Raw genomic sequence first — 144,179 nt, 5'->3', positions numbered from 1 at the left:
GGCATCAGCCGTCTCCTCTAACTGGGAGTTCTCATAATTCCTCCTTAACTGGGCTTGCCTCCAGCACATATTTATCAGGTAGGAGGCGGCTGACGTCAGCAACACCTCGTCCTCGGATTCATGGCCTGTAAAAGAAGTTAGTACCGGATACAAATTGGCATAATTGTTAATCATTGCATTTGGTTGTGGTTCCTTTTTGACGGTGATTGCTCCTTCTGTAACATAAAGAGGGGGATGTGCAGTTGTATTTGTGATGTTAACCATACCTGCATTTCTTAAACACTTTACATTTCTTTGAGTCTGTCCTTCCGCCAGCCACAAGTTGAAACAATTATTGTGTTTCAATCTTTTCTTATTTGATGAAATTTTACAGATCTGATTTCTTAATGCATTCAGAATTTCGGAGTTGAAACTACCAATACCAGGGAACTTCACCTCACATTCCTTGGTCAGCTTGACCCATTCATTCATGTATGCCACAGCGTATGTGCCATACTTCTTTTCCATAATGTATCCAGGGGATTCTTTGGGCATGACACTCTCGCCCAACTTATCACTATTTTTAACAGCCTCCTTCCTCTGAGAACTTTTGTTCCCCATTTGATGTTACTTATTCCTGGATACCTTATGTTCTATGATTAATTCCAACCAGTGCTCCGACTGCGATGCCGGTTGGACCTAATCGCTAACAGACGGCCCCTCCTGTTCAAAAGAAAGCTACAGTACTTCTCCTGTCAAGCGACCGTTGGGTTTCTGAGTTCCCGCACAAAACTATTACTCCTTTTAGCGAGTAATCCACTCACGGAGGTCCCACTAGAGCATCTCAGCCAGTTAATGCCTCCAGGCCGCGAATCTTTAACTATCTAGTAGCTGAGTTGATAATGGCTACGCAACAGTAGTGCAGAGTTCGTGTACAGAGTCGTACCCAAGAAGCAAGCTTCTTAGTGATCTGCGACACAAGTGCTCAGGTTATGCGAATCTCTACATAATCGATGCCTATATCAGCGATCTTTGGTTATCTCCAACCGGTGCTCCGACTGTGATCCTGGTTGGACCTAAACTCTATCTTCTCTTCTTGATTCGCGATTAACCTTCGCTGCCTGGCATAGGGTATGCCTTAAATGGAAACAAACACTAGTGCAGTCTCAATTTAATTGGCCAATAACAATCACCAGATCTGGCCTTTTTCACAACCTATTTATAACCAATGCCTTATTATTTCAACGTAACTTAAACTAGCATTCACACAATACACTCACTGATTCAAACAAGCAAACTTATTTTTCTGTACAGAAAATTTATTCCCTGGATGGTAGCTCAATCCCCAAAACTCAGTGCCTACAATTATACCTTACAATTCAGGTTTAAAATACTAACAATGCTTGAATTGTTTTAGAATAATAAAATAATATATATATTGGACAAAAGTATGGTAGTATTGTTCCAAATCACATACACAATGTATATTTGCCAAAGGAAATGAATCGCTAATGCTTTCATGCAGAGGCCTCAGGCCCGGACGCACGTGCTGATACAGACGGAAGTGTGTCCATACCGCGTGCTTTCACACAACCGGAAGTTGCGTCTGAGACGTGCACGCGCACACAGATGCAGATGTGTCAGGGGCGGACGCGGCGATGCAAACGCAAGTGCGCCTGAGGCAAGCGTTTGCATGACGCACGCGTGCTCGCACTTCCTGTGGTGCCAAATATTACTTAATGTGTATGTGTAATGGCGTCCAGCACGTGTTCTGCTTGGTCACTCTCACACTATATACTCCGTCAAAATAACCTTGTTAGTATACTGTTTGAGCATGACCTTACCAGACAATGTGCTTCCGTCAGGAACGCAATTGCGTTTCAGACAATTCTGGGCTCTGTGTTCTTCGAAGAAACTTTTATATAGAGACTGCGCTTAATAAACCAGGTGCACGTGTGGCTGAATCAACGATCACTACTAGATTATAGATAAATATATTTATTAGTATGAATATACCAAGTTAGAAATTAAAATAAATTTTCTTATACATAACAATGAATAAAACACATGTAAACTCTACACAATTGAAATCGGTGGCCACCTAAAAAATAAAATAAATTAATTGATGTTGCTTCTCAAAGGGAAGCTTTCTTTGATGAATTTAAAAATAAATATTGCTTTTCCAGTGGGAGGGGGAACAATATTAGCAGCCAATTTTGTAATCTCCAGTCACCGCTTGTAGTTTTAATATATATTTTTTTGTGTTCTTCGGCCCAATGCCTCGTGGCAGGAGCTTCTGAACACTTTATACCTTAGTTTGTTAGCGTATGCTTTAACAATACTTTGTACAATTTTGACTCAATTTGTTTCAACAAACTATCTATTTAACACAAGTCTGTTAACTGGGCTTCACAATCTCAATCTATACAATTCAAGCATTAAGCGATAAAAAAGAAACTCCTTATTTCTTTGTGGCAAGCGGAAGTTCAGCACTTTACCTATATTCTATACACAATGATTTGTAATAGCAAAGAAAAAATAGAACAAAAAACAGTATAACTACTCCACTGTCCTAGGGTTTTTCTCTAGTTGGTGCACCGATTATTAAAACTGATAATTTAATAAACCAGTGGATGAGACAGACGTACTGTATACGTTACATTCTACACTATGCAACAGGTTACACCTGGTAACTACAGCCTGATACAGAGCAGAGCTTCTCCATTCACTGAGGTAACAAGGTATAAGAATCCTGGGAATGTGTTCTGAATTAGATCACGTGAGCTCAGCGATCCTGGGTTTAGGCTTTTAAAGCAAGGGAGTGTGGAGTTGAACTGGATGGTCATTGGGTAAAGGAAAAGGGGCTTGGGCAACTCTTCATTGGCTCTCAGCTTCACGGGGACATCTTCCTGTTCATGAGAGTATCATCCGAGCCATGCGGTCCTTTGTCTTGAGGTAAGGGGAAAACCAGTTTCTACTGGGGTTATAGTTCATTGTTCCTTTGTTTGATGTCTTCACATGTTGAATCAGGAGATAACACAGTCCGACTATCTCTAAGTTCATGTATAGTGATTGTTTCACTATACTCACCTTTGCGACTGTTGACGGCAATTGTAACAAGTTAAATAAAAACTAAGGCCCTTATTCTGATCGGTGCGTACTTTCCCGAATTCTTACGGAGCGGGCCGCACGCAACGCTATGCGGACATTGTCCGCAGAAACGCCCATTGAGCCTCCGCATTCGGACGGACTCACTCTTTAAGAATTGGGCGTGTGTACGGACGATATACAAACCTTGCGTGTGTGGTGGACACGCACAGATTCTGCACGGTCTTGCAGCGAAAGCACGGTTTTACCGCGTTAGAATGCACGGGAAGCTGGCCGTACGCACCGATGCGGAGTATTTACGCTAAATACAACACTATTTTTCTGAGCACACACAGCGATCACATGACCCACTTATGCAATTAGGCAACCTCATTAAAAAGGGATTGTTTTCTATTTGAAAGAATTAAATCCTAATACATACTGAAACACATTACTACTACATTCATTACACACATTAACCCTTACAGCATGTGAACATAACATACATCTATATACAGTATGTGCATTTTGCTTATTTAAAAGATTATAAACAAGTTACACATATACTTTTCCATTTAAAAAAAACACACAGACAACTTCGAACTGTAATAAACTATTTATTAACTGTACAAATGTTTTATTTTAAAAATAACAAAAAAATTTAAATGCCACCATCCAGCAGCTGGTCCAATTCAGCCATGACCTGGCGCATGTGTCCTCGGATTCTTAAGAGGGCCCCACGGAGACCCTCTTGTGCTTGGGCTGGCTCATCTGTGGACATATTAAAAATGGTCAAATTACTAATGATATTCATGCATACATTTAACATAGTCATACCTAAATTTTAAACATGCACCGTGACAGGTGTGTGTGTATGTATGTATATATATATATATATATATATATATATATATATATATATATATATAGACACATATATAACTATATATATGACACATACAGCTATACATACATGCATACATACTACATGGAAAGCCTGTTTTTTTCCCCTCTACCCTTTACTCTGTAGAACACCTCACAGACATAGTGCTCCTTCTGAATCCAAACCCACCCATGACTAAGCTCTGAGAAGCATGTCATGCGCTGAACCAATTCCAACTCATCAAAAAGTGCTCAGTGTCTGTTATATGATGGAGCGTGGCATGGGACTTTGTCAACTCTCAGGAATGCTCAGTACATTTGTGCAATCAAGCATGGCTTGCCTGCTGATGGTCTGCTCCATAAATCATTGTCATAATGCCAGTTAGGTGAAGCTGCAGCAATAACCCACTCCCATGCACAAAATCATTACTAAGACCAAATCAACACACAATTATGGTGCCAAACATACATGCAGACCGCAGGGGGGGGTTTAGCTAGAGAAGGGCCCAGGGGCACTGACCACTTGTTACTCCATTCTAAGCCACGCCTGTCCATACTCCATTTATGTCATACTTAATCTAGTTTAGAAAGATCAATCACCAGTAAACTCTACTCACCTATATGAGGCTACAGATTGTATGCTTGCAGCAGGGACATGTAACCCTTACATGAGCAAGTCATCCCTTTCTTCCAGGATACAGATTAACTACACAGGTTCAGTGGCTCTTACAATCGACCTGAAAGCCATCCGCACAACCTGTGTCATTAATATGTGTCCAGGATGAAAGGGATGGTTTGGCCACCCTATATAAGTGTGTCTGTTGGTACCCTGTTTGTTATATGAATTTATAGTTTGAAAAAACACAATTGAATCACCAGTGCTACATAGCAAATCGTAGATGAGAAAAGGAATAATTAATCCTTATGTATACATACCAATTTCGGCCGCCTGCACGACCTCACAGGCCTCCACCTCCTCCTCTTCTTCAGGGGCCTCCTCTGGTGGCACCTCCTCCTCTGCTGGCAGCGCCTCCACAGCCCACACCTCCTCCACTTCCTCTGCCACCTCCTCCGCCATCCCTTCCTCAGAAAGCACCTCTTCGGCCCTTGCTTCGCCAACCTCCTCCTGGGCCACCTCTGCCTCCTCCCGGGCCTGTCTTGCTCGATCCCGTGCTGTGTTTGAGAAAAAAATGCCAATTAGGGGTCATTTGGACATATGTATTAAGCTTTAAAAAAAATTAAATCCAAAGGTTATAAGTTGAGATAACTGTACTGCCAATCAGCTCCTTATACTACTTTCAGACCGCAAATGCCGTGTCGCACACGGGATTAGGACACGGGTCCCATCCCCAGAGCAACACGGCAATGCGGTCTGAAAGTTCCGACACCGACACAGCATATTGCCGAGTCGGTGACGTCACATGGGGCGGTGCTGGGCTGCAGCCCGTCATCGGGGGCTCGGGAGGAGGCAGTACTTGGAGCTGACAGTGCTGCCTCCTCCATACTGTGAACGGGACACGGGTCGCTCGACCCAGGCACCCATTAACACCGCAGTTGACACGGGTCATAGCCGTGTTCAACCCTGGTCAATACCAGGGTTGAATAGCCGTGTTGCTCGACCCGTGTTGCCCTTTTCAGACCGCACCGTGACCCGTGTTTAGGCCCCGCGAACACGGCAATATGCCGTGTTCGGAGTGCGGTCTGAAAGCGGTATTAGTGTCTTTTAGCCAACACAGCCTGTAACATGGCAGTTATGATGTGACATTTGGCCCATTGTAAACATCACAATCTATAATTCTACACAATCACATATTTTATGACCATTACAGGGTGTCAAACAGGAAGTAGCACACATATAGTGTATGCCATGTTTAACTCATGATCAGGCTGGTTACCTTATTGGCTTAAATAATGTCATGTAAGCAATCATGTACAAATGGCCATTTAATGTATAAACACTCACATCTCGCAATCCTGGCCCTGATTTGCTGGAGCAAATCCGGCTGCCGACGCCTCAGGTCTGACCACCGCCGCTCCAGCTGAGCGATGGTCCGCCGCACCTGTGTGCGGGCATATATGCGCCGGCGGGCCACCGCATAGGCATTCCGCTTCTGCCTATTTGTGATAAATGGGCAAGCCTGCCCCAGCCTGGTCTCCATAACGGAGACCAGTGTCCTCAGCTCCGCTGCTGAAAACGGTGCTGCTCTGCCATAGGCCGCCATCTTAGCAATGGCACAATTCAAGCAATCATGTCCTGTCATTGGTTGATCAGAGTGATATTCGGTATTAACTTTATTGTTCATTTTGACAGTAACAGCGTGTATGCGCCACAACAGACGGCTAACCCATTGCATCGCAAACCCACACTTGCTGTACCTTTGCATAGTTGCATAGTTGAGCATACCATGCCATTACTTACTATCTCCTAAACAGACAGTGTCAAATAAGTTGGGAACCCATTCTATATAATCTATTACATTCACCAAACATGGGTATAAGCAACAGGTGAAATAGCCTGCATCACTAGCCACTTACACCTAACTCAACAGGGTACTAAACAGCTTTTTTATAGTGAAAGCTATGCAGCAGAAACATAGCAAATAGGGGCGTGGCCTATGGGCCGCACGGTCGACGCTGCCGTACGGAACGCGGCCGTACGGAACGCAGGGTGTCGCTGATGTACGCCAATTACAGAAATAGGATATAAAGGTGTGTTAGACAAATGCAATGTTGTTGCAAACATGGCTGGCTCAGATACAGAGGAAGACCAGGTGTTTCAGGACCTGTTTGGCAACATGGACTCCAGCACCACCTATGTCCCCATCAACCCAGACCAGCCATTGGGAGAACAGCAGCCAGATGGGCCATCTACATCAGGCCAATCGGCAGCTGGCCCATCTTCAGCCTCAGCAGAATCATTGGGAACACAGCAGGTGGCTTCCCAACAGAGTAGCCTGCCCAGCACTTCGAGTACAGCGACAGGTGGCCGTGGCAGTGGCCGAAATAGGGCAACAGAGGAACCAACCACCAGAAACATGGCATTCGAAGCGCAGGAGCTTGCCATCCTGGTGTCCCGCGCACGGGATTGGATCGAGTGTCCACAGGACAGGTTGACACATACAAGGAGATGGAAGATCTGGGAGGACATAACGGCGGAGATTAATGCGGTGGCTCCACAAGTTCGTGAGACGGAGCACGTTAAGAAGAGGCAAGTTCATGTGTGTTACGTTTGAGCAGTACAAGACCAGTAATGTTTAAATTAGATGTTAGATGGAGTAGGTCAATGGCCGGTCACGTTGCTTGGAGGCACAGACATGTTTGCCATTTCATTTAATTGATAGTTATTGTAGGGTGAGTGTGAGTGTATATTCTAAGGGTTGGTTTTCAAACTTAATATAATGTAAGTTTGGTGTCATGAGGCACATGTTGTAATCTGTTGCAGATTGCAATGGGTGCTACAGCAAACATGAGGAGTGACATGTATTAATATGTAAACTTTGATTGCAGGTGGCACGACTTCAAAACCAACCTCAAGAAGAAATTGACCCAGCGGTGGAAACACAGCCACACCTCTGGGGCAGGCCCCATGCCATCAAAGCTGAAGCTCACCCGCCTGGAAGAGATGGCAGAGTGCTGCATTGCAGTCGAGGAGGTCCGGGGGGTGAGCACCATGGACAGCGAGGCCCCAGCGGAAGTCATGGCTTCTTTGCTTGAAGGTAATTATTTGCCATGCCATAAGTAGCTGGTTCTAATTTTGCATGGAATGTGTTGTAATTGTAATGTTCTCTTTCACCAGCATCCCCACCGCTTGGTCAAGAATCTCTTGAGGAGGTTGAGGAGTCTGTGCCACCTGCCACCACTACCAGGCCTGTGCAGCAGCAGCAGCCACTGACCGCGGCTGAATTTAGCAGCTGGGGGCAGGTGCTTGGCCATATTCAGCAGCAGGGAGAGTCGGCATCAGAGCGGGTGCGTAGGACCGAGGAGGTCTTGCAGGGTTTGGTCAGCAGCCACCAGAGTATTGCTGCTAGCCTGCAGGTGCTGGCTGATCAAGCCCTGCGCCAAAATGACCTCCTCCTCCACCATAATGAGCTTATGGTGGAGCTAGTTGCCAGCAATAGGGTCCTATTGTCAGCCGTTTCTGGTGCATTCCCACCATCAGCACTCCCTGCTGCCAGAGGGGGAAGACCATCCCTCCCCTCCCCAGCATCTGCTCCACCTGGCCCACCATCTGACCGTGGCCGAAGAGCTGCTGCACGTGGCAAGGAGCCTGCCAGCGGCAAACGTGCCCGCAGATGAACTTGTGTCCGCATTAATCTCCACCCTTATGTCTTCCCAAATCTTTCATTGAGCTGTGTGTGTCAGCTTCCTGTGTCCAATTCCGTGCAGAGGGTCCCCACATTTGCCCTCGTTTCGAATGTCATGTTTGGTTCCCCTGTTGCCCTGTTTCGGCTAGCATTACTGTGTGCTGTACTTGAAGTGTTGGTGCTATACTTTTGTTGTGAAGCCACCTGATGTGTTCCTAATGATTCTGCTGTGGCTATGTATGTCTACAATACATGGATTTATTATATATTATTTACTTTTATTCCTGCAATGGTACCTTTTAATTTGTGACGGTTTCTATTTTATTTTATAAGTTGATGTAATAAATGTTTATTTTTTCCCCCCAAATGTGTGGTTTAATTGATACATGTAGAAGTGACATGTGTATTTGTATTATTAATATTAAGTTGTGTTCATTAGTTGCAGTGTAAAAGTGTGTGAAAAGTGCAGCATATATGTGTCCATTTAAGCTGAAATGGTTCCAATTGAAGCAGTGACAAGCGTGTAATTAACAAGTAATGAGTAAAGGAGGTGATTGTATTGTGTTCAGCTGACATTGGTTGAGGTGCGGCCGTCCTGATTAGGCGTTCCGATTGCCTAGCGCATGACCGAGTGGTGTCCGCAAAGCAATACTTGCTTATGGACGCATATTTCTTGCCTTTTTGTTCGCGTGCATTCGGCGTGCTATCCGAATGCACGCCTACCAAAATAAGTGCACTCCCCCGTGTCTGCCCATGTTTCCGCCCAGTTTAGCCCACTTTAAAAGTACGCCCCTGTGTATTTCCGAATGACGCCCATATTTCCCGAGTGATTGCGGTGCACATTTCTGTACGGTATTAGTGAGAACAACTACGTAGACCATGCGTGGCATATGCGCATAGCGTTCCCCACGCATGCGCAGACGGCTAAAAAACGCCATCCGAAAGTATACGGAAATGTACGCACCAACCAGAATAAGGCCCTAAGTCTGGATTTACACAGAGGGTTTCACACAAACATAGAGAAACAAGAGGGGACATATCACTAAGAATTTACCATTAATGTTTCACATCCGACATTGGTAGTTAGTTTTAAGCTACTAAGACGCAAATGGCGTACTGGAATTGCGCAGAGGGCGGTCGTAATACCTTAATGGAGTAGAGATGCAATTTCGACTTCCACAATGAATATCCTGGTTTTCTTCCACATCACTTACAAATGTCTGGAATCACCCTATTTCTTACACCTCGGCCCCTTCAGGGTTTCAAGAACTGGCCGGACTAGTTTTCTTACCCAAGAGTTTTAGATTCTTCTTCCATATATATTATTTTTTTCTTATTTTTCATATTATTGTGCCTTCTATAGTCTATTTTTCTCTTTTGCTATAATTTGTGTAATCCACACCATAAATTCAAGTACTTTATGTATTAAACAGCTGTTTAGTTAGTGTTGTTAGTGGGGTAGGGATAGAACGTTTGGGATCCAAGTAGGCCTGGGTTGGGGTTAGGTTATACAGGGTGGGGGGTTCTGGGGAGGTTTGTTTTGTTACTGTTTTTTATTTTTTGATAGCTAGGCATACACTACTTTTTTTTTGGAGTTTGTCATTGTATTTTGGTGAGACATGTAAATGTATGATTCCAATTTTGTGGCTGGGGTTGGAGCATCTTGATCTGTTACCGCAATCTTATCCTATATTACTATATGTCTCTAATTGGATCTACCTGAATGGAACCTTAGGGTGATCATGCTCGAGTAGCATGTTTTGGGGGTAGCTTGTTTATCATTGATTGCGATTCAATGCGTGATGTACTATGCATATTGCATATACCACAATTGCCATTATATGTCTCTTTGCCCACTATGTATGCTCTGGTTATTTTCTTTTCTAAAGTTGTACTAATGCAATAAAACAATAAAAATTATCGAATTTAATAAAGCAGCCCCTGAGCCCTGGGAATGTACGTGTTCTGGAATCTAAATGCTGTAAACAAGGAATAGTCTTTTAAGACTGTTGAGCACATAAACTTCTGCCCCAAGATGACTGCTTTATTTTTTGGCCAAACATAGCCCCATTCTAGGCCTGTCCTGGTACCAGCCCAGCACCTCCAAGCTCCACCATCTGTCAGCTACCACTGTAGAGGCCTGGTCTGGGGTCAGTGACCAGAGAGGACCCAGCCATCACCAGTCAGGGCCCACGGTGTCAGCAGTGTGTTCACTCTACACATACACAGCAGCAAGCGAGTAACAGTGTTCCCAAACACCACATGGTAGTGGCAATAAACCTGCCCACTGCATAGTGGGTCAGTAACAGGTGATTATTGGCATTAAGAGGAACCGTGAGACCAGAATCCCTGTATGTGACAGCGAAGGCGGGCATCTGGTCACAACCATCCACGTCGACTCCGATTGGGAACGGTAATGTAGCTGAAGCATGGCGAGTGACAAGGAAGCCCATGGCCTTATTTTGGTGACTGTTGACATGAAAGCAGTATGTGAGACTACGCTAACACATAAATTCAGGTACTGCTTCCGTTGACATCAATGTTACTGACTGAGTCGCTAAGGAAGGCAATGACAGTGCAGGTGCTTGCACCATATAGCTAATAGATGTGCTTCCTATATACCAATGTTACTGACTGATAGTCCCTAAGGCAGGGCTCAACAATTAAAAAAAAATTATCTAGGAGCCAGGATGAAAGTGTAGCTCCAGAAAACTAAAAACAGGTAAAGTGCGCCCCAAAAAGTTACACCATAATGTCTATTACACATGTTGAACACCCATTACATATTATACAACATGCCGCAATGCCCATTACACATTAGAGCACATGCCGTAATACCTATTGCATATTATACTTCATGCCATAATGCCCATTATACAGTATACCAAACACCGTCATGCCTATTGCACCTTATTGGAAGACTGGGAGGTGGCGCTAATCCCAATGGTGAAGATGGTAACACACAAGCTGTTGGTCCTCAAAAGAGGGGGGCCACCCTCTATGGTCAATCGAGATGGGGGGTTGTGAGGCCTGTGCTCAATGTGTGTTAGAGAGGAATGTGAAAAATCAATGAGTGAGTTCAAAATGAAAGCTCGTTTATTAACTGTTGCACTCTGCAATGGTTATACATGACAAATCTCAGTGGAAATGTTAGTTAACACATTGTGAAGTGAAATTGAAAAATCAAGCAAACACTGTATATAAATTGCACTGTGTATGCAATGAATGAAGTATTTGAAATCTCCTGCTGTTAAGTTCTCATTGAGCAATGGGCAGTGTGGTAAATGCCGCACAGGGGGTTGTGGGGTAGGGGCACAGTGGGAGAGAAGAAAGTATCAGCTGATGGTAACACAGCTTGTTGGTGCGGGGGGCTGGCATCCCATCCCACCCACAGTGCACCTCTAACCTGTGAAGTGTGGCATGTCCGATCTATCCTCCGGTCCTACGCTGTCGTCTAACCCGCCGCAGCTAAAGGTCAGTGCCTGGACCGCACAACCTGCAGGACTCCACAGGGCATGCAATAGACGTGACTTCCGGGTGTCGATCTCGCAAAATCCCGGCACCGGTGGTCTGTGTGCCTGACAGCGGCGCAGACGAGGGCAAACGTCGGCTTCATACCCGCTGGAGCACTGCATACCTCGGCTCCAGCTCGATCTATTGGCCGACACAAAGTGTGGAGAAGCATTCAAGCGCCACAAAGGTATTTTTACCAAGCGCACACACCAAGCAATCTGTATGTCATATGGACTACAGGAGATAGCGTTGATTATTTAAAAAAACTGACACGTCCTATTAACATCAGCCACTATATTTCAAGCAGTGATAAAAGGACCTATCATACAAATTTTGCTTGAAAGGACTTTTTATATCATCACTCACACCACCACTGTGTGTGATCTGATGGAAACATCTGTCCAATTTCAACGTGCCAATTGTCCAAACAGGAACTGGTAACTATCAGTTACAAGCTTACGCATATGCATTCAAATGGCTTTTTAAAATAATTGTGGTTTTGTGCATGCATGCATGATTATTGTTATATGTTTTATTGATATATGTTTTTCTGTGTTATTTGCTATTAAATTGTTTTAAGTGTACAGAAGGCGCTCACTGGTCTTTTTCTTCTTGTTGTAGTTATGTGCCTTTGTCTGCAGTATTTGCATGTCCCACAGTAATAGAAGCCTCTATTTTGGGTGGGTTTCTTTATGTGATTATGAGTCAATTGTTGTTTCAAATCTGATGATGTTCTGTAAATCATTCTCGGTTTCGCAGGTAAGATGTCTCCTAGGATTTCATCCTCCAGGAGGATGTGCCAGTGTTTTTTCATTATATTATAGAAATGTCTATTATCTGTATTATACTTAGTGATTAACTTTAATTTAAATTGGTCTTTGTTATCAATGGGTTTGTCTTTATACGTGAGTAGACGGTCTCTATACAATGTCCCCACTTTAGCATATGCCTCACGTACTGTGGTGCTGTCCTACCCTTTCTCTATGAATTGTGTGCCGAGTCAGTCAGCTTGTGTCTGGTAGTCTGTGATGTTAGTGCAGTTGCGCCTCACTCTTTGGAATTGGCTGATGGGGATGCTCGACAGCCAGTTAGGATGGTGTCCGCTGGTTGAAAGGATGTAGCTATTAATATCTATGGTTTCTGATATTTTTCTTGTGTTGATCTGGTTGTTCTCTATGAATATGGTTATGTCCAGAAAATGGACTTTGGTTTTACTGTATTCCATAGTAAAAATGAGATTGTTCTGATTATGGTTTGTGTTCCATGAATGTGTTCAAGCTACTCTGTCCCTCCCCAAGATGAAAACGATATAGTCTATAAACCTGCGCCATAGCACAAGATTCTCCCCTAGCTCATCATTTGACCAGATGTTGTGGTCCTCCCAACAACTCATAAAGAGGTTGGCATAGCCAGGGGCGAATCTGGTGCCCATAGCGGTTCCTGTGGTTTGTCTGTAATATGTGTCACCGAACCATAGATAAATTATGCTCCAGGATGTATTTAATGCAGTCCAGAATGAATTGTGTTTGGTCAATGGGTAATGTGCATTGTTTGAGATAATGTTCTACTGCCTCGATCCCTTGATTGTGATCGATCAGAGTACAGTGAGGTGATGTCACTGGTGCATATCCAGAAGGAGTCATGCCATTCTATTGTCTGTAGTGTCCCAATGATATCTGTGGTGTCTCTGATGTAAGATTTCTGTGTGTTCACATAGGGCTGTAAGAATTTTTCTACATACTGGGACATGTTGGATGTTAGTGATTGTATACCTGATACTATCGGTCAGCCAGGGGGATGTTCAGTGTTCTTGTGTACTTTTGGCAGGCAATAAAAAAAACTGGGATAACTGGATTATGGTTGTCAAGGAAGAGATGTTCTTGATCGTTAAGTATGTCTATAGCTTTGCCCTCTTGGAGTAGAGCTCTCAACTCTTGTTGGAAGAACGCAATGGGGTTTGTGGTTCATATGGTCTGCTAGTATCCTCATTGATTCTTGGATGTTTAATATAACTATCCCCCCCCCTTCTTAGTTGCTGGTTTAATGGTAATGTCTTTGTTGTCTCCAAGTTCTTTCAATGTCTCTAATTCTCGTTTGGTCAGGTGTCTTCTGATATTCAAATCTTCCAGGTTTGAGGTCAGAATGTCTACAGGTGTCTGTGACATCTTTTTTTGTTTGATATGGTGGAGGTTTATGATGGTATTTTGCAAGAGCTAATTTTCGGAGATCAATGTATGTTTAGAACTTAAAGTCTTGACGTCGGTGCGAATTTGAGTCCTTTGTTAAGAATGGTCTTTCTGGGAAACGGTCATCTGTCAGACCACACTTAAATCGACAGTCATTAGGTCGACCCCGGAAGGTTGACTGGCCCCAATGTCAACAAGGTTAAAGGTAGACATGGGCCAAGGTCGACAGTCATTAGGTCGACATGAGTTTTTCACTGTTTTTTTGAGCCAACAGGCGGTATTTCATGCCCTACCATCCACTAGGGTGTGGTGGGAGAGTAAAATAGTGTGCCGATCATAGCGAGGCACCGTGCCCGAAGCATAGCGAGCGATGCGCTGCAGTTCAACTCCAATGTTGACATTCGGGCAAAAAACAGTGAAAAACTCATATCGATCTAATGACTGTCGACCTTGACCCATGTCGACCTTTAACCCTAAGGTATACAATCACTCACATCCAACATGTCATGCCCCGAGCAAAACTCCCTGAAGACCCAAGTAGGGTTGCAATGTATATACAATGAATGAAGTATTTGATTGACCTATAGATTGTAAGCTTGCGAGCAGGGCCCTCCTACATTTTGACTGTCTGTAAATACCCTGCTTTGTTGTATCACTGTCCCCTTTGTAAAGCGCATCGGAATATGCTGCGCTATATAAGAAACTGTTAATAAATAAATAAAATAAATGTGTTGGAGTACACCTCAGCATCTTCACAACTCAGCCACCTAGTCACCTCTGTGGAAGTCTAGGTGCACACACGCCATTTTGTGATAGTATGGCCGCCATTTTGGTTCGCAGAGTTGCGCAAATAAAGTTTCCATACCCGAGTATGTGTGACAAAGTGGACCAGAAGAGTAGACATACTATCACACATAAATTCATAATAACACACTTACACGAAATGAAATATAGTTAAAGGTTTAGAACGCCACACATAGCTTAGTTAGCCCTGCACCCGTCTGTCTGTATCGTGTTTAGTACCGTTCCGTTCAGTTCATTATGCGAAGTATTCCGGTCATTGCGAATATTTCGCAATATACACTGCCCGATAGTTATGGACATAATCCATATTCCAGAGACAGTTTCTGTTGAAAGTAGGTAACAAAGGAAACTAGATGAAACCAGTTCTTATCCCTGCTGACGCCGAAACCATCAAACAAAGGACTCTTAAAGTTCACTCCCCTGCACCTATTCAGACCAGGTGCAGCGTCTAACCCCCCAATCACAGCTGAACTGACATACGACCTCCGACCAATGAAAACGGCCTTTGACCTCCCCTTTCTGACCCTATAAGATAGGCGACCCAGAGCAGCCAGGGTCTCTTCGGCACATCTACCTTCCCATGACTTTTCTACCGGACTATAGTTCAGCCCTGAACGATAGTGAGCTCTGACCGGACTGCACTTCGCATATTTGATGAGACGGGTAACGGTTGCATTAACGGTATTTATTCTTATTGTATTGATTGGCTGGTTGTGTCTTGTATCTGTATTCTTTCCCCTTAGCAGAGCCTGTTTAGTATTCATTGTTAGCATATTGTATCACTTGTTAAACCTGTATCTTCTATTCCTGTAACCCCCTGTTGTCCATTAGGGACTTAAATACAACCTTTTTATGGAGTTCTTATCTCCTTACTTCTATACTGTGGTTTGTGTCTGTTATTCGCATTTTGCGATAAAGGTATATTACGGACACTGTCCATAAAGGTATATTCGCAGATTAGAGACAAATTACTGCGAAGGAATCTCTTATTAAGGTATTGGTTCTTGGTGTACAATATACAATACAAGGTACGCTACGCTGCGCTACGTTTTGTTCGCACGTAGTTAGGTATAAAGGGTACGCAGGTTGCGGACTTATTACGTAACCTGCGCTTTTCACTTATTGTCTCTCTGGTCATATTTAATCGCCATTAACAATTGAGGGCTCGTCCGTCCGCTCCACAGTCCAGAACTCAGTACCAGGCGTGCGGCCCGACCTATACCAGCAAAAGGGTGGAAGTATTTATTTGTTTCCATTGCTGGATAGGCCGAGTCCACGGCGGTGCGGGGTTCGGGAAGTGCTAGCGCTGAACCCGGAGTACAATAAGTGAAAGCCACATGTTTTAAAGCATATCATACCTAAGTGTTTAGTAAACTGTACTTCTGCCTGCCACAAGTAGTTTAACGGGGTATAGTGTCTTGGGCTGCTTGTTTATTATAGTATATGTACCACGTGCGATAAGGTTCGCACACGTGGAGTTTGTGTTTATTATAGTACATAGAGGATCCCCTCTGTGCAAAACTATAACTGTTTATTGTTAGTTACTGCAAAAACAGGGACTCCGCCACGTGGCGACAAGTCCTGGGCCTTTTGCAGTAACGTAAAGCGTCTATTGTGTATTACGCAAGGTGCGCGCGCACGTGCCCATATCGGGAAATTTTCGCATCTTTGTACGTGATTTACGGATTAAGTGCGGGATTTATTTCGCATCTTGATACGTAACTTTCGGACGGAGTTAAGGGATTTATTCCACATTTAGGCGCAATTACTGCGTATAGCGAAACCCGAGTGCAACCTTGCAAATACATTATAGAACACGTGGGTGGCCGATTCATCGGCGGCCTGTGAACAGCGCATGTACACACGTGGCTGTTCATTGGTACTGCACATGCAGCACACATAGGAACTCAAAGGTGAACAGTATTGAACCACTAGCTTTATTTAAACAGTATAGCAATATACTGTGGATAAGGTGGTGATTAAATAAAGAGAAAATAAGTTTTTTTCTTTTTGTTCATTTTCTCATTAAGCAAGCAACTCAAGCATTATTTTAATAGATTCCTATAGCGTATTATAAGGGATTTATACCTGCATAAGTATCTAGTGAAAAGCTACCAGCCTGGGAAGATTTTCTGTACAGAAATATTTCAAATATATGCATAAGACCAAGGTGTAACCAGCGCCCAGTGTGAAAAATAACTGAGGCGAACGGGTGTGTGACGACACGACTCAAGCGCAGTGTAGTCCAGTGTAGGACAGTCCAGTTAGGACCGGGTTCACGTGACGACATGCCCATAGGAACTGCCCCTTCCGTGGAACTACCTATTTTGATCCACTGGGAGGGTACAAGAGGCTAAATCGGAACCCAGTGATCCGATCAGCTACTTTAGAAATACCAGTTTTTGGGGGTACAGGAAAAACAAGTTTTGCTGTGCCCTGGAAAAACTGCCGCACCTTGCAAGTTGGCTAGCAGTTCGCTACTAGTTGAAAGACTTGGTGATTGAGTACATTACCTTGCATAGTGGGCTTCACGCTTGATTGCGGAATAGTGCCACTTTGTGGAGAAGGAGTGATTTGGGAGTGACTCACTGATAAACGGCCCTCCGGTTTCTGCTAGCTGTGAACGTTTATTCCTGTAATTATGGGTAATAAAGGTTCACACAGGGATACCGAGTCAGTTAGGGAGGAATCTAGTCGACCCAAAGGGTCGGCGGCTTTCATTATGTGCAGGAAGCACGGTGAACTCGCAGTTGTTTACCAAAATAAATGGAGAAGAATGACACAAGGCAGCAAGTTAGAATTTCCCAGCGTTGGTAGCTTTGATCCAGAAATCTTATCTGCAGTAAAGGATGAAATATGTCTACTCTCCAGTCGTAAGAAGAGAGTGAAGCACATGGAAATTCTTAAATTGTGGCAGAAGGAAGGGCAGGAACAATGGGGAATCAAATGTCTGGCAGTGCCAGATACAATCAGCCACAATAAAAATGCAACCGTAGCCGCAACCGCTCCCCCACCCCCATATGTGCCGAAGGGGTTAATGACTAATAAGCGAGACCTGAGTAGTAATTTACCTGTTGCTAACTTGTACCCTGTCTTATCCCCTTATAAGGAAACCCGAGAGGAAAACGAGCAGCTGTTGGCACTAGCCGTCTCCCATGCAATTAATATGATTAAAGGAAAGGCTGAACCGGCTAAACCTGCTGCTGGGGCTCTAACACAGGAAGAGGAGACGGCTGATGCCAACAGCATAGTCTTGGACCCAGGTAAGAAGGCACTACACAGCACGGACACAGACGACTCCCAAGCAGGTCCCAGTAATGCGGATGTGGTACAAACATATCCTATGCGCACACTGGAAGTTCCCTATGGTAAGGCAGACAGAGAGGGTGTGATACCTACCAGAAAGATGACCATGCTAAACCCATGGACACGGTTAGAGCTGCGGTCCATCATTTCAGATTTCCCTGATCCTAGGAAAGATCTGACATTATGTCAGAAATTTGTAAGGGATCTGGGAAACTCTGATGAGCCCACCAACAACGATTGGAGAATCATGTTGAGGGCCTGTCTCCCCACTCACATCGATATCCCGAAATTCATTCAGGATAGTGGATTGAAGGTGGACAAGGAGATAAATGATGAGATCAACCAGGAAAATATACGCCTAATCAACTTGCAGTTGGGAGTGTATTTTCCCGCAGCAGTGGAATATAGCAAGATATTCACTATCAAACAAAAAGATAGTGAATCAGCTAGCGAATATTTCAACCGGGGTTTGATGACGGTATCAAAACACACTGGTGTCGCCGATCTTAAGGGTAACCCACACCTGAGGGAGATGGTTGTCTCTGTGTTAGTGGAGGGGCTGAGAGAGAAATTGAAGAACAGGGTCCAAACATCGTTCCCAAATTGGCGAGGAATGACAGTAGATGCCCTACGGGAATCTGCCGTAGCCCATGACAAAAACATATCAAAGCACAGGGAACTGCAAACTGACAAACTGATGATGGTTAGCATCCAAGCCCTTACTAATGCCCCAAACAAAACTGCATACCAACGAAACACCAGGGACACAGGTAGAAAACCAATTATCTGTTACAACTGCAATGGGGAAGGCCACTACTCAGCTCATTGTAGGTTAGGAAACCCCAGGAATTATCAGACACATAAGCGAGAATGGGAATCTCACAAAGGTGAGACAAGGAGATACCCAGCCCCTAGACAATGAGAGGAGACAGACAGGTCACGCAACATGCCTCCTCCCCATCTGATGGCTGACACTGTGCTAAGGGCAACCCAGGTTAGACAATAGGAAACAGGTCATACCTGTATCCTACAGCCAGTTAGATTAACTCAACACCTTAGAGAGGAACCTCAGGTGAAGGTTGATATAGCTGGAGTAAGGCAAACCTTTTTGGTTGATACAGGGGCGGCCAGATCTGTTCTCAACACTCCTCTTCACTTGGGTTTCACTGACAAACCAGTAGCAGCAATTGGGGTAACAGGAAAAATACAACATTACCCACTGACGAAACCAGCGAAGGTTACAATCGGGCCTCTGCATACCAAACACTCTTTTCTGTTGGCTGCAGCGGCCCCGATTAACCTCCTGAGTAGAGATTTACTATGTAAAATGGGATGTGTCATCTATTGCACCCCTGATGGGGTATTTCTGGACACTCCTAGAAATCTTACACAAGAAGTGCAAGATATGCTGGACAGTCCTCAGAGGCTAATGTTGTATTCCACTGTCATAGAGTCAAATCCATCTAAGGTAGCTAAAAACTACAGCACAAATACCGAGTTCCCTTTGAACTAAAGATGGGAAGGACACAGGATCAATGGCAACCATAGCTTCAATAGAAACCCTGTTAAAAACCGAAAGTATAGCGCCCCAAAGTACAGCCTCACCATTCGAAATCTGAGGTTGAGCTGGAAAAATACCCAGTGAAATAACAAGGTTCCCAAAAGAGAACTTTTAGCTAAATACCCCTAGACACAGCCCATAGTCACAACCACACTGGGAAACAGAAAGAAAGGGAGGGCTTACAAATCAGAACAGGAGTTGAAAAGGGTAAGAACCAAATAGTTGAGAGCCAATTCCCCCATAGTGCTAAATCCTGGTGTCATCAAAATAAAAGAAAAATTTTCGGTTGAAAATAAATGTACACATTACTGTCATTAATATTTTCTACCCTTTTTGAGTTTTTCTCTCTCTTTTTCCAATTTTTTCCTTTCCCTACTTTTCTGTTCCAGAAACCTCAGAAAGCCACCAAGCTCCTCCCCCGGGTCTTGCAAGATCGCACACTGTCCTTACGGCCCACAAATGGGTAAATACCAATACAATGGGTTAATGATCTATTGTTATGTCCTTTCCTCATCCACAGCACCAGCAGTTGGCGATAGACAACTTCTGGTGTATCCTCCTGAGGCAGGACATAAGGTATCTCAGGACGGATTGCGGTTGCGCCTGAACAAGGGGGGGAGGGGGAGGGAAATCTGGGACACATTAGTAACCATAAACCCACAAATCATAGAAAAATAGTTCGAAAAATCTGTCGCACTCCCAGCAGAGAAAAATACCCATTGTGAATATGCGATACCCCATAAAGCGAGTAGTCACAATATATTTTTCAGTAAATCTTGAACAAAGTCCCAGTAACTTTAAGCATTACTCCTAATGTTACCCAGGGCAACCACAGCCACCATCTTGTGAAAAGCAGTCCAAGTAATGCACAAAGCATTCCCCTTCTACAAAGAATGAAAAGGGTTGTAAAACGCATTTACACATAAATAGGTGCAATCACAATACCCATGTCTTCACAGACAGATGTGGATAAAGAAGGAGAAACAGGCCTGATTACAGCTTTTGCCATGGGTAAAACTGACACAAGAGACCATGTGATTTAGAATATTAGACCTGCTGAGGGGGCGACAGATATAGTGACGTAAGAAACCTGGTGATGCCAGCCTGACCAATGTCGTACTGCAGTGTGCAATTAAACCCTATTATTTGAGCACTTCCTACTTGTCTACACAGTGTAGTTGCCATAGCACTACTGGTAAACAAAACTGAGAATGTGGTGTTGGGGTGTGTTTTAACTGTTTATGCTCCTCATATAGTCTGGACACTCCTAAAATTCTGCCTAAACATGTGAAAAATATTCATCAGCCAAGTTCACTAAATGGGAACTTGCATTGATGTTACCATGTAAAATGGGTAATATTGTAAACCCAGCAACACTCTTACCAGGTGTGCCCGCCAAAGGCACAAAGGGTGGATTGGTGCTGAGGTTGCTGGAATGGTGGAATTTAGTGGGAGCCGAGACGAATATGATTGCATGACATGTTTGAGTCAGACCTTTTGCAGCATGCCCCCAAAGGGTGGTAACAACCCATTGGAAGAGGTAATTCATTTTTTTTTTTTTCGTTCTTTCCACAACACCGAGAGGGAAAATTGTACACTGGCTATACCGTAATAGATGGAAAAGGCATAGTAGAGGCTGAACCCATTGGACGTCTCACTCAGCAACAGCAGTCTCATTAATAGTACTGCGAACTGAGAGAAAAACAGCCAATATTCATGCCGACTCCAAGTATGTTTGTTGGGGTAATACAGAAGATCTTAGGCCCTATGGCGCCTCAGATGTTTTGTTTCAGTAGCTGGCACTCCAGTGGCGCAAGCGTTGTAAGTTTAAAAGATTTCTGACAGTCACACAGCTGCCGGACAGAGAGGCTGTTATCAAGTGTAAAGGCCACATCTTCGATGAGGATTCAGTGTCACTTGATAATGAACATGCTGGCAAGGCAGCTGGGTGAGCCATGCGCTCTGCGGATAATGTTTGTGTCCCCCCTGTAAATGTCAGTATATTCACATAGAAATACAAGATTTGTGTCCCCTGCAGGAGAAGCAGTCTGGAAGCCGAAGGGATGTGGACAGGAATAGAAAGATGGACAAGGAAAACCAGTGACTCTGAGAACATGCCAAACTGTCAGGACAGAGATAGCCCATGGCCTGACTTGTCTTGACAGGGAAGGTATGTGGAAAAAAAATTTGTCCGAAATTTCTGGCGTGCCCACAGACAGGTAAGACGACAGGATCATGCCTTACTTGTCTGGGGGGAAAGAAACTGCAACGGTTGTTCCCACAGAGCCATCTCCACATCCCTCCTCCAGCAGGATCCTCTGCAGGTAATACAAAATTGGCTTCGTACAGTCCACTCTAGAAGCATTTATTTATTTATTTATATATATATATATATATATGTGTGTTGACGTTTGTGTGTATAGATATAGCAGCCCAGAAGCACCCTTGAGTATGCAAGTATATTTATATATATGAAAGGTTTAAGTCATGTATGAACCTTCAGGGACTGATGGTACACCCCATAATCTCTTTTGTAGTAGAATCACTCTCAGAACTCCACCTCATTGGTCCCCATCGAAACATTGCTTGGCGGGCAGCCACAGGTTATGGTAATCCCACAAGGAGATCCTAGACCACAAATGCAAGTGATGTATCCACACCTGGAAAACTGCAGCAAAAGGACTTTGTTGACACCTGTTGTGAACTGTCATAACCATGAACCAGGAGATGTTGTTGTTGTTTCCCTTGCTTTGCCATATACAGGTTGCTTGATAGACCTTTGGAAAGGACCACCCCAGATCTTGTTGACCAGCACTACCTCAATAACAAAGTCGCAGAGAGAGAGATTCGGGTACGTTCGTCCTACTGCCAAAGGAACAGAAAACCAAAAGGTCCTTACACTCGAGGGCGAAAGAAAGAAATCGCTAAGAGGCACCATTTCGGGAGGACTGGAGAGCAGCTAAGGTCAAGCAACCTGTACAAGCTACAAAAGGGACTGTGACACACCCCACTGGTAACAGGTTGGAAGGATCACTAACCAAATTTTTCCTTTCTCAGTTTTCTCTATTGTTGTGGGTCCTATTCTTGTCTCCCCCCCACTATCCGTTATCTTCAAAATCAAGGATACCGCCGCCGCACTGCTGCCAGGCATTGGACGGACAATACAGAGTTCTGAGAGTGTGTTACCCATCCCAGTTTAGGTCAAGGTAGAATCTATAAACTTGATACATTACCCAGGACCGGATGTTTGATAGTGATAATACCATCATACTTAAAAGCATACCAAAAAAGAGAGACAACAAAGAGTTCAAGGGTCTGTTGTCACAAACAATACCTACCAAAGGATGCCATATCTGAAAAACGTGTATATGTTGTAACCACCCCTGTTTTTATTTTGATCCCAAAACTGTACATTATCCTTCGTGACCCTGAGTAGATTGTTCGATAAATGCGGCCCATCGTTTATCCATGATCCTGGATCGGCCGAGAGCAGATGGTTTACTCCCCTTATATGTTTAATTCATGTATCCCAATTTCTCTGTTAGGATTATGAATTTCTGTATTGTCGTGTGAAATGTTTTGTATTGTAACAGTTTTATATTTACTGTTAAAGGGTGGACTGTGGAAGTCTAGGTGCACACATGCCATTTTGTGATAGTATGGCCGCCATTTTGGTTCGCAGAGTTGCGCAAATAAAGTTTCCATACCCGAGTATGTGTGACAAAGTGGACCAGAAGAGTAGACATACTATCACACATAAATTCATAATAACACACTTACAAGAAATGAAATATAGTTAAAGGTTTAGAACGCCACACATAGCTTAGTTAGCCCTGCACCCGTCTGTCTGTATCGTGTTTAGTACCGTTCCGTTCAGTTCATTATGCGAAGTATTCCGGTCATTGCGAATATTTCGCAATATACACTGCCCGATAGTTATGGACATAATCCATATTCCAGAGACAGTTTCTGTTGAAAGTAGGTAACAAAGGAAACTAGATGAAACCAGTTCTTATCCCTGCTGACGCCGAAACCATCAAACAAAGGACTCTTAAAGTTCACTCCCCTGCACCTATTCAGACCAGGTGCAGCGTCTAACCCCCCAATCACAGCTGAACTGACATACGACCTCCGACCAATGAAAACGGCCTTTGACCTCCCCTTTCTGACCCTATAAGATAGGCGACCCAGAGCAGCCAGGGTCTCTTCGGCACATCTACCTTCCCATGACTTTTCTACCGGACTATAGTTCAGCCCTGAACGATAGTGAGCTCTGACCGGACTGCACTTCGCATATTTGATGAGACGGGTAACGGTTGCATTAACGGTATTTATTCTTATTGTATTGATTGGCTGGTGTGTCTTGTATCTGTATTCTTTCCCCTTAGCAGAGCCTGTTTAGTATTCATTGTTAGCATATTGTATCACTTGTTAAACCTGTATCTTCTATTCCTGTAACCCCCTGTTGTCCATTAGGGACTTAAATACAACCTTTTTATGGAGTTCTTATCTCCTTACTTCTATACTGTGGTTTGTGTCTGTTATTCGCATTTTGCGATAAAGGTATATTACGGACACTGTCCATAAAGGTATATTCGCAGATTAGAGACAAATTACTGCGAAGGAATCTCTTATTAAGGTATTGGTTCTTGGTGTACAATATACAATACAAGGTACGCTACGCTGCGCTACGTTTTGTTCGCACGTAGTTAGGTATAAAGGGTACGCAGGTTGCGGACTTATTACGTAACCTGCGCTTTTCACTTATTGTCTCTCTGGTCATATTTAATCGCCATTAACACCTCCTTGCCAGGAGTTGAGTTCACGGAGCGTGCGGGAACCGAGACTCCAGTGCCGGGATCTCGCAAGATCGACACCCGGAAGTCTCGTCCATTCCATGCCCTGTAGAGTCCGGCAGGCTGTGCGGGCCAGGCTCCGACCTTTAGCCACAGCGGGATAGACGACAGTGTGGGACCGGATAGATCGGACATACCACACTTCACAGGTTAGAGGTGCACTGTGGGTGGGACGGGACGCCAGCCCCCCTGCACCACCAGCCTGTGTTACCATCAGCTGGTACTTTCTCTTCTCTCCCACTGTGCGGCATTTACCACACTGCCCATTGCTCAATGAGAACTTAGCAGCAGGAGATTTCAAATACTTCATTCATTGTATATACAGTGCAATATATGTAGTGTTTGCTTGATTTTTCAATGTCACTTCACAATGTGTTAACTAACATTTTCACTGAGATTTGTCATGTATAACCATTGCAGAGTGCAACACTTAATAAACATGCTTTCATTTTGAACTCACTCATTGATTTTTCACATTCCTCTCTAACACACATTGAGCGCACAACCCCCCATCTCTAAAGCACCTTATGCCACACACTGATGCCCATTATATATAATACAACATGCCATAATGTCCATTACATATTATGCCACATTGATTCCAGGCAGGGGCAGATCCAGAAAAAAATGGCAAGGGTGTGTGTGCACCATTACATGATAGTTGATGAGAAGGTAGAGGTGGACAGGGAGAGGCAGGGGGTGTTGCAGAGAAAAAGGATAACAAACTGACAGGAAGAATTAGTGGGTAACAGGGAGTGGCAGAGGGTGACCAAGAGTTGGCGAGAGGGATAGATAGTGTGTGACAGAGAATAAGCATTGAGTGACAGGGATAGGTAATGAGTGGCAGTGTGAGAGAAGCAGAGGGTGACACAGGCTTCACTGTTTATACCCCAGTACCCCCCTCTCCATTTGCCAATCCCCTCAATACCAATAGAAGCAGAGCCGTTTACTGTACCTAGAGCAGCGAATCCTGTCAGAGTTTATTCTGTCAGGAGTGCTGGCAGCAGCCTCTGGTGTCTTTGCCATCAGACACGTAAGCATCGGGCCCCCGTGATCACATCAGGACTCAAGGAGCATTTGCAGCAGCCTTTGGTGCCCCTGCCATCGGACACTTGAGCAGCGGCTCCGCGGTGGGTTATACTGTTAGCTATAACATCCAGCGCCGCAGTAACCAGCAGAGCCGCGCACAACTAACCCGGCTGCTGCTGTACCAGAGCATAGAGCAGGTCCGCAGCATGACTATTTGAAAAGTCACGACGGCTCCCTAGCCAATCAGGAGTTACCACTGTAGCTTCCTGCTCAAGTTTTAAATAGCCGCGCTGCAGACCTGCTCTGATACAGCAGCAGCCGGGTGAGTTGTGCACCGCTCTGCCGGCTGATGCGGCACTGGATGTTATAGCTAACAATATAATCCTCCATGGGGCCCACTATGGTCATTAATTCAAGTCACACTGCCTTGGGAGTACTGCTTTCTCGCAAAATCTAGTCGCCAGGAAGCTAAATCTGGTCGACCTGGCGCCCGGGTTTTATCGAGCCCTGCCCTAAGGAAGGCAGTAACAGTACAGGTGTCTGCAGCATGTAGGATATAGATGTGTTGCCTATATACCAATGCTACTTACGGATAGTCCCCAAGGAAGGCATTGACAGTACAGGTGTCTGCAGCATGTGGGATATAGGATACAGATGTGCTGCCTATATACCAATGTTACTGACGGATAGTCCCTAAGAAAGGCATTGACAGTACAGGTGTCTGCAGCATGTGGGATACAGATGCGCTGGTTTAGAGCATGGGTCCTCAAACTGCGGCCCTCCAGATGTTGTGAAACTACAATTCCCAGCATGCCTTGCCACAGTTTTAACTCTCCCTTATAGGAAAACTGTGGCAAGGCATGCTGGGATTTGTAGTTTCACCACATCTGGAGGGCCGCAGTTTGAGGTCCCATGGTTTAGAGCATTAATTGGGGTGATTTATATTCGCCTGTCTTGTAGAGTGTGGGTTAAGAATCTGGAATTTGTACACAGGACCATTTTGTACAAAATATGAGTCTAAATTTTTATTATTACCATAAAACAAAGTACAATGTATGTACAATATTAAAATAAAAGCCATACTAAAGCCACGCTAAAGACACTCTCCATAGTACTGCTGCATTTCCTCATGTACAGGCAAGTCCTGGAAGCTGGATACAGTAACTTTATCAAGGTAAACAATCACCAAAGTGCCCCCGTGCGCAGTAGGGCTACATCCATCTGCCCCCATACACATTACCTGTGGTATACCCAACACCACACATTATTAGGAACATTAAATTAAATCCAGGCACAGAACAAATCTGTTATCACGGAACCGCAGTGGCGTACAGTAGTAATGAGTGCTAGGGGCCAGTTGTGGTTTTCCCCTCATTTTGGTGAGTGTTTATCTATAATAAAGAGCACAAAAAAAATCTAGACAATTATAGATGGTTGGTGACAGCGGATTATTACTCAGGTAACCAAACATTTATATACAGGTTGATCAGATAAAAACAGAACGGTAGAAGTTTCGCCCATTATACACAAACTCCAGAGGGGGAAATACAAAATAAAATGAAACAGTAAAAGATGGAAGTTCAAACAATGGTATCCGAAATCTATGTACATTACACAGCGCCCCGCATACAGGCGGCATCAGTTCCTTTTGTTGGAAAGATCAGTAGCCCAAAAGTGCACGGGGAACCTATTCCTCACTACAGACATCCAGGAATCTCCTGCATACTATATGGGACCAGGCCCCGATCGCTAGTGACAGAGGGGGACCAGGACCCCATCACTATTGCCAGGTATCTCCCGCAAAGCTTACAGTGCACAAAGCAAACCCTTGGAGAGCAAAATACCCCGGCAAGGGGAAACACCTGAATGATGCGGTATCTAACGAGAATGGATGAACAGCAGCAGCTAAAGTCTAAAACAGCAAAATGGACATATTTACAGGAGGGGCTGTGTGTCTGGTGAGTTCGGCTTCCATAGAGAGTGTGCATCTAAAATACAACTTTAGAATATATGCAATTACTCATTCTAGGACCACAGCCAGGCCGATCTTATCATTAATTGTGGTATTGTATGAAACCGCATACCTTGTTACAAAACGCAGCACACCTTAATACGCAGCATCCCTGCCCCCAAAGCAGCAACTGCCCCCACCCAGGAACCAGACCAGCAGCAGTGCTACCTCCACCCCCAGGAGCCAGACCAGCAGCAGTACCCGCCCAACCCCAGGAGCCAGACCAGCAGCAGTGCTACCTCCACCCCCAGGAGCCAGAACAGCAGCAGCACCTGCCCAACCCCAGGAGCCAGACCAGCAGGGAAACAAGAGTTTACTATTTGAACATTTGTTATACACCAGTTATTTCTTCTGTTGTTTGATTTAATGAAGACACAAGGGTCTTCGTGCACTTAGGATGGGACTTTAATACTAAAAGATGGCAACAGACAGGAATATGGCTTTTAATACAACACATACTTCAAAAGTATATGAGCTCATCCCAGGCAATGTAACAGAAGAAAACAAGGAACCTCTTATGTCAGATTGAGATGCCCCGAGGGGAGGGGGGGGGGGGTGTGGTCTGCCGCTAACCATCCACTGGTAAGATACCAGCCTACACGCAGGGTAAAGGGTCAGCTCTGTACCATTGTTTGAACGTCTACCCTTAGGCTGTACTGGAATAACGTTATTGCCTACAGGAGAGGGTGGAAGAAAGCTCTGACTGCATGTAACAGATTAGTATGGCACAAAATAGTCACGTCCTCTCTCTAATGTGTAACTGCTTCCAGAAACAAAATCCACAGAACATGTCTTAGTCTAATGCCCATCGTGCGTTATTAAATCGTCAGCTCTGCAGTGAGATTCCAAGGCTTTCATGGTATAGATGTCCTGAGGCAATTCTGACTTGCGTCGCACAAGAGGTCGTTCCTTCTTTACATCTTTCAGAGCCTGAAAATTGGGAAACAAAATAACAATCAATAATGTCTCCGTACTGTACAAGAACAGGTCACTTCCTTCTGTAGTGGAGGGATACTTACTAACCCAGCAAAACAGATCAGCTCACCTGTGCACGAGTAAAGATATCCAGCAAACATGCTGCTGGTCCTGGAGTAAGCACTGGCAGCTCACGTCAGGTCCTGAAGCAAGCTGCAGGACCATCTGTGCCCTCCTGGCAGTCACATGCACGTTACTCATACCAATGAGTAATGTGCATGTGACTGCCATGAGGATACAGACGGTCCTACAGCTTATGGCGGTATAATAACTGGGGTAGTCACAACAAATACAACAATACCAGGTCTGAGATTACCTGAGACGCCTCTTCCCTCACTGTCTTTTTAAGCATCTGTACATCTTCAAGTAAGGGACCATCTGTTTCCATAGCAACCGGACTGTTCAGAGCAGAGGTGTCAGTATATATAGGGAACTACAACGCAAAGCATTGAAACAGTCATGTGTCATAAGGAACGTCACCTACACTGGTGTACTCAAACCATTATGCCAACACTATAGCTGCAACACACTGCAAGCGCTGCACACCATCACACCCCATCTGCAAGTACTGCACATCGCACTATAGCTATATACACACCCAATTTGCAAGCGCTGCACAACACCACTCGAATTGTGCGGTACACCATACCTGTACACACACACACACCATCTGCAAGCGCTGAATACCATTACATTAACACACTATAGCTGCTCAACCTCACATCTGCAAGCACTGCATATCACACTATAGCTGCAAGTGCTGCACAGCATCACACTACACCTGTATACAACACCCCATCTGCAAGCACTGTACACCATCACACCCCATCTGCAAGCACTGCACACTATACCTGTATACACACCTTATCTACAAGCACTGCAGGCCATTACATTAACACAATGGTTCCCAACCCTGGTCCTCAAGTACCCCCAACAGTACACGTTTTCCAGGTCTCCACACAGAATCAGTGAAATCATTAGCTCCACCTGTGGCTCTTAAAATGTGCACCTGCTAGGTGACCTGGAAAACGTGTACTGTTGGGGGTACTTGAGGACCAGGGTTGGGAACCACTGTATTAACACACTATTACTGCACAACCTCACATCTACAAGCACTGCACATTACACTATAAGCCATGGGTCTTCAAACTGTGGCCCTGCAGATGTTGTGAAACTACATGTTCCAACATGCATTGCCACATTTTTTCAGCATACCAAAACTGTCAGGGCATGCTGGGACATGTAGGTCCACAACATCTGGAGGGCCACAGTTTGAAGTCCCATATTATAAGCTGTACATAACACTCCATCTGCATGTGCTGCACACCATCACATTATACCTGTATACACACCCCATCTGCAAGCACTGCAGGCCATCAAATATCAGCTATTGTCTACAACAGGAAGTAATACGAAACTACAGGTCCCATCATATAAAGTCAGCTAGAGGTTGTCAGGCATGCTGGGACTTGCAGTTCCACTACAGCTTGAGATGCAAAAGGTTACTGAGGTCTAGTACAGGAATAGAACATGGTAGGCTGTATAGTTACCACACACACACAGCCCCAACATTCTGCCCTAGTCACCCATATGCACAATGGCTGGAGATGTAACGGGTGCTACAAGACATCGCACACCTATGTCATGTGCACATCACACCTAAAAAGCCAACTAAAGAGACTAAAGTTTGATGTTACACAGAACACACCAGTACACACCTGCGGGTTGGATTTGGCTAGATTTTCAATTTTACCCCAAGCGTCTTCTCTTTCCTTCAGTTTTAGCTTCTCCCTGGGAATGACAAAGAAGAACTACTGAAATAACATAAGGTATTGATGGTGCTAGGAGTGTGCTCCAACTTCCTACAGAAAGCAGCGGTCATCCGCCAGCACAGCAAGACACCTAATACCCTGCTCGCCAATGGACGGATCTGGAACGTGGCTGCAGACCAGTATGTGCTGGCAATGTTCAATAGCAAAGGAAAGAGACAATTGGTTGATGTGTATTTCTGTATGTCAGCAAACTCTAATCTCTGCCAGCACTGAGCATACACAGGGCAACAAGATTCCCTCTCTGAGACACATGGGTCCAGTGTCACCGCCCACTAAGCCCCCACAACCACCAGACATGGGCCCAGTGCCACCGCCCACCAAGCCCCTCACCCACCAGACTTGGGCCCAGTGCCACCGCCCACCAAGCCCCACACCCACCAGACATGGGCCCAGTGTCACCGCCCACTAAGCCACACACCAACCAGGCATGGGCCCACTGTCACCACCCAGTAGCACCCACACATCAGACACTCACAATAAAAGCGAATGAAAAGACACTTACTTTTGTTTCTCAGCTTTGAACTGTTGAGTGCAATCATCAAATAGTTTTTGGTTCATCTCCATAAACAATTTCAGCGCATTATATATCAACCCATGTATTGTCCTAAGAGCAAGAGGCACAGTTACTATGGGAAATTACACTGCATGCGCATTACATGTCGTTACACGGAGCCTGCTCACCAGGAACCACAGCCACCACAATATATTCATCGCAAGGCAACCAATACACTCCCTACCTCCACTCACAGCCTTTCAAATCAAATGTATCGCCTCCATCTGAGCTTACAGCTCCTCCTGCCAATCTTCCGCCTGATCTCACACCCCTTCCTGCCAAAGGTACTGCCTCCGCCCGAGCTCACAGTCCCTCCTGCCTGATTCTCACAGCCCCTTCTGCCAAGCTCCCACCTCTGCTTGAGCAGAGCACCCCTCCTGCCCAGCCTGATTTCACAGCACCTCCAGCCTCCTCTCCTCCTGCCAAAGGTACTGCCTCTGCCTGATCTCACAGTCCCTCCTGCCAAGCTCCCACCTGATCTCACAGCCCCTTCTGCCAAGCTCCCGCCTCCGCTTGAGCAGAGCACCACTCCTGCCCAGCCTGATTTCACAGCACCTCCAGCCTCCTCTCCTCCTGCCAAAGGTACTGCCTCTGCCTGATCTCACAGCCCCCGCCCGATCTCACAGCCCCTCCTGCCAAGCTCCCGCCCCCACCTGAGCTCACAGCCCCTCCTGAGCTCACAGAACCTCCTGCCGAGCTCACAGCCCCCACCTGAGCTCACAGCCCCTCCTGCCAAACCCCCCCCACCTGAGCTCGCAGCCCCTCCTGCCAAACCCCCCAACCTGAGCCCGCAGCCCCTCCTGCCAAACCCCCCCACCTGAGCTCGCAGCCCCTCCTGCCAACCCCCCCCCACCTGAGCTCGCAGCCCCTCCTGCCAACCCCCCCCACCTGAGCTCGAGCCGCTCCTGCCAAACCCCAGCCTGAGCTCGCAGCCCCTCCTGCCAAACCCCAGCCTGAGCTCACAGCCCCTCCTGCCAAACCCCCACCTGAGCTCAGAGCCCCTCCTGCCAAACCCCCACCTGAGCTCAGAGCCCCTCCTGCCAAACCCCCACCTGAGCTCGCAGCCCCTCCTGCCAAACCCCAGCCTGAGCTCACAGCCCCTCCTGACAAACCCCAGCCTGAGCTCACAGCCCCTCCTGACAAACCCCCACCTGAGCTCAGAGCCGCTCCTGCCAAACCCCCACCTGAGCTCAGAGCCTCTCCTGCCAAACCCCAACCTGAGCTCACAGCCCCTCCTGCCAAACCTCAGCCTGAGCTCACAGCCCCTCCTGCCAAACCCCAGCCTGAGCTCACAGCCCCTCCTGCCAAACGCACAAGACGTCGGCAGCTCCTACAGCCAGCACATTCATATGCACACATTCATATTGTATGTTTGTTTATTTATCTAGGACAAGGGATCTCTCAGCACTTGGAAAGCAATACTGTACAGAAATGATTATCTCCTTACTTGTTCCAATGCGTCTTGGAGTTTCGGTACAAGGATGGGAACATAATGGGAAGGATTTTAGCTGCATTATCACTGATCAAGCTCATGATATACTCATTATTCCAATAGTACAAGGCTCTCTCTGCCACCTGAAATACAGAATAAAGGACCATCAATAATGCATGCATGTCAAAGCTTGTGCAGTGTTACTGTTTGGGAAGAGTAAGAAATGCTGGAACTCCAGTCCATTACCATTGGACGATAAGGGGAAATGTATCATCGCTTTATAACAGGTAAACCTCATCTATATGTAAATATGCAGAGAACACGTGGCAACCAAGTCGGATGGTAAAACCCGGGCACTACATGGTTGTGGTTACACAAACGCCCTCCAATGTGAACCAGCAACCGGGACACAATGGGCAGTATTCAATGCTCTGGATTCAGTTTTTTTCTGGCGAATCGGACTGTGCTCACACTCTGCGGTGAATCTTTTCACTGAAAATCTAATTCACCCTATTCACCGATTCTAAACAGGATTCGCTGCATATAGTGAAAATTTTCATTGAATACTGGCCCATGGGTGAATGGCCATAGTTGGTCTTCTGGTTTCATGCAATCATCTAAAATGACAACCCTATTGGCTCCATCTTGTCATCCTGGGCTCACCAGGATCTCTCACTGAAGATAAGAGGAAAGGACAGCAACAACCAGAGCATCTGACATCATCCTGGGTGACTTCAATATTGCTATAAATAGTCCACAATATATGCAGGCTTCCAAACTCCTCTCAACCTTGTTTTAACCAGGCTGTGCTCAGTCTCTGATTTTACTAACACTCCCTTCCCTCTCTGATCACAATCCCATTACCCTCTCGCTCTCCTCCATTACCCTAAGCACACTGACACTGAAATCATGCATGCCTACTCTAACCCGTAGAATACTAATGCTATTCATTTTCCACAACTTTCCACCTCTCTGCAACAGCTCTCTAATTCCTACACTTACCTCTTCCAACTCTGCTGTTTCCTACCTGTAACAAACTCTTGAAACAGCCCTTGAAGTGGCTCCAGCTACCCTTTACACTCCCCGCAGGCTTAGATGCCAGCCGTGGCACGCCAAGACAACTACGAACTCAGTCACGTAAAGTACAACGCCAAGGTTGTAAATCTCATAATCTGACTGATTTGCTCACATATAAGTCTATCTACCACTCCTACTGACTGCAATTCTCTGGACACTGCCAAACAAACGTACTTCCAATCTCTCATCTCTTCTCATGCCACCAACTTTAAGTGACTTTTTAACACATTGAAGTCTATTCTGTACCCTCCCTCTACTCAACCACCGGCTACCATCAGTGCACAAGAACTTGCCTCTTCCTTTAAGGACAAGATTGATAACATCCGAGATGAAATAGTATGCTCTTCCACAATCTCTAACTCTTTCTTCCCCACCTCAACCCTCTGGCATAGTGTTCCCGCTAGGCTTATTTCACAGGGCGCTGCGCCCTGCCCCTTTTAAAGCCGCCGATTCCCACCCTGCCCGTTTTTGCCCGCCCTGCACAAGTTAATAGATGCTGCCGCACTAGAGGTCTCCTCATAGTGCTTCCAGCGCAGCAGCGTGTGGAGTTGACACTCCCCCCCGCAGCCCAGCCCCCATCATATTAGTTGGCCTCGGCTGCCTCTCATCTTGCCCCACCTCCTCCCGCATGCTGCATAGAACAGGTCTGTGTGGAATCACCTCCCCTGACTGCACATAGACAGAGGAGGCGGGGCCACACGGACGTGCTCTTGGCAGCAATGCCACTTGCATAAGCAGCGGACGTGGCTGGCATCTCCCCCCCCAACCAGTGGCTCTGCCCGGACGTCCGAACACCCGCCCGCCCCTATGGAAGCTGACAGCTGGGCAGACTGTATGTGCGCTGCGCTGCCCGGCTGTACTATCCGGCAGGTGAATCTGTATTTTCACAGATCTCCTGCTGGACCGCCGGCAGCCAATCAGGAGCGGATATCAATGCCGCCACTCCTGATTGGCTGCCTGGCGGTCCAGAGGGAGATATGAAAATACAGATTCTCTTGCCGGATACTACAGCCGGGCAGCGCACACGCACACATACAGTCTGCCCAGCTGTCAGCTACCTACGGGCGGACGGGTGTTCGGACGTCCGGGCAGAGCCACTGGTTGGGGGGAAGATGCCAGCCACGTCCGCTGCTTATGCAAGTGGCATTGCTGCCAAGAGCACGTCCGTGTGGCACCCCCCGACTACAGCAGTACAGCCGGGCAGCGCACATACAGTCTGCCCGGCTGTCATCAATTACGCAGCAGAACACAGGTACTGGGGGGGGGGTGGAGTTTTTATGTCCTCCTCCTCTCTGTATACGAAGGTCTGTGCATGTGCATTTTTTTTTAAGTATATATTGTAAGCAGGACTACAGGGAGGACTAAGGGGAATGATTACATAGCCTCTGTTAATGAATTATAAATACATTTTAAATGCAGGAGAAACTTGGAAAGCAAACAAATCGCAAAAATCTATGTTACCCTTCATCGCCCCACAAATACAGATTGTACACCTTTCAAAAGTAGTGTAATGGTGTATACACACGGAGGAGATATGCCATGCTATGTGAGTTCCGATACGATCAGATCGTATCAGGACTCGCATCGCACGGCATGCTAGAGGGACAATTTAGACTATATAGTGCAGATCTGCACTGTATAGTCTTGCCTGCCCTCTCATGCCGATTAGCGCTCACGTGGCTGGCATCTCCCCAGGGGGAGGGGGGGGCATTGCGGGCACCGGCGGTTATAGGGTGTCTGTGCTGATGGTGTGACGCTCAGGTGTCACAAGGTGGTTATATAGCATAAATGTGCTGATGGTGTGATGCTCAGGTGTCACAAGATGGTTATATAGCATAAATTTGCTGATGGTGTGACGCTCTCAGGTGGCACAAGATGGTTATATAGCATAAATGTGCTGATGGTGTGACGCTCTCAGGTGTCACAAGATGGTTATTTAGCATAAATGTGCTGATGGTGTGACGCTCTCAGGTGTCACAAGATGGTTATATAGCATAAATGTGCTGATGGTAGGTGTCACAAGATGGTTATTTAGCATAAATGTGCTGATGGTGTGACGCTCAGGTGTCACAAGATGGGTTATATAGCATAAATGTGCCGATGGTGTGACGCGCTCAGGTGTCACAAGATGGTTATATAGCATAAATGTGCTGATTGTGTGACGCTCAAGTTTCACAAGATGGTTATATAGCATAAATGTGCTGATGGTGTGACGGTCAGGTGTCACAAAATGGTTATATAACATAAACATGCTGAAGGTTTGAAGCTCAGGTGTCACCACCTTTTAAATTAAAATGTGCCCTCGCGATTGAAAAATGTGCCCTCGCGATTGAAAAATGTGCCCTCGCGATTGAAAAATGTGCCCTCGCGATTGAAAAATGTGCCCTCGCGATTGAAAAATGTGCCCTCGCGATTGAAAAATGTGCCCTCGCGATTGAAAAATGTGCCCTCGCGATTGAAAAATGTGCCCTCGCGATTGAAAAATGTGCCCTCGCGATTGAAAAATGTGCCCTCGCGATTGAAAAATGTGCCCTCGCGATTGAAAAATGTGCCCTCGCGATTGAAAAATGTGCCCTCGCGATTGAAAAATGTGCCCTCGCGATTGAAAAATGTGCCCTCGCGATTGAAAAATGTGCCCTCGCGATTGAAAAATGTGCCCTCGCGATTGAAAAATGTGCCCTCGCGATTGAAAAATGTGCCCTCGCGATTGAAAAATGTGCCCTCGCGATTGAAAAATGTGCCCTCGCGATTGAAAAATGTGCCCTCGCGATTGAAAAATGTGCCCTCGCGATTGAAAAATGTGCCCTCGCGATTGAAAAATGTGCCCTCGCGATTGAAAAATGTGCCCTCGCGATTGAAAAATGTGCCCTCGCGATTGAAAAATGTGCCCTCGCGATTGAAAAATGTGCCCTCGCGATTGAAAAATGTGCCCTCGCGATTGAAAAATGTGCCCTCGCGATTGAAAAATGTGCCCTCGCGATTGAAAAATGTGCCCTCGCGATTGAAAAATGTGCCCTCGCGATTGAAAAATGTGCCCTCGCGATTGAAAAATGTGCCCTCGCGATTGAAAAATGTGCCCTCGCGATTGAAAAATGTGCCCTCGCGATTGAAAAATGTGCCCTCGCGATTGAAAAATGTGCCCTTCCTGTGGTTAGCACCCTGCCCTAAAAAATTTCTAGAGTGAACACTATGGCACTTTCTTCATTTGAGCTCACAAATGAAAAAGAAGTTTCCACACTCTTCTTATCCTCCTGCTCTACTACCTCTCCTTTTGATCCTATACCTGCACAAGTCATTAAAACGGTCTCCTGTGCTTGTCACAAACTTAACTAAAATCTGCAATCTCTCTTGCTACTAGTACTTTTCCTCCTTTGATCAAACATGTAGTGATTACTCCCATTTTGAAAAAACACAATTCTGACCCTAACTCTCTTTCTATCTACCATCCTAACTCAGCTCCCATGCCTCTCCAAGCTACTGGAGAGACTTGTCTACTCTCGCCTCACACACTTTCTTAACTCACACCTTATTAGACTGGCTACAGTGAGGCTTTCATTCCCAACACTCCACTGACTTAAGTGGTGAATGATCTGGTAACTGCCAAGTCTAAAGGCCATTACTCTACTTATTCTTCTAGATCTTTCTGCTGCGTTTGGTTACTCTTCTCATACAAACACTGCACTTTCCTAGTTCACGTCTTATCTGTTCGCTCTTTCAGTGTTCGCTTCTATGACTACCTGTCAGAGTTCTGTCAAGGCTCAGTCTTAGGTACCCTGCTTTTCTCAATCTATACCTCATCTCTTGGCAAACTAATCAGCTTTCGGATTTCAGTATCATTTATATGCAGATGATACTCAAATCTATCTATCAACCCCAGAGTTGTCGTCATCCGCGGTTTTGAGCTGAGTGAATGCCTCTCTGCCATCTCATCTTGTATGTCTTCTAACCACCTCAAACAATATTTCCAAAACGGAATTACTTATATTCCCACCAGCTAAGAAGTTACCATCCTGATATCTCCATCACTGATGACAACTCGACAATCTACCCAACAGCACAAGCTCGTTGCCTAGGGGTCATCCTCAACTCTGAACTGTCCTTAGTTCCCCACATTCAATCTGTCTCCAAATCATGTTATATGCATCTAAAAAATAACCCTATTTTCCACATGACACTACTAAATCTCTTATCCATGCACTTATTCTATCCCCCATTGCTTATTGCAATAGTCTAACTTGTCTTTCCAAGAACAGACTCTCACCACTGCAATCCATTCTAAATGCTGCTGCTAGGCCGATCTTCCTAGAAAGATACTCATCATCTGCTTATCTGCTCTGCCAGTCCCTCCATTGGTTATCAGTGTTTAACTGTATTCAATATAAAACCCTTCTGCTAGCATATAAAGCTATTAAACATACTGCACCACCTTATATCTCTTTACTTATCATAAAATATCTCCCATCTCGACCACTCTGCTCTGCACAAGATCTGCATCTCTTCTGCATGGATCACCAACTCCCATTTACTGTTACAGGACTTTCATCGGCTGCTCCCACCCTATGGATTGCCCATCCATGCACAATAAGACTCTCCACTAGCCTCTAAACTTTCAAGTGCTCCCGGAAAACTCACCTCTTCAGGCAAGCCCATCATATTTAAGTTCTACACGCATAACCCTCTGAGGCACTTATGTATTATATAGCTTCCCTTCTGGACCTACAAGCTATGCTATTACTGGTGCCTGTCCTTGTGTTTCCCTCCTATGTCCCTATAGATTGTAAGCTTGCAGCAAGGCCCTCTTACCTCCAAGTCTGTCTGTTGTTACCCAGTTTGTTTTATCTCTGTTTACAATTGTAATGCGCAACGGAATCTGCTGCGCTATATATGAAACTGTAAATAAATAATAAAACGTAATAACGTCCTTAGAAGAGTATTGTGATATTTCCTGCACTTAGATGCAACATTGTGGTGTACTAGCTGTAACTACAGGACACAGAGGCATTTATAGCATGCCTGCCAAAGATACCAATGTAATCATAAGTGTTACTATATTTATCCATCATGCTAAGGATAGGAGAGACCACGTACCTGAAAGTGTGGGCTAGAGACGCACTTGGCTAGCTGCCGGAACAGTGGTTCCATGACCTTCACAAACTCTGAAGGTTCAATGACATCTAAAATCTCTTCTAGCTCATTTAGGAACATAACTTCCTTTGGACTGTGAGTCTTCGGCCAGTACTTGAGCAAAGCCATGACCACCTGCAGAGGTAAAGCAAGCAGCATTACTGTATCAGCACTTCCCAGGGCCCTAAGACGGGTGTGTAACACTGTGCACTAGGAGAGCGGGATATAGGCCTCCCTGCATTCTAAGTACATGTAACCCTCTCGCTGATGGGCAGATAGCAGGGATGGAACGTTAGAAAGCCTCAAACAGCCCAGCGGTGTCCAGAACCAAAGCACGGAGCAACTGCTGATATACACCCATACAATGCACCACAATTGTCGACACTATCATGCTATATGTGCCCGTCTCCTCCATAGGGCACCAGGAACCATGTGTACTGTCCACAGTGCTGTCCAAGATGAACAGTCTGTAGTTCCCGGCAGAGAGGTTATGCCACTCTGTGTGTCCTCTCTCTAATCCATTATCACAGTACTCAGGGTGGCAGTTTAGGTTAGATGGTGGAGATGTTACCAGTATCTAGGAGGTGACAATGTATTGCCCTATTAGTGTTGGGAATCACCAGCTTCCATATGAACGGCTTGTCCGAAAGTAACATTGGGACTACGCACCCTTTCCCCAAATTGGGGAAATTAAGGGGTGGCTGTGGGAGATCCACAGTGGCAATGCCACAGTGTAAGCAGAATATTACCATTTTGGGATCCCAGCGCCAACATATGGAGGAGGGGTGGAGACATATTGAGTCCACTTAATACTACTTTATGTGCAGAGAAGATCATGAGAACTCAGCACAAGCTACTTCCAGGCACAGGACTCATCTAGCACAACACTTCAGAAGTCATTAGGGGCGCCTCTGTCTAACTGCAGCCTCTTACTCATGACATGGGAATGTACAGAACTGGTACTTCAGGCAACATGGAAGATTTATAGGAGAAACTGGTCAGGATATATTCCAGCAGAGTCCAAGGTTACTACACTGGATACAGGAGCTGGGACATATCTAGGAGCCTGCAAATCTGTCTACGTCCACCTACATGCCTGTATATTCTCTCGATGCCTGCCCGGGATTCCTCCCACATTCCAAAAATATAGTGATAGGCGAATTGACTGCCAACAAATTTAAAGAGGATACAAGATTTTTTTTATTCAATTAAGAATAAGGTCCGCACCTATGATAGGAGCCGATTGCCAATAAGCAGCTGTCAGGTAGTAGGGGTAGTCAGTCCCTACAAATTAACCAAAAGGGAAAAACAGAAAGAAGCAATAGCAGCACTACTTTTAAATAAAAACAAGTGAATTTAAATAAATGACCATATTTTACTTCACATTAAAAAAAACATACAAAATACATTAAAACACCACTAAAATATAAATATATACATATATATATATATACATATATATATATATATATATATATATATATATATATATATATACACACACACACATACACACACACACACACACACAAAATAAATGCCACACTTTCAGCAATAATTGTTATGGAACAAGTGAGATGAATAGAGGTAAGTGCACTTTACCTTGGGTGACTCACTGGTGTGTAGGATGGAGTAGATGGGTAACTATTGATGCAGTGTCCTGTTGTAAAGCTGCTGGAGGAAACGTTAGGCTGGCAGGCCTAATCACTGGATACAGGCGTCCTCTTCAAGGATGGCTGCAGATGATATTGGGCCATCCTTGAAATAGGATGCCTGTATCCAGTGTAGGCCTGCTAACCTAATGTTTCCTCCAGCGGCTTTACAACAGTACACCGCATCAATAGTGAGGACTCAGTTACCCACCTGGGGGTCTACTCCATCCTACACACCAGTGAGGCATCCAAAAGTCACCCATGGTAAAGTGCACTTACCTCTAAAAGTAGTGCTGCTATTGCTTCTTTCTTTTTGCCAACAAATGTAACCCTAGTGTGTACATGGGCAGACAGGATGGGCCAAGTGGTTCTTATTTGCCGTCACATTCTAGGTTTCTATGTTTAGTTCACAGACTGAAGCCACTCAACGCCCCAACAAATTATATGCATGTTATAGGGCTATAAAAAGCTTTCTGCCTATATTAGTCACACTGACCCCCCCCCCCCCCCCCCCCATCATTACTACTGTGGCATTAGCCTACTGACAAGGGAACAATCGTTTACTAGAGTTCCCAATACATGAGGCTGTTCTAGGATGACTAATGAAGATGTAACTTACTGGTTCAGTGAGGGTACTGTCCTTCTCCAAGAACTGCACTACACAATATGCCAGCTAGAAAAGAAAACCAAATAAAGTTTTTTAAACCACAATAAAACCTATTACACACACACACACACACACACACACACACCAGAACACAATTCCTTCGGCAATAAGTGGTTTTGGATGCTAAAGCACAACTTTCACATGACACTATAAAGGGATTTTTGTAAGAATTTACCGTTCGAATCCCTTTCTCGGATTCCATCCTAGTGACGCAGCTTAACCTTGGGATGTAGGAGGGGTCCAAAGGAGCCAGGCACCTATGCTAAACTTTCAGAGAGGCAGGCTCCTCCCTTCTGCATCCCAGGATTCCTCAGTTCAACTTCCAGAGCACACTAGGATACATTGACTCAGTACAACGCCTGAACTTATTAATATGCACAATCAATTTAACATAACCATTATAACATGATAACCCATGAAAACTGTATTACTTACTGAGCATAAGGGAGTGATTGCTGCATCACCAGGATAGAATCAGAGAAAGGGATTTGAACGGTAAGTTCTTACAAAAATCCATTTTCTCTTTCATCTATCCTGGTGACGCAGCTTGACCTTGGGACGTTCAAGAGACAGTCCTTTGGGAGGGTACGCTCAGGTTTGCAGTTCTCATCACTGCTCGCCCGAATGATGCGTCCTTCGACGCAAACTCATGGAACTTGTAAAATTTGGTGAAAGTGTGAACAGATAACCAAGTGGCAGCCCTGCATACTTGTTCAGCTGTAGCTCCATGGCGCACTGCCCAAGTGGCAGCAACCAACCTGGTGGTATGAGCATTGATCCTGGAAGGCACTGGTCTGTAAACTTTAGTATAGGCAAAAGCAATTACTGACCTCAACTACCTAGCAATGGTCTGTTTAGAAGCAGGCCAGCCCTTTTTGTGTACAGCATACAACACCAAAGAATCCGTTCTACCGAGATCTTTCACTCTGTCCACATAAATGCGCAAAACATCCAAATTTTTTAGTCTGTCCCTTTTTTGGTCTTATCCAGAGGACTGAACACCAGAAGAACAAATTCTTGGTTAAAATGAAACGAAGAAACAACCTTAGGTAAAAACTTAGGAACCGTTCTAAGCACAGCCCTATCATCATGAAATACTAAAAACGGAGGCTTACAAGATGATGCTCCTAACTCAGAAACACGCCTTGCTGAGACGATTGCCAACAAAAAAAAGTCAATTTCCATGTGAGAAAATTCAGGTCAGCCGACCTTAAGGGTTCAAACGGAGGTTTCTGCAAAACTGACCACACCGTTAGTAAGTGCAGGGTAGTAGGCTAAATTGGTATAGAAAGGCAGCCACGTTATTCTCCTGACCAGGCTATATGTTAGCCTGCCAGGATGTCAGAGTCACGCCAGTGACACCTGGACAGCAGATGTCCCTGGCTTTTACTCTCGGAAGAAATACATGATGTAGATGTGTATCCATTATGACCCCCAGAAACTGCAGTTTGAGTAGGACACAAGTGAGACTTTTGAAGATTCAGGATCCACCCGTGGTCCTGTAAAAACCAAAAGGCTACTGGCAGGTTTTGCTGTAGTTAATCCGCCTACTCTGCTTTCAACAGCAGATCGTCCAAATATGGAATGACAACTATACCCTGTAGTCTCAGGGCCGCTGCCATTACCGCCATAATCTTTGTGAATACCCTTGGACCTGTAGCCAACCCAAAAGGTAAGTGCTTGAAATTGCAGGTGTAACCTCCCTATTGCAAAACGCAGTAAGGATTGATGTTCCCTGCAAATGGTAACATGTAAATACAGGTACAACCCCGATTTTCCGGAAACCGATGGTCCGGAACCTCTTTTAATCCGGACACATCGGGTGCCAGTTAATGTGTTTTGTCTGTAAAATAATTTGTGGGAGGGCATAGGACGGCAGCAGAAGGGCTTAGAAGGGAAGTGGGAGTGTATTGCAGTGCAGAAGGGGAGAGTAACGCTGCGGGGACGGGCAGCGCCGTGCTGATTAGGTGAGCCTGAGATGTGCTGCAGAGGCTTGTAATCATGATACAAGCTGCGGGGGTTGGGGAGGGGGGAATCAAGCTGCGGCGGGTCACGCTGCGGGGGTCTCCCTGCATTCAGGGTACACCACCGAAAATCCGGCAAAATCGGTAATCCAGCTCAGTGCTGCAACCGATGATGCCGGAAAATCAGTGGTGTACCTGTATGAGTCTTGAATGTCCATGGACGCTAGGAATTTCCCCTTGCTCCAAACTCAAAAGAACTGACCTCAGGGATTCCATCCTGAAATGGACCACCCACAGGTGGTGATTTAGAGATTTCAAATTCAAGATTGGCCTGAAAAATGGTCTGGCTTTGGTACAAAGAAAATAATGGAGTAAAACCCCTTATCTCCTCTTGCAATACCAGAAACAATACGCCCTTCTCCAGGAGAGACTTTGCCGCCCACAAAAGGGCCATTTTGAGGAGAATCTCTATGGGCAACGGAGTAGGTAAGAACCTTTTTGGAGGAACCCCTTTCAGGTTTATCCTGTAACCCTGGGACACCACATTGAGGACCAAAGGATCCTGACCTTACAAGTTCTAAGTGTCCTGGAACTGCAAGAGGCGACCCCCCACGCTGAGTACAGATTGGGGAGACTCCGCCCCATCATGCTGAGGGCTTCTCCTCCCCTTTGGAAGCCTGTTTCTTTGTAAGGGCTCCGAAGCAGGACTTTGAAGCTTTTCCCTTTCCAGCAGCAATACGTCCTCTACTGGAATGACTCCTGGAGGACGCACCTCCTCTAAAGGAGAGCCGAAAGGAAGGACGAAAGGCCGCAAACCTAGATGAACCTCGTTTGGCTGCTGATGTAGGAAGAAAAGTGCTCTATCCCCCCCCCCCCCCCCTTTCCCCCTTGCTTGCTTAATAATGGCTTCCAACTGAGCCAAAAAGTAATTCTCACTTAAAGGCCAAAGCCTCCAAGGATTTCTTGGATTCATTGGGCGGTATTCAATGAGCCTGATTCGCCATGTTTTTATGGCGAATTTGTGCTGTTTGGCGAATTTTGGACTAAAACGGTGAATCACCCTATTCAATGACCAGATGGCGAATACATTTCAAGGTTTTTTTCGCCATGATTCACCGAGTAGCAATCGCTATCTTTTTATGGAGAAGTGGAATGTGAACTTTTAAAATAAAGTGTTTTGTTTTTTACATTTGGTATCAAAAAATCAGGAATTTTATTCTGAGGAGGGGCATGCTATTTTTATTCATGTGCTGTAAGCACATGAATATATATTTAATTAAAAAAAAATATATATATATTTTTTTTTTACACAGCAGCCAGCAGGGGGCGCCGGAGCCGAGCCGCTCATTACATATTCATATATTCACTGCACCCGATCGGGTATAGTGTATATACGGTCCCCTGCTGGCACCCCCGGGGGGCAGCCTGTGCTGCCTGGCACCCGGGGAGCCCACCTCCCCCCCACAAACGTTCTGGGGCAGGCAGAGAGACTTCCATCTCTCTGCCTGCCACCGTCCTCAGGCTCCCTGCGGCATTCGCCGCAGGAGCTCATATTCGCCGGTCAGGGGCTCGCTGCCCCTGACTCGTTGAATACCGGAGCCGGCGAGGCTCCGGAACGTGGCGAATGTGCAGCGAATCCAAAAAAGGATTCGCTGCACCTCGCAGGTATTCTCATTGAATACAGCCCATTGTCAGCCTCCCAAGCTTTGAGCCACAAAACTCTCCTAGCATACACAGAAACAGCTGATATATTGGACAGCATTTTAACCGCTTCTTCACCAGCCTCGCACGTATATTCCACTGCTGCTTTAAGCTTTTCAGCTAAAGCCAAGGACTCAGTCTGGTTGCAGAAAAGAGCACAGGGTATTTGCCCACGCAATCAAAGCTTTGGATACCCATGCGGAGGCAATTACAGGCCTAAGAATAACCCACACTTTCAAATGCTGCTTTCAAACTGCCCGCCTTGCACAGGTAAAGGCGTGGCTTTTTATAATCTAGCAACGGTAGCATCTACCAAGGGAACTTTTTCCAACAACTCAACATGCTCCTCCGGCATAGGGTATAAGTTCAAAAACCATCAGGATCTTTTTGTCGGGTGTTTTCCAAGCCCCAATTAACAAGTCCTACATCCCCTCATCTGAGGGAAAAGTGACTGCGTCTCTGCCCTGTCTCTTGAAAACTCCCTGAACTGGAGCTTTATCATCTTCAGATAAATGTAATGCCTGTTTCACAGCCAAAATCAAATCCTCAATACCAGGCACAGAAATATCAATATCATCCTTCTGGTCCCAGTACTTCTCAGGCCCACATTCTCCCTCCTCATCAGAATCCACATTGAGGATAGGAAGAGAGGCTACAGAATGTCTAGAGAACCCTTCAGGGTCCCTAGAAAACTGCTCCATGAGAGCATTAAACTGTTAAATGCCCTGCATGACCTGCAAAAGGGCCGGCTCCAACTGTGATAAGGGAATGGAACCAGTGGACTGTTGAGAGGATGGCGATGGTCTAGGAGATTTTACCAATTCATCCCTCGGCCGGTTTAAAACCTGCACTAAAGCAGTGACAGACTTGCCTAGGGAAGCAGCCCAAGCCCGTCATCTACGATCCCCCCCCTGTGGGGAGCCGGCTCTGGGGTCCCACCTGGTCCCAGGAAGCTTCATTTTCAATGAAGCTGGAAGCACTGTGCAGAGAGATCAGACAGTGTCTCTGTACGCAGGGCGCTGACAGGACGTGCTTTTGTCAGCCCCTGCTGCGCTGTAAGTGTGACTGTTCCTGCCCTAACAGTGTAAAATTAATAAAATAAAAAAACACCTAGCTATCTCTCTCTTCTGGCTACTTTCCACAGCCCATTCAGCATAGCACCCACTCCTGTGGGCACCTAAACAAAACAGAGGAATCCTGGGATGCAGAAGGGAGGAGCCTGCCTCTCTGAAAGTTTATCCTAGGTGCCTGGCTCCTTTGGACTCCTCCTACATCCCAAGGTCAAGCTGCGTCACCAGGATAGATGAAAGAAAAAATAATGACAGGATAAATCAGATTAGATATCGTTAACATTTTTATTAACGATATTGGGATGGGGTTACTCAGCAATGTATCCATCTTTGTTATTAAATCATCAGAAGATGTCACCACGCTTCAAAATGATCTTTACAATCTAGATGAGTGGGCAAAAAAGTGGAAGATGAGGTTCAATGTGAACAAATGCAAGGTCATGCACCTTGGGAGACCTAAGCAATGTGCTAGTTATAACCTAAGCGGGGATGAATTGGGTAAATCAGTACTCGAAAAGGATCTAGGAGTCCAAATAGACAAACTGGGGTGTAGTGCTCAATGTAATATAGCAACAAAAAAGGCCAACAAAATTCTCGCATGTATTAAAAGGGGCATGGAAACTAGGGACTGAAAAGTAATTATGCCTCTGTACAAATCATTGGTTAGACCACACCTCGAATACGCAGTGCAGTTCTGGGCTTCGCACTATAAAAAGGACATCATAGAATTAGAAAAAATCCAAAGAAGAGCAACAAAGCTTATTAGGGGAATGGAGAATTTAAGCTACGAGGAGAGATTAAACAATTTGGGACTATTTACACTAGAGAAAAGACGTTTAAGGGGGGATATGTTCAACATGTATAAATATATCAGGGGCCAATATAAGGAACTGTCAAACACCCTTTTTTCTACTAGAAAGGAATCTAAGACGCAAGAGGCACAAGTTTAGATTAGAAGAAAAAATATTTTGTTCGTCTATAAGAAAACAATTCTTTACAATCAGAGCAGTCAAACTTTGGAACTCTCTTCCTGGAGAAGTGGTGTCGGCAGACACTTTAAATAGGTTTAAAATAAGGTTGGATAAACATTTATTGGTTAAAACATCCATGGGTACGCATAAGTAACAATCTGTCTTTAAAATATCAGAACATACAGTACAACAACTGATAAGCTACTTCAAACATAGGTTGAACTAGATGGACGCAAGTCTTTATTCAGCCTCCCCTACTATGTAACTATGTAGATTACATATTGCAAGTCATTTTAAGTGGTACATTCTGGACAACGTAATCTGTGCTCCTCTCCTGCATTACTTTGTCGTGACTCATGCATTTCCCAATCGCTAGGTCGCAGTTCTTCCTCTCCAAATATCGGTGTTGTGGTTCCACATTCCCCACACCGCTCCCAATCTGAGTCGCAGCCACTCTTCTCCTGATGTCTGTCACTGTTGTCCCCCTCCCCAGCCTTTCCTCTCTTGATGCCTGTGTCATGGTTCTCTTTCTCCCAATGTTTAGGTCATAGGCCCCCCTCTACCCCAATTTGTCAAAGCCCCTGTTCTCCCCGATATCTCCCTTTGTCGTGGCCCCTCCTTTCTCCAGCTGCCTGCTGTGTTGCATACCCCCTAATCTCCACGGCCTGTTCCTCTGTCACAGACCCTCCCACTAGGGTATCTGTTGCAGCCCTTTTGCTCCTGGCTCGGACCCTCTGCCCCGACAGAGACCCAGGGAAAGGAGGAGCTGGAACAGACAGTACAATGTGGCAGAAACTCACATGTATAATCCTAAGTCAAAGGTCAAGATGCATGTAAACGCTGACTAGTGTAACTCTGGCTATGAATGGAAAGTCCACCTCGGACAGCCCAGAGACTGTACTGCTCTTAGTAAGACAAAAGAAGCTGCATGAGGTTAGACAGTTACCTGCGGATGGTACACACTGAGTGACTTCACTTTGTGCAATGGTAATAACACCTTCAGTAAGAAGATCTTGTGCTCTTCCTTTAATGGTAAGGCAAATCCATTAATTATACTGAAAAACAGAAAAAGATTTCCCCATGTAACAAGTCATGTAATCAGCAATAGATATACAGTTCTCTCCATTCCCACGTGTGTGGAGGGCACAGATCTACCCAGTCAGTGGTATACGGAGTACAGATCAGAGGCTGCCTATAGAGATACAGCTATACAGTGACAGCTAAGGTGGTGGACTGGGGACTTTCTGGGGCAGCAGCTGGCTGTATGCATTCTAAGCTACTGCTAGAACTGTAGGTAATCCTGGGTGCTGCTGTAAGGGGATCCTTTCTGTACCCAACATACATGTTGACATCTACACACATACAATATAGATTTCTGCTCTGAATGATCGGTAGTGAAAAATAAAAACACGACTGACCTGCCAAGGATTTCCAAAAGCTCAGCGATGCCATTGTGATGTTCTGTCTCATAAATAAACCTGTGGAAACACAAAAGCAAACACTGAAATTGTCTGAAGGCCTAGAGCCCGGTCTTATAGATGGTGCTGCAGCCACTGTACCACATCACTCTATGGAGGCAGGAATAATGGTTATCGAAGGCGCGATGTGCCAATAGACTAGCAGGAGTGCTGAGAGAATGTGGCCATATCAGGGACACCGAACGGATCGCAGCCATATCAGGGACACGGGAGACCCATATGGATCACAGCCATAAGGGAACACTTCTGTACAGGATGGGGAATTGCACCTGTGTGTAGGCAGCACAACATTTTGATCATACCACCCAGACAGACTGCACGCGCACACACACACACAAAAAAGAAAATTCCCCAAAACAGGCTATGTTCCCTTAATAGACATCACATATGATGCCAATATGACCCATTCCAAGCAGAGAGCATACAGAAAAGCTACTGTACACACTAGTACATAGACAGCACATCCTGTGTCACTACTAAGAACTAGAACACACATCACTTGTGTCACAGCATCAGAGCCATCAAACAACCCTGAATACATGGTAAAATCAGACAATACATATGATCAGAGCAAGTAATTAGGTGTGATACAGATCTCAGCCAGAGAACGTTCTGTGCGCCAGCAACTGCTATATCATGCCATACAAGTGCTCTCAGCCAGGTTCGTGTGGACCTGTTCTCAGGGGGGCTAGATCACCGGAGCAGCTGTGGGCACCCGTCCCCGGGTACCAACCCTCAGTAATCTCTCTACTTCATCTGGCTGCTCAGCGGCACTTCTCACACAGGGGCAGACGTATTATAGCGGCGAAGCAGTAAGGGACATTGACAAGATGTATTAACATCTTGTCTGCCGAAGCAGGGGAGCGCTAAAACCTGTAAAATCAGTTTACACTGATGCGCGGTCTCTTGCCCCCCGGCCGGCTTGACGGCGCATGTGCAGGATCTCGCTGCTCATGCAAGATCCCCAGCGCAGCCCAGAGCTAACCGCAGGGACAGCGCTGTCCCTGCTGTTTAGATAGGGTTTCGCCAACAGCAGGCTGTTGCGTTGCTGACCGTTCATACATTCGGCCTGCTATCATTTAGATAGCAGTGCCGATATGGACAGGGGCGCATCTTGATACGTGGGGGAGAAGAGGTATCAGTGCACATAACGTGCGCGGATACCCCTTCTCCCCCATAACGCACGGTCATACATCTGCCCCATTGAGTGGTAGCACAGGCTGCTAAACGGTCTCCGCTCTACAGTTCCCATCCCAAACATGGTATTTCCCAAGCTCCAGGGACTGCTCCTAGCCCTCTCGGGACAGATTTTTAGTACTGGAGTCACATAATGCAATGTATTCAAGAAGACAGGAAAGACAACTCTGCTGGGGCACACGTAGAATGAATAGTTTTATTAAAACATTTACATTTTTAGTACAGGTGCAACCCTGATTTTCCAGCAACCGTTGGTCCGGAACCTTCTTTAATCCGGACACATCGGGTGCAGGGCGGAAGTAAAATATTATTTGGTTTTTAGCCATAGTGGGGACTGTGGGAGGGCTTAGAAGTAGTTGCGAGGGCAGTGGTAGGGATTAGAGAGGAAGTGGAAGGCTATTGGGATGCAGCGGAGGGATCAAGTTGTGGGTGGGGGGTGTCGTGCTGCAGGGACTGATACAGGCTGCGGTATGTGGAATGCCCTGTGAGCCAGAGACAAGCTGCGGCGGAGGTGAGAGCCGAGCTGCGGGGATTGCGCTGCGGAGTCACGGTGCTTTAAAACAGTGTCACTGATAATCCGGCAAATTCGGTAATCCGGCTCAGTGCTGGAACTGACGATGCCGGATAATCGGTGTTCACTAGAAGATAAAAAATCAATAGAAGTTCCTTCAGTTAGCCTGCAAACCATACTCCAATCTTTTGTGTGTCCATGCAGAGTAGTAAGTGATACAATAGTGGTGACATTGTTACAAAGATAAAGCTGCACAATTATACAAATATGTATTGGCCTCTGTTGTGAGAGACTTGGGGGGGCGATCCTATTATACCCGAAGGGTGCGGATGCGCACTGTGTTCGCAAATCATAACACCGGGCCGAATTTGCTGAAAAGTGCTTGCATAGGGGTGCAAGCAATTTTCAGTGAATTTGGACCTTGCAAAGGGTGCAAGTTAGGCTTAACTCTGTGCTGTTTTCAGTGTTAAAATGGCACCTGAACCCTTTGGTGTGAATAGGATCGACCCCATAGTGGAGAGAATAATATCCCGTGAATCACGTGTCTCATGGCTTGAGCTTGTGAATTCAACTGCCATTTGTTAAAGTGCCATTGTTTAAGTGTGGAGTTACATACAAGAAGAAGTAGTGGGTTTAGAAGGTGAATTGTGGAATGAATCTGAGGGGATTGTTTATTCTGTGTATTTAAATTGGGTTTTTTCCCCCCTCTCAGTATAGTACAGCAGGAGGGAGTGTGGGTAACTGCTCAGTATAGTACAGCAGGAGAGAGTGTGGTTAACTGCTCAGGTGTTTAGCCGATTAGTCTCCGCAGTAAAAAACAGCAAGAGGCAATCAGGTCAGAGGCTGACTCAAGTGCAGAAGAGAGGATTGGTAGCTGGGTAATAGTTAGGTGGTCTAGGAGGAATAGATGACGTAGGGAGTTCAGGCAAGCTCTGAGGTAACAAACGCTAATCGATATGCCTAAATGGACGAAGAAACTGTGGTTGGGAGCGAGGAGCTGGCAGAGAAGGGTTCCTCTAGCAACCAGAGGAATAACCCCCTCTGGCAGGCAGGGTAATTCAGAGAGGAAGGGCCCAAGGCAGATAGTGGTGGTATGGGATTCAATTATTAGGAAAGTGACTAGGGCAATCTGTTATCGGGACCGTTTACCAGGTGCTCGGGTAAGTCATATTGGGGACCGTGTGGACAGATTATTGGGAGGGGCTGGGGAAGACTAAGCAGTTTTGGTGCATGTTGGCACAGATGGGATGTCTTCAAAAAAAGACTTCAGGGATCTAGGCAATAAATTTAGGGCAAGGACATCTAAGGTAATCTCAGAAATATTGCCTGTGCCACGAGCTACCCTAGGTAGACAGAGGGAGATTAGGGAGGTTAATGTGTGGCTCAAAGATTGGTGCAGGACGGAGGGATTTAAGTTCCTAGAGAACTGGGCAAACTTCTCGGTCAGGCGCCATCTCTTTTGCCCTGACGGATTGCACCTGAACGAGTAGGGGGCAGGGGTGCTTGGGAGTAGAATGGTGGGAAGGCTCGAAGAGTTTTTAAACTAGGCAGGTGGGGGGAGAATATAGAAACCTTACACCAGGGGTAGCAAACTCCAGTCCTCGAGAGCAACCAACAGTTAATGTTTTCCAGATCTCCTCACAGAATCACAAGTGAAGTAATTTGCTCATCCTGTGAATCTTTTTTGCAGCAGCTAGTTAGTCTGGAAAACTGTCGGTAGCTCTCGAGGACTGGAGTTGGCTACCACCGCCTTAAACCAATGAGTGTAGAATATAGGGCAAAGACAGCTACATTGTGGAGGAAGCAAGGAGACACACAGCCAAATACAAATATTGTCCATGATACTGATTTATCGTTTCAGGAACCATATGTAACATGACAATGGCAAAGGATAAACGAGATCTGAAACGCCTTTATCTGAATGCTAGGAGTTTAACTTGTAAAATTGGAGACCCTAGTTTTGGAGGAAGATTTTGATCTCATAGGTATTAACGAAACCTGGTGGGATGAATCAGATAAGTGGGAGGCTAACATAGAAGGTTGTAGTCTGTTTAGAAAAAATAGATTAGGTAGAAGGGGAGGGGGTGTATGTTAAACCATCCTTAAACCCATACATAAGGGAAGACATACAAGAGCACAATGGAGTTAGTAGAATGGATATGGGTAGAAATAACATATATTATTAAAGGGGCTAAAAAACCTTATAGTAGAAACAGGTTATAAAACCACCCAACATAAATAAGGAAGAGGAACAAAAAAAAAAAAACAGACCTCGTGCTACAGGTGAGAAAAGCTGAAAGCTTAGGGACCTCATTATGGGGGATTAACTACCTAGAAATAAAATTGGAAATATAGGTCAAGAAGTACCGCTAAGGGAAATGTTTTATTGAATGCCCTGAAGGACTACTATTTGTATCAATTTATGGAAAGTCCAACCAGAAACAATATCCTGGATCTCTTGATAAGCAACAATGGGGACATTTTTACTAACAGACATAAGGGGGCATTGGGGAACAGTGATCACAATATGATCACATTTTATTTAAATTTTAACAAAAATAATTATATTGGAGCAACTAGGTCCTTAAATTTCAGAAAAGCAACATTTGGTAAGTTTAAGGAGTTCTTAAAAGTATGTAAACTGGAAGGAATTCTTTAGGAGGTATGGATACTACTTATATCCCGTTCTCACTGCAAGCAAATTCCCGGGTCTAGCATTTCGACCCGGAAATTTGCCTTTTAACACTAATTTTTTTTTTGCAGTGTGAACGGTTCGCATACCCGGATCTCATACACTGTTAAAACCCTTCTTTTTACCAGTGTTTGAGATCCGGGTATGCAGACACGGGTTTTTATGCAGTGAGAACGGGTCAACCAGTGTTAAAAGGCAAATTACCGGGTAAAACTTCACCTTGGAATCTGCCTTGCAGTGAGAACGGGGGTCCATCCCTGCAGTCCCCGGCATTTTAATGCCTTGTAAAACGGTTTATTTCTCACTCGCAGTGAGAACACGGTATAAAAAGGTGGCAAACTTAAAAAAAATACTGCAGGAGGGCCCAGATCAATGTATTCCTAGGGTAAATAAAATAGGATTTTAATACCTGCCAGTAAATTATTTTCACAGAGTTCATATGGGATACTTAGGTCTCATTACATTGGGGAATAGAGGGTATCCGACAGGAGCATAACTTTCTCCAACCAGGGTGTGCTGGCTCCTCCCCTCTAGCTCCCCCTACTAGCTAGTTAAGAAACTGTGCCCGAAGGAAGGATAATGTATGTGAGGTAGAATTAACATGAACAGAAATGTGGTGAGATTATCACCATAACACACACACACACACACACACACACTTTTAACTAAATGTAGTGATTGTAACTTAGAGATCACTAAGTGATTCATACAGAGCAACAGGTCACCAAAGCTCAGATGCTCCAACTCAGGTCAACGGACCTGCAAGGTACAAGCATTATACTGAAGACACTGTCTCGCTACGTGCAAGAACAGTGGATAAACAAGATCACAGAAACTGCAATCAAGGCACCGCACTGAGGCGGGCGCCCAGTATCCCAATATGAACTCCGTTCATATGGGATACTGAGGTCTCATTACATTGTAGAGGTCACAAAGCTTCCAGAAAGAGCGGGAATGTGCGGAGCCTGTTGCAATACCGCCTGCCCAAACTGGGTATCATCCTGCGCCATAGTGTCAAATTTATAGAATTTAACAAAAGTGTGTTGACCTGACCAAGTGGCAGCTTTACAAAGCTGCAATGCTGACACGCCCCGAGCAGCTGCCCAGGATGCGCCTACGGCTCTAGTGGAGTGAGCTCTCACAGAGGCAGGTATCGTCACTTGGGCTGCCACATATGCCTGTTGTATGGTGGAACATATCCACCTAGCAACTGATTGCTTTGAAGGCAGGCAGCCTTTCTTTTGTGCATCATAAGGCACAAAGAGACAGTCTTACGGACAATTGTTGTCCTTTTAACATAGACCTTTAGAGACTTCGCCTCCAAGGATTCTGGTAAATCCTGATGTCCTAAACTGGAAGGCACCACAAATCGGCTGGTTCACATGGAACGTTGACACCACTTTCGGCAGAAACGGTGGTCTTGTCCAAAGTTCTGCCCTATCCTGATGAAAGATCAGGTATGGACTTTTGCAGGAAAGAGCACTAAGCTCAGACACTCTCCTAGCCGAAGCCAGAGCTAGCAGTGTCAGTCTCCCAGGTAAGATACTTCAATTCTATAGTGTCCAATGGTTCAAACCATGGTGATTGAAGATAAGTGAGGACTACGTCCAAATCCCAGGGTGCCGTTATAGGCACAACCAGGGGCTGGATACGTAAGACCCCTTTTAGAAACATCTGGACTTCTCGAAATCCAGCCAATTTTTTTGGGGAAAAAAAATAAATAAATAGGAGGGCCGATACCTGGACCTTTAAGGACCCCAGCCGGAGTCCCATATCTAGGCCCACCTGCAGAAAACGTTCTAATATGAAGTACCCTGATGGAAAACTCACCTTTTCACACCATGCCACGTATCTACGCCAAATCTTGTGGTAGTGTGACGCAGTCACCACTTTCCTAGCTTGTATCATGGTATTAGTGACTGAGGAATGAAATCCCTTTTTAAACTACTATTTCCCGCTCAATCTCCAGGCCGTTAAACAAAGCTGCCCTAAGTCCTGGTAGACGAAGGGGCCTTGCACCAGAAGATCCCTTCTGAGAGGCAGCCGCCATGGATCTTCCACTAACATGTTTTGTAGGCTTGCGTACCACGTCTTCCGAGGCCAATCTGGGGCTATTAGAATTGCCTCCACTCTTTGGCTTCAAATTCTTTGTAACACTCTTCCCAGAAGTGGAAGAGGTGGGAACAGATACCAGCTCATACATCCATGTCTTAGTCAGAGCATCTACCGCTTCTGCATCTCTCGTTCTCGAGCAGTATCATTCTACCTTGTTTTTAACCCTGGAGGCCATTAGGTCTATCTGAGGTAATCCCCACAGATTCACAATGCTCCTGAACACCTGGGGGTGTAACTACCATTCCCCGGGGTGAAGGTCGCGACGACTGAGATAATCCGCTTCCCAGTTGTGCACCCCAGGAATGAAGATGGCAGAAATTGCCACTGCATGCAGCTCCACCCAAGCAAGAATCTTGGAGGCCTGCTCTTCGTCCCTCCTTGATGAAAGCAACAGTTGTTGCATTGTCCGACTGGACCTGTATCGCCTGATGTGTTAAGAGGGAGCGAGCCTGCAACAGAGCGTAATACACCGCTCTAAGCTCCAGGTTGTTTATGTGGAGCGGTGCTTCCAGTGGAGTCCATCTTCCTTGGAAGTGTATCACTTGGATTACCGCCCCCCCCAGCCTAGCAGGCTGGCGTCCGTTGTCAACAGAATCCAGTCCTGGATCCCGAATCTCTGCCCCGCTAGGAGGTTTGGCGCATGTAGCCATCATTGCAGGGACAGTCTTGACTTTGCCAACAGGCGTATTAACCTGTGCATGTGGACATGTGAACCCGACCATTTGCTTAAAAAGGTCCCACTGGAATACTCTTGAGTGGAATCTCAAGAACTGGAGAGCCTCGAAAGAGGCCACCATCTTTCTCATCAACCTGATATACAGGTAGACTGCGAGACTCTCTGTTGCCAGGACTTCCATCAACAATTGTTGCAGTGTGGTGATCTTCTCTATTGGGAGAAACACCCTCCTCTCCACCGTGTTTCAGTGAGGACTTGGGCATGTTCAGTACCCATCCATGGTCTGACAGAAGACACCTGGTCATGTCTATTGCTCCATTTAGCCTTGACTCTGAGTCCACCTTTAGGAGCAGGTCATCTATGTACAGAATTATATTTATTCCCTGAGTCCTTAAAAGGAACATCATTTCTGCCATCACTTTGGTGAAGACGTGTGGGGCAGTCGACAATCCAAATGGCAGGGCTTGAAACTGGAACTGTTCGTCCAGTATGGCAAATCTCAAATGTGCCTGGTGTGGGACATACACTGGTATGTGGAGGTATGCATTCTTCACGTCGGTGGATGCTAGGATTTCTCCCTCCTCCAGTCCTGCAATAACCGCACTTAGGGATTCCAACCGGAATTTGAAGACCCGCAAATAGGGGGTTCAAGGATTTCAGATTCAGGATGGGTCTTACCGTTGCATCCGGTTTTGGAACCACAAACAGGTTGGAAAAAATAACGAATTATACTCACGATAATCCCTTTTCTTCTGAATACTTCATGGCAGTCTTACAATGGGTTAACCCCTTATGTCCCAGTATGAGGACAGGTAGTTTTTTCGCATGTGATGCTAGGATCCTCCCCTTGCTCCTCCTCCTTATGGTATATCTGCTCTCTCCCCCTGCTCCCCCTCAGTCTTTGAATGTCTCCGCTGGATCCTAGCCATAAAAAAAAAAAAAAAACAGAGGGAGGGATATATATATGGGCTGCCATGAAGTATTCCGAAGAAAAGGAATTATCGTGAGTATAAGCCGTTATTTTATCCTTCATACTTCATGGCAGTCTTACAATGGGACATACCAAAGCATATATGGAGGGAGGGTAATACAATACCTTAAGACATGACTCGATTGAGAACTTGTCTCCCGAACTGTTCTCTAGTCACGTCCAATTCATAGTGTTTGGCAAACTTATGAATAGAAGACCAAGTTGCAGCTTCACAAATATCCTTCATGGATACTCTTCTTGTTTGTTTATATATGTCACTGTAGTAATATTGTCTGACATTTTTACATGAGAACCTCGAAGTTGATTTTTGAAGAAGCAAATTGCTCGCCATACCGCTCTTAGTTCTTTGATTTGAGGAAGGCTCGCCTTCTTGATTGGACCAGGCTCTTTGACAAGTCTCGTCTTGTGTATGAGCTCCCCAACCTACTGCACTTGCGTCTGTAGTGATGATGATGATGATGATGATGATGAATTGAGGCTTTTCTAGAGACGAGAATCTTTGGTACTTGTGTATTATCACGGCGGCCAGATTTTCTACGTACGGAAGCGTAGTAAAATCCCATTGCATCGCATGTGTGCCATACAATGCGATGGGATTTAATATCGCACCCTATCTTTAATGGTCTATACCACTAAATGACAAAAATGCCATTTAGGGTGGTCCCCCACTAGCCACGTAATCCCGAAGTGTGGCGAGCGGCGGCAGAACGCGTCCTTCGACTTCTTATCATACCCCCACTATCCACGTCGGCGTGGAGTTGATTTTATTTAGTGTGGCGAGCCACACTATATAAAATCAACTCCACGCCGACGTGGATAGTGGGGGGGGGGGGGGGGGTATGAAAAAATTTGGAGGACGGCCACGCTTCGGGATTACGTGGATGGGGGAATAGTGGAGACCCACCCTAAATGGCATTTTTAGGTAATTCCGTGGTATAGAATGTGATGGGTGCTTGTACAATTTTTTAATAGCATCGCATCCTGTATAAAATGCAACGCCATTTTTAATTGCGTCGCATCGCACACATCATACACGGCATGCGATGCGACGCAATTTCCCTACGCAGAATAGCCCTGCACGCTAATAGAGCAGTGGGCGCCGTGATAATACACAAGTACCGAATCTTTTCTTCAGAAGACCTTGCTCCCACCAATTCAGAGAATCTTTTGCCTCTATACGAATGGTCAAAGTAATTTTGAGCCGTCTGATATCTTGCATACTTTAGCAGACTCCATTGAAACGCTTTCATCCTCCATCTGGCCCAAGGAATAATTTTGATAGCAGATGATATCATGCCCAAAAGACTTACTGCTGTTTTTAGCTGAATCCTTATCCTTGTTTGAATGATATTGATTAATTGTTGAATTCTTAAACAACGCTCTTCTGACAGAGATACTGTGAACTCTGTTGAGTCTATTATTACACCAAGAAATTGGATCATCTGTGCTGGTTTTAGCTGTCTTTTCCCCCAATTTATCAACCATCCAGGAATTTGTAGTATTTCTAACACCACTGTAGTGTCTTGAGGACCCTGTGATGAGGAGGTCATCAAGATATGCCCAAATCTTTATTCCTCTATTCCTGAGATGGGTAATTAACGTCACTAACACTTTCGTGAATATTCTTGTTGAAGAAATAAGGCCGAATGGCAGACAAGGGAACTGTAATGTGTTCTTTTCACACAAAATCTTAGATACTTTGTCTGCCTCTTTTACCGGAACATGAAAATAAGTATATTTTAAGTCTATAGAGATTAGGTAGTCTTCTTTATTCCTGTAGTAATTGAATCCAGTGTCTCCACATAGAATTTTTTCTTTTCCATTCTTTCTTTTAATTTTCTTAAATCTAGTATGGCCCAGAAGCCTCCAGACGCTTTTTCTACTGTGAATATTCTTGAGTAAAAGCCTGTTCTTACTTCAAAGGCTGGAACTTCTTCTACTGCTCCTGAAAGAACCAATTCTTGTATGCTTTGAAACAAGACTGATTTCTGTTTTTTGAATTGGGAGACTGGATTCTATAAATTTGTCTCTTCTTGGTCTTGTGGCAAACTCCAATTGATACCCCTTGGTAACAATTTGTAAGACCCATCTGTCGGTTATTGTTCGTTCCCAAATTTTTGAGAACTGAGCGAGTCTTCCAGCCACTGATACTGTAACCACGGGATCTAAACAGTCACTGTTTGTGACCACCTCTTCTGTTGGATTGACGAAAAAATGTTCTCGTCGTCCCTGAGGCATATCTGTCTCTATATGACAGGCCAAGGCCGATAATACCTCGCCTGTCTGAACATTTGCCTAGAAGAGAAATCACCATATTTACCACATTTATCCTGGGGTAATCTAACCGATTTTCCCCCTGACATCCGTTGAATCATGGCATCCAACTTGGTACCAAACAAACATGCTCCTTCAAAAAGGTAAATTTGCCAACAGCCCAGGATCTGAGCCATAATGCTCTTCTGGCCACTATTCCGGATGTGATGGCTTTAGCTGAGAAATCTAGCGTGTGTAATGACGCTTCACAAATATAATCTACTGCAGCTTGTATAGAAGATAGATTTTTTGCTATTTGTTCTCTAGGCACTATCATGCAGTTACTCTGGAAAAGAAACACACCACAAGCGCAATGCTCTGGATACCACCACACCAGACTTTACAGACACAGCATTTGAAATATGCAACCTTTTTAAAGCACTTTCCATTTTGTGATCCATAACCTCCTTTAATGATGCTCCATCCTCCAGAAGGATAGTTGTTTTAGTAGTTAACTTTGCAACTGCATCTACCTTTGGACCAGTACACCATTTTAAAAATTCTTCATCCTTAATAGGATACATTTTATCCACTCTTCATATTCCCAATACGCTTGTCTGCATTCTGCCATTCCTTATCAATATATCTTGGACTACATTATGTACAGGAAAATGTCTGCCTTTTTGTCTCGGTCCTCAAAAAGAGCATGACTTACCTCTTTTGTAGCTTTGTTGTAATTCAAGGTTTTATACAGATTTTTTAGCACTAAATCCACAACATCCAAATTAAATGTACGGTCATCATCCACCAATTTCCCTGATTCTATTGAAGTATCTAAAGAACAGGCATTATCCCATAGATATGGGTTTACATCTTCAGAATCCTGATCCAGGCTTGCCTGAGATCTGCTTCTCTTAGAAGAAGTGGACAAAAAAATTCCTCCTTTGATACAAAAGTCTTTTTCATCCACTCCATTAGCTCAGAAAATTGTGCAGGTGTATTTTGTGCTCCTTGAGCAGGTGATTTTATCTTGGTACATACTGTAGCTCCTATGCATCCCACAAATGTTAAATCACAAGACAGACATTGCTTAGATGTGTACTTCTTTGCAGTCTTCTTTTTTGGTGCTGAAGGCACACTACAAAAAAAAAAGGAAGACCAGTGGCCCATGAGGGTTCCTGTGCCTGTGTTATTTGTAAATGGTGCAGCAGTACCTACTGTGTGGCTACCAGGAGTAGATCGTCCCGATACAAGATACTCTGAACCCTGGTGATGTTCGCTGTGGACCCACATCTCTCTCCCGCTGATACCGCGCTGCACAGAACACCGCTTGAAGCGGTTTGTGAGTAGACAAGCGGCAACTGCCGCTAAAACTTAAACAGACTACAGCGCTCAGTGCTTATTTCAATCACACCCCCGTTACCCTATCTAGCCGCACAGCCCTAAGATAATAGTGCCATGACAACGGGGTGAAATCCAAACCCTGCATGGGATAATAGACTGTAAATTGAAATCTTCTGATGTATGAAATGTCACTAAGAGTAACAGTTAACTATGAAGGGGGATTTCTGCTATAAAGCAATAATGAAATGACATACGGTGTTTCTGTAATCTCTGCTGGAAATTGGATACAATCTGCATGTACACACTATGCAATAATTTGATGTAAATCTAGCGGAATGGTTTGAAGTTTGAGATTTGAAGCTTGAGATTATTACTGCAGCTGTTCACTACAAATGATAAAGTGTCTGTAGGCTAATGATAAAGCTTGCACATCTTGCTGTGAAAATCAGACACCCATAAAACTTGTTACAAAGTAAAAATGAATGGCATACAGTTTATTTGTTGCTGAAAATTGCATACAATCTGCATGTACACACTATGCAAAAGTTTGATATAAATCTAGCGGAACAGTTTTGAAGCTTGATATTATTACTGGAGCTACTCACTGCAAATGATAAACTGCCTGTAGGCGAGTGATAAAGCTTGCATATCTTGCTGTAAAATCAGGCACCAGTAATTGTATTCCAACAGACACAGGGATATGTAGTAGCCGTTATCCTTGTCTATTGCATGTGGACAGATTGAGATAGAATGTGAGCGTACACACCAGGCAACTAGTGAGAATTTTGGAGCCACAAATTTATCCCTATTGACTAAACTATCTAATCACTACCTCTCACTTTTGGCCATTCTCGCATTCTGATGACTAGCACTAGTCTCTGCAATACACTAGTAACAGACAGTGAAAGGTGAACCCAGAACAACAGAAACGGCTATCTCTGCCTATCACTTCAATCTGAGATTGTCAAAAGTATTGTCTCATGATATATTTGAGGCAATACATGCTGATATCTGACAGAACAGTCACTGCAGACTAAACATTTCAGAGACTTTTCTCTTTAAAAACAGGGATATATTCAATCCCTGTCTACTAAATTCCCACAGCAAGGCACTCTCAGTCAGATAGCCGAGCGAATACCATGCACTGCCAATTAGGCAACAAGGTCGCTCTGAACAATCAATATTGACAAACAGAAGCCACCCCTGTGCTCTTATCAAACTAGTGTATGGAAACACTACATTACCCCTCTCTCATCTAGCATCTGATACTGGTTTGAGATACTAGAAAGCAGAGGAGGGAAGCAGTGACACAAAAAACACACAATCTCATTTCCTACCTATCTCTTTCACTGAAAGCAATTGTCATATGCTAATCGGCAATCAATAATTGAGAGAGAACCAATAATAGATGTGGGGAGCAAACAGGAAGTGCCAGATATTAATACAATGCAAGATAATATAAAGGGGTTCAAAAATTTAGAAAAACCTCTAAGGGCTTCTTTCTGGGAACATCTGGTATATGGTAACAAAATCTTCGCTAATGGAGAATAATTATTTCTGTGTATAATAAAGTTTAACAGCACATTTGTATCCTAAAGTTAAAAGGTACAAATAGCTATATGTGAATAACACATACCTGCATCCTAATCAAGAGGTGCAGAAAGCACATTTGGGGTTATCAAAACCACTATAACGTATATTCCCGAAATGGTGACAAACGTCACCCCTCCTTTTAAGAATAAAACAAATTAAAAGTTATGTTTTAAAGTATTATAATAATACAAAACACATCAATTTAAAGCGTGCTCCAGGTAAGACTTAATCAGTCTTTTCTCACCTCTTACCGCAAGGCCTCTCTTTCCAGTTAAGTTCTCTGAAACTTTCGGGGAGCACCACCAACAGGATATACTAGAGATCATCTTCGTATAAAAACCATGTTGGTTTAGTCATTAGATAAATTCATGAGATGTTCTGTGCGGATTCACACAAACCCCTTCCTATACTCAGGACACACAGGCAGCTCAAGGAAAAGAAATTCCATACTGAATTAAAAAAAGAGAATTCTTCACCATTAGAGCAGTAAAATTCTGGAACTCATTACCGGCGGGGGTGATTACAGCAACTACTGTTAATGAATTTTAAAAATCTAAACTGGATGCATTTTTGGCCACTAGATATGACATACTCAAGTCAGTAGTTACAAGTTAAATAGGTTGAACTCGATGGACTAACTTATTTTATCAGCCTTAATCACTGTTACATACATATAAGCTTTAGGTGCATATTCTCAGGTCTAAGAAAAAGTATGGAAGATGCCAGTGCAGGTGTTGGCTTACATTAAGGGGGGTATTCAATGTCAGGGTCATGGCAGTCGAGCTTGCTCGACCGCCGTGACCCAGTCCCGTTCTCGGTCAGCTCGACCGAGAACACGCAAGCCGGGGAGCGAAAAGGGGGCGTGGCTGCGAGTTGCGGCCGGGAAGAGGCGAGCTGCAGCCGGCAGCTCGTCACTTCCTGGCTGTTCTCGGCAGAACGAGCCCGACAGCTAGTGATTTTGGGCTCGTTCTGCCGAGATACCCTGCTCAATGCTGTCGGGGGAAGACAGCATTGAATAGGATTGAATAGGGCCCGGCGGGCATCTCCCCGATGGGAGGTGCTCGCCGGAGATTGAATATCCCCCTAAATGTTCAACTACTAGAACCTAAGAATTGGACATCGCACTTTAATCCAAAAGTAGCTCAATAAATAAACTCCCAACGTGCAAAATCCCATTCTTCCTATGATCCCTAGGTCCGATCATCTTCATCCATTAATAGGTGCGCAATCATGGGAAGAGTGCTATATATCTGGGTAACAGATCCATGCTAACACACGTTAGCCCAGCTGCGGCAGAGTCATCACAACCAGAATGCCTTCTCTGTTTCCACAACAAAGCCACTGCGGTGTTCTGCCACCCTGACCCTTATTCCAGTGTCTGCTGATGTCCCCTGTACTCCTCTCTATGGTATTCAACTGGAACTGTTCTTACGCGTTTCTGTACTCTGTAACTGGGTGCTGCGGTTCCCTTAAAGCGCGATATAAATAAAGAATAATCTGAGATGTGCTGGCATAGCCGAGTGGAGAAGGGTGTTCTGTACCACACTTACCTATAAAATATATTATTAATTTGTTTCCGGATGTAGGCTCGGAGGCCTAAAAACTTTCCATAGATTCGGTGTAGAGTCGTCTTCAGGAAATCCCGCTCTCTGGGGTCTTCACTGTCAAAGAGCTCCAACAGCTAATTAGAGGATCCAGGATTAAGAAATGGATTAGCAATTTTGGATTACTAAATACTAAAACAGAAGAAAAGTAAAAAAGTACCTGTAGGACAAATTTCTGGTCGATGTACTTCTTAGCCACGTTGGGCTGGAAATCCGGAGACTCCAGGAATCGCAGGAAAAACTCATAGACCAGCTTATGACAAAAACACAACAAAAGGTGACGTTATAAACTTGGCTCAACTAGAATGCCACCTGCAGATGCCTTATGGCCATTAAATATACATAATGCAAGCAGTCACTGGATGTCCTGACCCCATTACTTCACCAATGCAATAGTGAATTGTACAGATGCACAGACAGGCAACATGTGCTAGCTTGTCCAATTACTCCGTACTATAATGTCTGCTGCACGCTACACACAGAAAAGACAGCACGCACAGCCAATACCTGCAGATGTGGCCATGCTGCCTCTAGTGTTGGCTCATCTTCCTCTGGGTCAAACTCTGCACCTGTGGGATTGGAAGATGGCGGAAGTGTCCGGAACATGTTCACAGCAAACTGAGAAAGAAATAAAATGTATAAGGATGGTGATAACCAAACGTTACACTTAGCAGGCACTGATCGAACAGCAACTTCCAGAAGAACAGCCAGAAGTCCGTACATGGGAAAACTGGGGAGAACATTTTTTATTTCACCAGGGTACACCTGTAGCTGTAGAATATGATTATTTCTTGGTCAATTTTCTGTAGATTTAGGAACATCACTTATACTAAGGGGCATGAGCCTCACCACTCTCCCCACCCAACAACTACAGAGTACGCACATAGTAGTGAGAGATGGTGCATAGACGTACTGCCGAGTAGCAATACAGACCATCACTACCACAATAACTAGACTACGTACATGGCACAAGAGGAACTCCAGCATAGTAGAGTCACAGGTATAGTGAAGATATCTCTGCGTCGCGTGGAAAATAGCAATACTGACTTACTGCAATTGGACCCTAGCGAATGTGCTGTAGAGATCTCTGCATCATGTGGTCATCCTGGATGGCACATCAATGCGAGCTGTGGCAAGAAGGTTCGCGGTGTCTGTCAGCATAGTGTCCAGAGCATGGAGCCGCTACCAAGAGACAGGCCAGTACATCAGGAGACATGGAGGAGGCCGTAGGAAGGCAACAACCCAGCAGCAGCACTGCTACCTCCACCTTTGTGCAAGGAGGAACAGTGGGAGCACTGCCAGAACCCTGCAAAATGCCCTCCAGCACGCCACAAATGTGCATGTGTCTACTCAAACTTACAGCCCAACACCAGTCTGGACGTTTGGCATTTGCCAGAGAACACTGATTGGCAAATTCGCCACTGGCGCCATGTGCTCTTCACAGATGAAAGTAAGTTCACACTGAGCACATGACAGATGTGCCAGATTATGAAGATGCCAAGGAGAACGTTCTGGTGCCTGCAACATCCTCCTCATGACCAGTTTGGCAGTGGGTCAGTGATGGTGTGGGTGGCATTTCTTTGGGGGGGGGGGGGGGGCCGCACAGCTCTCCATGTGCTCGCCTGAGGTAGCCTGACAGCCATTAGGTACCGGGAGGAGATCATCAGACCCCTTGTGAGACCATATGCTCGTGCGGTTGGCCCTGGGTTCCTCCTAATGCAAGACAATGCTAGACCTCATGTGGCTGGAGTGTGTCAGCATCTCCTGCAAGATGAAGGAATTGATGCTATGGACTTGCCCGCCCGTTCCCCAGACCTGAATCCAATTGAGCACATCTGGGACATCAGGTCTCGCTCCATCCACCAAAGCCACATTGCACCACAGACTGTCCAGGAGTTGGCGGATTCTTTAGTCCAGGTCTGGGAAGTGATCCCTCAGGAGACCATCCGCCACCTCATCAGGAGCATGCCCAGGCATTGTAGGGAGGTCATACAGGCACGTGGAGGCCACACACATTACGGAGCCTCATTTTGACTTATTTTAAGGACATTACATCAAAGTTGAATCAGCCTGTAGTGTGTTTTTCCTCTTTAATTTTGAGTGGGATTCCAAATCCAGACCTCCATGGGTTAATAAATTTGATTTCCATTGATAATGTGTGATTTTATTGTCAGCACATTCAACTATGTAAAGAACAAAGTATTTAATAAGAAAAATCCTAGATCTGAATGAATGAAATAGTTATGTTAGAGTTTCCTTTATTTTTTGAGCACTGTAGTAGCAATACTGACTTACTGCCATTGGACCTTAGTCAATGTGCTGCAGAGATCTCTAAGTGGAACAGAGCACTAGCCATACTGACTAATGCTGCCCATACAATTGTGCGATCGGATTCGATGCGACAGTGCAGTGCGATGTCCATCGAACCCGATCATATCTTGTGGTGCTAAAGTGCCCCCTTTGCAGCACCCAATGTCGCATGCTATCTTGAGATGGCACATCGGGTGCTGGAAGAGGGCGGCGTTATCTAGCGCAAGAAGCGCTAGCGGGCGGTGGTGGTCAGTCAGCGGTGGCGGCAGAATTGTTTAAACATTGGGCAGCCCTCTGATTGGCTGAGATAGCTCAGCCAATCAGAGGGCTGCCCAGTGTTTTAAACACTTCTGCCACCACCGCTTACTGACCCCCGCCTCCCGCTAGTGCTACATAACGCCACCGTCACCCACGGTCCCTATGGCCCCCTCTCCCCGCCAATGAAAAAGCATTCCCTCCACCCTTCACCTGCGGATTGCATGTGGTTAAAAACCACATGCGATTGCTCCTGCAATTCGATAAATATTATGTGCAACACATAGGATCTTGAGACCAGACATTCGACTGGCGTGCCCGCACATCGCGTCAAATGTCCCCTTAAAAATGCATACAATCATTTGATTTATCGGCCAGATGTAGTCGAATGATTGCATGCAATATCTCACAAGTGTATGGACAGCATTACTGCCACTGGACCATAGTGAAAGTGATGCAGAGATCTCTGTATCGCACAGAGCAGTAGCAATACTGACTAAAGCTGTGTACACACGGAGCAATATGATCACTGGCAATATATCGCTGAGTGTCCTGTTTTCATCAGCGACCAGAGATGGTCGCTGTTGAAAATTACCCACTGCTGGGAGAAAAGGCAGGGGAAGTCGCTGGGGACTGAAAACGGGAGCGCGCAGCCGGAGATTTATAGCTGGTGCACACTCCAATCGCTGGCAATATGGTCGACCATATTGTCAGCGATTTTATGCCCATGTGTACGCACCTTTACTGCAATTGGACCATAGTGAATGTGCTGCAGAGATCTCTGGATCATGCAGAGCAGTAGCAATACTGCCTCTTACTGCCATTGGACCATGATGAATGTGCTGCAGAGATCTCTGTACCGCACAGAGCAGTAGCAATACTGACTTACTGCAATTGGACCATAGTGAATGTGCTGCAGAGATCTCTGTTCCGCACAGAGCAGTAGCAATACTGCCTCTTACTGCCATTGGACCATAGTGAATGTGCTGCAGAGATCTCTGTACCGCACAGAGCAGTAGCAATACTGACTTACTGCATTTGGACCATAGTGAAAGTGAAGTGCTGCAGAGATCTTTAGCCATAGGACTATAGCAAAATGAATGGTCAGGAGACAATCGGTGACTAGCTGCATTGGACTGCCCTGCGGTAAACTCTAGGGTCACCCAAACACTGAAGACAAGGACTCACCATGTGAACGACTTCTGGGTAGATGGGTTCCGTGATGACATTGCGATTGTGCGTTATATATTCTACCATCTCGCTCAGGGCCGCCCGTTTTACCTCCTTCCATTTCAGGTCACTTAACGGGTCCGAAACAAAGTCAAACAGGACACAGCACTGCCGCAGCTTCTGGACAAATAACTTTTCTTGCTCAGCTGGAGGAACATCTGAGGGTCAGGAGTAAGGCATAGGTTACACTATGTAACAGATATCTGTGCGATACATCGCTTTCTGCATTCACAGCACTGGTTCTCATCATGGCATGTATAACATTCAGTAAACGATATCAGCATAGGAATCACGATTCGCACAAAACATTTATACACCGGGTATATATAGCAGGTTTCTCCCATTCTGCCCCCTCTACAGAGACCTCATTCAATGCTGCCAGCCTCTGGTCCAAATGAGCCTTCACCACTTCATACAAGGCAAATCCCCACCTTATAACCATCATACATAGAGCACAGGCTGCTGAATGTCCTGACAGTCTACTCTAAAATTCAATTATCCCCTAACGCAGGGCTGGGCAATACCGGCCCTCCAGATGTTAATGAACTACACATCCCAGGATGCTTTGCATTACTTTTGCTATGTGGCCATTCTGAAACTGAGGCAAGGCATGCTGGGATGTGTAGTTCATCAACATCTGGCGGGCCGGTGTTGCCCAGCCCTGCCCTAACGGAACACATAACATATTGAAGTGATCCTATGATTAGGCAAAAGTAGCACAGCCCAGTATGGAGCGTAACCAGCTTCAATGTTTATAATTATACATTAAGATATGCGCATAATGGCTGAACGCAAACAGGGCAGTGAGTGACAGCACAGAAAATTATGAAAAGGTCATGTTGCCCTTAGCAACCAAAGATACTATACATTTTTAGGCTGCAACAGAAAAATTTTAGACAATCTGATTGGTTGCAAATTACATCAGCTTTTCATTTTTAGAAGCTTTGGTAAATTTATCACCAGGAGAATGAAGTCCATGTATAGGGAAGAAAGGAAATAATGGATTCATATATAGACCAAATATGATACAGGAAGATACATAGCACCTCACAATGGCTGCATAACATGGCATTTATACCTGGATTTAATGTTATGTAATCACTAAAGTACTTCTAACAGTGGCTGAGGCTTTCACTTTGAGCTGTGACAGTTTTTAACCAAACTGTCCACCCTACCCCCAAACCAAGTCTTTGCAGCTCCCTTTCCATATCCAGTAAGATTGAAAGATCAGTGTCCCTGTAATTGCTTTCACTTTGTTAGGACCCCTTTTAGCACACAAAAGGTACTTGTGTAGTATCACGGCTCCCACGATGGGCATCGTATATGAAAAAAAAAATCGCATCGCATGCGATGAGATGCCATTTTTCACAGAAATCATTGACGTTAAAATCATGTTAAATGCACCCCAAAGGGCATTTCTTACTGTAGCACGCCAACCCGAAGCGTGGCGAGCGCAGCGGTATGCGTCCTACGACCTTTTCATACCCCCACTATCCACATCGGCGTGGAGTTGAGAATAGAAAGTATGGCGAGCGCAGCGAGCCACCGAGCCCCGCGGATACCTTCAGAGGTATCCGCGGGGCTCGCTGCGCTCGCCACACTTTCTATTCTCAACTCCACGCCGACGCGGATAGTGGGGGTATGAAAAGGACGTAGGACGCGTACCACCGCCACTCACCACGCTTCGGGTTGGCGTTGATAGTGTGGGTGGTACAGTGTGAAAAAAAGACATTTGGGGTGCATTTAACATGTTTGCTACTAATTTAAATGCATTTGTGATCAAAATCGCATGCGATTTTTACAACAAATTCATAAAACACCAGTAAAAATTGCATCGCATCGCATGCCACTACATATGGCATGCGATGGGAGCCGTGAAAGTATACAAGTACCCACACAAATTAGTCATTTATGTTCCTGAACGTACATACAAAGCACACCGCAGCGAGGCCACCATCTACCCTAGAGACAGCAGCTGCACTCAGCCTCCCACGTACATCCGCACACAATGCAACTGCCAACTACCCTAAGGTGCATACACACGGGGCAATATATTACTCAGTGTCCCGTTTTCATCTGTGACCAGAGATGGTCGCTGATGAAATTGACACACTGCCGGGAGAAGAGGCAGGGGAAGTCGCTGGAGCATGCTCAGCGACCATATTGCCAGCGAGGTACTTGTTTCCTAGCACAGAGCCCATCGCATCGCATACCATAAGCCATACAATGGTATGCGATGTCAGTCGATGTTATACAATTTTAAAATCGTATACCATCGCATTGTATGCCATATACAATGGTATACGATTTAAAATTGCATAAGCACCCTAATGGGTGTTTTTAATATTAAATGGGCCCCCTATAAGATTATTAATTGTATAAGCACCGTAAGGGGTGCTTACAATGTTAAAAGCACCCCCACTATCAACGCCAACCCGACTGCGGTACGCGTCCTCCGACCTTTTCATACCCCCACTATCCACGTCTGCGTGGAGTTGATTCTATGTAGTGTGCCGAGCGCAGCGAGCCCCGCGGATTACATGTAAAGTAATACGCATCCGCTCGCCACGCTTTGGGCTCGGTGGCTCGCCGCACTATATAAAATGAACTCCACTCCCGACGTGGATAGTGGGGGTATGAAAAGGTTGGAGGACGCGTACCGCCACGCTTTGGGTTGGCGTTGATAGTGGGGGTGGCGCATTTAACATTGTAAGCACCCATTAGGGTGCTTATACAATTAAAAATCGTATAGGGTGCTTAAATTGCATCGCATGCGGCTATATGGCATGCGATGCAACGCATACAATGCCATAAGACTTAAAATCGTGGGCGCCGTGCTAGGAAACAAGTACCGCCAGCGATAAGTGTACCGTGTGTACACAGCTCTAGTGACAGCGGCTACACGCACTTCAGCCACGTACATCAGCACACAGAGCACACCATAGCAACGCTGCCATGTATCATAGTGACAGCGGCAACACTCATGCCAGCCACCTACATCAGCACACACACAGCAGCCGCCATCTGCCCTAGTGACAGCGGCTAAACTCAGGCCTGCCACGTACATCAGCACACCACAGCGAGGCCGCCAGCTACACTAGCAACAGCGGCTAAACTCAGGCCTGCCACGTACATCAGCACACCGCCAGCTACACTAGTGACAGCTGCTACACTCAGGCCTGCTACATACATCAGCACACTGCAGCGAGGCCGCCAGCTACACTAGTGACAGCGGCTACACTCAGGCCTGCTACATACATCAGCACGCTGCTGCTGCCGCCGCCATCTAACCTAGTGACAGCAGCTACACTCAGGCCTGCCGCATACATCAGCACACTGCAGAGCAGCTGCCATCTACCCTAGTGACAGCGGCTACACTCAGGCCTGCCACATACATCAGCACACCACAGTGAGGCCGCCAGCTACACTCAGGCCTGCCACGTACATCAGCACACATAGCAAACCTCAGTGAGGCCACCAGCTTCCCTAGTGACAGCATCTACGCTCAGGCCTGCCACATACATCAGCATACCGCCAGCTACCCTAGTGACAGCTGCTACACTCAGGCCAGCCATGTTTCACCTTATATAGGATACACAGCTTTCAGCCTGTTGTGCACGGATACAGTGCACCAGGCCAGAGGGTGCTTTCCCAGTGAGTAACGAGCATTACGCAGCCCTCGTCCGTCACGGTTGCTGGGAAACCATTGATGGCTGAGAGCTCTGTAACTGGGAATTTGCTAAATGACAGCAGCTCTGGAGAACTGTTCTCAGGACAAGAACTAGGACTGGAGAACAAGAAGGGGCGCCATCGCTGTGAGTACTATCACACCATATGAGTGACACTGACCAGCACTACTCCTCAGTTACTGAGGCATACACACCATAACCTCATGGCTGCAAGTGCAGTATGAAAGACAGAATGTAGCACTGTCACCTATATGGCAACCAATATCACCACTGTAAGACAAAGACATCATATCAAGTGGATGACAGAAAGAACAAGGATCTGGCTCATAACAGTTTTACTGTACTGTCTACTCATTAAAGGGCACTTGTCATCCACACTGGGTGCCACTCACTAGCAGTGATGACATCACAGGCATAGTAGTTTATATTGCACACAGACTGGTCTGACAGTATAGATGCTCCTTGTTAGTATGAAGGCACTCCTATTAAATGCATCGGATTTGAGGCAACATCTTATTATCTGCTCAGATTGAGATGAGGGTGGTGGTGGTGATGGGGGGGGGTGACACATTTGCATCACTTGCTTTAGCATCAGCTGTTACACCCAGAATGCGTTCCATGGGTCGGGGGAATAGAATCATCCGTGGAACAAGAATTTACTTGTGCAAATAACCATTAATGGCAGCTGGCCGGCCACCTACAGAAAACAGACGTGCATCAATCACACTTGGTATGTACCTAGAGTTCCATAGGCTCCAGCAGAGACAAGCCTGAACATGGGAACAAAATGCCTAATATCTGCGTTCCAGAGATGAATGAGGATGGGGGAGAATTGCTTATGGCGTTTTCACACCATGGAACCTGCTGAATCACGCCGAAACTGGTCACTCCAAGATGGCAGCGTCATACAGAGGGCCTGCAGATTATGTTAGCCTTTGGTATATTAGATCGACATGGACGAGGTGACAATGACAGACACAGTCCACCATGAGACAGTGTTCCACTTTGCTCACCAACATGCTACACTGTCCCCAATCAGAGACCATGGTCAAGTATGCAAGAAAGAAAAATTCCAAAAACGTATGGCTATTGTCGACGCAAGGAAAGGTTGACCTACCATCCAGAAAGCATTCTATTCTGGCTCACACCGGGATAAAGGAGGTAACAGGGCTTACACTACAGACCACATATATGTATATGACCTGCCAGGAACAATATATACAAGTGCCACCATGATACAGTACATATGGCAGAACAGCCACCTTGGTGACTGCACATTAGATCACCAGATCCCTTCTCACTCACTGAGGCGTGGTATATAAAATACCCCAACATTGTCATCAGTGTCTAGAACAGGGGTATGTAACCAATGGCACTTCAGCATCTGCCACAACTAGCTGTTACGGCATTCTGGGATGTATAGTTCCACAGGTTGCCTATACGTGATGTAGCAGGTTTGGGTACAAATGAGTCCAATACACAACCCAGTTATGTAGCACTTATACACTGCTGCACATCCAGACAGGGAAAGAATAAGGAATATATCAGTCATTCGAGTACTCACAAAACATTTCATAGGTGCACGTATATAGATAGAGCCAGTATATGGTTCTGCTCCGCAACCCGGCCATCCACAGGACACTCTTGCAGTAACAAGGCTGCATACCCCCGGTGTAACATAAAGAGCAGATTCTCAGCCATACGCGGTGTCACCTGTCTTGCAAGGTTCCAGTGTCTAGATAGCCCAGTAATTGGTCTAGAACACTAACAGATGTGTATACATGTGGCAGTGGCAGACTTTCCCTGTTGCAGCAACCATAATCCTCTTTGCAAGGTCTCAGTAGCAGGCAAGAGTAAAACATAGGTGGGCAGTTTGCATTTAAATAAACATTGGTGGCAGTGGCATATAAATATATAAACATTGGTGGGCAGCGTTGGCAGTAACTTATACATTGCTGGCCTGTGCAAGCAATGCATAAATTAGTGCCAACACTGCCCACCAATGTATATTTTGTTATTGCGCAGGCCAGCAGTGTATCCATTACCGCCATCGCTGTCCACCAATGTTAATATATTTATATGCTCAATGCCACCAATGTATATATGGAACCTAGCATCCCGTAACGTGGCTGCTAGTGCACCACATCCCGGCCATCCCATTACGTTGCAGCTAGCTCTCCACATCCCGGCAATCCCATAACATGGCAGCTAGCACTCCACATCCCAGCCTTTCAGTAACGCGGCAGTTAGCGATCCGCATCCCCATACCTGGCAGCCGGTGCTCCGCATCCTGGATATCCCGTACGTGGCTGCTAGCGCACCGCATCCCGTAACATGGCTGCTAGCGCACCACATCCCGGCCATCCCGTAACGTGGCTGCTAGCGCACCGCATCCCGGCCATCCCGTAACGTGGCTGCTAGCGCACCGCATCCCGGCCATCCCGTAACGTGGCTGCTAGCGCACCGCATCCCGGCCATCCCGTAACGTGGCTGCTAGCGCACCGCATCCCGGCCATCCCGTAACGTGGCTGCTAGCGCACCGCATCCCTGCCATCCCGTAACGTGGCTGCTAGCGCACCGCATCCCGGCCATCCCGTAACGTGGCTGCTAGCGCACCGCATCCCGGCCATCCCGTAACGTGGCTGCTAGCGTACCGCATCCCGGCCATCCCGAAACGTGGCTGCTAGCGCACCACATCCCGGCCATCCCGTAACGTGGCTGCTAGCGCACCGCATCCCGGCCATCCCGTAACGTGGCTGCTAGCGCACCGCATCCCGGCCATCCCGTAACGTGGCTGCTAGCGTACCGCATCCCGGCCATCCCGTAACGTTGCAGCTAGCTCTCCATATCCCGGCAATCCCATAACGTGGCAGGTAGCACTCCACATCCCAGCCATTCAGTAACGCGGCAGTTAGCAATCCGCATCCCCATACGTGGCAGCCGGTGCTCCGCATCCTGGATTTCCCGTACGTGGCAGCTAGTGCTCCACAACCCGGCATTACCTTTCTGTAAAACAAGGAGCGCAGAAGGCTATCTGTGTGCAGTTACATGGTTACACAAGCCAATTAAGCACATTGAGCTTAAATACCATGGTCTTGATTCTACACCTGGGACCTTTTTTCACCTTTTCCAGACCAGCTGACAAAAAGGGAGTATTATTTATTGATAGTTTCTTATATAGCGCACACATATTCGCAGCGCTTTACAGAGAATATTTGAACATTCACATTCAGTATTCTAGGTAGTGTTTCTCTGCACTCAGCTGAGGTATAAACATTCTCCGCTACACCCCCACCTGTGGTTACCTCAAGCAGAATATTCAAACAGATACAAATTGGACATAATATTCCTGGACACCCCCTAGCCGGATATTTGACTGGGACATTTACTTAATCTACCAACTGATCAGGTCCGAATGAGGTGTGGTATATGCCTAAATAGGAGCTTACATCAATTACCAAAGCTTTGTATGTTATTTTATGTGCCAATATGCATGTTTTACATTTATGAATAACTATATTAAAGTGTGTTATTAATCCTAGCTGTACTCTATTTTCATTCATCACACAGTGAAGCCTGCTTGTTTTATTTTCTGTATGTCTTTGGGGGACTAAAAACCCCCCTCCTGAACAGCTGCTGATATAATAGCGCACAGGTCTTAAGACCTGTACACATGCATCGATTTTTCCCGATTTTCAAATCAATTTTGCTTATAGAAGCAAAATCGAATCCTAAACTAAATCGAATGGTTTTTATGTCACTTTTGATCTACATTATGCCCCTTTCCCACTGCAGGCTTTACACGTGTAAATGCCGTTTTTTTAGCCTTTTTAAACGGCTAGAGCTGCAGTGGGAAAGCTCCAGGTTGCTTTACACGGGTAACAAATACCGGTTTTTGTTACCCGTGTAAAAAGCAGTGTTTTTAACGTGTAAGAGCCGTTTTTTCGGCAGTGGGAAAGGGGTAGCCCTTACACGTTAAAAAAAAAAAACGGCATGGGGTCCCCCCCCACTGCCGTAACCAGCACCAGGCTGAAGGAGCCGGGGCTGGTATTAAAAAAATCAGGAAACCCGACAAATAGGGGTTCCCTGATTTTTTACAACCAGCCCCAGGCTCCAGGTCCGGGGCTGGTTCCCAAAATACGGGGGACAAAATGACTAGGGGTCCCCCGTATTTTAAGAACCAGCCCCAGACCAAACAAGCCAGCAGGGTAATGTCACAGCCGGGGGACACTTATAATATAAGGTCCCGCGGCCAAAACATTCTCCCTACCGACCAGTCAGCCTGGCCAGGGGCCCTGGGGGAGTGGGGACCCCCCCAATAAAGGGGTCCCCCCCCTCCAGGACTTACCTGACCAGGCTGAAGCCTGGTGCTGTCCTCGATGCCCCTGGGCGGTGGGCATCGAGCTGATGGTATGGTGTAAAAAATAGAATAAAAACCATTGTCTTTTACTGGTGAACTATGAGTCCCAGCAAGCCTCCCCCGCAAGCTGGGACTTGGAGAACCACAAGTCCCAGCCTGCGGGGCATTAAAGGGCCCGCTGGGTCTTGTAGTGCCACAGTAAAAGAAAGAGTTAAATAAACACACTGACACACGTGAAAAATAAAAGTTTAATACATACATAACACATACATACTGATACTTACCTATCTTGAGCCCGTAGGTAGCCCTGGTCCTGATGTCCTGGTCCGTGTCGGCGTCTGTATCCATGTCGGCATCCCTGTCGGCGACGGCGTCGGCGGTCCGGAGTCCGAAGAAATCCATTTGGGAAGCTGTGGAAGGAAACCATACTCACCTGTCCCAGCGCGACGTAGTCCAGGTAAGGTCTTTGCAAAAAAAACAAACCGACACCCGAACCAAGCGAACAGGCAGAGAGCCGCACGGTGTGTTTACATCGTGCGGCTCCGCCCCCGAATGCCGCTATTGGCCGCCTTGCGGCCAATCAGGAGCCGCTAGGCCGCAAGGCGGCCAATAGCGGCATTCGGGAGGCGGAGCCGCACGATGTAAACAAACACACGTGCGTCTCCGTCAGTCCGGTCTGGTTTCGGGTGTCGGTTTGTTTTTTTTGCAAAGACCTTACCTGGACTATGTCGCGCTGGGACAGGTGAGTATGGTTTCCTTCCACAGCTTCCCAAATGGATTTCTTCGGACTCCGGACCGCCGACGCCGACAGGGATGCCGACATGGATACAGACGCCGACACGGACCAGGACATCAGGACCAGGGCTACCTACGGGCTCAAGATAGGTAAGTATCAGTATGTATGTGTTATGTATGTATTAAACTTTTATTTTTCACGTGTGTCAGTGTGTTTATTTAACTCTTTCTTTTACTGTGGCACTACAAGACCCAGCGGGCCCTTTAATGCCCCGCAGGCTGGGACTTGTGGTTCTCCAAGTCCCAGCTTGCGGGGGAGGCTTGCTGGGACTCATAGTTCACCAGTAAAAGACAATGGTTTTTATTCTATTTTTTACACCATACCATCAGCTCGATGCCCACCACCCAGGGGCATCGAGGACAGCACCAGGCTTCAGCCTGGTCAGGTAAGTCCTGGAGGGGGGGGACCCCTTTATTGGGGGGGTCCCCACTCCCCCAGGGCCCCTGGCCAGGCTGACTGGTCGGTAGGGAGAATGTTTTGGCCGCGGGACCTTATATTATAAGTGTCCCCCCGGCTGTGACATTACCCTGCTGGCTTGTTTGGTCTGGGGCTGGTTCTTAAAATACGGGGGACCCCTAGTCATTTTGTCCCCCGTATTTTGGGAACCAGTCCTGGACCTGGAGCCTGGGGCTGGTTGTAAAAAATCAGGGAACCCCTATTTGTCGGGTTTCCTGATTTTTTATTACCAGCCCCGGCTCTTTCAGCCTGGTGCTGGTTACGGCAGTGGGGGGGACCCCACGCCGTTTTTTTTTTTTTAAATCCCCCCCCCCCTATCTTTACACTGCTTAAACGGGTTTTTAAACGGGTAAGTGGGAATGTGACAAAAACAGCTTTTAAACAGTAATTTACCGTTTAAAAGCTGCAGTGGGAAAGAGTCTTTTGGCTCTTACCCGTTTAAAGACCCGTTTAAAAAAAACGGGTCATTACCCGTGTAGGCAGTGGGAAAGCAGCATTAGATTCGATGCATGCTCCCGTTTTCACAAAATCGAACAGAATTAAACTACTGTGCAGCCAAGGAAATATAGAATTTGATATAGTAAATCCAATGTGTACAATGTACCATAAATGTATATCGAATTCGATATCTAATGCAAAAGTACAGAATCGAACATCGAATCAAAAGCAAATCGATGTGTGTGTACAGGGCTTTATTTCTTCTTTGTAACAATGGGGCAGATGTACTAACCCCCCCCTTAGCGCTTCTCAAATAACGGGTCCCGCTTCTCCTGCATAACGAGGAGAAGCAGGCACCCGTTATTTGCTAATGTATTAACCCCCCCAAGCCGATAAGGAGAGCCGTTATGCCCAGCGTTAACGGCTATCCTTATTGACTCCCCCGGCGTCCCGCGCATGCTCAGTGCGCTCCCCCCCCCTGTCCGGCTCTAATGGGCATGCACGAGATCTTGCAAAAAAACGCGAGATCTCCTGCGCAGCCCAAGCCAGAAGCAGGGCTAGCGTTGTGCCCACAGTGGGGGATAGGACAACGCTAGCCCTGAGCTGACGAAGCGGCCGGGGTGAATTAACGCCTTAAAAAGCTATTAATACATCGCCCCGGCCGTTAATCCCTGGGGGGGATTGCAGGGGACAGCCACGCCGAGCGTAACTCGGCGTGCTGTCACTAGCGCACGTTAGGTGCGCTAGTAATACATTAGCATAAACGTAATTCCCCCCAGTTAACCAGCATTAAGTGCATTTTTGCACTTAACGCTGCTTCGTACATCTGCCCCACTGTGTCTAAGACTGGGCTAAGCTATTTATCTAGAAAAGATGACAGTAAAAACAGGGCAACAAATTGGGGGGGGGGGGGGGGGGGGGGGGGTGTCAATGGCAGTAGGTTTCAATAGCATACAGCTTAGAGCAGCCACCACAAGCAACTGTGCATGGTTTCAAGTTTTCTGCCAGTGGAAAGAGGGAAGATAACTACAGGCCATTTCACTTGCTCCGGCTAACGCCAGGTGGGGAAACTCTGCACGGCCAAAAGCCGTACACAGTAGTTAAAAATGGACAGTATTGTGTCCTTTCACATGGTACGGTCACGAACCGGCTGTCAGATTGCAGCCGGATGCCACCACTGGAAAGGACGGCTGCCGGGCCGTTGGCGTTCTGGCCAGTGTAAACTTCTGTGTACGGTATGGCTTTTGGTGTCAGCTGGAGTGTGTAAAATAGCCTTACTGATGCAGCCATAGAGAATAAGTCACCTGTAGTAACCAGATTTGAGACCACAGCTTCAAGGTAACAGATAGGCCACTCAGACAGAGTTATGACATACGATCTGCTTATGACCGCAATGAAAGCAGGCATGCAGCTAGTCTGATTTATGGGCTGAACTATCGACCCACATGGTCGCACATTGTAACAACAACATCAGGCCCGATGTTATACAGGTGTATGGGGGCCTCAAGATGCAATGGGGCAGATGTATTAAGCTTTAACAAGAGATAAATTCAATGGTGATAGAGAGAGATAAACATCCAGTTAATCAGATCCTTACTGAATTTTTTTTAAACACAGGCTATAACATGGCAGCTAGCAGGTGATTGGCTGGACGTTTATCTCTATCACCCTTGCATTTAGCTCTTGTTAAGGCTTAATACATCTGCCCCATGTCTCCATTGATCATCATCTCATTATAAAGTGGCTTATAGAAGAGACGGTATCCTTATGAATGATTCCCAGACCAGGCGCAACCCCCTCTAGATCTGCTGCCAGTAAGCACTGAAGGCACTCCATCTATGGGCTGCTGTCTACAAGGAACAGTTTTGTTAGTGGATCCCCTGAAAAACCTTTCACCATTCATTTGCTGGACAGTCTGTCACGCAGAGGGTTACCCTGCACAGCGCTCACACACACACACACACACACACACCCGTATACACAACAGTGGCAGGGGGTCACCCCGCACAGCACACACCATGGCGGCAGGGGGTCACCCCGCACAGCACACACAAAAGTAGGAGGAGGCAGAGGGTTACCCTGCACAGCACACACGCCAGCAGGAGCCAGAGTGTTACCCCTACACAGCATATACACACCAGCAGCACAATGCTCTGCTCCTGGACTTTCCTCTTAATTTAGGATTACCATGACCTTTGTTGAAACACCTTTCTGAGCAAATAACCTTCTTAAACCAGATGGCGGCAATCATAAATTAAGAGGGACATCCAGTAACAGAGCATATAATCCCCCCTGGAAAGTTTCATGTTGGGAAGTATGTAGGAGGCGGCAGAGGTTTGCCCTGCACAGCACACAGTATACAGAACGGCAGCAGGAGGCAGAGGGATAACCTGCACAGCATACAGTATACAGACCGGCAGCAGTGGGTTACCCTGCACAGCACACAGTATACAGACCAGCAGCAGCAGGCGGAGGGTTACCCTACACAGCAGCCGTGTATACACCCAGCCCCCACAGCAGCATACAGGCCGCACTCACCGCGGATATAGAGCAGCGCGGCGGGCTGAAAGGGGCCATTGGGGGTCGCTGCATCCACCACCATCCTGCTTGCAGCCTTAGGACATGTCAGCATGAAAGAAGCCGGCGGAGGGAGCGGCGACGTCTCAGGGACGGGAGCCGGCCGCCATCTTACCTACAGCACAGAGCAGGGAATGGGCGGATCTGAGCCTGGGGAGGGACTAGGAGTGGCGTCACCACCGGGAGGCTGCACATTGGTAGTGCGCGACTACATAATCAGCGCGTGACGCGATTGGCTGATAGTGACCAGGCGCCGTGCATGACGTCTGTACCCGGGGGCGTGGACAGGGGCAGACTCCTCCCCCCGTAGAGTAAGTGTGAACACTGAAATTACTCTCCCTACACTCACTGGGCACCTGGCGAGAAAGTGTGCCAATATATGGGGGTGCCAGTGTATATAGGGAGTGTGCCAGTGTATGGAGGGAGTGGGGGAGGGTGCCAGTGTAGGGGAGGAAGTGTATGGAGGGGGAGTGCGCCAGTGTATGGGGAGAGGGGGGGAAAGTGTGCAAGAATTTGGGGGGAGAAAGTGTGCCAGCATATGGGGAGGGGGAGAGTGTGCCAGCGTACGGGGAGAGAAAGTGTCAGATAGGGAGGGGGTATGGGGAGTGTGGGGGGAGGGAGATAGTGGTCAGTCTATGGGGAGGGGGGTGAGTGCCAGTGTATGAGGAGGAGGTAGAGAGAGTGTGACAGTGTATGGAGGGGGTGTTGTGAAAGTGTGCCAGTACATGTGGGGAGAGAAAGTGTGCCAGTGTATGGGGGGAGAGAGTATGCCAGTGTATGGGGAGGTGAGAGAGAAAGTGTGCAAGTGCATGGGGAATTGGTGGGGAGGAGAGAGTGTGCCAGTGTATGGGGAGGGGGGAGAAAGCGTGCCAGTGTATGGGGGGGATGTGCCAGTGTATGGGGTTGCGGGGGGGAGGGGTGGAGAGAAAGTGTGCCAGTGTATGGGGGGGAAGAGAATGTGTGCCAGCGCATGAAGGCAGGGGGGGGGGGGGGGGGGAGAGAAACAAATTGTGCAGATGTATGGGGGGGGAGAGGGTGTGCCAGCCCATGGGGGGGTGGGAATAAAGTGTCAGTGTATGGAGGAAGGGGGAGAGTGTGCAAGTGTATGGGGAGGTGAGAGAGAACGTGTGAAAGTGCATGGGGAGATGGGAGAAAACGTGCCAGTGTATGGGGGGGGGGGATGTGGCAATGTATGGGGTTGCGGGGAGGGGAGTGTGCCAGTGTATATGGGGAGGGGAGAAAAAGTGTGCCAGTGTATATGGGGGGTGGAGAGAAAGTGTGCCAGCGTATGGGGGGGGGGGGATAGTGTGCCAGCGCATGGGTGGGAGAGAAAGTGTGCCAGCATATGGGGGGGGGGGGGGGGGATAGTGTGCCAGCGCATGGGTGGGAGAGAAAGTGTGCCAGTGTATGGGGGGGGGAAGTGTATGGGGAGAGAGGAAGAGTGTGCAAGAGTATGGGGAGGGGAGAGAAAAAGTGTGCAAATGCATGTATGGGGGAATCGGGGGGAGTGAAAGTGTACCAGTGCATATGGGGGGGGGGGGGAGAGAATGTGTGCCAGTGTATGGGGGGAAGAGAAAGTGAGCCAGTGTATGGCAGGGGGTTGGAAACAAAGTGTGCAGGTGTATGGGGGGGGAAAGGTGTGTCAGCGCATGGGGGGGGATAAAGTGTGTCAGTGTATGGAGGAAGGGGGGAGGATGTGCAAGTGTATGGAGAGGGGAGCGAGAAAGTGTGCAAGTGCATGGGGGGATTGGTGGTGAGGAGAGTGTGCCAGTGTATGGAGGGGAGAGAAAGTGTGCCAGTGTATGGGGGAGGGAGAAAGTGTGCCAGTGTTTGGCAGGGGGGGAGAAAGTGTGCCAGTGTATGGCTGGGAGGGATAAAGTGTGCTAGTGTATGGTGATACAGTGTGTGCCAGTGATTGTCTGGGGGGTTGGAGGAAGGAAGTGGGTCCCCCCCACCACTGTTCCATGTAAGTCCCCCCCCCCCACCCCTGTCCTATGCAAGTCACCCCCCCATTATCCCATGTACGTCACCCCCCCCCCCTTACCATCCGTTTAAATGCAACCAGCCAATAACATACTACTAGTTACCAGCCTGTGAAAATGACAGACAACAGCAGTTATATCAGCGCCGGTGACTGCAACAGCAACACTTAAATCGCTCAGTTAGGTGACACCGAGTGGCTGCTCAAGTGCAAAACACACATAGAGGTGAGGAGCAACGTTAGCCTTTTATATATAGGATCAGCGGTGGCTCCCCGAGACAGGTACCAGCCCCAGAAGGCAGCAGGACCAGTGGAACACAACTGCACATAGCAATACACTCGCCTTCTATGGACTGCACCCTACAGAACAAGCTAGGACTGCAGGCAGGAAGCCAGCTCTCTGCCTTTCAAAGCCTGAACTGGCAGTCCCTGAGGGAAGGGACACCTGCCAATGGTAGTACCTGTAGTGTCTGACTGACAGCTAGGACTGCCAGTCACAGTGTGGCCAGTGCAGTCTCATGGACCAGAGGCAGTTGAAACAAAATCATAAATGCTGCGGCACGCGTCCCCCAATGATAATGATCAGGGGTAACTGAATACCAGCCTCGGGCTGATATATCAGGTGAAATCAGAGGTGTTTGACATGTGATCCTATTTATCTTATGTGCAGCACAGAAGATGAATCAGTGGTGCCCACGATATAACGCATCCGACCTTCCTTGATTTATCACATTTAAAAAAATGGCACATGAAGTCCCAAGTCACATGGAGCCATCCTGGGGAGCTCAATGAAAAACAGGTCCGATTTGTCCCTCAGACAAGTCGGATCAGTGTATGGGGGCCCACAGGGGCCTATTTACTACTAGAACGCATATGCAATGGTGGGATATACCACCCAGTGATCATTTCTCCTGTATGTATGTCCCTCAGACAAGTTGTACCTATGCATGGGGTCATTAGAGTGGAATGCACACCTGAAAACACTACTGATCAGTATACAGTATGTATACAGTTTATGCAATCCTGACTATGAGGGGGTCAGACTGGGAAACATCAGACCTTGTTGCAGCAATAAGAGCAGACCATGGCGGTTATTTTGGTTGACCCGCAAAGCTGTGAAATTCGCAGCTTTGTGGGTCCTCTAAACCTAGATTGCACCCGTGTGCATGCGAATGGACGTTTTGCATAAACATCCATGTGCAGCTTAAACGGGGCAGAAATCATCTGATGGTTGCCGATTATTGAATGATTTCTACAGCGCCTGCAGATCTAAGACACTTCTCTGGTGTCTCACATCACAGCGCCCTGTATGGGGAAGAGCGTGCCAGTGATTGTCTGGGGGGTTGGAGGGAGAAAGTGGATCCCCCCACCACTATCCCATGTAATTCTCCCCCCACCGCTTTTCCATGCAAGTCCCCCCCACCCCTGTCTTATGCAAGTCACCACTCCCCATACACTGCATATTACAGTATGTATAAAGTTTATGCAATCCTGACTATGAGGGGGTCAGACTGGAAAACATCAGACAACGTTGCAGCAATAAGAGCAGACCATGGCGGTGATTCTGGATGACCCACAAAGCTGTGAAATTAACAGCATTGTGGGTCCTCTAAACGTCGCCCACACGCAGATTGCATGTGAATGGACGTTTTGCACATGGGGCAGAAAGCATCTGATGGCCGATTATCAAATGATTTCTACAGCGCCTGCAGATCTAAGACAGCTCTCTGGTGTCTCACATCTATGAGCGCCCTGTATGGGAAGAGCATGGTCAGCTGCCCCCCCCCCCCCCCCCCCACACACACACACACCTGCGTCACTGGGCAAATTTCCATGGTTCTGTTCCCACCCATGCACCCAAACACAGTCCGCCGCTCCACGCCCCCCCTCCCAGCAGTGCTATGTGCTTGAGTCTGGCGTATAATCAATCCGCCGTGGCTGCACACAACAAGCGGTTGCACATGTGCATCAATGTTAATGCACAGTCGCAAATATCGCTTCCCTGTGCAAACGCGCAGGAGAGCAATTAAATCAGAATCACCCCCCCCCCCCCCATAAGTGCTGCCATTTATAATCAAGAACATTCTGAATGTGGATTTCTGAACTCTTGCATGGAAGAGCACCGGCCACAAGAGGGCGTTCAGTATACCTACAAGGCGCTGCCATAGATCATACTGAGTCGGCCATATCTATGACCAAGTGGCTGTACATATAGTAATGTCACACTCTCTTCTATCCTTGTCCTTGCACAAAATGACATTGTGCATTTATCACAAGGCCAGGAATTCTGTTTTGGTCTATTGCAGACCGGAGCTCAATCAGATGTTTCATGTACACAACCATAGGGTAATGAGTGGTGAAGCTACTAGACCAGGGAGAGAATCCGGATCCCACGTAAGTGATATACCGCAACAATGGAGAAGTTCTGGAACTCCCGCAAGGCACACTGTTACCAACATTTCCGCAATTGGCGCAAATGGTCCTTTATTATCCAGAGTTGGTTACAGCGACCAGGCAGAGGTGTCTCCGATTGTACAGCAAGTCCGCATTTTGCCAAGCTAAAATTGATGCAGGGCATGCTGGCATGTTTAATTCAACAACAGCTGAAGTGCCAGGTTCCCCATCCCTGACCTAGAAGCAGAGATCCCAGCAGCTGCCGCAGTGCCACTATCGGAGGTAATATTGCCCAATTAGTGCCATGCTAGCACTAGTGCTATGTTATATTGGAGGGTGTGATAGTAGCAGGCAGGGTGTGACACACTTACAAGGTATGGTGCTGTATACCACTCACAGAACACATACAGAGAGGGGGAGGTTCTGGACAGCGCAGTCCCTGGATTATAATTATAATGTCACTGCACTAAAACCACACGGATCTTCATGTCATAGAGGCTCCGGTTCCATTTAAGGGATCAAACTGACAAACCGCTGCACCATTTGGACTGTCCGGCCTAAAATTAGTAGGTTAGTCGGGTATCGGGTCCTGCAAAATCTATATGGCATGAATCGGAACAGAAAAATACGAATGCTCTACATCCTCATCCAACATCTTATATCCGCGTTCTAGGACGTTACAAGGAATATTATGCATAAGGAAAAAGGGGAATACTGGCTCACAATTATATCGCACTAAATGCAGGTAATAGGTGTAAATATGTAAATTCCACGATGTTTACAATGGGGTGCCTAGATAAATATTATGGCAGGTGGAGGTGCTCCCCAGAGAATAAAGGTGAATAGCACTATAAGGAAAAAAGAAAAGTACTTTATTTTTTGGGGGACACAACTTAACTTTTAATTATACACAAAGAATAAAATTGACATACAGAGACACACCAATATGCTAACATGAATTAGCAAGGCAAAACTTCTAGGGTCTCACCAGTGTGCACACTCAAATTGAGGGTGTATATTGTAAACTTCATATGCATCAGTAAATATATGAAATGACACCAATTCCGTCACCAAAAGACCACACCGATTATAACGCATGTGTTTTGGTTACTCTGAAAATTTTCAGAACTATTGCACATGACCGTCAATTCTATGCAGTAGGGATATACGGGATGCAGTTTAAATCCCGGCGTTCAGAATCCCGACCGCCGAAATCCCGACACTTTCTCCCTCCGTGGGTGTCCACGACACCCCTGGAGGGAGAATAAATTAGCGTGCCGAGTGTAGCGAGGCACCGGGCCCGCTACGTGGCGAGCACACCCTCCATGTCCCCCCCTTGTCGGGATTTCGGCGTTCGGGATTTTGAACGCCGGGATCCCGACCGCTGGGATTTCATACTGAATCCGGGATATACAAATTGGATCAATCTCTTAATTTTTACAGAATTTTGGTTCCCTATAGCGGTAGTTGTGCCGTTCTAGATATAATAGAACTTGAGGCAAATTTGCAAATTTTGTTTTGACAAATATAAAATAGAGGCACAAATGATGCTTTATTATTTTGCAGATACTTCTTAAATGTCACATAGCAGCATAGATAGTGATCAGTTGTGTGCATGGATATGTGTGTGTAGGGAATATAGATTGTAAGCTCCACTGGGGGCAGGAACTGAATGTTCAAATATTCTCTGTAAAGCGCTGCGGAATTTGTATGCGCTATATAAGAAACTGTTAATAAATAAAATAATAAATAAATAAATCAGTTATCTATCATCTCAGTACACTTTGGGTTGTGCAGAATAAGGGGGGTATGCAATCTCCGTCGAGCATCTCCCGTGGGGGAGATGCTCGACGGGCCCTATTCAATGCTGTCTTCCCCGACAGCATTGAACAGGGTTTCCTGCCAGAACGAGCCCGACATCTCTAGCTGTCGGGCTCGTTATGCCGAGAACAGCCGGGAAGTGACGAGCTGCCGGCTGCATCTCGTCACTTCCCGGCCGCAACTCGCGGCCACGCCCCCTTCTCGTCCCGCTGCAGGCGGGACATTGAATCCCGCCTGCATGTTCTCGGTCGAGCTGACCGAGAACAGGACTGGGTCACGGCGGGCGAGCAAGCTCGTCTGCCGTGACCCGAAGATTGAATACCCCCCTAAATCTCAGACCTCATTTAAGTATCGTAGTAAAGGAAAGAAATGATATAATTTTTCCTATTGCAATTGTGTGGTATTGCCGTAATATATTATAACAGTTATTGTCATGATTCTTTTGTAGATATACAGTACAGATTAAACACCGATTATCCGGCATCGTCGGTTCCAGCACTGAGCCGGATTACCGAAATTGCCGGATTAACAGTGATAATATTTTAGAGCACCAAAACCCGCAGTGCGATCCCCACAGCCCGGCTCTCACCTACGCCACACCACCCGCAGTTTGTCTCCGGCTCACCACCTCCCACAGCGCTAATCGCTCCCCGCAGCACCCCCCCCCCACACAACTTGATCCCCCCTGCATCCCAATACTCTCCCACTCCCTCTCTAAACCCTCCCACTGCCCTCGCAACTACTTCTAAGATCTCCCACAGTACCCACTGTGTCTAAAAAGCAAACAATACTTACTTCCGGCAGGCACCCAATGTGTCCGGATTAAAGAAGTTTCCGGACCAATGGTTGCAGGAAAATCGGCAACATGTGAGTTCAACCCTGGTAATGACCAGGGTTGAACACGGCTGTGACCTGTGTCGAGCGCCCTGGGTCCCGTCCACAGTATGGAGGAGGCAGTGCTGTCAGCTCCAAGTGCTGCCTCCTTCCAAGCCCCCAGTGATGCACCGCCACTCAGTTCTGCCCCGTGTGACGTCACCGACCCGGCAATAAACCGGGTCAAACACAGAGCTTTCAGACCGCAAATGCTGTGTCGCTCTCAGGATGGGACCCTTGTCCTAATCCCTGGTGCGACCCGGCATTTGTGGTCTGAAAACAGTATAAATTATGCAAGTTAATTGTGCCAAAACCTCATATACAAGAATGCTATAGTCTTCATTTTAAACCTCAGCAAATGCCTATAAGTAGTGTTCATTCTAGCACCCGCCGTCTTTGAAAACCCATGCAGTTCCTCTTCCCTGTCTGGGGTGTCGCTGTCTGCTGTGGTGTTTCTGGCACAGGTCTGGTTTGCATATCAGTGTTGATATACAGACCAGCAAGCAGGAGGAGGAGTTTGCAGGTGCACACTAAATATATATGCTAGACCTTTTAATATCTTGCTATATTGCATTTGAGGTTATTAGCATAGTAATGGCCATTAGTATGGGCTTATCTACCGCATCCAGGTTACCTCAATAGGACAAGTCCCTAACACTACTCTGGGACAGGTCCAGGGCACAGGGCCCCCCAGGCCGGCCCAGCAGAACCACCCCATGGCATCACATTAGTGTGAAATTAAAGTGATAGTTAAAGGGATAGGGGAAATTATATGTGATAGGACTTACCTAGGTAAGAAGTAATAATAATCACACTAATGTGATGCAATGGGGTGGTTCTGCTGGGCCGGCCTGGGGGGCCCTGTGCCCTGGACCTGTCCCAGAGTAGTGTTAGGGACTTGTCCTATTGAGGTAACCTGGATGCGTTCGGACAAGCCCATACTAATGTCCATTACTATGCTAATAACCTCAAATGCAATATAGCAAGATATTAAAAGGTCTAGCATATATATTTAGTGTGCACCTGCAAACTCCTCCTCCTGCTTGCTGCACTACAAGTCTCAGCAGGTAGCACCTCATATGTCCAGGGTGTGCAGTTTAGGGCTCCTCCCCCTATGTACTATATATTGTGTATTCATACACACTGGAAGGAACTAGAGACGCCTTCCTCCTTAACTAGCACCCCACCCACCTGTCCCAGATTGATTTTAATTAGGTTGGAGTCCCAACATTCAAGACTGCACACCTCAGCTTGGCACTATGAGGGTAAGCAGTGGTGCAAGTAGAAAAAATGTCTTAGTGGTACTGTGGCGCGTGCCGAAAAATGGGTGTGGTTAGGGGTGTGGTCATATGACACGAGGGGGAGTGGCTACATGACAAAACTTTAGAACACGATGACATTTCTGTTTGGGCTTGTGCATTGCATCCTGAACCCAAAATGTAGGGGCCAGGATCAAAGTGTAGGAGCCAGACAAACCATAAACAGGGATATTGCACGCCGAAGGCGCGCAGCAAAAATCTACACAGGACCGCCTGTTACATGTCACACACCCATTACACCCTGGCCCCTAGACCTTTATAGGTACAGCACCATGAATCTATTTAACTTCTTGTTGTTAATGATTGCCTCCGGGTACTCCGGTTTCCTCCCACAATCCATAAATACACTGATAAGTCAATTGGCTCCCAACAAAATTAACCCTAGAATGAATGTGTGTACATGTGGTAGGGGATATAGCTTCTAAGCTGCACTGGGGCAGGTCCTGATGCGCATGTTCAACTATTCTCTGTAGAGCGCTGCGGAATGTGTGTGTGTGTGTGTGTAAAAAACTGGTAATACATAAATAAAAAAATTGTATAGCAGGCTGCCATATTTCTTTGATGAAAAGTATGACTGTCAGATTTGCCAAATTACTCTTTCACGGGATCCGGCCTTTACTTCAACATGCCAGTCAATAGGTCGACCACTACTGGTAGACATGAACAATAAGTTGACACAGACAAAAGGTCAACGCATCAATGGACAACACATGAAAATGAGTTTTCCAGAATGTTTTAATTTTTCATAATTTATTATCCATGTGTATTATTATTGGGAATGATAAAGTGCTTCCGAGCCTAGTGAAGCACATGGCCTGGCTTGCACAATGTCCTTCAATATACACAATGACAGAAAAAAAGTGAAAAAAATCATGTCAACCATGTCATGTGTGGACCATTTCCGTGTCGACCTTTTGCTTATGTCATCCTTTTTTCCCCATTGTGTCCTTGAATTGCTGACCTTTTGTCAACCTACTGTAGACACTTTCTATCTAATACATTGCTACCCTATGATCCACACACCTTGCTGAGACACAGGCTTTAATAAAAGCCCATCCTGATACAGAGTCTAAGCAAACGATAACTACAGTACTGATATTACATCTAGGTAAAACCTGATGAGCTGTCGAAACTGCACATGGTCAATCAGGGGCGTAACTAGAAAATTCAGGGCCCCATAGCAAAATCTTTGAAAGGGCCCCCCCATTACAATGCCCCTGGAGAATTAGAGGTTTCATGGAAAAGAAGGAGAATAAGAGAGAGATGGGGTGGTGTGAGAAAGGGCTGAGAGAGGGAGAGATGTTAGGATTGAGAGAGAGTGCACAAGGGAGGGAGAGAAAAAGAGAGGGGAGCGAAAGAAAGTATCATGCAGAGAGAAGGAGACAGAGACAGTGTGAAAGAGAGACATAGTTGAGGAGGGAGAGAGACAGTGTCGAGAGAGAGAGATGGGCAGAAAGAGAGAGATAGCGTCAGGGAGGGAGAGTCGGGGAGACACAGAGAGAGTATCAGTCAGGGGGCAGGCATAGACGGTCCAACGGAGTAAGATATGGAGACATACAGTAGATGGACAGACATACAAACAGATGGACAGATGGGTGGGAATGGGGTCTCACATTACATACAGTACATATACTGTCTTCCTCATACATACATACATACATACATACATACACTGCCTCCCTCATAAATACTGTACAAATATACATTCACTGCCTCCCTCATACATACATACATACATACATACATGTATCCATACAGTGTCTCCCTCATACATACATACATACATACACTGTTTCTCTCATACATACATACATACATACATACATACTGTACATACACTGTCATACATACATACATACATACATGCATCCATACTGTACATTGTCTCCATCATACATACATACACTGCCTCCCTCATAAATACTGTACAAATATACATTCACTGCCTCCCTCATACATACATACACTGTCTCCCTCATACATACATACATACATACATACATACATGTATCCATACAGTGTCTCCCTCATACATACATACATACATACACTGTTTCTCTCATACATACATACATACATACTGTACATACACTGTCATACATACATACTGTACATTGTCTCCATCATACATACATACATACATACACTGCCTCCCTCATAAATACTGTACAAATATACATTCACTGTCTCCCTCATACATACATCCATACACTGTTTCTCTCATACATACATACATACATACATACATACTGTACATACACTGTCATACATACATGCATCCATACTGTACATTGTCTCCATCATACATACATACATACACTGCCTCCCTCATAAATACTGTACAAATATACATTCACTGCCTCCCTCATACATACATACATACATACATACACTGCCTCCCTCATAAATACTGTACAAATATACATTCACTGCCTCCCTCATACATACATACATACATACATACATACATACATACACTGTCTCCCTCATACATACATACATGTATCCATACACTGTCTCCCTCATACATACATACATCCATACATACACTGTTTCTCTCATACATACATACATACTGTACATACACTGTCATACATACATACATACATGCATCCATACTGTACATTGTCTCCATCATACATACATATATTCACTGCTTCCCTGTACATGACCACCTCATATAGTGCTGCAATGTCCCCTCCCCAAGAGGCTCCATGGACAATATAACCCCACTCCCCCTCTCCCTCAAGAGGCTCCATGGCAGACTGTATCACCCCCCAGACACCACCTCCTGGTGCACTTACTGTTACCACTGCTTGGTGCTGCTAGGGGGGCGCGCAATTGTAGGTAGGAGGAGAGGCTGTAAACTGCTAGCACCGTGGCCCACGTGTGTATTTTTCTGCAGCTACTGCTGCGTGCCGTCCCCGCCGGGGGAGAGACGGGGACGCGGGGGAGCCGCTGCCTCAGCAGACAGGACAGTGCAGCTCATAGCAGCTAGTACAGTACTGCTATGCACTGATTTACCTGCGGTGCAGTGGTGGATAAAAGTCCACTTGGTGCAGGGGGTCCATTGCTGTGCTCGCTGTGCACGGGCGAGCCTGGGACGCCCGTGCTGCTTCTGTGCCTCGGCTTAAAGTCACTGCGCAAACCTGCGCATGCGCAGTTACATGCCGGGATTTTGTTGTGGCGGTACGGGGTACCGGCGCAATATGTAATAGCGGTACGCCGTACCACCCCGTACCGCCACACTTTCACCCCTGGTTGCTCCCTAAATTGATGTATCTCTTCGGAGCCATCCCACGTTCTATACCCTAATCCCTTAGTCTTACTCAGGTGTTCTCACGGTATATTTGGAAGGGCTCTAAGCCCCGCATCGCTAAACACATTTTAGTACTGCCGAAACACTCCGGAGGTGTAGCTTATCCCGACATTGACAGTTACCACTCTGCTTGCATCCTTAGTTAGGCACGGGATTGGTTTTCCGTTGAATCTCCCAAACCCTGGGTCCTTATAGAAAGATCCTTTGTAGAAAAGTACAACCTTACTGACTTATTGTTACTCCCCAAGCAGGCTGTCCCATCATGGGAGGGCCCTGGAGCTGCAATCAAGGCTACTTTGCGTGCCTGGCATACTGTAATTTCAGCAGACCCTGACGTGTCCCTACCGGCCCCCAGCCTTCCTATTAAAACTCTTGCAAACCTCATCCCCGATCTCCGATTAGAACCCTGGATGGAGAAAGGCATTACTTATCTGAGGGATATCTTTGGTACAGACTCCTTACTTCCCTTCTCCCAACTACAGTCTCAATTTGGTATCCCTAAAGGTGATTTTTTTAAAATATCTATAAATACGCCATAGGCCATCCGCTTATATGGTTAAACCATCTACTATTCTATGTCTACCTGCTGTTATGCATTTTAGGTTGACCTCCCCTAATCACAGAGGTGGTATATCTCGGTGGTACCAGCACATTGTCTTATTGGGTAAGAAGGGTAAATTATCATCTTAATCTAAATGGGAAAGAGATCTGTCTAGAGTGTTTCAGGATACTGAGTGGGATTCTATCTCCATATCCTGTCTTTAGGTTTCGAAATGCCTCCAACACTGTGAAATGTTTTATAAGTTATGCCATAGGGCCTACTTTACCCCACAGCGGCTGCAACACCCCTCTGAGCTGCACAACACCCCTCTGTGCTGCACAACACCCCTCTGTGCTGCACAACACCCCTCTGTGCTGCACAACACCCCTCTGCGCTGCACAACACCCCTCTGTGCTGCACAACACCCCTCTGCGCTGCACAACACCCCTCTGCGCTGCACAACACCCCTCTGCGCTGCACAACACCCCTCTGCGCTGCACAACACCCCTCTGCGCTGCACAACACCCCTCTTCACTGCACTGCACAACACCCCTCTTCACTGCACAACACCCCTCTTCACTGCACAACACCCCTCTGAGCTGCACAACACCCCTCTGCGCTGCACAACACCCCTCTGCGCTGCACAACACCCCTCTGCGCTGCACAACACCCCTCTGCGCTGCACAACACCCCTCTTCACTGCACTGCACAACACCCCTCTTCACTGCACAACACCCCTCTGAGTTGCACAACACCCCTCTGCACTGCACAGCACCCCTCTGCACTGCACAGCACCCCTCTGCACAACACGACCAGACCCTTGTGCACAGCTTGTGGAAGCGTGTGTGAAATGGCGCTGAATTCTCGGGACGCTGAGCCTTTAAAGACTCTGGGTCTCACGAGAATCTGATGCGAGATTACCGCATTTGGCCTCACTCGCACTTCCGTACAAAGCCGGAAACTGACGAGCGCGGCGAGATTATTGTGTTTACATAGCATTGCCTACCATAGGATTGTGTGGTGCTTGTCAGACCTGGTGCAATGGACTGTACCTGTCGGGATCCTTCTATACTGTATTGTGATTGATTGGTATACTTTCAGAATATGAATGCAACGCTGGCATTTTTCCAAGTACATCATGATATATGTGTGCACCATTGAGGAGATATTGATGGGGTCCTGACATAGGACCCGGATATTCGCCACCGGAGCCATGGCCGTGCGTTGCTATGTCCATGTCTTTTGCGTTCCCGAAACTGGAATTTATGCCGTATCCCCTCTGGTAGTGGGAGCAGCGCTGGAGAGACCTTGATGCGCTCCGTTCTTGTTTTCCCATTGAGCGAAGGACTATGGGGCAGATTTATTAAGCTTGGAGAAGAGATAAACTGGAGATAAAGCGGAGAAAAGGTAAAAGGAGATAAAGCACCAGACAATCAGCTCCCAACTGTCTTTTTCAAACACAGCTGATTGGCTGGTGCTTTATCTCCTTTTACCTTTTCTCCGCTTTATCTCCAGTTTATCTCTTCTCCAAGCTTAATAAATCTGCCCCTATGTGTTGTGTGATTACTGCATGTTTTTAATAAAGATATTCGGTACTCACATTGCATGCGGGCGTATGGCATGCGATGCGATTTTTAATTGTATAAGCACCCTAATGGGTGCTTAAAATGTAAAATGCACCCCCACGCCACCCCCAGTGTGGCGAGCGCGTTAGGGGCGTCGGTACGCATTGTCCAACCTTTTCATACCCCCACTATCCACATCGGCGTGGAGTTGATTTAAAATAGTGTGGCGAGCGCAGCGAGCCACCGAGCCCAAAGCGTGGCGAGGAGAACACGTACCACTGCGCTCGCCACGCTTCGGGTTCGCGTTGATAGTACGGGTGGCGTGGGGGTGCTTTTAACATTGTAAGCACCTATTACGGTGCTTATACAATTATTTATCTTATAGGGGGCACATTTAACATTGAAAGCACCCATTAGGGTGCTTATACAATTTAAAATCTTATAACATCGGCTAACATCGCATCACATACCATCGTATGCCTTATGGTATGTTATGCGATGGGCGCCGTGCTAGGAAACAAGTACCAGATACTCTCTTTTGGATGTTTGTCAGCGGTGGCCAGGAAGCGGAAGTGCGTTCACTGACCCGGAAGCATGCCGCTGTAAATTCGTGCTAGTACCTGAGATTACATCTGAGAGACATGTAAGTCTAACTGCGCTGATTTTGGCGGGCACCAGGCAGCAGTTTGTCAGTCATATTTGTGCTCTGAATAAGGTAGTCATACCAAATGAAACAGGCTGTTGAGCAATGCTGTCAGATGTACTACCTTGTGTTATCTGCAAATGATACGTAAAGCTGTGGCCTGTTTTTTCACCATTATTCTGCCATGTGTAATACGATTTTGGATGCATTAATAACTTGTATTTCCAGCTATCTCCATGCCACCCAACATGACCCATTCCAGGAGGGACAAAATTCTCTGCTCCTGGACATCCTTGCCAGTTGCAGAGGTGGGACTGCACCACTGTCGCAAATTCAAATAGGGGAGCTACACCTGCCAGAGAGTCCGGACTGTGGTGTTTGGTGTGCCAGTTGGTGTGGCTCCCCTATCTGAATTTTGGACAGTGCTGCAGCCCTACCTCTGCAACTGCCACTGGCATGGATGTCCAGAAACAGAGCATCTTGTCTCTCCTGGAATTAGTCATGTTGGGAGGTGTGTATCTCTTAGATTATTCAAGTATCCTATCTACTTTTCTAATATTTACTGAAAAATATATCCCTTCCCTATAGGACTCTAAATAAGGTGGTAATGTATTATACATTTCACCATTTTTCATCACTGTTTGAATTGTCTAGATGTCTTGAGTAGCTCATCAGCATAAATAACGCATCACAATCAGCATGTGATGTCACAATGCCCAGTGTAAGCAGAGAACACCTCTGACCAACCATTTGGAATCATTTGCTGCCTTGGACTGACCCAGGAAGCATCATTCACAACGTGCTGGAAACAGACTGTTATTATTGGATTATTATTGGCAATCAGAACCACCACAGACCACAACCAGTGTCATAAAGAACAGGACACGGAATAACAATGTGGAATTGCCTGTCATTCCCGTGCTGCCGGAAGGTGAACCATCCAGATGAAGAATCATCAATAGGTGCCCAGCGCACGGCTACCCAGAACAACAACACTGGAGAATCTACTGAGAGACGCTCACTGATTGGGCGCTTCAGAAATTTTATTACTAAAAGAAGAAGACAGCGCATAAATGGCCAGGTCGATATTAGCCATCTCGTGCATGAGAGCCTGAAGACTTCCCTGTCATGTGTGGACTTAACAACCCACACACAGGTCTCACAGGATACCTTGGCCAAGAAGCCGGACATTGAGCCTGCTGAGGAAGAGCAAGACCTCTCACCACCTAAAGCCAGGACGGTGCAGGCATCCACCAGCGAGCTGCTGGCCTGTCTTATGGCGTTCCTCCATCGCAGGTGCAAGCAGCCGGTGTCACCAATGCACATTGCTGAATGGATTGTTACGGTAGACAGATCTCTCACTGGAACATGGCAGCCCTTTGGCTTCCTCACACCGGTCAACTTAATGTTTCTGTACATGCTCTGCCGTGAAGTGATTGCATCAGAGCTGGACACCAAGCGGGAACTATTGGAAATACTGTCAACCTGTCTGTACATATCGTATTCATACATGGGCAGTCAACTAAACTGCCCAGTGAAGAATTTCATAGTCGACAGCTCGAGGGAAGTCTTCTGGAACCGTGTACTCTCTATTCTCAACCTAATGAGTGCAAAGATGCTCCGCTTCCATATGGATCCAAAATATTTCATCCAGATCTTGGAGGATCTTAAAGCTGAAATTCTGTTGCAATGAATTAGAGCAACAGCTCTGGCTTGGGAACCAAAAAGAGACCCACACACAGGCTTGGGAACCAAAGACAAAGAGACCCACATACAGGCTTGGGAACCGAAGACAAAGAGACCCACACGCAGGCTTGGGAACCAAAGACAAAGAGACCCACACGCAGGCTTGGGAACCATAGACAAAGAGACCCACACGCAGGCTTGGGAACCATAGACAAAGAGACCCACACGCAGGCTTGGGAACCAAAAAGAGACCCACACACAGGCTTGGGAACCAAAGACAAAGAGACCCACATACAGGCTTGGGAACCGAAGACAAAGAGACCCAAACACAGGCTTGGGAACCAAAGACAAAGAGACCCACATACAGGCTTGGGAACCGAAGACAAAGAGACCCAAACACAGGCTTGGGAACCAAAGACAAAGAGGCCCACATACAGGCTTGGGAACCGAAGACAAAGAGACCCACACGCAGGCTTGGGAACCAAAGACAAAGAGACCCACACGCAGGCTTGGGAACCAAAGACAAAGAGACCCACACGCAGGCTTGGGAACCATAGACAAAGAGACCCACACACAGGCTTGGGAACCAAAAAGAGACCCACACACAGGCTTGGGAACCAAAGACAAAGAGACCCACATACAGGCTTGGGAACCGAAGACAAAGAGACCCAAACACAGGCTTGGCAACCAAAGACAAAGAGACCCACATACAGGCTTGGGAACCGAAGACAAAGAGACCCACACACAGGCTTGGGAACCGAAGACAAAGAGACCCACACACAGGCTTGGGAACCAAAGACAAAGAGACCCACACACAGGCTTGGGAACCGAAGACAAAGAGACCCACACACAGGCTTGGGAACCAAAGACAAAGAGACCCACACACAGGCTTGGGAACCGAAGACAAAGAGACCCACACACAGGCTTGGGAACCAAAGACAAAGAGACCCACACACAGGCTTGGGAACCGAAGACAAAGAGACCCACACACAGGCTTGGGAACCGAAGACAAAGAGACCCACAAAGAGACCCACACACAGGCTTGGGAACCTGAGACAAAGAGACCCACACGCAGGCTTGGGAACCAAAGACAAAGAGACCCACATACAGGCTTGGGAACCTGAGACAAAGAGACCCACACGCAGGCTTGGGAACCTGAGACAAAGAGACCCATCCCACCCCCCTCCCCTCCCACATAAAACATAAATAAAAATAATATAAACAATAAATTGTAATAAGGAATATGTTGTTTTTTTTTAATTACTAGTGCACTAGACTTAAAAATGCAACCTTTTCAGTTCCTGGTAAAGCCTGAATTAGGATGTTTGGATCTGTCCGTTCCTATTATGCCCTGTGTGTCACTCCAAAGGATAAATAAGAGTGGTATTTTAATTAACGTTCATGGTACTTGTGTATTATCACGGCGCCCAAAATTTCCATCGTACAACATCGTTTTGGTCGCATCGCATGCGATGAGATGTTATGTGACCCGATTTTTAATTGTACAGGCACCCTGATGGGTGATTACTATGTTAAATGCCCCCATGTAATCCGCGTCCCCTCGCTGCGCTTGCCACGCTTCGGGCTCGGTGGCTCGCCACACTATATAAAATCAACTCCACGCTGACGAGGATAGTGGGGGTATGAAAAGGTGCCACGCTTCGGGTTGGCGTTGATAGTGGGGGTGGCGTTAACAATGGGGATGCATTTAACATAGTAATCCCCCATCAGGGTGCTTGTATAATTTAACATTGCATCCCATCGCATGCATTTTAATGGCATGCGATATTTTATTGTACACTATTGCTCTTTGGACCCGAAAATCGGGTCCCATCGCATCCAATCGCATACCTTAATTAGTGGTATGCGATGCGATGGGCGCCGTGATAATACACAAGTACCCCGTTCACTTCTATGGGCACAGTCACCCACTGTTGTTTGCCTCCTGGGCAGGTGTTTTTGGCTGGTCCATGAAAGGGTCCAATTCACCAAAAGGAGGATAGCTGGTGGTGTAGGGGCTTGATGTCAAAACCTCCTGTGCTGTGGTCGGCAAGAAGAATGTAGGGCTGGTTCGGCTAGGTCCAAATACCAGCAAAAGTCAAAGAGGTAAATACCAGGACTGACGCGTTTCACCGTGTCAAACGGCTTTATCCACTCTAGACTTCATACATCTCATGCAGAACCAATATAGCACTTACTGTCTCCCTGTCATGGCAGCATTTCAGTATGTTCATTACAATGGTTCGATGATAATCCCGGTTCCCTAGAACAGTGGTTCCCAACCCTGGTCCTCAAATACCCCCCAACAGTGCACGTTTTCCAGGTCACCCAGCAGGTGCACTCATTATTCAGGCACATTTGAAAAGATCCACAGGTGGAGCTAATTATGTAACTTGTGTTTCTGTGTGGAGACCTGGAAAACATGCACTGTTGGGGGTACTTGAGGACCAGGGTTGGGAACCACTGCCCTAGAACAAAGCATATTTGCTGGTGGAATCCATAAATCTTTATCTTTCAAGCAGAGGTGGGAATTCATCCCAGTTGCCTGGAGGCATGTTAAAATTTGGTGCTCCCCCTCTCTACTTAAAAAAAAGGTGTAAAAATAGCTGTCGGGGCATAGTAACAATATTCAGCCGTCTGCAGCATGAATCAGCGCTCACCGGCGGGTGCTATCTCATAGCCCAGCAGCAGTGTGGGGTGCACAGTTGCTTGCTGCAGCGCAGGCTGAGCAGAGCCAGGTAGGAATTGTCCTGTCCACTATTGCAGGTGTCAGCAGGGCTCCCGGGACAGAACCAATTAACTCAAAGCTCTATTGTAAGGCTACGGTCACACTTGGATCCCACTGTGAACCAGCAGGTGTTCTCAGGGCCAGCAAGAGTAATTTTGGGGCCCCATACACTGATATCTCAGCCTCCCCACCCCCTCAAATGCTATCACTCCTTGTCACTATGCTGGAACTTAAACTGGACGCACTGCGGTCTGCGTTCTATCACACTGACACGGACCCTTACCCGCTGCTGGTGCTCTATCACACTGATGCACTCACTTACCCTGTGGCCTGCCACGTTAGCCTCACCACATTAGTTACCCACCTCCCAATGGTGTACACGCACCCACCCTCCCCTGGGACACAGTTAACCCCCCCCCCCCCCTTAGTACACAAAGTTAAACCCCCTTCCACATATTACACAGTTCCCTCCCCAGTGGTGCAAGTAAAAAAAAAATCTTGGTGGTACTGATAGCCTCCACCAAAAATGGGCGTGACCATGTGTCTGAGGGGGCGTGGTCACAAAAAGCTAGAGGAGTGACTAAATGACAATAGTGGCGTGGCATCAGGAGACAGGGAATGAGAAACAGGGAATGACTGGGTGTGGGTTGGCTCTTGCTTGGGGGAGAGCCGGGCAGCTTGTGCTTACAATTGTGGAGCCTGCTCTTCATGCTGTCGGCGCCGCTGATGCCTGTCTAAATCAGCAGTAGCCGGTAGCTGCATACAGCACCAATCATAACGCTGGGTGGGCGGGCTGCCGATGCATTATATTTAGACTTAAAATAAAAATAGAATTGACAGTGGGTCAGGGGGTAAGTGGTACTGCGTACCTGCAACATATTTCTTACAGGTACTCCGTACCACGCCGTACCCCCTTACTTGCAACACTGAGGGTAAGTCCTACTGTACATATATGCTGAGTGTTGGTCTGTGGGACTGTGTTTGGGGCGCTGGGCTCTTTGGGCTGCTGTTGCTGGGCTGCTCCATGGCATCATATCGTACACTTTCAATCACCCCTTTAGTTTGTTTAATATATATGTAGCACCCTTCACATTTATTATTACTTCTTACCTAGGTAAGTCCTATCACATATAATTTCCCCTATCCCTATTACTATCACTTTAATTTCACACTAATGTGATGCCATGGGGTGGTTCTGCTGGGCCGGCCTGGGGGGCCCTGTGCCCTGGACCTGTCCCAGAGTAGTGTTAGGGACTTGTCCTATTGAGGTAACCTGGATGCGTTCGGACAAGCCCATACTAATGGCCATTACTATGCTAATAACCTCAAATGCAATATAGCAAGATATTAAAAGGTCTAGCATATATATTTAGTGTGCACCTGCAAACTCCTCCTCCTGCTTGCTGCACTACAAGTCTCAGCTGGTAGCACCTCATATGTCCAGGGTGTGCAGTTTAGGGCCCCTCCCCCTATGTACTTGATATACAGACCACACTGTGCTAGAAGCACTACAGCAGATAGCGACACCCCAGGCAGGGAAGAGGAACTGCATGGGTTTTCAAAGATGGCAGGTGCTAGAATTAACACTATATAAGGTAAGTTAGATAAGCACCTTCTAGTAAGTCGTGTAATAGTTCTAATATTGTAGGTTCCTAAATACAGGAATAATTTACACTTTTCACAAAAAAATGTAAGCCTTCATTGATAGATATATACGGGTGAATTGGGATGTGTCTCCCGCATCCTCCGTGTCGTCCCAATGTTGGGTCAGAAATGGAAAAGGAGAATCTACTTTTCTAGATCCTGAGGAATAAATGCCCTGTTAGTGTAAACCAGTGCAGGGCATCTATCTACAGATCAGGGATGAGAGCAATACCTCTGTGTTACGTATGATAGATTAGCAATTAGCAAGACCCCAGAATTTAGAAGAAAAGTAAATGACAGTATATTTCAGAGGTACCTAACAGTGGGCCTTATTTTGGTTCAGTCTTTCTTACAAAATCCTTCTTAGATGGACAAAACCATGTGCAGTGCAGGGGGGCAGATGTAACATGTGCAGAGAGAATTAGATTTGGGTGAGTTATTTTGTTTCTGTGCAGGGTAAATACTGGCTGCTTTATTTTTACACTGCAATATAGATCTCACTTTGAAGTAAAACCCCACCCAAATCTAATTATATCTGCACAAGTTACATCTGCCCCACCTGCAGTGCACATGGTTTTGCCCATCTAAGAAGGATTTTGTCAAAAAGAGTGAACTAAAATAAGGCCCAGTGTCTGACACACTGTTTATAGACACCATGGGGGAAATTTACTAAGAATACGAACATTTGTATTCTTAATACGAATGCATAGGACTGGCATCGCCGTCGTATGGCATTTACAAATTCGTATTTCGGAGCATGCGGGGCATTAAGGGGCCCGCTGGAACTCGTAGTTCCACAGCAATACAAATAGTAAAATAAACACACCAGAATAATACACACAGAGCCCTTTCATGCAATTCATGTTTGTCTGTAGTGTGTCTCTGTATGTCAATTTGATTATTTATTTGTGTATAATTAAAAGTTAAGTTGTGCCCCCCCCCCCCCCAAAAAAAGAGTACTTTTCTCTTTCCTTATAATACTGTTACAAGGAATATGACAATATGACAATAAAAATATTATATGGCATGTACTGAGCGCTATATTTATATTATTAACAGCTCAGAAATCCATGGTAAATATTTCACCCGTATGGGAAACAGGAAGCAGCAGCTTTCAATTAAATCCTCTCCGACTGTGCAGCCCCGCAGGCGCTGACTGCACTCTGTAGGCAGCTACCCCCTACCTCCAATCATCATTAATAGATAAGGCTCCGGGCCTCTAATAGGAAGGCACTGGGAAATGGGACATGGGTTACACAAAAGCCAAAGTGAGCAGGCATCAGATACAGAGGATGTATGCCCCAGCCCAAGTATCTGCTATTACCATGTGGAAGGACCTACAACTATACATAAACATTGCTGAGCAGGTACCAAGGGAAGGCTCACCACCCAATGGATAGAACACATTCGTCAACATTACACCAGCAGACACTTAACGGTCCAAAAGGCAGGATACCCACAACTATGAACACCTGGCTGGGCTCCAGCTGAATATCATATCACCACCACCCCCCCCAACCAGTCACCCTGCAGTAGCAATCCCAGCTCGCAACCCCTCCACAGCCCACCATTCCCCATCACCCTGCAGCCCACCATTCTCCATAACCCTGCAGTTCCCCCACCCTACGCAGTACACCATTCCCCATCTCCCTGCAGCAGCACTCCTAGCACGCCATTCCCCATCACCCTGCAGCTTCCCCCCTCCACAATACACCATTCCCCATCACCCTGAACAGTCCCTTCCTCCGCAGCACACCATTCCCCATCACCCTGCATCCCCCACTCCGCAGCACACCATTCCCCATCAGCCTGCATCCCCCACTCTGCAGCACACCATTCCCAATCACCCTGCAGATTCCCCTCCATAGCACGCCATTCCCAATCACCCTGCACCCCCCTCTCCGCAGCACACCATTCCCCATCACCCCGCACCCCCCTTTGCAGCACTCCATTCCCCATCACCCTGCACCCCCCTTCCGCAGCGCACCATTCCCCATCACGCTGCATCCCCCCCTCCGCAGCACACTATTAATATCACCCTGCATCCCCCCCTCCGCAGCACACCATTCCCCATCACCCTGCACCCCCCCCTCCACAGCACACCATTCACCTTCACCCTGCATCCCCCCTCCGCAGCACACCATTCCCCATCACTCTGCAGCTCCCCCCTCCGCAGCACACCATTCCCCATAACCCTGCAGCCCCCCTCCGCAGCACACCATTCCCCATCACCCTGCAGCTCCCCCCTACGCAGCACACCATTCCCCATCACCCTGCACCTCCCCCCCTCCGCAGTTCACCTTTCCGCATCACCTTGCGGGGCACATCTTATTTCATAGTACACAGCAGGAGCAACAGCGACTTAAATAATGAATCCCTCAGAGAAACACAGAACCACTGTGAGGTAAAACAGATGCCAGAATCACATGTGCTTTAGGCCAGTTTGTTAATCCAGACCCATGACCTGCACGTCCCAGTAACCAGCGTAACTCCATCCCGAATGACGCTTCATGTGGGGAGAGTAAAGAAGAGAAAGCGGCAATGCCTGCAGAACAGTGATCGGATAATCCTGTGTTCCCTCTGACAGGAGAGCGCTGACGGCTTACCAATAGGTCCCTAACGTGGCCTGCACCCCCTCTGACAGTGAAGCGCTGACGGCTCATCAATGGGACACCCTGGGCTATATAACTCACAGCAACCCTCCCCACCCACAATGGTTATTTAGGTGCGTGACAAAGCTTATGCAAACATTTCTGCCAATGTGAGTGAATGCTGCAGGCGGCCATTATTCTGCGCACCCCCTGCGGAGATGGGGAGCACAAATCAGTAATACACCTGTGTTTGGGGACTCTAACCTGTACTGTAGACAGGTTTAGCTGCTTTACGAGGCTAAACCTGGTACGTTTCAGAGCGACAAGAGCATTAAGTAATTCGTGCCTGCAGCAGTCGCACCTGATCGGAACGAATAAACAGCTCCGGTGGGCGCCCATTACAACAACTGAATCTCACCTAGAATGGCCAAAATGTAATTTAACTAGACACCAAGCAACATGGCAGCTGCTACATGGCAGCCTCCCCCAGCACAATGAAACCAAGCAACACATGTACTTGCTGTGAACCATTAGTACATTTCCAGCCAGAAACACCCCAGTGAGGGATGCACTCACTGTTAATAGAGAAGGATGTGCAGGCTGACGGATAGAGAAACACTAGAACATTACATATATAGAAGAACACGAGTAAGACCAACCTTTAAGAGCTGGTAACTTCTGTAGTTCCCGGTTATTGCTGACATTAAATCTTGAGGAACTCTGCCGCCTCTCTTTCTTCACAACAGCTTGGGGGGTGGGTAATTTGATTTTTGATACCTGAGCTGGTGGGGGGACGCTGTTGGCTTTCTTGGTGGAGACCTGATGTGAAACAAAAAACACCCAGAAGATCAGGTCAAAGCGTGGAAAGATTTACACAAAAACCTGCCATAAAGTGAGACTATCTGTGTTACGCCATCAGTGCAATTCATGGCAGTATGTGGGAAAAAAATGACAGGGTAAAAAAGAGAGAATCTTTATTTTGTGTTTGCATGTGCGGCAAAAATGGTAGTGACCTTGCAATAATTAATGGTGATAGGGGAGGCAGTGAATAATGAGCAGAGACAGAGAGTAAGGCCAAGTAGAGGGTGACACGGAGAGGAAGATATATATGAGGGCACTGGGATGGACAGAAAGGGAACAGAGAGATGGTGGGGGCTTCACTGGGCTCAATGAAGGGGACACTATCACAGAATAGCTGAGGGGGTTCTTACTGAAAGGCAGGTAGAACAAGGGGAAGTGGGTGAGTGGAAAGAAGGGAGACAGTAAAAGCTGAGGGGGTTCTTGCTGAGGAGCAGGTAGAAGGGTAAGTGAGCTAGTAGGAGTGAGAAGAAGGGAGACACTGGGCTGGGGGATTCAGCGAAATGGTTGGGTAGACAGCATGGTTGGGGATTAAAGACAGAGAGGCACTGGGATGGGGGGACACTAAGCTGGAAAAGGGGCAGATCATTTGAGCAATGACCTGCTCCTGATTTCTGCCTGGCCCCACACAGGCGCTCTCACAGCAGCCTCTCTCTGCTGCACCACCTCTGTGCTCCAGGACCAGGCTCTAGGCAGCCACAGCTCTGTTTCATCTCCCACACTCCAATTAAGACAAGCAGCTCTCCTGCACCGCACCCCGCTCCTGTCAGTGGCTGCTCTTTGGCTCCCCTCTCCGCAGCTATGTATTTCTTCCCCGTCCCTGCACTGCCAGCTCCTTATATTGTCCACCCTGACCCCGCACTCAGTGCTACCTCTGCAGCTTACCCGTCTCCCGGCAGCTCCCTGTCTCTCCCCCCATCCCCCTCCGCCTGGCTCCTATAGTCCGCCATGGGACATAGTTATGGCACTGGAGCAAGCATATTAGAGCGGGCTGCGGGCAGCCGGGAGAAGCTGCGGCGGCGGTGTTCACTGGGCTCCCGCCTCCTTGTTTGTCATATTAGCCTCCCCTACCTACGGGCAGTGTGCTGCATGGACCCAGCCCTGCCATCTTTACACCTGATGCTGGGAAAGTATGGCTGATGAGGAGTAGATACCTGACCCCACTACACACCTCAGTGTGTGACCATGTGTCCCTAGCCCTACCATCTTACACCTGATGCTGGGACAGTATGGCTGATATGAGGAGCTGATACAGGACCACACTACACACCTCAGTGTATGACCAGGTGTCCCCAGCCCCGCCATCTTACACCTGATGCTGGGACAGTGTGGCTGATATGAGGCAGTTACCTGATCACACTACGCACCTCAGTGTGTGACCATGTGTCCCCAACCCTGCCATCTTACACCTGATGCTGAGACAGAATGGCTGATATGAGGCAGATACCTGACCACACTACATACCTCAGTGTGTGACCATGTGTACGCCAGCCCCATTTTACACCTGATGCTGGGACAGTATGGCTGATATGAGGCAGATACCTGACCACACTACATACCTCAGTGTGTGACCATGTGTCCCCAGCCCTGCCATCTTTACACCTGATGCTGGGAAAGTATGGCTGATGAGGAGTAGATACCTGACCCAACTACACACCTCAGTGTGTGACCATGTGTCCCTAGCCCTGCCATCTTACAACCGGATGCTGGCACAGTATGGCTGATATGAGGAGCTGATACAGGACCACACTACACACCTCAGTGTATGACCAGGTGTCCCCAGCCCCGCCATCTTACACCTGATGCTGGGACAGTATGGCTGATATGAGGAGCTGATACAGGACCACACTACACACCTCAGTGTATGACCAGGTGTCCCCAGCCCCGCCATCTTACACCTGATGCTGGGACAGTATGGCTGATATGAGGAGCTAATACAGGACCACACTACACACCTCAGTGTATGACCAGGTGTCCCCAGCCCCGCCATCTTACACCTGATGCTGGGACAGTGTGGCTGATATGAGGCAGTTATCTGATCACACTTCACACCTCAGTGTATGACCATGTGTCCCCAACCCTGCCATCTTACACCTGATGCTGAGACAGAATGGCTGATATGAGGCAGATACCTGACCACACTACATACCTCAGTGTGTGACCATGTGTACGCTAGCCCCATTTTACACCTGATGCTGGGACAGTATGGCTGATATGAGACATATATCTGAAACAGACTGCGCCGTGCAGGAAGTACTGTAAATGTGTGGGCGGGCCAGGTATTTGGAGAGATCGCGTATATGGGGGACAGCACCACAGGCAATACTCGGAGCAGGGCAGTGCTACTGCGTGCAGACGGCTCAGCTTAGAAGCATGAGCAGAGCCGCTGCTGCCATTGTCAAAATGGCACTGCGTGCAAGTGTGAGGGGGTGCCAGTCATTGGCAGGTGCCTGTGTACCATCAGCACCTCCTGTGCGCATTCCTATGGTGGCGGCCGTGCATATCGAACAGGCGCCAGTGTGCAGGAAGGGGACATGGGAGTGTGTCTTGGCCCCTGGGGTGTAGCCTGTTCTCGGAGCAGCCTAATAGATGGGGCCACTAAGGAGATCGTGGATGACACTGGGGACCGCCGTGTGCTGCTGCCTGCTGCTACTTCGGCTGTGTGCCGGGAGTCCAGGTGAGCAGGAGCCTGGGAGAAGGGAGGGGGCAACTGGGCTGCAGTTATAGGTTAGAACTGTCAATCTGTATTCCTTGTGTGTATAATGTTGGGCGGGGGGCAGAGTTCACTCTATGACTCCGCCCAGTGTTATACACACACTCACAGATTGACATTTCTGGGCTATTATATAAGAGATAGTATAAGAAAATTGACATGATCAAACACGACAAGTTGTGCTAGTACATTTACACACAGGCGGAGTCTCGTCGCCAGGTAAAGGGCCCAACATACAAGCGTCCATCAGAAGCTGCATACAATGGACTTGCGCTAGGTCTTCTTCTTTTTGCCTGATAAAACCTAGGAGCTACAGATCAGGGTAAGCAATGGCGCAGTGTATATACCCGGTGCTCAGGCCAGACATGCCACCAATACTCACATCATGTTCAGGATTTTCTTGCCCTTCTTTTCCGCTTTTGCCACTTTTACCAGCTTTTGGAGGATCCTGAAATACATGAAAATATATATACATGTATATATTATTATTATTGTTAAATCATCAAATTGCAGCCTTTCTGTAATAAGAACAAGCAGCCAGCTTGCAGAATAATACGTCATATTGCAGCTTCTCAGACACAGGGGTCTCCATACTTAATGTTTCCCAATAACGCTGTGAATGTGACATCTATATTCCATAAATCTATAGGGACAGTGAGTCACCAAGACAGGAAGCAAAACTGCAGCCAAAATCTTATCAAAAAGGGAATTTTCAGCCACTGCTGGGACAATTTGGCTGATAGTAGGCAGATACCTAACCACACTACGCACCTCAGTGTCGGCCTTATTCTAGTTCACTCTTTCTGACAAAATCCTTCTTAGATGGACAAAACCATGTGCACTGCAGGTGGGGCAGATGTAACTTGTGCAGAGAGAATTAGATTTGGGTGGGGTTTTACTTCAAAGTGAGATCTATATTGCAGTGTAAATATAAAGCAGCCAGTATTTACCCTGCACAGAAACAAAATAACTCGCCCAAATCTAATTCTCTCTGCACATTTTACATCTGCCCACCTGCAGTGCACATGGTTTTGTCCATCTAAGAAGGATTTTGTCCGAAAGAGTGAACTAGAATAAGGCCGTGTGTGACCATGTGCCCCCAGCGCCGCCATATTACACCTGATGCTGGGACAGTATGTCTATTAGGCAGATACCTGACTATGCTACAAACCTCATTGTGTGTGACCATGTGTCCCCAGCCCCATTTTACACCTGATGCTGCGACAGTACTGCTGACATGAGACAGATACCTGAAAACACTACGCATCTCAGTGTGTGACCATTGCCTTTATTCAGATCTGATCGCAGTACAAATTTGGTTGGAAAATGGGCAAAACCATGAGCACTGCAGGTGGGGCAGATTTATCATGTGCACAGATAGTTAAGTCTGGGTGAGGTGTGCTGAAACTGAAATCTAAATTGCAGTGTAAAAATAATGAAGCCAGTATTTACCCTGCACAGAAACAAAATAACTTACACAAATCTAACTCTCTCTGCACATGTTACATCTGCCCCACCTGCAGTGCACATGGTTTTGCCCATTTTCCAAACAAATTTGTACTGCTATCAGATCTGAATAAAGGCCCATGTGTCCGCCAGCCCCGCCATCTTACACCTGATGCTGGGACAGTATGGCTGATATGAGGCAGATACCTGACCACACTACAAACCTCAGTGTGTGACCATGTTTCCCCAGCCCGCCATATTACACCTGATGCTGGGACAGTATGTCTATGAAGCAGATACCGGACAACGCTACAAACCTCACTGGGCGGTATTCAATGAGCATTTTGGCGATGTGCAGCAAATCCTGTTTAGGATTCGCTGCACATTCACCACTGCTCGCCGCGTTCCGGAGCCTCGCCGGCTCCAGTATTCAACGAGTCAGGGGCTCGCTGCCCCGACCGGCGAATTTTAACTCCTGCGGCGAATGCCGCAGGGAGCCTGAGGACGGCGGCAGGCAGGGAGATGGAAGTCTCCCTGCCTGCCCCAGAACGTTTGTGGGGGGGAGGTGGGCTCCCCGGGTGCCAGGCAGCCCCCCGGGGGTGCCAGCAGGGGACCGGGTATATTCACTACACCCGATCATGCATATGTAATGATCGGGTGAAGTGAATATATGAATATCTAATGAGCGGCTCGGCTCCAGCTGGCTGGTCTGTGTAAAAAAAAATATATATAGATTTTTTTTAAATTAAATATATATTCATGTGCGTACAGCACATGAATAAAAATAGCATGCCCCTCCTCAGAATAAAATTCCTGATTTTTTGACACCAAATGTAAAAAACAAAACACTTTATTTTAAAAGTTCACATTCCACTTCACCATAAAAAGATAGCGATTGCTACTCGGTGAATCATGGTGAAAAAAACCTTGAAATGTATTCGCCATCTGGTCATTGAATAGGGTGATTCACCGTTCTAGTCAAAAATTCGACTTACAGCACAAAATCGCCATAAAAACCTGGCGAATCAGCCTCATTGAATACCGCCCATTGTGTATGACCATGTGTCCCCAGCCCTGCCATCTTTACACCTGATGCTGGGAAAGTATGGCTGATGAGGAGTAGATACCTGACCACACTACACACCTCAGTGTGTGACCATGTGTCCCTAGCCCTGCCATCTTACACCTGATGCTGGGACAGTATGGCTGATATGAGGCAGATACCTGCCCACACTACACACCTCAGTGTGTGACCATGTGTCCCCAGCACCGCCATCTTACACATGAGCTGGAACAGTATGGTTAATGAGGCAGATACCTGACCACACTACAAACCTAAGTGTGTGACCATGTTTCCCCAGCCCCGCCATATTACACCTGATGCTGGGACAGTATGTCTATGAGGCAGATACCTGACCACATTGAAACCTTCATTGTGTGTGACCATGTGTCCCCAGCCCCGCCATCTTACACCTGATGCTGGGACAGTGTGGCTGATATGAGGAGCTGATACAGGACTAGGGAGGCCAATCCCGAGATCAGGATTGGCGGGATCCCGGGATTTTGGCCTAAAAACGTCGGGATTTGAATCCCGGGATTGAAGCTTCTAATCCCGGGATTCCAGGATTAGTATCCCCATGCAAAAATTAACTTTTTGTTTAAAGTCGGGCAGCGCTGAGCACCTTAGAATATGGCTCAGACGCTGCCCGGCTGACTGCTCCTTACCCCGTTGCTGTTCGGGAGTCAGGACAGTTTGCGGTGCTGAGTCTGTCAGGCATGGCGGCGCCCAGGCTGCGCAGTGTGACCCCCTGACATCATATCACGCTGCGCAGCCTGGCAGCCACTATGCCTGTCAGACTCAGCACACTGTCTTAAACCCCGACAGAAGACCGATGTGCTGCCCGCCGGAGACAGCCACGGTCCTGCTGCTGCCGGTCACCACTGAAGCAGTAAGTGACAGGGCAGCGCAGGGGGGGTTGGAGAAGATTGGGGGGGGGGGGGGGGGGTGTTTGAAAAAATGCCCTGGGATTGGCATCCCTATACAGGACCACACTTCACACCTCAGTGTGTGACCATGTGTCCCCAGCCCTGCCATCTTACACCTGATGCTGAGACAGTATGGCTGATATGAGGCATATACCTGACCACACTACGTACCTCAGTGTGTGACCATGTGTACGCCAGCACCATTTTACACCTGATGCTGGGACAGTATGGCTGATATGAGACAGATACCTGAAAACACTACGCATCTCAGTGTGTGGCCAGTGGCGGAGATAGTGTAAGGCAGCCCCCGCCGCTGCTTGGGGGCTGCGTGGGCGCCGGGTGCTGGACAAGTGAGTGTGACAGACAGAGAGTCTGTCACACTACACTCAGTGAAAGCGGGGGCGGGTGCCGGACAAGTAAGTGTCCGGCCCACAAACAATACACAGTATGCGGCTGCGTGTTGTGCCACTGCCGCCCGCCACTGCCCGTGCGCTCGCTGATCACAGGCGAGTCGGCACGGGTGCGGCCATGACAGTGGATCTGTCATTAAAAAAAAATTATAATTATTTGACAGGCGGGTGGGTTGGCCAATGGGAGGGAGGGAGGTCAGGAGAAATATCCAATTGGAGGGCGGGTGGACGGCCTTGTAGTGTAAGTCAGACTGAGCTGGGGAAGCAGCAGTGTCTGCTGGTCCCTGCCTCAGCTTCTATGCCGTCACACGCTGGAGCCTGGAGTGCCTGGCCAGAGGAGCCGCGAAGCCAGCAGGAGAGAGAAAGTGTCCCAGTCACAAATTTGTTAATAACAGAGGTTTGTTTTTTTATTTTACACCAGTACTATTTAAAATAAATATATAAATACTGTATAGGTGGGATCAGGCGGCATGGAGCATGTTCCCTTTCGGGGGCTGGCGAATCTACCGCCAGCCCCTGCAAGAATGATGGGCACTCCATCTGCAAGTATATATATACAGATGGAGTGCCCGTCATTCTTACAGGGGCTGGCGGTAGATTTGCCAGCCGCCGGAAGGGAACGTGCTCACACCAGATGCGCATGCGTCCCCTTACTACGGTGCTCCATTCCGCCTGATCCCACTTTTCTGCCCCCACTAAACCTGAACGTGAAGCGGAGAAGGGCAGGGTTCAAGTCCCCTGCCGCTAGGAAAAAGGGACGCGCGTCCCAGTCAGATGGAGTGCTGGCTCGCTGGGGTGTTCTGGCGAGTCCCAGTGCTGGCTGAAAGGCTCTCCATCTTTGTACATTGTGAACAGGCAGCGCTACTAGTGTCGGCAACTGGTGTGGACATATGTACAGGCAGCGCTACTAGTGTCGGCAACTGGTGTGGGTATATGTATAATCAGCGCTACTTGTGTCGGCAACTGGTGTGGACATATGTACAGGCTGCGCTACTAGTGTCAGCAACTGGTGTGGGCATATGTATATTCAGCGCTACTAGTGTCGGCAACTGGTGTGGACATATGTAAAGCCAGCAGTACTACTGTCGGCAACTGCTGTGGACATATGTACAGGCAGCGCTACTAGTATCGGCAACAGGTGTGGGCATATGTATAATCAGCACTACTAGTGTCGGCAACTGGTGTGGACATATGTACAGACAGCGCTACTAGTGTCGGCAACTGGTGTGGTCGTTATGTACAGTATAAGTTGCGCTGCTACAGTCGGTAACTGTGTTATAGGCGCTGTAAAGTTACTTATTTGAACTTGACCAGTAGTCCTGAGCCTCCTGTTCAGACTGACAAGGGTTAATGAGCACTATGACCGTTCAGTAATGGCCGCAGCTCCCTTCTCTACAAACAACAACTCCAGGATCCAAGGAGTGAAAAATCTGTACAAACAATAGAATGAGAAGGAGCGCCCAATAGTGCATTAAAAGTGTATTTTAATAGACATAAAAACATCCATCCTGGATACAAATAGTGGGGACTCGTACCAAGATATAAAACACTGTGGACTGGTTACCACATGGCATATGAGTAAATACCACGACAATACAGCTGGGCATCGGTCTTATCCAACGTCTTTCTGACACCTGGCTGAAACTTTGGCTTTGGTCTCCCGAATCGCTGCACTGCAAGCCAGCGTGTGGATGTCTGGCGGGACCTTGGATCAGACGGATGCCCAGCTGTATTGCCGTGGTATTTACTCATATGCCGTGTGGTAACCAGTCCACAGTGTTTTATATCTTGGTACGAGAGTCCCCACTATTTGTGTCCAGGATGGATGTTTTTATGTCTATTAATATACACTTTTAATGCACTATTGGGCGCTCCTTCTCATTCTATTCTTTGTACAGATATATATAAGCAGCGCGACTACTGTCTGTAACTCTGGGCATTATGTAGTCATATGCAGGAGTACTCGGGGCATTGAGTGGAGCATAATGTGTGTTGTAATATTACATAGGCATTATGGTGTGCGGCATATTGTGTAAGGGGCATTACGCTGTGTGGCATAATACATAATAGGCATTACAATGTTATTATTAATTTTATATGGCCACGCCCCTTCCCCATGAAGCACTGCGCCTACATTTTGCCGCGAGCCTTCGGCGCGCACTCTCCTATTTTAAGTGTGGTGGTGGGGCACTCACCAATTCCCTTTCTGGCACAGGGTACCAAATGGCTAGTTACGCCACTGGTTCTGTTGTGCTACTGTGTGGTGTAATTTGGAATGGTATTACTATTGTGTATGGTCCTTGTGAGAGGACAGGTCTCTCTTTCGGAGTGCACTGTATTTTTTACATGGGGGGGTTGCACAATTTTATGGCAGGGGGGAGCAAAATTTATAGTTACGCCACTGTGTGTGACCATGTGTCCCCAGCCCTGCCATCCTACACCTGATGCTCGGACAGTATGGCGGATATGAGGATGAGATACAGGACCACACTACACACCTCCGTATGTGACCATGGGGTTTATTCTAGTTCATTCTTTCTGACAAAATCCTTCTTAGATGGACAAAACCATGTGCACTTCAGGGGGGCAGATATAACATGTGCAGATAGAATTAGATTTGGGTGAGTTTTTTTGTTTCTGTGCAGGGAAAATACTGACTGCATGATTTTACACTGCAATATAGATCTCACTTTGAAGAAAACCCCCACCCAAATCTAATTCTCTCTGCACAAGTTACATCTGCCCCACCCGCAGTGCACATGGTTTTGTCCATCTAAGAAGGATTTTGTCAGAAAGAATGAACTAGAATAACCCCCCATGTGTCCCCAGCCCCGCCATCTTACACCTGATGCTGGGACAGTATGGCCGATAAGAGACACAGTGTAATGGCCGTGAGGGAGATCAGTAGCAACTACTCTGGCTGGGCGGTAAATTACATGGACAGAGAACATTACACACCTAAGGGGTCTTGTTATCTTTTCATCATTCATGTTATAAACCAGTGGTGGCCAACCCGTGGCTCTTGAGCCTCATGCGGCTCTCCCCCTTGTAAAGTGAGGCTCCTGCTCCCACTGCTGCCCGCCGCCCACCGTCCTTCCCAGTCCCCCCTGTTGCCGGTTCCCTGAATCCCTTCTCCTTCTGAGGGGAGGAGAGCAGGCATCGCGCATCTCTCCTACCCCTTACTGTGCATCCTTGTGACTGGGCCGTCCGTCAATCAGAGCTCGCGGGCCAGCAGCCAGTCAGGAGCCGGCCAGCGAGCTTTGATTGGTGGACAGCCCAGTCACAGGGAAGTGAGGGGGAAGGAGACGCGCGGTGTGCTGTGCTCTCCTCCCATCAGTGACATGACAGGAGGACTGCAGGGGGACACCAGGCTGTCCTCTCCCCACCCGGCAGCAGCAGCAACAACGGTGAGTGCTGCTTCTGGGAAATTTGCACTGTGGGGGCATAGCAGTTTGTGGCACTTTGGGGGCATACCAGCTTTCTGGCACCATAGGGGCATACCCGGCACCGTGTGGTGCATACCTGGCATAGTGGGGGGCATATGTGTATCTGGCACTATTGGGGGCATATGTATATATGGCACTGCACTATTGGAGGCATATTTGTATCACACCCACCCAAGGGGTCAAAATAAACTACGCCCCTTTTTTTGGCGCATGCGCCTTTGGCGCGCGCATGATGTCGGCTCTTAAGCTTGACTACCGATATTTTTCGGCTCTTTACCTCTAACCGGTTGGCCACCCCTGTTATAAACCATGGGGAATATGCATCAAAGCTTGAAGAGAGATAAACTACCAATCAGCTCCTAGCTGTCATCTTTCCAAAACCAGTGTCAATGATTAAGCAGATTGGCTGCTACTTTATCTCTCTAAACTTTGATACATATGCCCCTAGTACTCTGACATGCTCACTTATGGCACATGAGCCCTTATTTTAGTTCACTCGCAAAGGCAAATTCCTTCTCAAATGGACAAAACCATGGGGTTTATTCTAGTTCATTCTTTCTGACAAAATCCTTCTTAGATGGACAAAACCATGTGCACTGCAGGGGGGCAGATGTAACATGTGCAGAGAGAATTAGATTTGGGTGCGTTTTTTTGTTTCTGTGCAGGGAAAATACTGACTGCATGATTTTACACTGCAATATAGATCTCACTTTGAAGAAAAACCCCACCCAAATCTAATTCTCTCTGCACAAGTTACATCTGCCCCACCCGCAGTGCACATGGTTTTGTCCATCTAAGAAGGATTTTGTCAGAAAGAATGAACTAGAATAACCCCCATGTGCAGTGCAGGGGCGCAGATGTAACTTGTTTAGAGAGAATTAGATGTGGGTGAGTTATTTTGTTTCTGTGCAGGGAAAATACTGGCTGCTTTGTTCTTATAGTGTGTACACACAGTACTATTTGCCTTCCGATGTTGACGATATAGTCAACATCGGATCGGAATCGGATGCAGATCGCAAGGGTTTTAACCCTTGCGATCCCGATGCGCTTTCACGTATCGCAAGGCAGAAAGTCTTGTCTGCCTTGACTATATAGTAAAGATCTGCACTATATAGTCAGACTTGAATGCAAATTGGATGTGCCTTGCGATCTAATTCCGATCCGATGGTGGATCGTATCTTAAGGCACATCTGACCGTGTGTACACACCATCACACTGCAATATAGATATCAGTTTGAAGTAAAACCCCACCCAAATCTAATTCTCTCTGCACGTTACATCTGCCCCCCCCCCCCCCCCTTGCAGTGTACATGGTTTTGTCCATTTGAGAAGGAATTTGCCTTCATGAGTGAACCAGAATAAGTTCCACAGTTACAAGTCGTGGGATGAGTGGAGTACAGGATGTTGTGAGTGCAGGGTATCACTGGCAGTGGGGTGGGGTGAGGCGAGTGCAGATTGAATGGAAGCAAGAGTGCAGGGTATGGGATGTCATGTAGTGTTGGGTGAGGTGAGTAAAGTGTGAAGGATAAGGGGGGGGGGGATTCTCTAAGCTACATTATCTGGGTTTTTACCGCATTTTGGGATGCTGTAAGCATCCCCCGCCAGGTCACCGGCTGGCATCGCCAGATATTTCCCCAATGGGCTTCTACCACATCCCACCGCCACCCTGCAACGACCACCCGCCGCCCCGCATGGACCCCCGTCGCCCTGCATCGCCCCCTCACCTGTGTCCGGACCCGTGACCTCCTCCTTGCACTGATCTTCTTCCGGGTGCAGGGAGGAGGAGAGCCCGGCGCAGCAGCGCCGGGTGTGGGAGGGAGCCACCGGGATCTGCTGGGACCCGGCGACTCTCACCGCAAAGGACAGCTCTTAACGCAAGAGCTGTCTTTTTCTATAATTATCGCATATGTTACAACATATGCGATAATTATAATTGTGAAGAGAGGCGAAGGGGGGCGGAGATTCTTAGAGAATCTCCCCCCAGGCAGGGCCAGTGCCACCACTAGGCAGCCTTAGGCATTTGCCTAGGGCGCCGGCCGCTGGAGGGCGGCAGTTTGAAGCTGGACCCCCCCCGCGCCGCATCACCTAGAAAGCCGCCCACTCCCCCCTTCCTGGGGAGCATCGCGTCACATCCCGGCGACCTGCATCACCCACCAAGCTCCCCCCCCGAACATCACAGTGACGGACACCCCCCTTCCCCTCCCTGGGGAGAGTCGCGGCGGCCAGCCCCCCCCTCCCTGGAACATCACGGCACCGGACACCCCCTCCCCTCCCTGGGGAGAATCACGACACACCCCCCCCCCCCCCCCGAACGTCACGGCGCCGCATCACTGGACCCCCTGGAGCGGGTAAGTGGTTGATCGCCGGGGCGCCCGCCCCCCTCCCTGCCTGGGGCGCTGAGGTGCCTAGCACCAGCCCTGCCCCCAGGTGAGATTGGGGTGTTACTAAGTGCAAGATTATTGAGTGCAGAGTGTTCTGCAGTTTGGGATGTCAGTGACGCACCTCACTCACTTCACCCAGCACTCTGAGTGGAGGATAAGGTGAGATTGGGGTGCCACTAAGTGCAGAATGGTGTGTGCAGGATTATTGAGTGCAGAGTGTTCTGGGTTGTGGGATGTCATGGAGTGCTGGGTGAGGCGAGTGAGGTGTGTCACTGAGTGGAGGATAAAGTGAGATTGGGGTGTCCCTAAGTGCAGAATTGTGTGTGCAGGATTATTGAGTGCAGTGTTACGGGGTGTGGGATGTCATGGAGTGGTGAGGTGAGGGTCAGATGAACTGAGTACAGGATGATACGAGTGTGGGGTCTCCCTGAGGGTGGGACTAGTGCGTTCAATGTAAGTACAGGATGATGTGTGTCAATGAGTGTGGGATAAGTTGAGTGTGCATGAGTTAAGTGAATGTACAGCATCGCTAACTCAAGTTAGGATGAGGTTAGTGCGGGATGATGTGAGTGCAGGGAAGAAGAGTGATTGGAGTGAAGAGGGTCACTGAGTGCAAAGATACTGAGAGTTTGGTGTGTCACTTGACTCTAGTATGATGAGGGCACGTAGTGTTGGCAAGTGCAGTCGGAATGAAGTGAACGCAAAGAGACACATAAGGGGAATTTAACTAAGATGGGAGTTCTATTTCACATGGGATGTTGCCATGGGCAACTATAAAGGGAGCAAGCGTGGAATGAGGGGAGCGAGCATGGGATGAGGGGTGAATGAGGGGAGCGAGCGCAGGATGAGGGGCGAATGAGGGGAGCGAGCGCAGGATGAGGGGCGAATGAGTGGAGTGAGCGCAGCATGAGGGGCGAATGAGTGGAGCGAGCGCAGCATGAGGGACGAATGAGGGGAGCGAGCGCGCAATGAGGGGAGTGCGGGATGAGGGGAGCATGAGTGCGGGATGAGGGGAGCATGAGAGCAGACAGTCAAGGAGTGAGTGCTGGATGAGGGGAGTGAACGCGGGATGAAGGGAGTGATTGCAGGATGAAGGAAGCATGAGAGTGGAGTGAATGCGGAATGAGAGCAGAGTGCGGGTTCAGGGGAGTATGAGAGCAGAGTGCGGGTTCAGGGGAGTATGAGAGCAGAGTGCGGGTTCAGGGGAGTATGAGAGCAGAGTGCGGGATGAGAGAAGCAAGTGCGGGATGAAGGGAGCGAGTGCAGGATGAAGGGAGCGAGTGCAGGATGAAGGGAGCGAGTGCGGATTGTCTCCCGGTCACTGACAGCAGCTGACAGTCAAGGAGTGCTGGATGAAGAGTGTGATTGCGGGATGAAGGGAGTGAGTGCGGATTGTCTCCCGGTCTCTGCCAGCAGCTGACAGTCAAGGAGTGCTGGCTGAAGGGTGTGATTGCGGGATGAAGGGAGTGAGTGCGGGATGAAGAGAGTGAGTGCGGGATGAAGAGAGTGAGTGCGGGATGAAGAGTGAGTGCGGGATGAGGGGAGCATGACAGCTGAGTGCAGGATGAGGGGAGTGCGGATTGTCTCACGGTCTCTGACAGCAGCTGACAGTCACTCACTCACTTCCCCGGAACTTCTGCCGCCGCAGCCCGCTGAGGGTTAGGCCCGGAGCACCAGCCCGCGCAGGGTAGGTGTCCGGGCCCGCTGCCGCCCCCTTCTCACTGTTCCCGACCCCGGTCGGACACTCACTTTCTCTTTCTTGCTTTTATTCGGCATGGCGGCGGCGCTGAGGTGAGGCGGCTGCTGCTGCTGCTCCGGCTCCTGACCCCTCCCCCGACCGCCTCCCAGGCAGCTCTTCCCAGGCCGCTGCCGCAGCGCCTCACCTCCGGCCGCTGCGACTCCTACTGGCTGCTCAACGTCACGTGACCATGACGTGCGGACAATACCCGCCCCCTGCTCCGGGCTCCCCAATGCCGGACCCGCCCCCTACTCAACGCATAGACGCCCCCTACACTGTGTGGGACCCGCCCCCCTGCTTTGTGCCTGCACGCCCAATTATTCTGCACATGAGTCGCCCTGTTGCCTTCTCCCGGATACGCCCCCCTTTCCGGACTCGTCCCAGGCTCTCGTCATATGCCTCCAGCACTACCGAACCCGCCCCGTCCACACTCTACCGGACCCGCCCTTCAAGATGTGAGCCTACACGCCCCTTACTTGTACATGATTCGCCGTGCTACACTGTGCCTGATCTGCCCCTCCACAATGTGCTGGACCCGCCCCCTAACAATGCCGGACCCGCCCCCTTCATCAGAGCCTGCAAGGCCCCTTCCCTTGCGTCTGTCCTGCCCTCTAGTCTCTGCCGGAGCCGCCCCTATGCTAAGTACATTACACGCCCCTCTACTATTTTCCTGACTTGCCCCTCCTACGTGCCTTAACCACGCCTCCTAGATTTCGAACACTTCCTCCAACCTTACCTGCTCACCACCTTCCACTGGGCCGGTGACGGCGGGTCCCGCCTCCTCTATGTGCGTATATGCCCCCTCTGCTAGCGCTGCCTCACGTCCTCTCTCTGTATAGATTATAGAAGCAGAAGCCCAGTGCTCACACTGTTCAGGTTATAGCTCCCGGACCCGGTATAACCGGTACCCGCGCTGGGCGGAGCCGAGATCCTGCACTCACCCCACACCCATCCTGCACTCACCCAACACCCAACCTGCACTCCAATCACTCTACAGTCACTCAGTCACCCTACACCCATTATGGATTCATTCACCCCATACCCACCCTACACTCCAATCACCTACACTCACCCCATACCAATCCTGCACTTCAATCACCCTGCACTCACCCGCACCCATCCTGCGCTCTAATCACCCTGCACTCACCCACACCCATCCTGCACTCCAGTCACTCTGCACTCATCCTGCACTCCAATCACCTTGCACCTACCCCACACTCATCCTGCACTCCAATCACCCTGCATTTAACCCACACCAGTAACATAACAATAGAGGGTACAGGGGATGCAGTTGCCATGGGGCCCGACAGCTGGGGGGGGGGGGGGGACGACACGACTCGGGAGGCCCTGCGTGGGTGCAGCTTCTGGCTCATGACGCGGAGACCCAGTGTGGTGGAGATCAGGTGGTGTGCTGTGGAGCCCCGACGCGTGGACCCGGCAGGGTGAAGACTTGATGGAGATGACACACACCTTGCTGCCAGAGATAGCAGCCACGGCAACCATTTACACTTTAAAATCAAACTAGTTTTGCAGCGTAAATTATTGCCGCTTTAAAAAACTGGAGATTTCTTACCAAATATCTCACTTTCTGAATCTCTCCTCCTATTAAATCTCACCCATTGTTTCTCTCCCGACACCCTCTCTCACTCTCTTCTGGTGCCCCTCCCCCTCCCCCAATCATGGACATTGTAGTGACAATGGGGGGCCACGTCAAAGATTTTGCTATGGGGTCCACATCATTCTATTTACACCTATGCCACACACCCATCATGCACTTCTGTCACCTACACTCACCCACACCCATCCTGCACTCACTCCACACCCATTCTGCACTACAATCACCCTGCATTCGCCCCACACCCATCCTGCACTTTGATGACCCTGCACTCACCCCACACCCATCCTGTATGCCAATCACCCTGCATTCACCCCACACTCATCCTGCACTCCAGTCATCCTGGATTTACCCCATACCCATCCTGCACTCCAATCACCTACACTCACCCCATTCCCATCCTGCACTCTAATCATCCTGCACTCACCCACACCCATCCTGCACTCCAATCACTCTGCACTCATCCCACACCCATCCTGCACTCCAATCACCTTGCACCTACCCCACACTCATCCTGCACTCCAATCACCCTGCATTTAACCCACACCAGTAACATAACAATAGAGGGTTCAGGGGATGCAGTTGCCATGGGGCCCAACAGCTGGGGGGGGGGGGCAAGCTAACAATCCCCTGCACCCTTTTAATTTTGTCCCAGGGACAGTGCAGCACTGTAGAAGCGGTAGTCCAGACTCCAGCTAGTCTGTCCTGAAACACAGCGTCATTCTCTAGTGACCAGCCCCAGCACGACATACAAAGGCACCTGTGCACAGTTTCCGGCACTGATGTACGGTGTACAGACTGATGTGAAGGAGAGGACCCAGCGCCTGTGCATTTTCCGGTGTGTTTCGTGTGGAGACCAGGTGCGGCGGTGAGGACTCGGGAGGCCCTGCGTGGGTGCAGCTTCCGGCTCATGACGTGGAGTGTGGCGGAGATCAGGTGGTGTGCTGTGGAGCCCCGACGCGCGGACCCGGCAGGGTGAAGACTAGGTGGAGAGGACACACACCTTGCTGCCAGAGATAGCATCATCTGTCCTGCGGCAGATAGCGTCATCTGTCCTGGGGTACACAGCGGCACCTTTACTGGGTATGGGGGGTAATTAAAAGGTACACAGCGGCACCTGTAAGTAAAGGGAGTAAAGTAGCAATTACATAGCGCTATCTATAGGGGGGTTTGCCTGCCCTGCTCTCTCTCTCTCTCATGTGCTCTCTCCCTCTCTTTCTTCCCTGCTCTCTTTCCTCCTGCACATCTTTCTCTCAGCCCAAAGTCTCACTCCACCTGTCTCTCTGCCCCTAGTCTTAGTTCTCTCTCCTCCCCACGCTCTCTCTGGCAGTCTCCAACCCCTCTCTCTTACCTGTGCCCTCTCTCTCTAGCCCTGTCTCTTCCCGACAGTCTTTCTACCCGACACTGGGTGAGATTTAATAGGATGAGAGATTCAGAAAGTGAGAGATTTGGAAAGAAATCTCCAGTTTTTTTTAAAGCGGCAACCATTTACACGTCAAAATCAAACTAGTTTTGCAGCGTTAATTATTGCCTCTTTAAAAAAACTGGAGATTTCTTACCAAATATCTCACTTTCTGAATCTCTCATACTATTAAATCTCACCCATTGTTTCTCTCCAGACACCCTCTCTCACTCTCTTCTGGTGCCCCTCCCCCAATCATGGGCATTGTAGTGACAATGGGCGGCCACGTCCAAGATTTTGCTATGGGGCCCACATCATTTTATTTACACCCATGCCACACACCCATCCTGCACTTCAATCACCTACACTCTCCCACACCCATCCTGCACTCACTCCACACCCATTCTGCACTACAATCACCCTGCACTCACCCCACACCAATGTTCCCTCTAATTTTACGAAGGCTGTGTGCGGCAAAATATTTTGGCTGTGCAACTTTGGAAGGCAATTTTAACCCCTTCCTGACGCAGCATGTTTTTGCCTTCCTGACAGAGCCCTTTTTTTCAAATCTGACATGTATCACTTAAGTGGGGATAACTTTTTTTTGCTTTTACTTATCCCAGTGATTTTGAGATTGTTTTCTCGTGACACATTGTACTTCAAGTTAGTGGTAAATTTGGGTCGATACAGTCTGTGTTTTTTTGTGAAAAATACCAAAATGTCGTAAAAAAATGGAAAATTTAGCAATTTTCAAAATGTTAAATTTTCTGCTTGTGAGACAAATAATCATAACACTCAAAAGAGTTAATAACTAACATAGACCATATGTCTACTTTATGTTTCCATCATTATTTCAGCCTCCTTTTAATTTTTTTGGACACTAGGAGGCTTAAAATATGAATAGCAAATTCTCAAATTTTCAAGAAAATTTCAAACACTGATTTTTTTAGGGACCAGTTCAGTTCTGATGTGACTTTGAGGGACTTGTATGTGAGACACCCCCATAAATGATGCCATTTCAAAAACTGCACCCCTCACAGTATTCAAAACAGCATTTTGGAAGTTTGTTAACCCTTTAGGTGTTTCACAGGAATTAAAACAAAGTGTAGGTGAAATTTCAAAATTTCATTTTTTTTGCAGATTTGCAATTTTAATACATTTTTCTAAGGAACACAGTAGATTTTACTAGAGAAATGTGACTAAAAATTGATTCCCCCAATTCTTTTGTTTTCATAAATATCCTATATGTGGCCCTAGTGTGCACGTTGACCAAACCACAGGCTTCATAATAGAAGGAGCACCTACTTGATTTTGGAGCCTCCTTTTTATGAGATTATTTTTTAGGCACCATGTAGGTTTCTAGGCACCATAAGATGCTAAAAGTTAGGAACCCCCCCCACAAGTGACCCCATTTTGCAAACTACACCCCTCAGGGAATTCATCTAGGGGTATAGTGTACATTTTAAACCCCCAGGGGTTTCACCAATTGTGGTACAACTGGGCAGTGAAAATGAAAAATTATTTTTTTTACACAAAAATGCAGTTCTGGCTCCAAATTTTTCATTTTCACAAGGAATGAAGGAGAAAAAGCACCCCAAAATCTGTGCCCCAATTTCTCCCGAGTACGGCAATGCCTCACATGTGACCAAAAAATACCATTTGGGTGCATGGCAGGACTCAGAAGGGAAGGAGTGATTTTTGGATTTTGCAGCTCAGATTCTGGTGGAATGTTGGTGGGTGCTATGTCGCATTAGCAAGACCCCCGAAGCACCAGTACAGTGGAACCCCCCCACAAGTGACCCCATTTTGCAAACTACACCCCTCAGGGAATTCATCTAGGGGTATAGTGTACATTTCAAACCCCCAGGGGTTTCACCAATTGTGGTACAACTGGGCAGTGAAAATGAAAAATTATTTTTTTTACACAAAAATGCAGTTCTGGCTCCAAATTTTTCATTTTCACAAGGAATGAAGGAGACAAAGCACCCCAAAATCTGTGCCCCAATTTCTCCCGAGTACGGCAATGCCTCACATGTGACCAAAAAATACCATTTGGGTGCATGGTAGGACTCAGAAGGGAAGGAGTGATTTTTGGATTTTGCAGCTCAGATTCTGGTGGAATGTTGGTGGGTGCTATGTCGCATTAGCAAGACCCCCGAAGCACCAATACAGTGGAACCCCCCCACAAGTGACCCCATTTTGCAAACTACACCCCTCAGGGAATTCATCTAGGGGTATAGTGTACATTTCAAACCCCCAGGGGTTTCACCAATTTTGATACAACTGGGCTGTGCAAATGAAAAATTACATTTTTTACACAAAAATGCAGTTCTGGCTCAAAATTTTTCATTTTCACAAGGAATGAAGGAGACAAAGCACCCCAAAATCTGTGCCCCAATTTCTCCCGAGTACGGCAATGCCTCACATGTGACCAAAAAATACCATTTGGGTGCATGGCAGGACTCAGAAGGGAAGGAGTGATTTTTGGATTTTGCAGCTCAGATTCTGGTGGAATGTTGGTGGGTGCTATGTGGCATTAGCAAGACCCCCAAAGCACAAATACAGTGGAACCCCCCCACAAGTGACCCCATTTTGCAAACTACACCCCTCAGGGAATTCATCTAGGGGTATAGTGTACATTTCAAACCCCCAGGGGTTTCACCAATTGTGGTACAACTGGGCAGTGAAAATGAAAAAATAATTTTTTTACACAAAAATGCAGTTCTGGCTCCAAATTTTTCATTTTCACAAGGAATGAAGGAGACAAAGCACCCCAAAATCTGTGCCCCAATTTCTCCCGAGTACGGCAATGCCTCACATGTGACCAAAAAATACCATTTGGGTGCATGGCAGGACTCAGAAGGGAAGGAGTGATTTTTGGATTTTGCAGCTCAGATTCTGGTGGAATGTTGGTGGGTGCTATGTCGCATTAGCAAGACCCCCGAAGCACCAATACAGTGGAACCCCCCCACAAGTGACCCCATTTTGCAAACTACACCCCTCAGGAAATTCATCTAGGGGTATAGTGTACATTTCAAACCCCCAGGGGTTTCACCAATTTTGATTCAACTGGGCTGAGCAAATGAAAAATTAAATTTTTTACACAAAAATGCAGTTCTGGCTCAAAATTTTTCATTTTCACAAGGAATGAAGGAGACAAAGCACCCCAAAATCTGTGCCCCAATTTCTCCCGAGTACGACAATGCCTCATGTGTGACCAAAAAATGGCAGGACTCAGAAGGGAAGGAGTGATATTTGGATTTTCAGCACAGATTCTGGTGGAATGTTGGTGGGTGCTATGTCGCATTAGCAAGACCCCCGAAGCACCAATACAGTGGAACCCCCCCACAAGTGACCCCATTTTGCAAACTACACCCCTCAGGGAATTCATCTAGGGGTATAGTGTACATTTCAAACCCCCAGGGGTTTCACCAATTTTGATACAACTGGGCTGTGCAAATGAAAAATTACATTTTTTACACAAAAATGCAGTTCTGGCTCAAAATTTTTCATTTTCACAAGGAATGAAGGAGACAAAGCACCCCAAAATCTGTGCCCCAATTTCTCCCGAGTATGGCAATGCCTCATATGTGACCAAAAAATACCAGTTGGGTGCATGGCAGGACTCAGAAGGGAAGGAGTGATTTTTGGATTTTGCAGCTCAGATTCTGGTGGAATGAATGGTGGGTGCTATGTGGCATTAGCAAGACCCCCGAAGCACAGTGAAATGATGAACCTAATAATCCATAGATGTGTGGTATATTTTAAAACACTCCTTTATACATAGGCCGGGTTTGTCGGGGCAAGTTTCACAGTGGAAAATAGTATCCTTTCTTATTCCCTTTTTATAGCAAACTTTGCACCTTTTTTGTGTCCTGCCCTTTCTTGCAGTGGAGGGGATTTCGTTAGGAAAATGCTGCCCTGGTACAATACAGGGGCCAGTACTAGAAGTACTGGGGCCCTCTGTCTGCTGGTTCCCAAATATTAGGCCCTTTATGACTGCCTCTTGAAAGTGCATAAATGTCCCCCTCTGGCTGGTAGAACGGAATAGCACGTAAGCGTTATACAGTGCCATCTGGATGATATACACGGCCAGCTTCTTGTACCAGATTTTTGTTTTCCGCAGGGGACTGTACGGCTTCAGTACCTGATCTGAAAGATCCACTCCGCCCATGTACTTATTGTAATCTAGGATACAATTAGGTTTTGAGGTGTGGGTACTGGTACCTCGTACAGGGATGGAGGTGGTACTGTCTCCATGAATTGTTGTCAGTATAAGGACATCCCTCTTGTCCTTATATTTGACCAACAACATATTTTCGGTGGATTGTGCCCTGCTTTCACCCCTTCTCAGTACTTGGGCAATGTGCGTTTTTGGGAGGCCTCTTTGGTTCTTGCGCACAGTACCGCAAGCTGCTGTACCTCTTGAACCAAGGGCCTTAAACAGGGGGATGCTAGTGTAAAAGTTATCCACATAGAGGTGATAACCTTTATCCAGGAAGGGGTGCACTAAATCCCAGACAATTTTTCCACTAACACCTACGAGGGAGGGGGGGCATTCTGGCGGTTCAATTCTTGAATCCTTCCCTTCATATACCCTAAACCTGTGGGTGTACCCTGAGGTGCTTTCACACAGTTTATACATTTTTATGCCATACCTTGCCCTCTTACTGGGAAGGTACTGGCGGAATTTAACCCTTCCTTTAAAATGTATAAGGGACTCGTCAATACAAATAAATTTTTCAGGGATGTACATCTCTGCAAATTTGGCACTGAAATGATCAATGACCGGCCTGACTTTGAATAGCCGGTCAAAGGTGGGATCATCTCTGGGTGGGCACTGTGCATTATCGGTGTAATGTAAAAATTTAAGGATTGTCTCAAAACGAGTCCGAGTCATGGCCATACGGTAAAATGGGGTGCTGTACAGAACATCTGTACTCCAATATTGCCTAATTTCTGGCTTTTTTACTATGCCCATATGTAACACCAGACCCCAAAACGTCATCATCTCTACTGCATCTACAGGGGTCCACCTAGCAAATGATGACGTGGGGTTTTGAGCAATAAACTGCTGGGCATATAAATTACTTTGGTCCACCATTAAATTTATAAAATCATCAGAGAAAAATAATTTGAAAAAGTCAATTTCTCTGAGACCTGTTGAATCAAATTGGATTCCTGGGATGGCCAAAAACTCAGGAACCTGGGGCTCAAAATTGTCTGGTGGTGGGGTCCATACGGGATCAATCATTTGGGGGCGGGTCTCAGCTGCTCTACGGGGGCGTCTTTGAGGGGGTCCCTCATCACTAGAGGAGGAAGAGAAGCTTAAGACGAATCCTTCAAATTCCCCGCTTGCATCACTGGCTGTGTCAGAGTCAGAGGCAAGCATGGCATATGCCTCCTCCGCTGAATACATTCTTCTGGATGACTGGGATGACATTTGGGATGACATTTGGGATGCCATTTTTATTTTTGTGTTTCTGTAAGTGTAATGTTTCAACACGTGTATAGTGTAGGGGGGGTACAAACTTTATTTCAACACGGGGGGTATGTAGTGTGTAGTGTGTATGTAGTGCAGAAAAAAAATACTTTATACAGGAATTTGATCCCAATAAAAAAAAAAAAAAATTGAAGGGGTTAAAAAAAAAAAAAAAGGTCCTGCGCCAAAAATTGAGCACAGATGTTGGTCAGTAACGTCCGTCACTGAACAGCGCTCAAAGGCAACAGGACACCCACAAAAGCAACGTGGGTGTAAAAAAATAAAAAAAAAATAAACCACAGCACTCTCCAAAAAAAAAACAATTTAAAAAAACTGCAGAAAAAAAATCAACCCTGTGCCAAAAATGCTGTTCAGTGATGTACGTCACTGATCAGCGGCCACAGGACACCCACAAAAGCAACGTGGGTGTAATAATCCACAGCACTCTCCAAAAAAAAACAATTTAAAAAAACTGCAGAAAAAAAATGATATCAACCCTGTGCCAAAAATGCTGTTCAGTGATGTACGTCACTGATCAGCGGCCACAGGACACCCACAAAAGCAACGTGGGTGTAAAAACAAAACCCCACTGCACTCTCCACTGTGGGTGCAACCTGACAGGGTATATATAAAAAAAAAAACCTGGACCCCCAAAAAGTTGCTGATCAGTTAATTAATTTAAACTGATCAGCACAAAAGGGGGGGCAGCAGGGGGTCAGCAGTCAGTTGCACAGGCAGCACAACCTTTGGTGCAACTGACAGGTATATATATAAAAAAAAAAAAACCCCAAAAAGTTGCTGATCAGCACAGATATACTGATCAGCACAAAAGGGGTGCAGCAGACACAAAATATAGCACTCTCTATCACTCTCTGTCACTATCTGTCACTATCTCTCACGATCTGTGACTCTATGACACTGCAGCAGCAGCACACAGGAAGTCACAAGATCCAGGAAGCATCCAGCTGCTGGCAGCACGCTACCAGCGGTGATCAGGTAAGTATCAGGCAAGGATCAGGTATGTATATCACGACAGATTGGTTGGTGACCGCTCTGCATGCAATTCCAGACCGGAATGGCGTCTGCAGCGCAGTCACCGTTAGTTTAAATGACGCGCCTTGGCTGTGATTGGTCTGTCGGTCCGACGGACCAATCACAGCCTTGGGGGCAGGTGGGGTGAGGTGTGGTCATCACCGGTGACCCCCTCATGCCCCCTCACACCCGACGGTGATTGACACCTGTGTTACCGAGCGTCTGATTCGCCAGTAACACAGGAAAACGCTGCGACTGGCTGTTCACATTGAACAGCCAATCACAGCGATCGCCGACGGGGGGGAGGCATCGCCGCCCCCCCTGGGCATGCAGGGACATGTCTGCTGTCAGGGACAGCAGACATGTTTAAACTGTCACCGCGTCTATAGACGCGTGGACAGTTTAAAGTCATGACGTATATATACGTCATGTGTCGGGAAGTACATCCCGGCCATGACGTATATATACGTCAAATGTCGGGAAGGGGTTAATTTTTGTGCGTCACTTATATATAACTGGAAAATGACGTTCAGCATTTGTGTTAACATAACTTCAAAATGATATTAAACATTTACAGTAAACATTCAAAACACAGCACACAATGTAGTTAATGGGTGAAACACACATTAATTGAGTCCACAACTGCAAAAAGGGACCACGGCTGCTTTGCGTGCTCTGTTGTAATGTCTGTTTGCATGCTCGTCGAGTTGTGTGCACGTGTGCACAGCTTAGAGGGAACACTGCCCCACACCCATCCTGCACTTTAATGACCCTACACTCACCTCACACCCATCCTGTACGCCAACCACCCTGCATTCACCCCACACTCATCCTGCACTCCAGTCACCCTGCACTCACCCACACCCATCCTGCACTCCAATCTCCTAACTTACCCCACACCCTGCACAGGATACGGTCATTGGGTAACCAGCATGATGGTAGACAATCATTAGGTCAACTTGCATGTAGGTCGACATGACTTAAGGTAGACATGCAGGAAGGTTAACATGATTTAAGGTCGACAGGGTCATTAGGTCGACATGTGTTAGGTCGACAGGGTCATTAGGTCGACATGGTTTTTTTTGACCGTTTTCCCCCCCCCCCAAAAATGGTAGCATTTCATATCCTACCATCCACTAGGGCAGGGGTAGGCTAGTAATTTCTAACAGAGTCCGAGTATTTCTAATTATTTTGATCGAGGTCCACAAAATCAAATATCATTATATATATATATATATATATAGACGGTGATGCGGCGGCACTCGAACAATAAACACACAGAGAAACGGCACCAGAACCTCCTCCAGGCGGAAATCGGCCAGCGCCGTGGTCGCGCCCGGAAGCTGTCACCCAGTGCACCCATCACCACCATCTTGAGTACTGGAAGCTGCATGTTTACGAAGCGTTAAGTACTGGCAGAAACTGTCATAATATTAAATAACTGAATACAGTCAAAATGCATGGTAATAAACAGTACAGTCTATCAGTTAAAGAAAACACTGGAGTCCCATTGTTTCATTGAGTCCTTTCGGACTTAAGGTATCTAACAAAAAAATCCATTTAGATTCCTTCTGGAGCAACAGTTTAGACCTTTTGCCTCCCCTTCTAAGAGGGGGAACGTGGTCTATAATAATATGTTTAAATGCGGTGGGAGAGTGTCCCTGTTCCGCATAATGTCTGGCTACAGGCTGCGTGCTGGTGCCAGACAAAACTGCGGCACGTATGACCTGCCTGTGCTGGGCCATCCTGACTTTAAACTGACAGTCCGTCTTGCCTATGTAGTATTTCCCACATGGACATATGAGGGCATATACCACATAGGCAGACGAACAGGTGAGTCTGTCACATATTTTAAAGGTTTTGGGTAGAAAGGGATGTTTGACAGTGCTACCTGTCAACATATATCCACAGGTTGTACAACTCGTACATTTCACACAACCCAGTTTAGGTGTGCCCCAAAACGTGTTAGTGGCCCGGGTTCCCTGATTAGTGACATCAGTATGTACTACATAGTCACGTAAATTTTTCCCTCTGGAAAAACTCATCATAATCCTTTTCTTTTGCAGGGTGGTGAGGCTGTTGTCCGTAGTGACGATAGGCCAATGGTTTTTGATAGCTTTACGAGCTGCATGACTGGCCGTGCTGTACCGACTAGGCCATATGATAGTGTTGGCTAAGTCCTTTTTATCTTTTTTTATCAGGGTGCTTGCTCTAGTTCTTTGCATCACCTGGTCCTTAATTTTGACCAATTCATTGCGCTCATAACCCCTGGCTATGAATTTTTCTATCATCAGGTTAAGTTGGTGTTCTGCCTCTATATCATCATTACATATTCTTCTCACCCTGAGAAATTGGGAAAGAGGTAAACCTTTTTGTACTGATTGGGGATGAAAGGAAGAAGGGGGCAATAGGACATTACGATCCGTGGGCTTTACAAAAAGGGTGGTTTTTAGTTTATCTAGTTTTTGTATCTTGACGTCCAAAAACTCTATTTCTGTTTGTGACAGTTTTAGTGTCAATTTGACTGGACTATCACGGGAATTTTGGTCGTTGACCAACTGCTCAAGGGCTTCGGCGTCTCCACCCCAAAACAATAACATATCGTCTATATATCTAGAATAATAGACTATGTTACTGGAGATGGCACTGTCTGAGAAGAAGATGTTACGCTCTAACATGTATGCATTGGCGTAGGCTGGCGCGACCGAAGCGCCCATAGCGCAGCCCGCCAATTGTAGGTAGAAACTACCGTCATACATGAAATAATTCTCGGTCAGTACCATCTCCAGCAACCCACAGAAAAACTCAATGTTGGGTCCTATGTAGGCAGGGTGACTTGAGATTAATTGGTGGGTAGCCAGGATCCCTTGGGAATGGGGGATACATGTATATAACGAGCAGACATCGATACTGGCTAATATACATCCATCAGGGATTGACACAAGATTATCAAGGGCTATCAGGAGAGCAGTTGTGTCCTGTAATACAAATTCAGACTGTTGTATACACGGCTGTAAATATGTATCCAAATACATTGACACAGAGTGGAAAATGGAACCCCTGGCAGAAATGATGGGTCTGCCAGGGGGATCCACCAAACTCTTGTGCACCTTAGGTAAGGTGTACAAAAGGGGCTTGGTTGGATACTCAGTAATTAATGCATTAAAGATCTCCTGATTGATGATGCCAGCATCTACTGCTGATTTTAAGTACCCCTCCAATTCTCGTTTTTAGGTGTTTGTAGGATCACCCGACAACCGGGCATAAACTGTAGAATCAGCCAATTGTCTCTGAATCTCTCTCCTGTAGTCACATAGGTCCTGTACCACAATAGACCCCCCCTTGTCCGAAGCACGGATCACAATGTCCTCTCGTCTCCCCAGATCCTTCAGAGCCCTCCACTCTGATTGACTCAAGTTAGAATGGTGTCCTTGTTCAGGTTTATTGGCCAATACAACCGCAGTTTCGACCATACGCGTAAATGATTTGATGGACGCGTTTAACAAAGGTGGATTAAATGAAGATTTCTTTTTTAATTTTTGCAACTCAGATGGTAGTTGCGGTTTGGTTATAGGTCTAATATGGTCCTTGAAGTGTTCCTGTAACTTTAGCTGTCTGTTTAACTTAAATACCTCAGTTTTCCATAGGAAAGGGTCATGTCTGGTAGTTGGGATAAAATTCAACCCCTTGCTCAGAACACTGGATTCATCTGGTGTGAGCGGGCTGGAAGAGAGATTGAATATTATCTCCTCTTGCCCCGAACGGGGGTTTTTTGTCCCCTTGTTGCGCCGCCACTGGCCTCCTCTCCGACTATACCTTCTGGGAGTTTTAGCTGGGCCCTGGTTCGTGCCGCTAAAGGGATTGGGGCCTTTTTTGCCCTCCGTGTATTCCTTTCCCCCTCACTGGCTGAGGTGCCAGATTCATTAGAAGTGTCAAAACGATAACCACGTCTAGGTCTTCTCGTGTAGCCCCCACGATCTTCTGACTGCGTGCCCCCCGTTAGCCATCCGTACACATTGTGAGATTCATAGTCATTGTTGACCTTAGTAAATTTCTCACGTTTGTATTTTATAAGTTCTTTCTTGTACGTGTCTATTTGGCTTTGTAATTTCTGGAGCCAATCGCAGGACTTTTCATCCACAAAGGCTTGTTTGTGAGATGTTTCAAAAGAGGCAAGCTCCTCTTTAGTGACATTAAGCTCCCTGGTTGACTCCTCTATTACTAGAAGGAGCAAGTCCAGGGAGCATTTATTTAAGATGGCACACCATCTTTTGCAAAACGTGACGTTGTTACGTCCTATCGTGGGTATGTTTTTAACTCGAAACCCGCGAGGGATCTTTTTGGCAGTAAAATATTCAGAGAGTGTGACTCCATGATAATAAAAGTCTGTCTCCCTTCTCTTTAGTTTAGCCCAGTCTCTGAAGAGATCTTGCAAGGAAACGTCTTCAGTAGTGGCAAGCACTTTTTCTGTGTAGACAATGCCAGACGCATCCACGTCAGAGAAGGTTAAAATATCTCCCACTTCCAACGTGACCCGTTCAGATGCTTGTTCCATACTGTACACAAGACGGCTACTGTGTCTTTAAAAGCACTCCGTGTTGTCCACAGACATACACCAGCATACGAAACTGAAAATCACCAGTCCTGAAATAGCAAGCCCAATACACGGGTATAAATCCACCAGGGTGCACTGAATAAGCGATGAATCCAAGGCGACTTGTATCATCCACATGTAAAACAACGTGATTCTGGCACTCACTGCATACGCGGTATACTTTTCCCGGTGCCCTCCGTACAGTGACTCATGACGTGAAGTACGAAAAGCAACACATTCTTTCTAATCCCATTTTTTCCAGGTTCATCAATTGTTACGTAAGGTACATTGATGACCTGTTTTTTATATGGACTGACACTGATGCTCTGCTCAATGAATTTGTACTACTCTTAAATTCCATTCCTGGTAATATTAGATTTACTTCCAGCAGCAGCCCTGTAAGCATCAATTTTCTTGATGTCCTCATTACGATTAAAGATGGGACATTCATGACTTCCTTATTCAAAAAGCCTACCGATAAAAATACTTTGTTGCTTGCCACAAGCTTCCACCCCCAGCCGCTCAAACGTGGCTTGCCCTATTCTCAACTCCTAAGAGCAGTGCGAATCACATCCGATGTATCATCCCTTGATGGGGTACTTGATGATATGTGCAAACAGTTTATCGAACGACAGTATGACCGCAAGGAGGTCGAAGAGGCCAAAGCCAAATGTTTGGCCCTACAGAGGTCAGAGTTGCTATCCCCCAAGGTGAGGGAAGAAAAGGAGCAGAGGCTACACTTTGTGACAACCTTCTCGGTGGCGTCTAAATCTATAAAGGAATCCATGACACAACACTGGCATATCCTACGCACCGATCCAGTTATGGGAAAAATTTGTCAGTGTCCTCTCCTGTTCTGCTTCAAAAGAAGCCAAAATCTCAAACAGCAGCTTACATTCTCTGACATCAGTCCGAAAGTGGACCAATCAAAAAATTGGCTTTCTAGGCCCGTCGGCTCACAAAAATGCTCCGGTTGTGTCAACTGTCGCCATATGATCAAAGCAAGTGAACTTATACACCCCACTACAGGCAAGAGATACAGTCTTAAACATACTATGGACTGTGAGACCAGATACGTGGTCTATGTGATTAAGTGCCCGTGTAACAAACTATACGTGGGCAAAACTATGCGGATGCTCAAGGAGAGAATAGGTGCACATAGGTCGTCCATCAATAAAGCATATACAAAGATGGACACTAATACACCACCGGTGGCCAGGCATTTCGTCAATAGTGGACATTCAATCAAAGATTTTGCCTTCATGCCACTTGAACACTTGCCCCCTTTGAGGCTAGGTGGCGATAGGCATTCATTGCTGATGAAAAAGGAGTGCTACTGGATATATGAGTTCAACTGCATGAGTCCTAGGGGCTTAAATGAAGAATTTTCGTTTTCTCCATTTATACATTAATCATTATACTGCCGCTCCATGCTTCCCTCTTATGTTCAGAATAGTATATAATATGCATTTACATGTTTTTGCACATTATGGCCTCTCTCAAGCAATCCAGTTGAGGCAAATTGCCCTGGGTATGAGAGACGTGTAATTGGTCTATTCTGCACATACTAATTTTTTCCCTTTTTTGTATGTATTAATGTTTGTCCGCTTGTATTGTTAAGTATGTAAACTTTTTTCTGGATATACTCCAAATTTTTTTTGGATATATTCCAGTTTTCACAGGCATTTACTCCTTGTCAGTGCCGATGCGCTTGGTCACCATGGTAACAGCTGGCTGCGTGGATCATATCCGGGGACCGGGGAACCTCTCTGGAGTCCGCCTGCAACATGTGCTGTACTTTTGGTTCCACAACGCCGTTTGTACTTCCGGTATGCGGCGCTGTTGGATACTAGCTGCAGCGATGTGCAGGTGTGACATGGAGCGGAGACGCTCGGCGCACGTGATTGATCCTGGTGGCAGCAGGTGAGTGTACCTTTATGCCCCCTATATAGCACTGATCTTTTGCTCAGTATCTTGTCAACCCCTCTTGAAGAAGGTGCCTATGCGCCGAAACGGCCGTCGAGGAGACGTGAGAATTTGATTATGTATCTCTGATGCCTATGGGTGTTGTTACTATGCTTTGATTCATATGAGCTTGAAGATGTTTGCATTGCATTAAATATGCACTAAAGTATTCCTGTTTTGGACTTCCTCATTCCTGGTGCCGGTGGCCTTGTTGCTTACAGGACCATACCTCTATATATATATATATATATATATATATATATATATATATATACAAGCGAGGATGGGAATGCACTCCTCTCACCAAACAGCTTGCCCGGTGCCTTCCCTAGATACTCCTGGCGTGGAGCACAAATGTAGAACGATGCGTGGGCGGCACTCGGAAAAAACAAATCACACTCGAAGCGGGTGTATCATCAACGTTTCGAGACTCTTTATTTAATGTCTCGTCATCAGGATATCCTGATGACGAGACATTAAATAAAGAGTCTCGAAACGTTGATGATACACCCGCTTCGAGTGTGATTTGTTTCTTCCGAGTGCCGCCCACGCATCGTTCTATATATATATATATATATATATATATATATATATATATATATATATATATACTAGGTGATTCATCGCGCCCTACGGGCGCTCTTCACACCGTCGTAAGGGGCTGCGCCCCCTTAATTTTGTATATGAGAAATATGGTTAGAATTGTATGAAAGATGCCCTGTATTGCAACTTAGGTGTCCGCGAATCGCGGGAGGGGGGGTCGCGGAGGGTGCCGCGAATTGCAGGAGGGGGGGTCGCGGGGGGTGCCGTGAATTGCAGGAGGGGGGGTTGTGGGGGGGTGGATGCTGCGAATCGCGGGAGGGGAGGGATTGCAGAGAATCGCGGGAGGGGGGTCGCGGGGTGGGTTGCCGCAAATCGCGGGAGGGGGGTTACGGGGGCGGGGGTTGCGGCGAATCATGGTAGGGGGGGTCGCGGGGGGTGTGCCGTGAATCACGGGAGGGGGGGTCACGGGGTGGGGTGCCGAGAATCGCGGGGGTTTTTTGTGTGCCGTGAATCGCGGGAGTGGGGGTTGCGGGGGGGGTGGGGGGGGGGTGTGACGCGAATCGCCACAAGAAAAAAATCAACACAGAAAGGTCAACACATGTAAATGTTGACATAAGTGTGGCACTTCATTGGTGTCCATGTCGACACATGAGAATGAATATGAAAACATTCAAAAAATAAAAAAAAACTTCAAAAACTCATGTCAACCTTTTTCATTGTCGACCATAGCCATGTCAGTGTTTTCCATGTGCAATTTAATTCTGGAGCTGCCGCGAATCGTGGGGGGTGCCGCGAATTGCGGGAGGGGGGGTCGCGGGGGTGGGTGCCGCGAATCGCGGGAGGGGGGGTTACGGGGCGGGGGTTGCGGCGTATCATGGGAGGGGGGGTCGCGGGGGTGTGCCATGAATCACGGGAGGGGGGGTCACGGGGTGGGGTGCCGAGAATCGCGGGGGAGGTGTGTGTGTGTGCCGTGAATCGCGGGAGTGGGGGTTGTGGGGGGGGGGGGTGTGACGCAAATCGCCACAAGAAAAAATCAACACAGAAAGGTCAAAACATGTAAATGTTGACATAAGTGTGGCACTTCATTGGTGTCCATGTCGACACATGAGAATGAATATGATAACATTCAAAAAATGAAAAAAAAAACTTCAAAAACTCATGTCAACCTTTTTCATTGTCGACCATAGCCATGTCAGTGTTTTCCATGTGCAATTTAATTCTGGAGCTGCCGCGAATCACGGGGGGTGCCGCGAATTGCGGGAGGGGGGGTCGCGGGGTTGGGTGCCGCGAATCGTGGGAGGGCGGGGTTCACAGGGGTTCCGGTGGGGGGTTGCCGCGAATTGCGGGAGGTGGGGGGTCACGGGGGGTGCCGCGAATCGCGGGAGGGGGGTTGCGGGGGGGTGTGACGCGAATCGCCACAAGAAAAAATCAACACAGAAAGGTCAACACATGTAAATGTTGACATAAGTGTGCCACTTCATTGGTGTCCATGTTGACACATGACAACATTAAAAAAATGAAATAAATCTTCAAAAACTCATGTCAACCTTTTTCATTGTCGACCATAGCCGTGCCAGTGTTTTGCATGTGCCATTTAATCCTGGGGCTGCCGCGAATAGCGGGGGGGTGCCGCGATTTGCGGGAGGGGGGGGGTTGCGGGGGGTGGGTGCCGCGAATCGCGGGAGAGCGGGGTTCATGGGGGTTCCGGTGGGGGGTTGCCGCGAATTGCGGGAGGGGGGGGGGGTTGCGGGGGGGGGGGTGTCCATGTCGACACATGACAATGAATATGAAAAAATTAAAAATAAATCTTCAAAAACTCATGTCAACCTTTTTCATTGTCGACCATAGCCATGTCAGTGTTTTGCATATGCCATTTAATCCTGGGGCTGCTGCGAATTGCAGGGGGGGGGGGGGGTGCCGCGAATCGCGGGAGGGGGGTCGCAGGGGGGGGGGTGCCGCCAATCGTGCAAGGGGGGGTCGCGGGGGGGTTCTTTTTGACGCGAATCGCGGGAGGGAGGTCGCAGGGGGGGTGTTTTTTCCGCGAATCGGGGGGGGGGGGTCACGGGGGAGGGTTTGCCGCGATTCGCGGGAGGGGGGGGTCGCGGGGTGGTGGTTATGCCGCGAATTGCGGGAGGGGTCGTGGGGGGGTTCTTTTTGCAGCGAATCGCGGGAGGGGGGGTCGCGGGGGTGTTTTTGCTGCGAATCGCGGTAGGGGGGGTCGCGGGGGAGCGGGTGTTTTTGCCGCGAATCGTGGGAGGGGGGGGGGGCGCGCGGGGGGGAGGTTTTGCCACAAATCGCGGGAGGGGGGTGCTCACCTGGTGGCTGTGGAGTAGCAGTGCTGGGCAACATGGGAAGGCAGTGGGTGTCTGGCACTGTCTGTGGGCTCACTGGGCTGGTTCTCTGTCACATACCTCCCAACATGACCCTCTCCAGGAGGGACACAATGCTCTGTTTCTAGACTTCCCCTTAATGTATGATTGCCATCACCTGTTTTAAACAGGTTAATTTCTCAGAAAGGTGTTCAGCACAGATGAAGGCAATCACACATTAAGAGGAAAGTCCAGGAACAGAGCGTTATAGACACAGACACCCACTTTGAGTGACAGATGTAGCCAAATATATAGGAGATATATATAAACACAAACGAAGAATAGGCGGCACTCCGAGGACTTCTTTTAGAAATTTGTATTAGGTAACAAGACACCAACGTTTCGAGGCTAGCGCCTCTTTGTCAAGGTGATGATAAAACAGTGAATGATTTACTGTTTTATCATCACCTTGACAAAGAGGCGCTAGCCTCGAAACGTTGGTGTCTTGTTACCTAATACAAATTTCTAAAAGAAGTCCTCGGAGTGCCGCCTGTTCTTCGTTTGTGTTATCTTCTCCGCCTGGAAGGCACCGGGGTATTTGTCTGGAAGGGAGAGTGCCGGACCGCACACCGCAGCATATATATATATATATATATATATATATAATTGCGGGGATGCGGCGGCACTCAGCAAAAGAAACAACCAGGGAAACATCACCAACGTTTCTGAGCTATTTCAGCTCTTTTAGGTGCAGAGGACATTTTTACAATACAATAAATGTGTTTAAATACCTTTCCTTGTCCCACACCGGCCGCCGAGCACGCCGTCGCCATCTAGTGACGTCATCCCTGCAGCAGCAGCCGGGTATGGGCGGGGAAGAGGGGCGGGCATACATAAATCTGTGAACAATGATAAACAAAAATAAAATACATAAATATTAAGTGCAATTTTCTTTAGCGCAAACAATTCCTATGTCCACGCATATCTCACAAATAAAGTGCTAGTGCAAAAAAAACATTTTAAGAGCGTGTGCCGCTTAAAAACGTGTTTAAAAACCGTGAAAAATTCTGGTGTTATATGGTGAACATAGATTATACCCTACAAATAAACAGACTTACATTCATCCTTTCTATCATGTTACCAACACCAATGTATACATGTAATCTTACTCGCTTACAAAGTGTCGGTATCCAGTTCACCATATCTTTGAACTTATTAAAATTCTGCAGTCGGCTGACGCCGCTGAAACAGGTTGACATATCTCCCTGTCTCTATATTGTATTTTTGCTATTCGCACCCCCGCTATAATCAAATAATAAGGTGCCTGTATCTATTTAAATATTACACCGTGTTTTAAACTAGTTAAGAACTCACGGTCAAGTTCTCACCACTATATCAGATGTCATGTTAAATTTCAAATGTCAAAAGGCCCCGCCCACCCATGGTGCTGCATTCCTCTCACAAGAAATATGAGTACCCAGCATGCTCATTGAGCCCCCTGGGTGCCAGGGTTTCGAGCCAGTGTATCCACCGGCTCTCTGCTCTGCACAATTGAAGTCCCCTATCTCCTCCCCGTTTGGGTTCAGGAATCTGTTCTATAATCCTGTATCTGAGGGATGTTAAGGGGTGCTTTTCAGTTGAAAAGTGGCGGGAAATTGGATGTGCAAGACACTCTTTGTCTAATTTGAATGGGTTTTCCCGAGAACTGGTGATAAAACGTATCGCCTGCTGTCATAAAGTTGCAGGTAGTACACCCGCTACATTTGAAACACCCCACCTTGGGAATTCTCAAAAAGGTCGACACAGTTTTTTGGGGGGACACAATGTCATTTTTAACCTGGAATTTTTTTTTAAATGTTTGCCCCTGGTGTATGCGCACATAATTCTTTTATTTTGTAGTGACTTTAGTAGTGACCTGGGGCTGCAAACTTGTTAACCATTTGAGACAGAGATCTATCTAACTCGCCCGGGTCACTAACAATCCTGCGTACACGTAGCATTTGGGAGTACGGCAACCCTCTTTTGAGAGGGGTGGGATGGTGGCTACTCGCCAACAATAAATTGTTTCTGTCCATGCTCTTGCTAAATAAAGATGTTGAGATTGTGCCCTCAGAAACTGTGATCCTCACATCCAAAAAATTAACACTTTCACAGCTGACATTATGAGTGAACTTCACTGGTGAACCAGACTGGTGAACCGTCAAAGGACTACAAGGAAGAATTGGACAAGATCCTTCAAACAGCAGTACAAGATGCCATCATTGACAACACTGTGAGGGAATCATTGACTACTCAGTTCCCCATTGTACCGCTGCTATATACAATTCCCAAGATCCACAAAGATAGCAGGAACCCTCCGGGCAGACCCATCATCTCTCCCCGGCGGTCCCTCTATCAGGTGGTATCCATCTTCTTGGATTATTTCCTTCAACCCTGAGTACAGGGAGAAAGTGCTCCTATCTAAAAGATAATTGTTTGTTGATGAAGTTGTCACAGTCGGGCCGGTTGCCACTTGGTTGTCTGATGTGTACCGTGGACGTCGCAAGTCTCTACACGTGCATACCGCACGAGGGGGGACTCGCGGCGGTGCGGGCACTGATCACTGACGACCCGTTGTACTTGGGCCCTAATGTTGAGTTCTTTTTAACATTATTGAATATAACACTTAAACGCAACTTTTTCATGTCGGATAACAAGTATTATTTATAGCGGTCCTCTGTAGCCCCATCGCTAGCCAACAGCTATATGTTCCTAGTCGAACGAGAATTGTTTTTCAGTAATCCCGAGGTCAGCAGGCGTCTGGTACTGTATACTAGGTACATAGACGACCTGCTGATCTTCTGGAATGGTCCTCAATCTGAATATGAGGAGCTGATTGCGGCCCATAATCAGTCTGGTTCACCAGTGAAGTTCACTCATAGGGGGAAATTTACTAAGATGTGTATTCTACTTCACATGTGATGTTGCTATAGGAAACCAATCAGAATTTACTTCTTATTTATTTAGCACTCTCTAGAAGATAGTAGACAGGATCTGATTGGTTGCCCATAGCAACATCACATGTGAAGTCGAATACACATCTTAGTAAATTTCCCCCATAATGTCAGCTGTGAAAGTATTAATTTGGATGTGAGGATCACAGTTTCTGAGGGCACAATCTCAACATCTTTAGTTAGCAAGAGCACGGACAGAAACAATTTATTGTTGGCGAGTAGCCACCATCCCACCCCTCTGAAAAAAGGGTTGCCATACTCCAAAATGCTACGTGCACGCAGGATTGTTAGTGACCAGGGAGAGTTAGATAGATCTCTGTCTCAAATGGTTGACAAGTTTGCAGCCCGAGGTTACAACAGAGAGGAGCTGGAGAAAACTAAAAGTAAAGTCAGCCAATTACCCAGGGAAAGGGCCATTAGCAGCAGGAACAATCAACAAAAAGATGATAAGTTCATTTGGGTTAATGCATTCCATTCATCAAGTTCAGCCATCAATGGTAATGCCAAAACCCAATGGCCAATAATTAAGACAGACCCCTCCCTAAAGTCACTACAAAATAAAATAATTATGTGCGCATACACCAGGGGAAAAAATGTAAAAATTTTCCTGGTTAAAAATGACACTGTCCCCCCCAAAAAAACTGTGGCAACCTTTTTGGGAATTCCCAAGGTGGGGTGTTTCAAATGTAGCGGGTGTACTACCTGCAACTTTATGACAGCAGGCAATACGTTTTATCACCCCTTCTCAGGAAAAGCCATTAAAATTAGACAAAGAGTGTCTTGCACATCCAATTTCGTGGTTTATTTGATTAGCTGCCCGTAGACAATCCGGGTATTTAAAGAACGGGCAGCTGCCCATAGATCCACCATCAAAGGGGCGCTCGTTCGCCACAGGGTCTAGTGATCAGCCAGTGGCCCGCCACTTTGCAACTGAAAAGCACCCCTTAACATCCCTCAGATACAGGATTACAGAACAGATTCCTGAACCCAAACGGGGAGGAGATAGGGGACTTCAATTGTGCAGAGCAGAGAGCCAGTGGATACACAGGCTCGAAACCCTGGCACCCAGGGGGCTCAATGAGCATGCTGGGTACTCATAATTCTTGTGAGATGTGAGGAATGCAGCACCATGGGCCTTTTGACATTTGAAATTTAACATGACATCTGATATAGTGGTGAGAACTTCACTAATAAGGCCATTGACCGTGAGTTCTTAACTAGTTTAAAACACGGGGTAATATTTAAATAGATACAGGCACCTTATTATTTGATTATAGCGGAGGTGCAAATAGCAAAAATACAATATAGAGACGGGAGATATGTCAACCTGTTTCAGCGGCGTCAGCCAACTGCAGAATTTTAATAAGTTCAAAGATATGGTGAACTGGATACAGACACTTTGTAAGTGAGTAAGATTACATGTATCCATTGGAGTTGGTAACATGATAGAAAGGACGTATGTAAGTCTGTTTATTTGTAGGGTTTAATCTATGTTCACCATATAACACCAGAATTTTTCACGTTTTTTAAACACGTTTTTATGCGGCACACGCACTAGCATTTTATTTGGTACTTATGTACTAACTGGGCTGCCGATTTTGAACCATATCGCATGCGATGCGATGCGATGGACCCGATTTTTCCATAGGATTCAATGTTAAAATGGACTGAGTCCATTTTAACATGGAATTCAATGGGAAAAGGGGTCCTTTTCATACCCCTGCTATCCAAGTGGGCATGGAGTTGGATATAAACCTGTGGCGAACGTAGCTTGCCACCGAGCCCGAAGCGTGGCGAGCGGACACAGAATACCGCCCCCTCGCGGGGCTCGCTTCGCTCGCCACACTTCAGGCTCGGTGGCTCGCTACGCTCACCACAGGTTTATATCCAACTCCATGCCCACTTGGATAGTAGGGGTATGAAAAGGACCCCTTTTTCCCATTGAATTCCATGTTAAAATGGACTCAGTCCATTTTAACATGAAATCCTATGGAAAAATCGGGGCATCGCATCGCATCGCATCTGATTGTATGCCTTAAGTTAAGGCATACAATCAAAAAATCGGCAGCCCAGATAATACATAAGTACCCTTTATTTGTGAGATATGCGTGGACATAGGAATTGTTTGTGCTAAAGAAAATTGCACTTAATATTTATGTATTTTATATTTGTTTATCATTGTTCAATAAACACATTTATTGTATTGTAAAAATGTATTTTGCACCTTGATAAAAGAGCTGAAATAGCTCAGGAACGTTGGTGACTATCCAGGTCTCTGGTTGTTTGTTTTGCTGAGTGCCGCTGCATCACCGCAATTATCTTTTTTTTTTTGTATTCAAATTTTTATTAATTTTTACAAACACAATACATATATTACAAACGGGTTGGGATCATTTGGTCTATTGCATTATGGTAGAAAGTCATTAGGTCGAATCCATTAGGTCGACATGCTAAAAGGTCGACATGATTCTAGGTCGACATGGGAAAAGGTCGACATGATTCTAGGTCGAAAGGTCATTAGTTCGACAGGTCATTAGTTCGACAAGGTCATTAGTTCGACATTGTCTATGTCGACATTCACAAGGTCGACATGTGGTTTTTCACTGTTTTTTTACCTGAATGTCAACACAGTCGACATGGACACAGTTTAAAGTGCACTGCATCCCCTCGCATCGCTCGCTGCGCTCGCTATGCGTCGGGCACGGTGCCTCGCTACGCTCGGCACACTATTTTATTCTCCCACCACGCCCTAGTGGATGGTAGGGCATGAAATACCGCCTGTCGGCACATGTTGGCTCAAAAAACAGTGAAAAACTCCATGTCGACCTTGTGAATGTCGACATAGACAATATCGAACTAATGACCTTGTCGAACTAATGACCTGTCGAACTAATGACCTTTCGAACTAGAATCATGTCGACCTTTTCCCATGTCGACCTAGAGTCATGTCGACCTTTTAGCATGTCGACCTAATGGATTCGACCTAATGACTGTCGACCATAATGCAGTAGACCAAATGACCGCATCCCATTACAAACATTTAGTCCACAGAAGTTGGACCATAGAAGGGAATGCAGGAGAAAGTACAATTTTCATATATATGTCCCGCTAATTTACAATTGTTACCTTTTAAAAAAAAAGAAAGAAAAAAAAAAAAGAAGAAAGAAAAGAACAACAAAAAAAAAACGGGCAATATGTACACAGGAAGAAAAATAGCGACAAGGGGAAAGGGGGGAGAAGTGGATAAGGGAAGGAGTGGGACTCCTCTTTTTACTAAGTCTTCCGATCTGGGCCATTTTACTATAAAACAGATACCATATATATTTTATATTCTTCCATTGTTCTATACTCTATCCATCTTTGCCATATCCCTATAAAATCTTTTTTTTTTTACTATGGATTCATTCAATAGTTCTTCCATTGACATATAGTAATCTAGTCTCGTGAACCAGTCTTTACGGGATGGAGGGACTATCGATTTCCATCTTGCCGGTATTGCGGCACGGGCTGCGTTGCCTATATGTTTCAACAGGGATTTTTTATATTCATGCATAGGGATTTGTGAGTGGTTGGGTCTGTTGGTGTTGTAGCTTTTAATATTTGCTGCGCAACCACAAATACCTCGCTCCAATATTTTTCTATTTTAGGGCAGCTCCACGAGATGTGTTTCAAGGAGCCCACTTCTCTCAAACATCTCCAACATGTTGGAGGGTTTGAAGGGTATATTGTATGTAAGAGAGAAGGGTGTCTATACCATCTCATCAAGATTTTATATTGTGTCTCCCTAATTATAATACATGAAGAGCTGTAGTGTGTTTTTAAACAAATTTTTTGCCACTCTCTTTCTGTTAATGTAATACCTAGTTCTTTTTCCCAGGATTTCGCCCAATGGGGAGTCTGGGACTCATATTTCCCTAGTAATAATTTATAGAGGATCGAGATTCTATGGGGTTGAATTTTAGCCACTACACAAATTTTTTCAAAATTCGTAAGTTCTCTTTTTGCCTGGGTCATTCTATCCCCTGACATTATATAGTAGGATACATTTGCATTGTTTCTAATATTCTCCCATATTGATAATGTTGCATTAATCATTGGATGTACCGGGGCAGATTTATATAATTTGGGAGTCCATGGTAGGATCTCTATTGGGTAGGGTATGAATGATGCTTCGATATTTACCCACTGTTTGTTATCTCTTTCTCTACTCCACTCTAACACCCTATTTAGATGGATCGCCTGATAATATAGTTTAAACTCTGGAAGCTGGAAGCCCCCCTTCTTTCTGGACCTAGTTAAATATGTTAACTTTAATCTAGGATGTTTTCTCTACCGTCCAATGGGATACTGGGCTTCACTACTATGGGGATTGAGACCTCCGCAGGAGAGACAGGCACATAAAAGAACTTTCAGTGTGGGTGCACTGGCTCCTCCCCTATCTCCCTCCACTAGTCAGTTTTGAAAAATGTGCCTCAGGAGAGGCAGTGCTTCTGGATGCTCCAGAGTTTTTCTACATTTATTTTCAAAGTTTGTTATTTTGGGGCGCTGTGGTGACCACACAGCTATCCTGCTTCGTGGGTGTCAGGGGAAGGGTCAGTCCCCGACCTCTTCAGGTGCAGAGCTGACCCTGCTACAGGACAATTCGGTCCTGCGTGGGACTTGTCACCGCACAGCATTGCGCTGTGGCGAGCAAGTCCCCTAGCCGCCGCACACCCCTGACAGGTCAGAAGACTTCAGTGGTGAGTACAGGCTGGGGGTCCCACAAGGGGTCCCCGCAGCCATTTCTGGTGCGGCAAGACGACGGCTAGTAATGGCGGCTCTCCAGCAGGGACTGCGTGAACACCGCGTCTGGTAACTGGCATAGGGGTGCTGCCGCTGGACCACCAGGGACACCCCTCAGGTTATAATGTATTATATATATATTTTACACCTTTATTATATGTCAGTATAAATATATAGAAGCGCCAGCACCGTGTACAGGGGGCGGGGCTTCACTCAGAGCGGGACCAAGCTCTGCTGGGCGCGCGCTGTCACTTCCTGCTTCTTCACACGCTGCCAGA

General features: G+C 47.0%; 1 protein-coding gene across 5 annotated transcripts; it reads right to left on the bottom strand.

Annotated features, from left to right (window-relative positions):
- Nucleotides 1-26,517: 26,517 nt before the first annotated feature.
- On the bottom strand, nucleotides 26,518-117,343 carry PPP2R5C (protein phosphatase 2 regulatory subunit B'gamma). Of its 5 annotated transcripts, XR_014466194.1 has the most exons (17): nucleotides 117,196-117,343; nucleotides 106,160-106,225; nucleotides 102,866-103,025; nucleotides 66,744-66,943; nucleotides 63,498-63,608; nucleotides 63,151-63,243; nucleotides 62,937-63,067; nucleotides 47,955-48,014; nucleotides 47,483-47,591; nucleotides 40,783-40,836; nucleotides 38,476-38,646; nucleotides 32,326-32,453; nucleotides 30,828-30,929; nucleotides 30,212-30,284; nucleotides 28,810-28,926; nucleotides 27,720-28,448; nucleotides 26,518-27,630 (listed from the first exon to the last, which is right to left on the bottom strand). XR_014466194.1 is itself a non-coding variant. In XM_083166360.1 (16 exons), exons 1-16 carry the CDS (start codon nucleotides 117,220-117,222, stop codon nucleotides 28,317-28,319), a joined length of 1,734 nt encoding a protein of 577 aa, XP_083022486.1. In that variant the 5' UTR covers nucleotides 117,223-117,343; the 3' UTR covers nucleotides 26,518-28,316. The 5 variants fall into 5 exon arrangements, 3 of the variants coding, with proteins under 3 accessions (XP_083022486.1, XP_083022487.1, XP_083022488.1); XM_083166360.1 differs by having other exon boundaries at nucleotides 26,518-28,448; XM_083166362.1 differs by lacking the exon at nucleotides 26,518-27,630 and having other exon boundaries at nucleotides 28,313-28,448; nucleotides 28,810-28,891.
- Between the last annotated feature and the right edge of the window lie 26,836 nt (nucleotides 117,344-144,179).

The sequence above is a fragment of the Crinia signifera genome, chromosome 12, assembly GCF_055691185.1.
Source record: "Crinia signifera chromosome 12, ASM5569118v1, whole genome shotgun sequence".
Taxonomy (NCBI): domain Eukaryota; kingdom Metazoa; phylum Chordata; class Amphibia; order Anura; family Myobatrachidae; genus Crinia; species Crinia signifera.
The sequence above is the reverse complement of the archived record's forward strand: the minus strand, read 5'-3'. Positions and strand labels throughout refer to the sequence as shown.

What these genes read in the sequence shown, in the direction of transcription:
- PPP2R5C (XM_083166360.1), bottom strand. Translation starts at nt 117,222, where the DNA reads ATGCCGAATAAAAGCAAGAAAGAGAAA. An exon ending in CAGCATGGCCACATCTGCAG is followed by an intron (nt 63,244 to 63,497) that starts GTATTGGCTGTG and finishes TTTTGTCATAAG; the next exon opens with CTGGTCTATGAGTTTTTCCT. An exon ending in CTTTTGGAAATCCTTGGCAG is followed by an intron (nt 47,592 to 47,954) that starts GTCAGTCGTGTT and finishes TCTGTTTTTCAG; the next exon opens with TATAATTAATGGATTTGCCT.